This window comes from Microtus oregoni, unplaced genomic scaffold (assembly GCF_018167655.1).
Source record: "Microtus oregoni isolate MIOR12 unplaced genomic scaffold, Mior012 000112F_ref0000385, whole genome shotgun sequence".
Taxonomy (NCBI): Eukaryota; Metazoa; Chordata; class Mammalia; order Rodentia; family Cricetidae; genus Microtus; species Microtus oregoni.
In genome coordinates, this window is record NW_024544738.1 from 2,615,248 (window position 1) to 2,759,426 (window position 144,179).

At 39.0% G+C, this 144,179-nt stretch overlaps 3 protein-coding genes and 1 pseudogene across 6 annotated transcripts; 3 read left to right on the plus strand and 1 right to left on the minus strand.

Annotated features, from left to right (window-relative positions):
- The first annotated feature begins 32,788 nt into the window (after window positions 1-32,788).
- On the plus strand, window positions 32,789-87,039 carry LOC121443744 (protein Jade-3-like). The gene is made up of 10 exons (XM_041645542.1): window positions 32,789-32,837; window positions 33,972-34,051; window positions 41,464-41,621; window positions 57,754-57,944; window positions 62,969-63,180; window positions 65,591-65,758; window positions 68,870-68,986; window positions 82,237-82,707; window positions 83,390-83,507; window positions 85,800-87,039. The coding sequence occupies exons 1-10, from the start codon at window positions 32,789-32,791 to the stop codon at window positions 86,708-86,710; spliced, it is 2,475 nt and encodes an 824-aa protein (XP_041501476.1). The 3' UTR covers window positions 86,711-87,039.
- Window positions 87,040-116,315: 29,276 nt separating this feature from the next.
- On the plus strand, window positions 116,316-117,317 carry LOC121443720 (annotated as a pseudogene).
- A 10,079-nt stretch (window positions 117,318-127,396) lies between these two features.
- Window positions 127,397-139,529, plus strand: LOC121443740 (regucalcin-like). Of its 4 annotated transcripts, none has more exons than XM_041645536.1 (7): window positions 127,397-127,466; window positions 129,174-129,351; window positions 131,487-131,669; window positions 134,330-134,545; window positions 136,218-136,349; window positions 137,419-137,573; window positions 138,904-139,529. In XM_041645536.1, the coding sequence occupies exons 2-7, from the start codon at window positions 129,189-129,191 to the stop codon at window positions 138,952-138,954; spliced, it is 900 nt and encodes a 299-aa protein (XP_041501470.1). In that variant the 5' UTR covers window positions 127,397-127,466; window positions 129,174-129,188; the 3' UTR covers window positions 138,955-139,529. The 4 variants fall into 4 exon arrangements, with proteins under 4 accessions (XP_041501470.1, XP_041501469.1, XP_041501471.1 ...); XM_041645535.1 differs by lacking the exon at window positions 127,397-127,466 and adding an exon at window positions 127,678-127,790; XM_041645534.1 differs by lacking the exon at window positions 127,397-127,466 and adding an exon at window positions 128,499-128,814.
- A 3,259-nt stretch (window positions 139,530-142,788) lies between these two features.
- LOC121443714 (elongin-B-like) lies at window positions 142,789-143,115 on the minus strand. The gene has a single exon (XM_041645518.1). It carries the CDS (start codon window positions 143,113-143,115, stop codon window positions 142,789-142,791), a length of 327 nt encoding a protein of 108 aa, XP_041501452.1.
- Window positions 143,116-144,179: the final 1,064 nt, after the last annotated feature.

The following is a 144,179-nucleotide window of genomic DNA, read 5'->3' on the forward strand; positions in this document are numbered from 1 at the left end:
GCTTAATAGAATTGTTTCTTTTCAGAAACATTTGATTAATTAAAGCAAGAGTAAATAATCTATGGTGTTCTTGGTAGTTTTATCTTCAAAATGTGTAAAAAAAATTTAAAACTCTTCCATAGTAAATATGAATGTATGAGAGATCTGTGTAACATTCAGAGGTTGAATCAAATGGCAAGTTTTGGTGGTTTTATTTGTGTTCTCAACATGGAAGAATCATGTTCATAAAAATTGAGTGTATTGCCATATTTTATACAAGAAGCTATGAAAATAGCTCAGAATTAACTAACATTCATTGAACTGTGTTTTCTATACAGGAAATTCTAGGTAAAGCATTTATCGAGTGTATTAACTTGAGTACCTCCCCCAAAAGTAAGCCATTTATAACTTTATCTTTTTAATGCTAGAGATTAAACCTGAGACCTATTCTATAATTTCTCAAGTGTTACATTAAAAAGCATTTTTACAGGAAACCTCTTCAATTTTGAGAAGCATATTGAGGATGAAATTTTAAAATTTTGCATACCCACTCAAATATCTCCCTATAATATTTTATCATTAGAATATGCAACAGAATTTTACTTTCCCCCTATGGTTTCTGTGTAGTATGGTGGCTCAGTCTGAATAGCACCAAGGGCAAAGAAGATGTATCTCTCCTGGAGAATTTTCTCCACCTGTTAATTCACCAAGCAGTGGCTATAATTCACTATATGGAAAAAGGAACATAAATGTTCATTTTTTATTGTCTGTTAGTTCAGTTTTGTAATATCTTCAAATGCAAATACTTCTTTTCTTCTTCAGATTTCAGGAGAACTAGGTGAAATAACTCTCAAGTAGTCCGTTTCAGGTGTTACCTCTGAGCTGTTTTCTTGCTGTCTCCCCTCCTGTGCATTATGCATTACCAGTAATTTAACTGTCATTTTCTTTCCTTTTTTTTAAGATATTTATTTATTTATTATATACACAGTGTTCAGCCTCCATGCCTGCAGGCCAGAAGAGGGCACCAGGTCTCATTACAGATGGTTGTGAGCCACCATGTGGTTGCTGGGAATTGAACTCAGGACCTTCAGAAGAGCAGTCAGTACACTTAACCACTGAGCCATCTCTCCAGCCCCCTTAACTGTCATTTTCATATTCACATACCTTGAACCTTTGCTCACAGCTGAAACACCGTTCTTTTGTTGCCCTGTCAATCTTATCTGGGACAGTGCCTTCCAAATATTGTGTCAGCAAAGGACCTCCCACTACATACTGCCTCAGATTCATTCTACTCTGTTGGATATCATCCCTTAATCCATCTTCAAACTTCCATTAAATTTTGTTTTTTTTTCTACTCATTATGGCACCTAAATGTCATACCTCCTTATCCTGTAACCAATTTACATATGTATTGTTTGCAGGCATACAACTAAATTGCTATTTGCAGAGTATAGGACACTTGAAGTGTTCTACATTTTATTCCTCAAAAATGTATGGAGGAGAATTGCTGCTTTTTATTCAATTAACAGCTAAACTGAATACATACACATGTACATACATACACACACACACACACACACACAAACACACACACACGCCAGAAGAGGGCATTGAGTCCCCTGGAACTGGAGTTATAGGTGGTTGCGAACTTTCCCTGTGGATGCTGGGAACTGAATCCAGGTCCTCTGCAAGAGCCTTCTCTCCAGCACTTGTTTTTTGTGTGTGTGGGCATGGTTGAAACAGGGTCTCACTATGTAACTCTGACTTTCCTAGACCTCATTATATAGACCAACCTGGCCTCAGAGTCACAGAGATTCACGTGCCTCTGCCTTCCAAGTATTAAAATTAGTGCTGGAATTCTTGTCCATTATGTAATATTTGGGCTATCTTTTTTAATGTTTATTTGGCTAGCTTTAAAATATAAATAGATATAGTAAACATCTGTATCCTACTTGTTTCACATGAAACTTACCTCTTATATGAATATGATAGCACATGCCTTTAATACCAGCATTCAAGATGTCGTTAGTTTTTTTTCTGCTGTGGCGTACTCCACTGTGTAAATGTATCACATTTTCCTTATCCATTCTTTGGTCGGGGGGGCATTTAGGTTGTTTCCAGGTTCTGGCTATGACAAACAATCCTGCTATGAACATAGTTGAGTACATGTCCTTGTGGCACGATTGAGCATCCTTTGGATATATACCCAAAAGTGGTATTACTGGGTCTTGAGGAAGGTTGTTTTCTAATTTTCTGAGAAATTGCCACACTGACATCCAAAGAGGCTGTACCAGCTTGCATTCCCACCAGCAATGCACAAGTGTTCCCTTTTCTCCACAACCTCTCCAGCATAAGTTGTCATCAGTGTTTTTGATCTTGGCCATTCTTACAGGTGTAAGATGGAATCTCAGAGTTGTTTTGATTTGCATTTCTCTGATGACTAAGGATGTTGAGCACTTTCTTAAGTATTTCAAGACAGGGTTTCTCTGTGTATCTCTGGCTATCCTGGAACTCACTATGTAGACCAGGCTGGCCCTGAACTCACAGAGAACCTCCTGCCTCTGCCTCCCAAGTGATTTTGAAAAAAACTAATCACTTGGGCCAACTTCTGCCTCAGGATGTAGAGAGCTATAAAGAGTGTTACTCCAATCTTTCCAGTTTATAAAAAATTGGGCTAATTTTAAATTTGTTACTTTTGTCACCAGGGAATTTTACTCAAATATATTAGAAATACTTGTTCAAATATTTTGCCTATTTTAAAATGGGAGTTACTTATTCTTTTTCCATTGAGTTTTGGGGTTTGCTAGGGAAGTAGCTCAGTGACAAAATACTTGTCTATCATGGATGCTAGATAACAAGGAGGGCCCAAAGAGGGATGTATGAATTTCCCTGGGAAGGAGAAGTAGAAAAGATCTCTTGGGTAAACTGGGGGCCAGGGTGGGGTAGGGTGGAGGATGGAGGGATGAGAACTAAAGGGAGTGGGTTGGGCAAGCTGGTGTGGGAGTTGGGTTGGAGGCAAGATGGAGGGGGAGAGTAACAAAAGAGACATCTTGATAGGGGGCATTTCAGGGTTAGGGAGAGACCTGGTGCCAGGAGAAAACTCAGGATCCCCCAAAGATCAACTAAGACTCCTAGCAATTATAGAGAGAGGGTGCCTAACTGGCCATCTACTGTAAGCAGATTGGTGACTTCCCTGAGTGTTATCATAGATACTCTATACAGTAACTAATTAGAAACAGATAGCCACAGATAAGCACTACTCTGAGCTCTGCGTCTTGTGGAAGAAAGGGAGGAGGGATTGTACCAGCCAGGGGGTTCATGATGGGGGAACCAACAGACAACTGAACGGAGCTCATGGACTGAGACTAACATTCAGGGAGCCTAAATGGGACCCACTTAGGCCCACTGCATGGTGTGAGACCAATGTAATTGGTCTCTTAGGCTTTTAACAGTAAAATCAGGATCTCTCCTTGGTGCTTAACTGGCTTTTGTTAACCTGTTCCCCCATGCTGGACTACCTGGCCCCGCTTCCACGGAAGGGGAGGAGCTCAGTCTTGCCTCAGCTTGATGGGCCATGCTTTGTGCAAGCCCATGGGAAGTCTGTCCATTTATGAATAGAGATGGAGGAGGAGTAGATGGGGTAAAAGGGAAAGGTAAGGGAATGGGAGGACAGGAGGGAAGAGAAATTAGTTGGTATGTAAAATAAATGAAAAAAATGTATTTAAATAAAAGTAATATTAAAAAATACCTATCATGTATGTGGAAGCTCTGTATTCAAAATCCAGTTTAAAAATCCAAATTACTACAATGTTTTGAGTTACTCCACCTCTCCTCTTGTTGGTAGCATCGTTTTTCATTGATTTAACAATGTCTATTAAACAAAATCTTAATTTAGTGGTAGGGATGGGGGTGAAACAGTATCTTGTTATACATCCTAGGTTGATCTCATAGTCATAATCCTGCCTCTCCCTCCTAGTCTGGAGTTATAATCACACTTTCCCACACTTGGCTAAGATTTCTAATTTTAACAAAGTCCAGTTTGTCATTTATCACTTTAAAAAGGCTTTGTTTTGCACTCAAATGTTAGACACCTTTTAAACTCTAGTTGTGAGGATTCTGTACTGTATTCTGAAATTTTAGCTTTCCATTTATAAATATCTATCTTGTGTTCTATGCAATGTTAGGTTTAGGTGAAAGTCTATTTTGTACATGTAGATGTCTTTGAATTGCTATTTTTCTCTTTGTGGAAAATGAGTGCCCTCTGTTTATGTAGGTCAGTCTCTGTATTTTCATTTGTGGTCCACTGGTCTATGTTTTTTTTATCACTTCGCTAGTACCCCTATATTGATTATGGTAGCTGTCATAAACTTAGTTAATGTGATTCTTCCCATTCATTTTATTTTTTTTTCTTTGGTTTTTCGAGACAGGGTTTCTCTGTAGCTTTGGTGCCTGTCCCAGAACTAGCCCATTCATTTTTGTTATAGTTTGTTCTTTGAAACTATGTGGTCCTTGCTATCCTGGAACTAGCTGTGTAAACCAGGCTGGCCTTTAATCGATAAGAGATCCACCTGCCTCTGCCTCCTGAATGCTGAGTTAAACTTTGTGCCACTCACAATCAGCTGATTCTTCTGATTCTTTTTATGACTGTTTTAGTTCTTATTCTTAATAAATTTTATAAACAGCTTATTTATAAATCTACAGAACTCCTGTTAGAATGCTTTTGTTGGAACTAAAATTTAATAAATTTAAACAGAATCAAAATCTTTAATATTGAGTCTTAAATATGGTACGTTTCTCCATTTGTTTAGATTTTCTTTATTGTTTTGTAGTTTTCAGCATAAAATCTCATAAATTATTGTTAGATTTATACACAAGTGTTTGGTTTCTTTGACAGTAATGATGTTAATTAGAAACAAAAGTTCAGTTTCTTATTATTCTTTGCAGGTATATGTAAATATGCGCCCGCCCCCTCTCCCTCCCCCCCCCCCTCTCTCTCTGTCTTCCTGTGTCTTTCTCTGTCTCTGTCTCTCTCTTGTTTTTTTGAGACAGGGTAACTGTGTAGCCCTGGCTGTTCTGGAACTCACTCTATAGACCAGGCTGAACTCAAATTCACAGAGATCCTCCTGCCTCTTCCTCCCAAGGGCTAGGATTAAAGGCTTGTGCCACCACCCAGCACCACTTTGATTTCTTTTGAATAATGTTTGCATTTTATTCCTTCATTTTTTGACTCAAAGTAAGTTTTTTGTATATAGTATATAAAATAGGACATGTTTTTAATGCATTCTGCCAATCACTTCATTGATTTATTTAGAACATTCATATATTCTAGCCCTCAGAGATCAATTCAGTATCTACTTCTAGAATACATTTACTAGATTTGTACTAGGTTTATGTGACTTTTTTTTTAAGAGATGGGGTCTCATGGTGTGTCCCTAAGTGGCTTGGAACTCTATGTAGATTTAGGGTAGCTTCCAACTCACAGAGATCAACATGCCTCTGCCTCCAGAGTTCTGGGATTAAAGGCATGTGCCGCCACACTCATTTTAAATTATTTCCTTTTTCTTTTTTTATTGGTTTTTCGAGACAGGATTTCTCAGTAGCTTTGGAGCCTGTCCTGGAACTAGCTCCTGTAGACCAGGCTGGCCTCGAACTCACAGAGATCTGCCCGTCTCTGCCTCCTGAGTGCTGGGATTAAAGGTGTGTGCCACCACTGCCCAGTTTAAATGATTTCTTAGTATATGATATAACTGAAAGCTTACTTACATATGAAGAATTAAGAGTCTGAGCTCTAGTTCTTCTTTTGCCATGTAAGTAGTTCTTTGACCTTGTTCAAATGATATCACCCAAGTTTGATTAAAAACACTCACTGAGGCCTAGGGAGATGACTCGGTTGTTAAATGCCACATAATCCTGAAGCCTGAATTTGGGTTCCCAATACTCAAAGCCTGTTGTGGTGGTGTGCATCTGTAACTCCAGCAGTGAGGTGGGAAGAGGAGGAGGGAGATAGGCAGACACCTGGAGCTCATTGGCCAACCAACCTAAGTGAATCTGTAAGCTCCATTTTCAGTAATAGACTCTATCAAAAAATACTGTAGACAGTGGAGGGCAATTGGGACATGGCCCAGCAGTTAAGAACTCTTGCTGCTCTTTGAAAGGAGCTGAGTTTGGTTTCAGCATCCATGTCAGACAATGTGCAACTGCCTATAACTCCAACTACGAGGACTCCGGTGCTTTCTTCTATCATCCGTGGTAAGGGCTCTAATCTGAAAGAAAAAGATCAACAAGAGTTGTTGAGAAAGGCATCTGACACTGACCTCTTAAGTATCTACACACACATGCACATTCCCCCCTACACAAAGATCCACCTGGCTATCAAGTCTAAGGCTAGTTAAAAGACACAAAGGTAAGGTTTGACATACTCTTTACCTTCCAGGAATTTAAAGTACACTGGAAGACATGGTCAGATAATCAGATCACTGTGAGGGTAAATATTAAAGACAAAAGGTTGAGAGTGGAAGGGAGAATTTAAGCAAGGCTTCCAACAAAATATAATGGCTGTGTTTTAAACAAAAAGCAGTAGAATTAGACCAAATAAAGAAAACGGCAGAAAAAATCAAATATTTATGAATTTTACTTTTCTTATATTTAAGAAGTTAACATTCCAATCAAGAAACATTGATCCCTGTCCCAAGGACACAAGCACTATGTGATGTAAATGCCCTCAGGCCTTGGTACCTTTGGATCTATTTGTACTCAAATCTGATGGTTCTTCATTCTGCTAGCTCCAACTAAGTGTTCAGCCTCCAGCAAAGTTTTCCTGGTTAGGTTTATAAGTTATCATAGATAGCTTATAATTAACTTCTTCATAAATCAATATCATGGTTATATTTCTGTTTCCTTGCAAATCATTTATATACTGTATACTTAGGTAGTGTGACTTGGGCAAAATCATAGGCTTCAAATGATTATCAAACTTATACTTCATTTTTATCATTTTGTCAAGTTTCTTTTTGGTTTTTAAAGTGTGTGTGTGTGTGTGTGTGTGTGTGTGTGTGTGTGTGTGTGTGTGTTCGTGCATTCATGCTTGTGCCTTGGCACATGTGTAGAGGCCAGTAAAGAACTTTTCAGGAGTTCTCTCCTTCCACCTTGGTTTTGAGCAGAGTCTCTCTTGTTATTCTGCCACTGCACTTCGTGTATGAGCTTTTGGCCAATTCTCTTGTCTTAGTCTCCCATCTTTCCATAGGCAGGTTAGGGCAGGGATTATAGATGAGAACCATCATTAGTCTTTTTTATTGGTATTCCGGGTATCAAACTTGAGTATGCAGCAGGTACTTTTTTAAATCTATTGAGCTATTTTGCCAGCTACTTCTTTGTTTTTCTTTTTATCTTTTTTGGTGTTTGTTTGTTTGAGATTGTGCCACAGAATTCTTCTGCTCCACCACACCTTCCTCACTATGATTGACTGAATGGTCTGAAATAATCTTTCTTTTTCAGTTATTTTGCAGAGGTATTATGTCAGAATGAGTGGGAGGAGGACTAACATGTTAGCCCTCTATGCTGCTAAGGAAATTTAGAGCCATGCTTTCTGTTATAACCCTGTTATCCTGGATATTGGTAATTAGTTTCCTTCTGTTAATCCCTCCTTTTGAACTTGAGATTGCAGACCTTGCAATTATGTGTTCCTTTTATTTATAGAATCAGTGCTGGTGTCAGTCCCCTAAAGAAATTTTAGTGTGAATGAAATAATGAATAAAAGCCTGTGAAATTAAAAGTAAGCTAAGCTAGCATGTGGAGTTTTTTTTAAGACTAAAATTTCCCTCTCTGATGGTTTTTGTCAACTTGATACAAGCTAGAGTCACCTGGGAAGAGGAAACCTCAGTTGCTTATCTCTGTCAGATTGTCCTTTTGTCATGTCTATTAGGGCATTTTCTTGATTTAAGTTTAACCCACTGTGTGTGTCACTCCTGGGCAATTAGTTTTTATAAGAAAACAGGTTGAGCAAACTAAAAAGCAAAGTTCTTTCATGGTCTCTCCCTTGAGTTCTAGCCCTGACTTTCCTCAATGATGGACTGTAATGTAGACGTATAAGCCAAATAAACCCTTTCCTTTTCGGAGTTAGTTTGGTCAGTCTCTCCCCGACACACACAGCAGCAAACTAGTACACTATCTAAATTCAGATTTTACAATGAGAGTTAATTCCTGGGTAGCTTTTTCTTAGTTCTGACAAGTGCATATGTGAAAAGTACTTCCATATCTTTCCAGTCAGTTCCTTGCAAGCAGGGTAAATCATTTTTCTAACTTATTTCACTGTAGACTATAGTGTTTCCTGTTAATACACTTATATGAATGAAATTATACCATATATATTTTTGTGTCTGGATTGATTTAGGTTATTTCCCTTATCTTCAGATTCTCTTTGCACATCAGTTAACCACTAGAACCACAACCTGAAAAATTCTAAATATAAAATTTCAGAAATAAACAATTTATGTTTTAAATTGAATACTGTTTTGAATGATTTGATGAGCATTGTACTGCCCAGCATGTGAATCAGCACTTTATACAGGATATCCATGTTAAATAGAGGTTATCCACATTATATACACTAGCCACCGTATTCACTGAGTGCTAAGCTGTCCCTGTTATCAGAATAATTGTCAAGGTATTGCTATGCTTATATTTAAGTAACCCTCATATTACTTAATGGCTCGACGTTTAAGAGTAGTGATACTAGCAATTTAAATATGCCAAAGGGAAGCTGTAAAATTCTTCCTTTAAGTAGAAAGGCGAAAGTTCTTGAATTTATGACAGTGAAATCACATGCTGAAATAGCTAAGATCTACAAAAGTTATTTAGAAAGGTCATATTCACAAAACTTTTATTACACTACTTTGGCCATTTTTTGTTTTTGTTAATTGTTTTTAGGACAGGGTTTCTCTATGTAGCGCTGGCTATCCTTGAACTCTCTCTATAGATCAGTCTGGCCTCTAACTCAGAAATATACCTGCCTCTGTCTCCTGAGTGGTGGGATTAAAGCCATATGCCAGCACACCCAGCACTATTACACTATATTGTTATATTTGTTGTTGTTAATATTTTTCTATGCCTAATTTCTAGATTAAACTCATATGTATATATGTATGTATGTATGTGTATATATAAATATATATTGTCTAAAAATTGGGATATGTTCTAAGAAATGAGTTGCTAGATAATTTTGTTGTGAAAATATTATAGTATGTACTTACTCAAACTGAAATAATCATGATGTCACCCAATCTTATGGGAATACCACTATATCATTGTGGTTTATTGTTGACTGTATTATAACTTCATTATGTAGAACATGACTGTATTCAATACTATACACAGTATTAGGCATCTGCTATGGATTTCGAATATCTCCTTTGTGGGTAAGGAGGAGCTACTGCAATGTTTTTGAGATTCATCTATGATACCCTGTTTTATTGCTTGTATTTCATTGTATAAAGGTAACACAATTTATTATTCTCTTACTAATGAATATTTTCTTCTTTTGAAGCCTTATTGTAGCTTTAGTATGTAGTTCCCTGATGGCTAGCTGATATGTAATAAAGAACCTGCTCAAGTGTTAGCTCTTTATATAGACTGAATATTGATCCATTCTAGTCTAATGCCAAACTTTCATTGTCCTAAGAACATCTGTGAGCTGGAGAGATGACTCTGTGGTTAAATACACTAATTGCTCTTCCGGAGGACCTGGGTTCAATTTCCCTCACCCTCGTGGCAGCTCAAAACCAACTCTTAACTCCAGGTCCAGGAAATCTATGTCCTAATCTAAACCTCCACAGTGTGCCAGGCACACATGTGATACCTGCACATAATATGCAGGCAAAACACCAGCACATATAAAATAAAATGAACATTAAAGGTAAATATTTTTAATCCTAGCATTTGAGAAGCAGAGGCAAGTACATCTGTGCTTGGTCTCTGTAGCCAATTCTGGGTCAGCCAGGAATGCATAGTGAAACCCTTTCACAACAAAAAAAAAATACTTTTTACATGTGCACAGATATACATAAAAACCATGAAGGGATGTCTATAGCAGCTTTATTTGTAATAAACATAAACTAGAGACTCCTAAATACTAATAGGTGAATGAGTAAGCTATGGTTCATCCATACAGGATAAAAGTAATTATTACTATATGAAACAACTTGACAACTTGAATGGATCTCAACACTATTAATGTTGAATGAAAAGAAAAACCAATCTCAGAATTTTACATACTATATAGTTTTATTTGTAGACGTCTTAAAATTACAACTTTCAAAGTATAATTTGCCACAAAATTTACATTTAAATGTATAGTTTAATACTTTTTAAAACAAATTTACTAAGTTGCACGATCTAAAATCCAATTTGAGATCATTTCCATCACTTAATAAAATTCTTTAGCCTGTTATTGTCAACTAGCCTTGCCATAGTTGCACTCATTATATGCTTCTGTAGATTTGTGAAAATGTCATAAGTAACAACATATAATATATGGACTTTTCTGTATAGTTCTGTTATGTAACATACTAATTTGAAGTTTATCAATGATTGTTACCATGTATTAGTAGTTTATAATAAAATGGGAAATAATTTCTGTTATATAGATATAATATATATGGTTATGTATTTGCCATAGATAAATATTTGGAATGTTGAGTTTTTTGTTCTCATGAATAATGATGTCATGAACATTCAGGTACATGCCTTTGTAGTAATAGGAGCGGCGGGGCTTCGTCCCTGGCACCCAGCCGCCCACATGGCTAGCTTATGCCCCGAATAATTACACGGAAACTGTATTCTTTTAATCACTGCCTGGCCCATTAGTTATAAGCTCTTATTGGCTAGCTCTTACATATTGATCTAACCCATTTCTAATATTCTGTCTAACACCACGAGCTGGCTTACCAGGAAAGATCTTAACCTGCATCTATCTGGAGTGGGAGAATCATGGAGACTCAGTGACTCGGCTTCTTTCTCCCAGCATTCTTTTCTGTTTACTCTGCCTACCTAATTTGCTGCCCTATCAGGACCAAGCACTTTTCTTTATTAATTAACCAATGAAAGCAACAGATAAATACAAGACCTACCTCCATCATGCCTTTGTATGGACATAGCTATATTTATTTCTCTTGGGTAAATTCATAGAAGTAGAATTGCTGGGCTATGTGATAAATGTTTATTTAGCTTTTAAAAGAAACTACTGCTGGATGTGGCAATGCACATTTATAGCTCATGGGAGGTGGAGACCCAAGGTCAGCCTTAGCTACATAGAAAGTTTGATACTTGCCTTGGGTACATGAAAAATTAAATTTTCTGTGTTCTTACTGGTTTTCTAGTTCTATTATCAAGAGTGAAGTTGAATTGTTTCTTCAGTTCTTGGTCTTTAGTTTCTGTAGTTTTTGTGTCTCAGTTTGAGTTATTTTGTTTGGTATTCTCTCCACTTTTCAGCAAATTTTAATTTGTTTTTCTTTCAAATTTTTTGGTGTTATACTTTGTTTCTTTGTATTGTATCTGAACAGAAATGTTAGATCCTTTGTTATCCCATATATTCCTGATGTTTATTCTTTATTCCATTTTCCTGTCATTTAGATTGAATGATTTATTTATCTTTAAGTCTATTTTGTCTTCCATTTTAATTTTGGTTATTTCAATATCCTTTACTGACGTTTCAATTTGTTTATATTTTTCTTAAAGATTTATTTATTTATTTATTATGTATACAGTATTCTGTCTGCTTGGATGCCTACAGTCAGGAAGAGGGCACCAGATCTCATTACAGATGGTTGTGAGCCACCATGTGGTTGCTGGGAATTGAACTCAGGACCTCTGGAAGAGTAGCCAGTGCTCTTAACCTCTGAGCCATCTCCCCAAGCCTTGTTTATATTTTTGTGGACTTTTTACTGGTATTTATTATTTTAGCTTTCATTTGAGAAATGATCTCATATAATCCAGACTGAATTTGAACTTCTAATTCTCCAGCCCCCACCTTCCAATTATTGGGATTATAAACGTGTGCCACTGTATTCATCTTATTTTGGCATTTTTTGAATGGGTTCACATTTGATGTTGTTTATTTGAGAATTTTTATAACAGCTGATTGAAGGTTATTAGATCATCTCAACATTTGGGCCACCTGAATCTCTCATAAACAATGCTAGTCCCCCTTTTCCCACCTCTTTCATTCTTATTAAAATTTTTGTCCTAGGGGAAAAATAATTTCAGTGTTTGTCTTGTTGTCTTTTCCAGTGTGTAACTTGGCATTTTTATGATTCTTTTTATATAACAAATAATTTTAGATTTTTACCCTGGAAATTTTGCATATTTGTCTTAGGGTTTCAACTGCTGAGAAGAGACCCCATGACTATGGCAACTCTTTTTTTTTAATAATATTTGTTTATTTATCTTCCATCCCAGTTGCAGTTTCCCCTCCTTCCCTCTTCTCAGTCCCTATACCCCACCACACACACTGTTTTCACCCCTCAATCCACCCCTCTTCTCTTTCTGTTTAGGAAAGGGCAGATCTCCAGTGAGTATCAACAAAACATGGCAACTCTTCTTTTCTTTTTTTTTTAACATGGCAACTCTTATAAAGGAAAAACATTTAATTGGGTGACTTACAGCTTGAGAGGTTTAGTCCATATGTGTGACAGAGTGGTGTGTAGGCAGGCCTAGTGCTGGAGAAGGAACTAAGAGTCCTACATCTTGACCTGCTGGCAACAGGAAGTAATCTGAAACACTGGGAATGGATTGAGCATATATGAGACCTCAAAGCCCACCTCCACAGGGACACACTTCCTCTAACAAGGCCATACTCACTCGAACAAAGCCACACCTCCTTATAGTGCTATTCCCTATAAGCTTATGAGGGCCAATTACATTCAAACTACCAATGAAGGCTATTGATACATTTGTTTTAGCATTGGTTAACCTAGTTAGATTCAAACTACAAGTTCCAGTTTGCTTCATCAGTCAGTGTCTTTGAAGTACTGTACGGACCTGTCCCTATTAGGATAAAAGCTACCCTTCAGCAGGTACAGGTGATGGACTGACTACAAAGTGAATTCCAGGTCATCTTGGGCTACAAACTCAGAACTATCTCAAAAGCTAAACAAAATATAATTTTACTCTTTCCAGCCATTGATGATTCCATCATATGGAATGAAAGTTTACTCTCCTTTGGAATTTTAGTTCCTTTAGTCTATCATTGCTGCCATAGCCCCCATCATGAGAGAGGAGAAAAAGGAGAGAAAAATCCAGTTGTACCTTTACATTCTGATACTCTTTCCTGATCCTCTATTGTTAGACTTTTAAGAGTTCTAGGCTAGGTATAATTCCAGCATTGAAGAGATATAAAAGGATTGCCACTAGTTTGAGGCTTGTCTGGGCTACATATTAAATTCTGGGCCAGCCTGAATGTTTTAGGGTTTCTATTGCTGTAAAGAGACACCATGATCATGGCAGCTCTTATAAAGGAAAACATTTAATTGGGGTGACTTATAGTTTCAGAGGTCTTTTTCAGTTATTATCATGGTGTGACATGAGAGTTCTACATCTTGATCAGCAGTCAAGAAGAAGTGAAATGTGTCATTGGACATAACTTAAGGATAGACCTCAAAGCCCATCCCATGTTCCTCAAACAAGGCCACACCTATTCTAACAAAGCCACGTGTACTTCAACAAAGCCACACCTCCTAATAGTGTCACTCCCTGTGACTTTATAGTGGCCATTTACATGCAAACCACCACACAGCCTTTTCATTCTTTGCAGGTTTTATAGTTGAATCCAGTGGATAAAAAAGGTGATTGTGTATGTATCCCATTTTATTAGGAAAAAAACACTTGTTTTTGTTTGTTTGTAACCAGAAGTCTTAAGTGGTATTTTATTGGATGTTTTTGGATTGATTGCTCTCTTTCAGAGTGTTTGGCATAATTGGGTAGACAAATTGGCTCAAATTTCTGTTTGTTTTTTGAGACAGGGTCTCACTGTATAGCTCTGGCACCAGACTGGCATCAAACTCAAAGCATACCTGCCTCTGTCTCCTAAAGTGCTGGGATTAAAGGTCTGCACCACCATTCCCAGCCAAAAGTTGCTAAACAGGGGAGCTGCATTAGTTTTTGCAAGGAGAGCTGTATTATTGACTGGATATATTAAATATCCACTGACAAGCAGAGTCACTTTTCTGAAGACATTTATTTATTTATTTTTTTATTTTTATTTTTTTATTTTCGAGACAGGGTTTCTCCGTAGCTTTTTTTGGTTCCTGTCCTGGAACTAGCTCTTGTAGACCAGGCTGGCCTCGAACTCACAGAGATCCACCTGCCTCTGCCTCCCAAGTGCTGGGATTAAAGGCGCGCACCACCACTGCCGGGCCTGAAGACATTTTAATAATCTCATCCTCATTCAAAAATGTATGTTCTTCTGTCTTTAAGAGGGATTTCAAGTGCCCTATACTTTTACTGAAACAAATAAATACCCACCACAAATAGGAATTACTTTTACATGAACATTTGCTGATTTTTTTAAATAGTTTTAAGTTATTGAATTTATTTGTATTTGTTTAGTTATTGGAATTGTACTTGCATTCTTGCATTTCAATTACTGCTTTCAAATTGTGCAAAAAAAATGGTGCATGTAAGAATATGTGCTCATGTGTGTGCTATGTTGATAAACAACATAAATGCAAAGAAAACTCAGAAAAAAATAACATTAGATTATAATACAATCCACAAAACAAACACTGCTTACTATATGTTAATATTAAAACGTACCAAATGATTGAACAAAAGACTATAGTTGAATTTTCTATGCATAAAAATTCCAAATAAATTTCTCTTGTCTTTAAAAAAAAATAAAAAACAAAAAAAATGTATTTTCTTTGTTCTTATCTGCTATACCACCAACTGTGTGTGGTTTTCTTAGATTCCTCTCTGACATTTGCTGTTCTGCACAGCTATCTTTTTGCCACCTCTGACTTCTGGACGTTCATTCATAGCTCTCATGTTCATCTCTTGTTTCCCCATACTTTTTTCTTCCCAATGTTGCATCTTTTCATTTTGTCACCCAATTCTGTCTTCCAAAGATAAATGCACTGCTTTGTTAAATTTTAGGATATAAATGCTTGCATTTTAAGGATTTATGGTAGTAGACTTAGAAAGCCTTAATGGTATTAGATAATTAGTTGTAGCTCATTGATTAGTACTGATTTTTTTTTCCTGCAGGCATTTTAGTAGCTATTATTTGGTGGCAAGCTATTTTCCCAGAATATTAGGTCTTTGTAATTTTTTGAGATTATAATATAATTACAACATTTCTCACTTCCATTTTTTTCCTCCAAACTCTTCTATATACTCATCACTATCTTTCAAATTCATGGCCTCTTCTTTCATTAATTGTTATTGCATGTGTGTATGTATATCTATATACATATATATTCCTAAATGTAATCTGCTCAGTCTATATAATGTTACACACACACACACACACACACACACACACACACACACACACAATGTCTTCAGGGCACTGGATAACCAATTGGTGTGCTCTTCTGTGGGGAAGGATACCTCTCCTCCCAACTCTCCTCAGTTGAAGGGCTTTTTTTTTTTTTCATGGAGGATAGTAGGGCCGGGACACATGAAACTCCAGTATATTCAAATTTCATTAACTTGAGAACACCTAAAAGCTTTATGGACAGTTTTTTCCCCCAAAGATTTATGTATGTGTTTGGGTGGGGACATGTGCAGAGGCCAGAAGAGGTTGTTGGATCCTCTGGAGTATAACTCCAGAGTTATAGGAGCTGGAGTAAACTGAGCAATGTGAATGCTGGATCCTGAACTCAGGTTCTCTGGAAGAACTGTACATGCTTTTAACCACTGATCCATCTGTTTTGTCCATATTTTTTGTTTTTATAGGAAAAATTATAAAATAATTTTTCTTTTCTTAGTTATATGATACAGAATCATTGAAGAAAGGAGAACCTAAATGCACCAAAATGCATAGGTATTGCATGTGTTTTTATTACTATCTTTATGGTGGAAACACATGTGCTTTAAAAACCACAGTAAGCTTCCACATTGTCTATTAAGGATCACTGGGTTCTAGGCATGCAAAGGCATGTATAAACTATGTACAGAAAAAACAAACTTGAATTAAAAACTGATATCTTTCACAAAGAAGAGTCTCAGGCATAGCACATTGCCCTATTCATTTAAAACAATTGAAATCTATTGTCTTCTTGCCTGTGAGCAAGTTAACATTGTGGAGCTGTCTGAGTTATGACCTTATTAGCTTTGGTACTTCTTTTCTATTAGTAAAACTTTAATTTTTTTCTTTTGACAGTAGCCAAAGCAACTAGTTCAAAAGAAAACTCACTCATTATCCTTAATACTTTTATGCTACAAAGGAATGTTCTTCCCTTTAGTTGCCAGAGAGAAAATCAAATTTATTCACATTATTTAAATGTTTTTACTTCCTATTTCCCTGTCTCTCACCCGTGGTCTTTTTAGACTGAAACATTTCTGGTTCTTTGAACACTTGTTTTCAAGGATTGTAACGCAGTGAAAAATTTTGAAGAAGAGTGATATGATGAACGTCCTCTCCATCAGTAAATTTACCAGTAATTAATATTTTGTTATATTTTCTTAACTAAAATTAAAACATACAAATAGTTACTTTCCTTTTGGTTATTTCTGGTGTTCTTAGTCCATTCTCAGTTTTGTGTGTGTGTGTGTAAGTATATAGATTTGTTTCATATAGGCATTTTCATTTACACAAATAGAGGTATTATGAGTGAATATTTTCTACATTGCAAAGCATGTAGCTTAGCTCTCTCTTTTCATGTGTCTATTAATATCTCCATAGTACATATTGTACTAATTATTACACATGAGAGTGCTAGTGAGGGAGCATTTAATTTGGCCTGTGTGTTATTTAGGCATACATAAGCAACAGTTCATTCCTGTTTGAAATTAGATGTGACCATGCAACTTGTTTTGGTCAGTAAAGTGCCAGTAAAACTAATGGGTGTATTTCCAAATGGAAGTTCAAGAGCCAGTATGAGCTTTGTTACATTCTGTTCTTCTAGTGATGAAGGTGGAGCCTCTGACAGCCTGGGTCAAGAATAATTGTAATAACTTCTTTGTCCAACACACTTTATTTTAATTTTTAAATTTCATTTAGAATTTATTCATTTCATTTTACATGTGAGTGTTTTGCCTGCATATATGTATTATACCATATGCATGCTTGGTGTTGTGAAGATAAAGATCCAATCCTCTAGAACTGGAGTTTTGGATGATTGGGAACCACCATGTGGTTTATGGAATTTAACTTGTTTTATCTGAAAGAACAGCTAATGCTCTTAACCACTGAGTTTTTTTTCAACCCCCACATTCTCAAGTTTCTTGAGAAACATGTAGCAGAAGACTTTGGTTGTATGATACCACTTGGGTTTCTTACCCCATTGTAATTAATATGTAGACATATTTCATTGTTGTTAACTTCTGCAAGTATTCCAGAGTCTGAATAGATCTTATTCTGTGTAGCTGTTTTCCTGTTGACAGAAACGTAAGCAGTTACTAGATTTTCTTTTTAAAAAAATCCTATGAGACATATTAGCTGCTTCTTCATATAATATATCTGTAATTTTCTCAATAAATAAATTGAATGACTAGAACAAAAATAAGTCTGCAAGTAAGTTCAGAGACTCATATTTTCAGAGAACCCTGTACTGCGACTAACGACTACTATTTCTTTCACTAGCTTATTAGGTATCTAGTTTCTGTTTTAGTTTCTACTAATACATTAGTTTTTAAGATAATAACCAGCCTGGATATTTGCTGTGCTTCCCAGCTAGGGCAGTTTGTTTTCCTGTCTTTTATTCTCCTCATTTTGTGAAAGGTATCATTGTATTCAGGGTAGTCTAGAGCTCATTACCCCATGCCTGGGTTGCACTTCTGATACTCCATACCCACTTACCAAATCCTGGGATTTTAGGTATGTGCCATCACACCTAGCTCATCTTTTTGTCATATAGCATGACCAAGCCTGTTCATCTGAGGAGCTATTAAGGACTCTGTGGACTAGTAGTCACCACAAATTAGATTTGTTGATAGGCTTTCTTTTGTTCTTTGTACCAACTCTATGTCTAGTTCTAGCTGATTTTATAGCTGGACTTTTAAGAACACATGTCAGATCTAACTTAAGTTAGCCTAAGAAACAAAGATTTTTCTGGTATATGAATAGGCCACAGATTGCTGTTGCTTTTGGGAATGGCTATATCCAGTACCCGGAGCAGCCCTGAATTTTCTACTGTTGATTTTAAGTTTTCTTCAAATCAGAATATCTGTCAAATACAGTGCCTCTTTCAAACACTAGGCTGTGGCTGGAGGTGTAACTCACTGGTATGCTACCTGCCTACCATGCATAAGGCGCTGGGCTCTACTTCCAGTACTGCCAAAAAGAAAAAATTAAACATTATAACTTGCTGGTCTATCTTGGGTCCTATGTTTTAGATTCAGGAGGTATATTTATATGCATTTGGGGGAAAGGGAAGTTATTCAGATTCCAATCACATGGCCTTTAAGTAGGTCCTCATTAATCTTTCATTTATACAATTACTGAGTATTCATTATGTAATGAATGCTGTATTAGGCTCTAGAGTTATCAACATGAATGACACAGATGAGTCTTACTTTCATAAAGTATAGTGGGCATGTTAAAGCTATACTCTAATGTGCTCACATTGATTTTTAAAAAGGACAAATTACTGGCACTGAAAAGCAAATAACAAAGGTTCTTAGCCACTCTGAGGCAAGTGAGAGAAGGAAATGTTGATGGACTTGAAACCTGATGTGAGTAAGAGTGATCTATTTAATAAGGTAGAGTAATGATGAGCAGTTCAGAGTAAAGAGGATAGGGTAGTATATACAAAGCCATGGGAGAAGAAAAGACCATGCTGCAGGCACTGGAAAGAGAAACCAATTGTTGGGTAACAGAGACTGCAGGGACACAGGTGGAGTTAAAAAAGGTTGGCACCACCTCTGACAGCTGTGTAATCCTGAGAGGTTTGGAAGCCATACAGAGTTTAATCAAGGAATATAAGTGATGGATGGCCACAGCCCATGGAATAGATCCTGTGTGGTGCCTAGGTTTAAATCCCAAGTGTGTGAATTTGGCTAGTTAACCAAACAAACCTTTATCTTGAGAAGTAAGCTATTCCATTTCTGGTTATTAGGAAGGGGGATAGGAATTTCTCTCTCTTTTCTTTCCTTGCCCCCAAGTCCCAGGGTCTTATGCAACTCAGGCTTACCTTGAACTTAGAGTAATCCTTATGCCTCTGCCTCCCAACTTGAGGATTTGGAGCTTGTGCTACCATGCTTGGGGAGGGTAGGTGTTTCTCCATTCTTGTTCCTTTAATCTCCTGATCAGTACTGTCAGAGTTTTGTATACCTGTTTTTAAGTCTGAGAAGAAAATCTGGGTACCCAGCTATGCTAATGATTGGCATCTTTGCAAAAGAAAAAAAATGTGTTATCATAGTAGGCTTTATTTTGAAAGAGCATGTTTACAGGATTGACCCTGTACTTTCATCTGGGAACTTGATTTTCAGGAGTGTTCTGCCATTCATTCCTAGAATTAATAAAGGTAGCTTATTGTGCCCAAACTGTGTTACACCAAGTCTTATAATTAGAATAACATTTGGAAAGAATAAATGCCCGTGAATCAGGAAATCTTGTTAAGGGACTTTGTTTTATAAGATTAAGACCTGAAACAAAGCCACTATAATAAAATGGTTTGCTAGTGGATTAGAAATTTGGTACTCAGATCTGACCTAGAAGTTTGAGGTGTATATTGAAAGATTGGATACCTCACTGGAATTTAAGCTCTCTAAAGTGAGTATCGACTTTGGAGATGAAAGAAGAAAACCAAAGGAAGGAATTTTTTGTTTGCTTGTTTTTGTATGTGAACAAAATCCTGAAATATATTGAACCATATAGAATTGCTGATGCTTAAACATTTTGACTTATAGAAATAGCAATTTTTACATTTCATCATACCAGTGTTCTGAAAATATTCTCAATTTATTATTGTGTATTTATCATTGTATAGCTCAGGCTGACCTCAAACTTATGAACCTATTAGCCTCCCAAATTCTGGGATTACAAATTCACAGCTACTGTGCTATACGGGTTAGTTTTATGTCAACTCGACAAAAGGTACCTCAAATGAAAAACGGGTTAGTTATGCCAACTCGACAAGAAGGTTTCTCAACTGAAAAAATACACCTACCGGATTGTCCTGTGAGCCAGCCTATGGTACAATTTATTAATTAGGGATTAATGTAGGGTTCAGCATATTACTGGTGATACCAACACTGGGCATGTAGTCCTAGAGTGTACAACAAAGCAGACTGAGAAAGCCTTGAGGAAAGCAAACCAGTAAACAGCATTCTTCCATGAACTCTGCATCAAGTCCTGCCTCCAGGTCCTTGCCTTGAGATCCTGCCCTGACTTCTCTCATTGATGTTTCCTGGAAGTGTAAGCTGAAATAGACCCTTCCCTCCCTAAGTAGCAATAGAAAAGTAACCAAGAAACACGCCTAGCTCTAGAATCTTTATTCTTTGAAATAATTTGTTATATGCCCATATCCTATCAAAGTAGCATTTGCTCTTAGGTATTATTTGGGGGAGAATTTTTAAAACACAGAACCCTGATGTCTAAAATACAGTGACATCCATCATATTTTATACACAGTGTGATCTATCATCGACGTAGAATGGAATATTGCTGGAACTTTTTGTTTCTGTTCAATATTTGAGTATCAATCCTTAGGTATGACTGCAAAGCAGTTGCTTCATGGCATTCCATAATTTCATCCTTTAAATGTGTGTTAGAAATTAGCTATTTACCACTCAGAATATTTTTGGAAGTATACTTTTTTAAGTTACTTTCAAAGCCACTAAACTACCAAAGGAATTATTTACTTCATTTAGTAAGTATCAGAGTTTTGGGCACTATATGGGGCAGGAATAGAGATGATGTGGACATAGAGAGTGGTCCAGGAGAGGAATATGCACAAATGCATCCATTCAAGAAAGATGAATTAAGAGGTTAAGAGCACTTGCCCTTGCAGAGGACTTGGGTTCTGTTCCCAGGATCCACATAGTGGCTCACAACCGTTTGTAACTACAATTTCAGGGAACTCAATACCCCCTTCTGATTCCAGCAGGCACCAGTCACTCATGTAGTAAATACACATACACATTCACCCACACACATGCTTGCACGCACACATGGCAATGGCACACACACTTGTATGCAGGCAAACACTCATACACATGAAATAAAATTAATTTTAAAATAGCACCAAAACATGAAAATGGGGCACTTAAGTGAAGGCTTAATGTCACAGAAGAGGAGACTGTATAAGGAAAGTGAGATGAAAAGCTAGCTCTGGCCACATTGTAAAGTTCCTCAAATCCATAGTCTAGAAACTTAAAGTTTGCATTTTTGAGCTATAGAGAATTTAAGGTTTGGTTTTGCTTGCTTACTTGTTTTGTGTATGTGTGTACTCATTTGAATTTTAGCCTGATAACTAAGACAGTTGGGTCATACAATTGAAATTATAAATTAGCCTTGAAATATGTTTTCCTGCCTTGTTTCTAATTAAAACTGGTTTCACACACCTCAATGGCATCTTTGCTTGAATGTACTTAGAATAACATTTGATTGCTTCCAAAATGTAAATTCATTCTCAAAGAGAAAAATGTCTCTGTTGACCTTTATTTGAAGAAATACTGTGCCAAAGGAACAGAAGGCAAATCCAAACCAAAAAAAAATGTCCTGTGTATTTAGAGAGACTATATTGCTGCAACAAACATTTGCTACTCTAGAGGCTTTTTCAGAAACAAGCTTGTAATTGGATGTGTGTGTTTTGGTATATTTGTTTTGAAAACAAAAATTATAGTTACATGTGTATAATTAATCTTTTTGAGTTGGTATCTGTCTTTACTGGAATGTATTGAAGGGTAACACTGATGGAAATAAGAAGGTGATTATAACTAAAAAAGAGAAGGATTCTAATAACAATGCTGAGTTCTCAGGATGGAGCTTAAAACTCTTGAGATAAGAAATTATAATGTTAGCATTGATGTTCTAGTTAGCTGATTGTTGCAGGTGCCATTATCTCTGGTCTGGGAAAAATCTTATGATTGCCTTGGCCTTAGATAATATGAGACCACTTCACATTTGTGGTCTCATCTTTGACCAAGTGTTTTACCATTCCATGATCATAGCATTAGTTATCACCTTCCTTATTTGATCCTAGTAAAGGTCTCTACTTTGTAAGTTTAGCTTGTATCTAAATTAACTCACTAATAGTAAGCACAGATAATCAATAATTGTCTTCTGAGTTCTACCAGTTAACTATGTTATATCACTAGTTAGAAAAGTAGTTGGTACCTGTGGTTTTATTAAGTAAGTTGGATTCAGTTGAGCAGTTTTGCTATTCTCAGCTAATCCCCATTATGCCGATGATCAACTACAGTAAAGCAGGGAGCTGCTTCAAAGGTAGGGTATCTGACAATTGGGACAGAGATAAAGGATAGGAACTCTAGGCTATCTGTTATTCATTCATCTAACAGCAACTAGCCCTGACTTGTTTATAGTGTCTAAGAAAGTTTATAAGTATGAGAAGCAGAAAGGCTTCTTGAAGCCTAGACTTAGAACTTACACTGTACCTCTGATATATTCTCTCTAACCAAGTCAGAAGGTAATCTAGAATCAAAGTGCTGTAAAGTCACCTTGAAAAGACACCAATAAAAGAAAATGTAGAGCTGGATATGATGATATAATACTATGATCATACATACCACTTGTGCAGTTGATCAGGAATTCAAGGCCAGATTTGGCTATATGAGACCCTGTCTCACGCCCTCCTTCAAAAAAAAATAAGAGGGAAAGAAGAAGAAAAGGCAGGTTAGCTTTATTATGATCCTCCTCAGCTGCCTAAGTGCTGATGTTATAAGTGAATGTTACTACACCCCAATATTTCTAGATGCTTTTTTTGATGTGTATGGGGGTTGAGACAGGGTTTCTCTGTAGCTTTGGAACCTGTCCTGATACTCGGTCTGCAGACCAGACTGGCCTCACACTCATAGAGATCCACCTGCCTCTGCCTCCTGAGTGCTGGGATTGAAGACTTGCACCACCACCACCTGGCCTCTCTATATTCTTAAAAGTTACTCCTATGAGATATTTTATCTTTTTGTAGTTCTAGGAAAATAAAACCTCAGACATTGCACATGCTACTACTAAGGTACATCATCTGTATTTTCATCAGAAATAAACAGGAAGGTATTCAATTTTTTTATGGTCAGGACCTCGATTACAGTCCTTTGTAAAACTTGCATGGTTACATACCTATATGTTCCTCTGTTTAGGTCAGAGTAATAATTGTGGGTCCTTACTATAGATGATGTGAAAAACTTAATTGGAGGTATAAATATAGCTGCAAATTCTTGGTACTCATGTCATCAAGACATAGGGCTTATATCCCTGACTTAAATCTGAATGAGTTTGTGATCCCTTAAGTACAATAGAGTAAGTTTACTTATGAGGCTAAGACATAAAAGGTGATACAGCTATTGCCTTGTTAAGTTGAACAGTTTTGAACTGTCATATGAGAAGTCTACCTAGAGCTGGAGCTGTAGTTCAATGATAGAGCACTTGGTTCTACATTTAATTCCTGGTACCACCAAATGTTTTGACCCATGGCCCCCCCATGATAGTTAATATTAATAATTTATTTGATCCGATTTTCAAGGAACTAGGAAAGAATAAGGTGGAAAGACCTACTCTGAATATAATTAGTACAATCCCATGGGCTGAGTGCTCTGATAGACTATAGGGGAAAGGAAAAAGCTTGTTAGCAACTCACACACACACACATGTGTGTCTGTGTGTTTGTGTGTCTCTCTGTCTTTGTCTCTCTCCTTTTAGGTTTGTTACTGGCCTGCCCTTGGCATTTTCCTACTCCTACTCCTCAGCCCCTTTTTTTGGATGCCTTGAATTTAATTTCTCTGTCCTTCCAAACTCTTTGTCATGACTGATACCAAGAACCAAAATAAATCTTTTCGCTCATCTTTTGCTCACAGCAATGAGAAAATGACTGATATACTACTGAGGCCATAAATATAATATATAATATAAATGCCCTGATGATGGTTTCAGTCTGAGTACAGCTATCTTGGTCAGAGGTTCCGGATGAGTGAAAAACCCTTAGATGATTCCATCTGTTTGAATCTCCTCAGCTGAGAGATGCATTGTGAAGTTTTACACATAGAAAAAGCAATCCTTAGTTTCTTCGGATTTCCTCTCCCACAGGATTTAAGGGGTGAGAAAGTGGTGAACTCTAAATTTTACAGTGTTTTTTTTATACAATAATCAAAAAGTAAGCAGCATAAATGAATGGGCATGAATGAGCCAGGAAAATAAAAATGTAAAAGCTGAATATGGTGTCATATACATATAATCTCAATACTAGGGAGGTAGAGGCATTAGATTGACAAGTTTTTAGGCTCATTCATTTCTTGTCACCTCTGGATTAGAGTTAGATGGTTAAAAAAATGAAGTAAGAATAATTTGTAACACATAAAATTTTGTTCAATTGCCTTTTCAGGGTCCATAATATTTTGTAGTGGAATACACTCATGCCCATTCATTTATGCTGCTTACTTTTTGATACATACATACAAATAAAACACTCATACATACAAAAATATAAATCTTTAAAATGGTTAGGCCATCTCCCACACAAAAACAAACGTTAACTCAAGTATGTATGCCAAGAAAACTCACAATTTTCTCTTTTTACTCTTTTTAAAAGATGTATTTGTTTATTGGTTTATTCATTCGTGTATTTTGAGTCTGTGTGTGTGCACCATGTGATATTTGCCTCCCTGAAATAGGCTTTTTGGTTGCATTCATTTTCCTGTTAATAAAGTAACTTAATCCATGTGTGTGTGTGTGTGTGTGTGTGTGTGTGCGCGCGCGCGCGCGCACCACAGAGTTGTAGAGGTCAGAGGAAAGCTTGAGGTGCTCAGTTCTCTCCTTCCATCTCTGTATGGGTCTCAAAGGTCAAATTCAGATTGTCAGGCTTAGCAGCAAATGTTTTTTTGCTTGTGTAACCTATCACTGACCATCTTTTTCTATATCTTAGGAGGTTTGAAAAATTAAAAAGTATTTTTGATGAAGGATCTTGAAAAGATAGTTTGAGCATGTAAATCATGGGAGTAAGACACAGGTTTAGCATTGTTTGACATAAAACTGGGGCAGAGTATGGAGAGGGATCACACTAGAAATAGATGCTGCTTAATTGTGGCAGGTCATGTTGGCCTTGACAAGGATATTAGTAAAGGCCTTAGGAACAAAGGGCACCTATTAAAGTCTTAGAACAAAGTAATGCGATCCAATTTTTATTTTAGATAAGTCTCTATAGCAGTTAGGAAGGGGATAAATTTGAAGACAATTAAAGTCAGTTAGGAAGCTACTGTTGTATTCTAGGTTTGAAGGAATGTTCATTTAGAAGATTATTTTAGCAGTTGACATGCTAAGATTTAATGATTGATAAGATGTTACAGAGTGAGGTAAAGAAAAAAACAAACTTTTCTAATTTTTTTTTAACTAAAGAGAATGTTACTGAGACTACAGGAAAAGAGAGACAGTAGAGAAGATAGTCACATCAAGGTTGGTCATCTTTTATATTAATATATTTGGTTGGCAGGACTTTTTTATTTTCAGATTTTATTTTCTTCTATTATTTAATTTTTTCCTAATGTTTTTCTTTTATATATAAAAGAATATATATATATATATATATATAGTATAAAATAAAGGGTTTCATTGTGGCATTTTCATGCATGCTTTTCGATTCTTAACCCTTATTTTTCTTTTCTACTGTTCTTCCTTTCTCCCAAATCTCAAACTTTACAAAATGCTCCAGAGTGGAAGGAGAGAAAAGATGCTGTTTCTAAAGCCTCAAGAATGTAAGGCACTCCAGGAAACTACCATCATTTATAAAATAGTCAGATTGTTAGATGATAATATAGGAAACCAGAACAAAGCTTTTAGAAGCCAAAGGAGTTGTTTCAAGAGGGATGTAACACACAGACAAGGGTTGGGAAACATGCAAATAGGTGACCTGTTTAAGATGTCTGTCATAGAAGCCAAGCAAAGACAGACTATAAGTGAAAAAGAAGAGACAGGTTGTAGACTATTTTTCAAACATTTTCAAGTGAAGGGAAAGAAAGCAATCGAGTATTATTTATAGAAAAACGAACTATAGACAGATACAAATATTTGTATTAGTTACTTTATTCGTGTCATAGTGAAGAATACATGAAAGCAGTGGCAGTAGCAGCTGTTGACTGAAGCAGCAGAAGCATAAAACAATAGATCATATGCAGTCTGGAAACAGAGAGAGATAAATCACACCAGTTTACAGGATGGTGTGGCTCATGTTCAAGGTGATCTTTCCATCTTTACCTGGAAATGCCCTCACTAATGTATCCAGAGGTATATGTTCTAAGGTAATTCTAATAACCATTAAGATTAAAGATTAACAAGTCCTCTCCTTGTCAAATTGATACCAAACTATCACTTTAAATACTAATATTTCACTTTTGGCCTTTAAAGCCTCAGGCTCATCTCATATGGCAAAATATATCTAATCCATCTTCAAAAGTCCTCTTAAAAGTCTTAACAAAACATTGTTGAGACAAATAAGTACAGAGTTTTAACTAAAACAAGCAAAACAAATCACTTTCAGTGTACAATGACACAACCTTAGTGCAAGCCTCGATGCCCCTTCCATCTTATATTTTGCATATGTGTAAACCACTCCCATTCCAAATGGGAGAACTTGAGATATAACAAGGAAAAATTGGCCAAAAGCAAGACTGAAACTCATCAGGACAACATCAGATCCTGTAACTCCATATCTAACATCTGGAACTTGTGATCATGTGGGCTCCAATGGGCTTGGGAAGCCCTGCCCCTCCAGTTCTTCTCCCTGTAGCACATGTAATTTATCTATTGGGATAACTCCACTTTTTGCCTGCAGCTATCCTTGGTGCATGTTTCATGATCTTTGCATCTCTAGCATTCTATGGTCTGCATTGCAATTTGGGCCTCAGTATTTTTCTACAGTGACTTCTCAGGGTCTCCTTGATTGGAATCTCTTTCACATGCAGCCTAGCCTCATCAGCTTTGGAAACTTCCATGACCTCTGCACTCTTGTATTTTGTATGACTGCAAAAATCAGTATCATGTGGTTTATGCTGCCAAATTCTGTTGCCAGATCATGATATAGTCTGGCCCCTACCTACAATAGTTGTAATGGACTCTGTACAAAATCTTGGCTGCTGAAATAGGGCAAGCACTTCACAGGAAGTTGTTTTTGAACCAAGAACCCACCTCAGTGGCATTTTCAACTCACCTCTCTCATTCCATTGAATTTGCATTTCTACATGTTGGAGCATTTGGTGGGTGGAGTCCTAAGACTTCAGAGTACCTATTCTATAGTCCTGATACGAAAGTGTGAGGTTTCTTTTTAAAGGTTCATTTCTCTAAACACATCTTCTCTATGACTTGAAACTTGTTCATGCTTCTCACTAAATTGCTTGCTTTTCATAGATCACTGCTCTCTTAACAGTGCTAAGATCAGTGAGCAGTAACCATATCATTGCCTAGATGTTAAATTGGCCTGAAATTTCCTCCACCAAACTTCTTTTTTTTTATTGAGAAAAGGAGAAGAAAAAAAAAACAAGTTTCTACCTCCTCCCAGCCTCCCATTTCCCTCCCCCTCCTCCCACCCTTCTCCTCCTCCCCCCACTCCTCTCCCCCTCCCTCTCCAGTCCAAAGAGCAGTCAGGGTTCCCTGCCCTGTGGTAAGTCCTAGGTCCTCCCCCCTCCGTCCATATCTAGGAAGGTGAACATCCAAACTGGCTAGGCTCCCACAAAGCCAGCACATTGCGTAGGATCAAAACCCCCGTGCCATTGTCCTTGGCTTCTCATCAGCCCTCATTGTTCGCCATGTTCAGAGAGTCCGGTTTTATCCCATGCTTTTTTGGTCATAGTCCAGCTGGCCTTGGTGAGCTCCCAATAGATCAGCCCCACTGTCTCAGTGGGTGGGTGCACCCCTCGTGGTCCCGACTTCTTTGCTCATGTTCTCCCTCCTGCTCCTCATTGGGACCTTGGGAGCTCAGTCCAGTGCTCCAGTGTAGGTCTCTGTCTCTATCTCCATCCATCACCAGATGAAGGTTCTTAGCCAAGAGGATAACTATATGTTTTTCCTTGGGTTCACCTTCTTACTTAGCTTCTTTAGGTTCACCTATTGTAGACTCCGTGACCCTTATTTATGGCTAGAAACCAATTATGAGTGAGTACATCCCATGTTCATCTTTTTGGGTCTGGGATACCTCACTCAGGATAGTGTTTTCTATTTCCATCCATTTGCATGCAAAATTCGAGAAGTCATTGTTTTTTTACCGCAGCGTAGTACTCTAGTGTATATATATTCCATACTTTCTTCATCCATTCTTCCATTGAAGGGCATCTAGGTTGTTTCCAGGTTCTGGCTATTACAAATAATACTGCTATGAACATAGTTGAACAAATGCTTTTGTCATATGATAGAGCATCTCTTGGGTATATTCCCAAGAGTGGTATTGCTGGGTCCAGGGGTAAGTTGATCCCGAATTTCCTGAGAAACCGAAACACTGACTTCCACAGTGGTTGCACAAGATTGCATTCCCACCAGCAATGGATGAGGGTACCCCTTTCTCCACAGCCTCTCCAGCAAAGGCTATCCTTGGTGTTTTTGACTTTAGCCATTCTGACAGGTGTAAGAGGATATCTCAAAGTTGTTTTGATTTGCATTTCCCTGATTGCTAAGGAAGTTGAGCACGACCTTAAGTGTCTTTTGGCCATTTGAACTTGGTTTATGCCCATAGTCACCCTAGGAAGATGGTGTTTTTGAGAAGTGTTCCTTTGTCTCTTCCCTTCCCTAACCACACTCCATTTTCTTTTATTTTTATGATTGTTGTTTGAAGCAGGGTCTCACTAAGTAGCTTTGACTGGCCTAGGACTTACTATGTAGACCTGGCTGGCCTCGAAGTCCTAGAGAGCAACCTGCCTCAGTTTCTGGAATTCAGGGATTAAAGGTTTGTGTCACCCTGCCCCACATTTCACTTCTAAACTCCACTCATTGATAGCTATTTTTTTTGCTGCTTTTTAAAACAATGGTTATTTATTTTTATTTTAGATGTATTGGTTTGCCTGTATATATGTATATACATCATGTGCATACCTGATGCCCACAGAGACCAGAAGAAGGCATCACAACCCCTTTAAGTGGAGTTACATATGTTTGTGAGCTGTCATATGGATGCTGGTAACTGAAACCAGGTTCTCTGCAAGAGCAGGAAATGCTCTTAGCCACCAATCCGTCTCTGGAGCCCCCGTTTTGCTATTTTCAATACATCTTGCTTGGGGTATAAATTGCTACACAGACCAGTAAGATCAAATTAGCACTCCTTTGAAGATATAGTTCCTGATAATTGGTGTTTGAGATTTCTTCTGGAGTGGAATAAGTATACCTCGGTAGTAGAGTACTTGCAGAGCATATACAGGGCCGTTGATGTAATCCCAACACTGTAGAGAGAGGTTTCTTCTGATTCCCAAGAGACTCTTCCTTCCCCTCTTTTCTTCTTGTTTGCTTTGGTGTATTTGACAACCTATCCTTGAACTTGCCATAACTTGTTTGAAAATTAAGTCATATCCACTGGGGGAAGAATTAGAGCCCTCTATTCTGACTTCCCTTTTTGGGGAATAATCACAGCAATGTCCTTCTGAATGGTAGCTCCATGTCTCTTGAGCTTGCCTTCCTATAGAATCTCAACCCCTCACGCTGGGACTAAGACAATCAAGGACTCAGTATTTTTAGTGGCACCACACCCAAGGCATTGTCTCCATCCCATGATTGAGGACTAGGTAGAAAAAAAGGAGTCTAAGAAGGTGAACCCAAAGAAAAACATAGGCATCCTCCTGAATATTAACCTTCATGAAAGGAGACAGAGACAGAGACCCACATTGGAGCACCGGACTGAAATCCCAAGGTCCAAATCAGGAGCAGAAGGAGAGAGAGCACGAGCAAGGAACTCAGGACTGCGAGGGGTACACCCACACACTGAGACAATGGGGATGTTCTATCGGGAACTCACCATGGCCAGCTGGCCTGGGTCTGAAAAAGCATGGGATAAAACCGGACTCGCTGAACATAGCGGACAATGAGGACTACTGAGAACTCAAGAACAATGGCAATGGGTTTCTGATCCTACTGCACGTACTGGCTTTGTGGGAGCCTAGGCAGTTTGGATGTTCACCTTACTAGACCTGGATGGAGGTGGGTGGTCCTTGGACTTCCCACAGGGCAGGGAACCCTGATTGCTCTTCGGGCTGACGAGGGAGGGAGACTTGATTGGGGGAGGGGGGGATGGGAGGCGGTGGCGGGGAGGAGGCAGAAATCTTTAACAAAAAAGGAGTCTGCCCCACACAACTTTTTAATAACTGGTGACAGAATAAACAGTATTGATGGTACTGATCTCCCAGGAAGAAAGACTTCCAACTGGCATTTAAGGAAGAGGAAACTCTATGTTCTTAGCTGCACCAGTCTGGCATGAGGTCTATGCTAAAGAGACAGGGAATGAGTTGAGGTCAAATGCCATATATTGACATTTATTTACCTTGAGTTTTAGTAGATTATCTTGAACAGATGTTCCTTCCTTTGCTATATGCCCTTAAGACCATTTCTAGAGGTTTCTGATGTTTGGCTATTATGGTTTTAATTGAAATAACTTTACCAGTTTTATTAAGAAATGAGTCCCCAGAACTGCATATACAATTATGCCAGAAGTAGAACTGGACAAGCCTTTTAACGTAAAGTCTTGTGTCTCTTGTTGCCCATGGTTACACAGTAGTGGCCATGGACTTGAACTTCTACCACCTTGGTAGATTGTGAGTGGCTTGAAGTCAGTATCTTTGTAGTGTGTACTATCATTTTTTTTCTGTGACTGTCATTCCTTAACTGACAAAAGTCAATTCTACTTTGTGTTTTTAATATTTTATGATTTTAAGTGTTTGTTTTTTTATTCATGATCTGTGATTGTTTTAATTAACTTCTTGCTGTTGACGACTTACAAACTATCTCCTTTTTCTTAATATTTCCATTTAATAAAGTGGCAAAGAATGCTACCAATCACATATATAGTAGTTCCAGTTTTGTGTGTTTCTGAATGGGTGTTTAAGGCAATTCTGAATTACATCTTGGTTTTAGATAATAAAGAATTTAAAAGTAAGGGCCTAAGTTGCTGATTTCTTTTTGTCCAGCCCTATCTTGAGAAAGCAGTAACAGTATTTATGCCAATTGAAATTGTTGTTTTTAGAAACATCATATCCACTTTACTGCGAGTCAATTTTATTTAAATCACGATGGTCCAATAAAAACATTGTTAGATGTTCATGATCTAAATTCTGTTGTATGAATTAAATTACGGTACACATTAAAAGCCACAAGACGTTTGTTTTGTAATATATGGTGTTACTCATTAATAGCCTTTTTTAGGATAAGCTATTATCTCCCTTCTTAATCCCAGCAAAGATCACTTTTGTTTCAGGTATGTACTTTTTGGGATTCTCCAAATACTCCATTAGTGTATTTTTTCCCTGGGTGATACCTTTGTTCTTGTTGGCATCTGTGGAAGAGAATCCAGCAGACCTGTCTTCCTCTCATACTTTTGAACAAAAATCTTTTTGGCTTCCTCAGCATCACCCATTCTTAATTTGTTCCTTGCTGTTCAACACCACTAACACTATGACCTGAAGACAGATGTTACACTTTCTCATTTTAAGTGTTTGTGTCTTCCTTAACTCTAGTGTAAGTATGTTTTCAGAAAGGTGATAGACTCAATCTGTTATTAACAACACTCAGGGAAGATGTAGTCCAAAGCTTCACAATATTGGAACTTTTTATAAGAAAACTTACTATGTACATAGAGATATTTTAGAATAGGTTTCTTTTTTTCCCTTTGATTTTTTTTCAACACACCAATTTTTTTCAAGACATGGTTTTTCTTTGTAGCTTTGGTTCCTGTCCTGGCACTTGTTCTGTAGACCAGGTTGGCCTCGAACTCACAGAGGCCACCTGCCTCTGCCTCCCAAGTGCTGGAATTAAAGGCACGAGTCACCACTGCCTGGCGTAGATTAGGCTTCTTGTTTGGAAAATAGGAACAAGGAAAAAGGAAAGGAGGCAGGAAGAAAGACTGTGTGGTCATTCTCTTAAAAAATGAGGTGTGTTTCCTTTCAGCCATTTTCTTATGCCTTTCAACCTAGGCCTTTGAAAGTTACGCCTTCATGACTGCTTTTTCTTTTCATGTTCTTATTGGGGTCTCTAACTGGAGATAACTCAGCTGACACCCCCTAATTTGATTCTGGCCAGCAGTGTACCACTCAGCATCTGTAGTTTGGACTAATGTTATGGTCTCACTCAACCTTTGGAATTCTTTGAATTAATTTGTTGGGATAGTCTCACTATTATAATTTAGGCTGGCTTTGAATTCATAGCAGTTCTTTAATGTCAGCTTCTCGGTGTGGGCTGACATCTAGTACAAGTCTATATTGATCATTTCACTCAGTGTTGTTCTCTTTCCTAGGATGCACCATGATGAAACGACAGAGACCTTTCAGCAGCAGTGAGAGTTCAGATGAGTGTGAGTAGAACTAGCTAGTAACCTGTGTATCTTTGCCAACTGAGGATATCTTCTTTGACTTGAGAATAAACTGTTGCGTGCTTCCTTCAACAATTTAAATCTTTCTGAAAAGGAAAGGTCAAGATCCATTTTTTATTTATTTAATTTCATTAGAAATGTATAAATTAAATAGAAAAAAATTAAAAAAATAAATAGAATTGGTTTATATGTAATATAACACCTTTTTACATTAAATATGAGTGTAACAAAAGCTAAATCTACCAATGCTTTAATAGAACTTCTGAAAGGAAGAAAAAAGTATTGGGAATATAAACTATAGATCCTGATTTTGATTATAACTATGGTGCTAAATATTTGGTTGTGGGTCAAACATTGATTTGTTTAAAATCTTAACAGTACCCTTAGGTAAGTGCTAAAAGATTATTTGTTTTTTGTTTGTTTGTTTGTTTGTTTTTATTGAGAAAAGGAGAAAAAAAACAACAAGTTTCCACCTCCTCCCAGCCTCCCATTTCCCTCCCCCTCCTCCCACCCTTCTCCCCCTCCTCCCACCCTTCTCCCCCTCCCCCCACTCTTTTCCCCCTCCCTCTCCAGTCCAAAGAGCAGTCAGGGTTCCCTGCCCTGTGGTAAGACCTAGGTCCTCCCCCCTCCGTCCATATCTAGGAAGGTGAACATCCAAACTGGCTAGGCTCCCACAAAGCCATCACATTACGTAGGATCAAAACCCCGTGCCATTGTCCTTTGCGTCTGTCTCATCATCCCTCATTGTTCGCCATGTTCAGAGAGTCCAGTTTTATCCCATGCTTCTAAAAGATTATTTGTACCACATTCTTAGTTTTTTCTATAATTTTTTGGGGAGGTGGTGGTTGTTTGTTGATAGATCGTTTTCTCCTGGCAGAACATGAATTAGGATTAACACCAAGTTGAATCTTCACAGTCATTATTAAAGCTTTTATAGTCTGGGTAGTCACTAATGTTTAACTCCATTAAGATTCTCTCTCTTGGGCACAATTGAATTTTTTCTTCATTAGTATGATATCTATGTGATCTCCTGTCTTTCATATATCTAGTTAGTTAACATTTATTTAAAGTAGTGGTTAATATGTTTCAGTATTTTTTTCTAATTATCTTTTGCAGGTCCTTCTACTTCCTTTACTTCTAGCTTAATGTATAGGAAGATGTCAAAAAATCCCAAGGAACATAAGAAGTCTGCTGAGGTGAGATTAAATATTTAATTTCACATTTAAAAGCCAATATCTACCTTCTTCCAACATACTTACAATACCCAGAATTTGAAAATGTGCAAAGTAAAATATATACCACTGGATAGATAGGCTCATTTTCTGGTAATTGTACTTAGTTTCTAAGAAATATTTCATTTCTCTTTTATGAGATGGTAATTTTTACACTGATTTCTTTTTTTTGTTTTTTGTTTGACTGGAGTTATTTTTATTTTTAAAACAATTTTATTTTACATACCAATCCCAATTCCTCTCTCCCATCCTCTCACTCCCCCTACCTTCTCCCCACCCCACAACCCCCTATCCACTCCTCAGAGAGGGTGAGGCCTCCCATGGTGAGCCAACAAACTCTGTCACATCACTTGAGGCCGAACAATCTAGGCTGAACAAGGTGAATGAGCTCCAAAAAGCCAGTTCATGTACTAGGGATAGATTCTGATTCCACTGCTAGTGGCCCCACAGACTGCTCAAGCCCCTCAACTGTCACCCATATTCAGAGGGCCTAGTACAGTCTTATGCAGGTTCCCCAGCTGTCAGTCTGGAGTCAGTGAGCTCCCACTAGCTTGAGTCAGCTGTTTCTGTGGGTTTCCCCATCATGGTCTTGACTCCTTTGCTCATAATATTTTCTCCCTCTCTATGACTGGACTCCAGGAGTTCAGCCCAGTGCTTAGCTGTGGATCTCTGCATCTGCTTCCATCAGTTACTGGATAAAGGTTTTATGATGACAATTAAGATAGTCATCAATCTGATTACAGGGGAAGGACAGATAAGGTGGCTTCTCCACTATTGCTTAGATTCTTAGCTGGGGTCATCCTTGTGGATTCCTGGGAATTTCCATAGTGCCTTGTTTCTCGCTAACCCCATTATGGCTCCCTCTTTCAAGGTATCTCTTTCCTTGCTCTCCCTCTCTGTCCTTCACCCAGCTCAACCTTCCCGAACCCTCATGTTTTCCTACCCACTCCCGTAATACCCTCCCCCATGCTGTCAGTTTATGAAGGAGATCTTGTCTACTTCCTCTCTCCTGGGGAATCCGTGTATGTCTCTCTTAGGGTTCTCCTTGTTTCCTATCTTCTCAGGGGTTGTGGACTATAGACTGATTATCCTTTGCTTTATGTTTAATATCCACTTAGGAGTAAGTGCATACCATGTTTGTCTTTCTGAGTCTGGGTTACCTCACTCAGGATGGTTTTTGTTCTGATTCCCTCCATTTGTCTGCAAATTTCAAGATGTTATTGTTTTTTACCACTGAGTAGTACTCCATTGTGTGTGTGTGTGTATGTGTGTATTATAATATATATCATACTTTCTTTATCTATTCTTCGGTTGAGGGGCATCTAGGTTGTTTCCAGGTTCTGGCTGTTATAAATAATGCTAGGGACATAATTGAGCACATGTCCTTGTAGTATGATTGAGCATCCTTTGGGTATATACCCAAAAGTGGTATTGCTGAGTCTTGAGGTAGATTGATTCCCAATTTTCTGAGAAACTGCCATACTGATTTCCAAAGTGACTGAGCAAGTTTGCACTGCCACCAGCAATGAAGGAATGTTCCCCTTACTCCACATCCTCTCCAGCAAAGGCTTTCATTAGTGTTTTTGATCTTGGCCATTCTGACAGGTGTAAGATGGTATTTTAGAGTCATTTTGATTTGCATTTCCCTGATGGCTAAGTATGTTCAGCATTTGCTTAAGTGTCTTTTGGCCATTTGAGATTTCTCTGTTGAAAATTCTCTGTTCAGTTCAGTGCCCCATTTTTAAAATTGGATTATTTTGTAGTTTGATATCTAGTTTCTTTAGGAGGTTTTTTTAATATATATTTTGGAGATCAACCCTCTTATCAGATGTGGAGTTGGTAAAGATTCTTTTCCATTCTATAAGTTGCTGTTTTGTCTTGTTGACCATGTCCTTTGCCTTACAGAAACTTCTTAGTTTCAGAAGGTCCGATTTACCTATTGTTACTCTCCGTGTCTGTGCTACTGGGGTTATATTTAAGAAGTGGTCTCTTGTGCCAATGCGTTTAAGTGTACGTTCCACTTTCTCTTCTGTTAGGTTCAGTGTAACTGGATTTATGTTGAGGTCTTTGATCCATTTGGACTTGAGTTTTGTGCATGGAGATAGATATGGTTCTATTTGCATTCTTCTACATGTTGACATCCAGTTATGCCAGCACCATTTGTTGAAGATGCTTTCTTTCTTCCATTGTATACTTTTGACTTCTTTGTCAAACATCAGGTATTTATAGATATGTAGATTAATATTAAGGTCTAGGGCTTAGAGGGTAGGGCCTTCCAGCTGGGAATCCAGACACTCACCTCTCAAAGTGTAAGTGGGGCCAAGGCTCTGATGGTCTCAGATGCAGTAGGGGATGGTTGCAGGTGTGGGGAGTCTCCTCTCAGGCCTCTGGAACTTTTCTGGGTGGGGATGGGGCGCAGATGTACCTCCAAGGGCGAGGGCCTAGAGAATAGGGCCCTCTAGCCAGGGACCCAGACACTCTCTTCACACTGATTTCATTTGAGGAATTAGTTCCCAGCTCTACAGCTGTCCTCCCCGAACCAGGAAATCAAAGAGAGCTAGACTTGGAGATCTATGAAGTATCTCAAACTCTTATAGCCTAGTGTTGAAAAAAGTTACATTAGAGGATGGGAGATAGTACAAGAAGAGGCTAGGTAAAGAGGTTGTATTTGGAGAGGGAAGGACTGAGTCCTGACAGCTTTTCAAATACTACTAGCTCACTTCTCTGATGCTGGTCATCTGCCCCAAGATCATCAAACTATCAGAACTGTACTTGCATTTAGTGGATCATACAGACTTTCCTCAGTGGAAATTAAATTATGAAAAATTGACCCTGTGCTCCTTCAGTTTTAGTAGGAGTAAACATTTTTGGCTAGAAAGGAAAAAAGAGTGCATTAGTTATCTGTTCCTGCATTGGCAATAATCACAAGATTTATGGCTTAAAATAGTATACATTTATTATCTCAGTTTCTGTGAGTAAGTAGTCTGTACTAAGTGTGGCTAGATTCTGTGTTCAAAGTCTTTTAAGGCTGCAAACTCTGTGTTCACTGGGATGTTCTCACTGGAGATTCGAAAAGAATTCACTTTCAAGTTATAGGCAGAATTCCTTTCCTTGAAGCTGAAAGACTTGAAATCCTTGTTTTCTTGCAGTCTTTTGACAGAAAGCACCCAGTACCTAAAAGATTTTATAGTTTCTTGCAATTTGGCCTTCTCTCACAACAGGGCCACTTTCTCAGAGGCAACAAAGAGAATCTTTCTATCCCATATGCTAGACTGAAATTTTATATGACATCAGTATTTTTTAATTGTTTTATCTTCTAAAACATTTGCAATAGTCTATGGTTAGAAGCAAATCATAGGTTCCACTCATTCTCACAATTAAGAACACTGGCTTTTCTTCAAAAGCTCACAACCATCTGTAATTCCACTTCCAGGGGATCTGATAACCTTCTCAGGCACTGGGCACACATGTATTATACATACATATATGCAGACAAAACACTCATACACATATGAGAATAAATCTTAAAAAACCATTTTAAGAACAATATTGAGTGTTCAATAGAATTTTCTTTAGTTTGGGTTTTCCCATATTTGTCTTATGATTAGACTATAATTAAGTTTTGGGAGAATGATATAATGGGATGAAGAGCCCTTCTTGTAACATTATATCAAGGATTATTATTTGATTAACATGAGGTTTCTCCAGTATAACATTACTTTTTTTCTCCCTTTATCTTGTTCTTTTCACTAAGACTGGTATACTAAAATACAGGACAGGAATGATGTTAGGCAAAGATTCACTTGCTGAAGGAGTTAACAAATACATTTGATGATATTCTGTAGAAATTTATAACTTCTCACTGACTTAAAAAAATATAGGACTGATAAGATGGTTCAGTGGGTAAAGGCACTTGGTGCCAAGTCTGAGAACCTAATTCTACCTCCAGAAGTCACATGGTAGAAGGAGAGAACCAACTCCAGCAAGTTGTCCTCTGACCGTGACACTTGAGTTATGGCACATCCACACACACACCATGTGTACTCAATAAATAAATGAAAAAAATTTTAATTATATAATTTTTAATATGGGCTTATATGTATTTGCTTTATATTTTAGGTTTTTCATAAGTATTAGATATTGAACCTATGCCTTGTGCATGCTAGACAAGTACTGTATTATTGAACTACATCTCCACCCTACTTTATATTTTGGATTTATATATTTAGATCCTACATAATTTTTTAGTTCTTTATTTACAACCAAGTCACTCTTTCTTCTCCTTCCTCTCCTCCTAGTCCCCCTCCCACATCCCCTCTGCCCCCCCCCCCAATCCACTTTCCTCAATTTCTATTAAGAGGAGGGCAGGCCTCCCATAGATACCAACCAAATATGACATATCAAGTTGAAATCTGGACAAGGCAGCCCAGTATGAGGATGATGGTCCCAAACGCCAGCAAAAAGTCAGAAACAGCCTCTGCTCCCACGGTTAGGAATCCCACAAGAAGACCAAGCTATACAAATGTAACATATATGCAGAGGGCCTAAGTCAGTCCTATGCAGACTCCCTGGTTGTTGTTTCAGACTCTGTGAGCCCCTGAGCCCAGGTTAGTGATTCTGTAGGTTTTCTTGTGGTGTCCTTGACCCCTCTGACTCCAATAATCCTTCACTAGGAGTCTCTTACCTGCCACATCATACTTACTCATATCCTTCTTACCCTTGAGTAATTCACTGATAGTGAAAAACATGGATAAGCTGGCTAAAATAAAGTCTTGAGTATAAAGAAAACTAGAATAAAACTATCAACTTTCTGAAGTGTAATGTATCTCTAGGTGCGCAAACATGCACTTGTGTTTGCATGTGAGTAAAAAAAATGCGCATCTGATGGAGAAAGAAAGAAACAGAAAACTATAATGCATGTAATTGTAAAATATGATACAGTTGAAGAATTATGCACGGTGGTTCATGTCTATAATACTAGTACATAGGAGGCTAAGGCAGGAGGATTGCCTCAAGTTTGAGACCAGCCTGGACTACAGTATTAAGTCCTGCTTTACAAAAAAAAAACAAACAACAAAATGGGAGAATAGATAAAGCAGCTCAGTGGTAGATGTGAAGCCCAGGGTTATGTCCAGCACCACAGGCGGAAAAGTTAAACGGAATATATCTTAAAGTATCAGACTAAAGTAAAGATTAAGTAAATGAAAACAAATCAGAAAATAGAAGTTCTAAAGAACATACATAGTAAAGTAGATCTAACTAATATCTATCAAATTGCATTTTTACCAAAATAGACAGTAAAGAATATACCTTCCGGGCTGGAGAGATGGCTCAGAGGTTAAGAGCACTGACTGCTCTTCAGAGGTCCTGAGTTCAATTCCAGCAACCGCATGGTGGCTTACAGCCATTTATAATGAAATCTGGTGCCCTCTTCTGGCATGCAAGCATACATAGAAGGAATGTTGTATACATAATAAATAAATAAATAAATAAATCTTAAAAAAAAGAATATACCTTCCTCAGGTACCCTGAAAGTACATATCCAGAATAAGATAAAATATTTTTATAAAACATCAATAATTTCAGCCGGGTGGTGGTGGCGCACGCCTTTAATCCCAGCACTCGGGAGGCAGAGGCAAGCGGATCTCTGTGAGTTCGAGACCAGCCTGGTCTACAAGAGCTAGTTCCAGGACAGGCTCCAAAACCACAGAGAAACCCTGTCTCGAAAAAACAAAAAAAAAACATCAATAATTTCCTTTAAATAGGAAACAAGCAACTATTTACAATTTGAGAAGCAAGGTATTTTTAGGCTTCTAAGTGTCTAGTCTAAGATATTTACATTACAAAAGGAAAATATGCTAACCTAACAGCAATGAAAACCAGTAGACAACATCTGAAGGAATTTGACAAGATACTGTCTGAACTGAGTAGTCATATTTCAGTAAAGAAGACATTTAACATCTCTGATATATTAACAGACAAATCCCAATTGGCAGAACACACTCCAAAATATCTTACAAATACTCTTCAAGTGTCATGAAAGACAGGAAAAGATTGAGACATTGTCACAGATTAGAAGATTCTAGGAAGGTACAACTATGTTGTAATGCAGAATCCTGGGTTGAACTCCAAAGCAAAAAGATGCTAAGGAAAAATGGTGAAAATTGAAGTCTATAGATTAGGCAATAGTATACTGTAATGTTAATTTATTAGTTTAGGAGCCAGTGTAACAACTTGGGCCTGTAATCCCAGCAATTACAAGGCTTGAAGTAGGAGGATTCCTGCAAGTTCTAGATCAACCTTAGCTAGTGTGATCTTTTTTCAAAATTAAATAAGAATATTTATGGTTTAGATAAATTTATTCTAAGGCCAGGTATCCTGGCATATGCCCTTAGTCCCAACATTAAGATCCAGAGGCAGAAGAATCACTTAATTTGAGGCCAAACTGGTGGTCTACCTAGCAAGTTCGAGGTCAGTCAGGGCTATGCAATGAGACCCTGTGTCAAAGCAAAACAAAAAAAAATGAGCAATTTACCCTGTATTTAAGATGTTAATATTGTGCAAAACTAACTGAAGAATACATAAGAATGCTGTGCCATTTTTATAATTTTTTGTACAGGATTTAAGACTGTAGGCCATGGTCTCAGTATAATTATTTCTAAGTAAAATTTTAAATGAGATAATGCCTAAATAATTGTAAATTATCAGGAGATATGTGTTACTTTAAGAGAGTTAATGATTGTTTCTTTTATTAAAATAAAAAGGCTTCTTTGGAATAACCTACAATTGTTTCTTTAAATTCAAGGAGCCAAAAAATGATGGAAGGACTCCTTTTACCCTTCATTAAATTAAATCCAGTCTTTTATTAAAATAAAAAGGCTTCTTTGGAATAACCTACAATTGTTTATTTAAATTCAAGGAGCCAAAAAAATGATGGAAGGACTCCTTTTACCCTTCATTAAAGTAAATCCAGTCAGTATGCCAAATCTTCCCAAACAGAAGTTGTCATGCCCATTTAGGAATCAGGAGATGTTTCTCCTAATAGAAATAGATATTGAGGGCTGGAGAGATGGCTCAGTGGTTAAGAGCACTGCCTGCTCTTCCAAAGGTCCTGAGTTCAATTCCCAGCAACCACATGGTGGCTCACAACCATCTGTAATGAGGTCTGGTGTCCTCTTCTGGCCTGCAGACATACACACAGACAGAATATTGTATACATAATAAATAAATAAATATTTATTAAAAAAAAGAAAGAAATAGATATTGAGCATGGATAATTATTTTTATTTTTTTCTCTAGGATAATTGTTTTTAAAAGAACATTAAACAGTATCAGTTTCATAGTGATTTTAAAGTATGTGCAATGTGTCTTCCCAGGTATTCCGAAAGGACCTCATCAGTGCGATGAAAATCCCTGACTCTCACCATGTTAGTCCTGACAGCTATTACCTCTTTACTGACACATGGAAAGAAGAGTGGGAAAAGGGAGTACAAGTGCCAGCCAGTCCAGACTCTGTTCCAACACCTTCTCTCAGGTATTGGCATGTTTACAACTTTGACTTAGGAAAAGAGCTCTTTTAGTTTTTTGTGTGTTTTCTTGTGGCGAAACTGAGGAGTAGCTACACATTTCTAATGTACAAAGTTAACCTAACTATTAAACCAGGTCGTGATTGATCAATAAATTTCAGCTCATTTATCTAAGAAATTTATAAGATGAAATGCTCTGAAGTCCAATCTAAAATTAGGAAAAGATTTCCCCAAGATTTACATATCTGACTCAGCCATCAGTAGCATTTATTAGTCTTTTGAAGACTAATTAGTCTTCTTTTGAAGACTAATTGAAGAGATAACTTTCTCATAGGAAATTGCTTCAATGTAAGTAGAGTCTCATCAGTGATGGTACTACTAGTAAGTAACCAAAGCATATAGCTTCTAAAACAGGAACTCAAATGAAAAGGGAGTAATAGAATAATTGGGGTGACTGTAAGCACATAACCTTCACTTCAAAGACTTGAAAACAGTTAAGATAGAAAGACAGATTTTGTGGAAAAGAGATTTTATTCCAAAGGAATTTGTAAGCTCTTCAAAGTAATGCTGGTTTTAGAAACCATTTTATCCTACTGATTTTGGTGTTCCCAGTGCTCTCCACAAGTCTGACGTGAAGTAGAATGTTCAGTATAATTCTGAGTGAATGCAAGAATTAATAAATAGAACACACAGCTCCAGATGAAGGAATGGTAGAACGTGTTGGTTACTGTAAGAAAGTATAAATCTCATTCTACATTTATTTCTACTACTTAATAAAGTACTTTATTTGAGGTAGTGTCTCACTATATAGTCTAGGCAGGCCTTGAACTTACTGTATAGCCCAGAATAGCCTCAAACTACTGTTCTTCTGCCTTCGCCCTCTGAGTACTGGGATTCCAAGCGTATGTCATCATGCCTAATACATGTTAGTTTCTTTCTATTTTGTTTTGTTTGTTTGTTTTGTTTTTCAAGACAGGATTTCTCTATGTAGCTTTGGAGCCTGTCCTAGAACTCATTCTGTAGACCAGACTAGTTTTGAACTCACAGAGATCTACCTGTCTCTGCTTCCCGAGTGCTGGCATTAAGGGTGTGTGCCACCACCACCTAGCACATGTTAGTTCTTAAAGGCTAGAGATAAACATCCCCAATTTCTCTACTCTTGTCAGCATGTTTATACGTCCTGCTAATGTTCTAGAAGTGCCTATTGAATCACTTCTAGGAATGCAGGCCCAGGCACCCCACACTCAGTTAAGGAAAACTCCCAAACCCTTTCTAGTTTAACACACGTTCCAAGCTTCACTTGTTTATCATTGATACCGTCTCCTACTTCCTAAACAGAGTAACACCAGGAATGAAAAAGAAGAGCGAGGGGCATATTTTCATGCCTTTGCTGTTTTTTACATAAATATAATGGCCCTAGTACTGTATTTTCCATTAACACTCCAAGGATTATTGAAACACCTCAATGTTTGGCCTTGATATTAAGTCATTATATCAAATATACTTTATTGGGGTGAGTTTAATTTTTGTAAGTTAAGTGGAGAATGTACTACTTTAAAAATTATATCTATCTGATAAGTAGCACAACAAAATTAGGATGGTTTAATAAGAGTAAATTTAGACACTGAGAGTTAGCTTCCTCTCACCGAGACATATACTCCCTAAGTCATATGAGCACTCTGCTCTAATATTTCTTCTGAGAGTTTAGGATATTTATCATTTTATATGTTATAATTTTTAGTAAATACCCTCTGTTTCCCATAGTTCTTTGCCTATCTTTTAAAGCCCTTAATTTTAATTGATCAAGGTAAGCTACTAAATTAATTAATGATCATATAAATTCCTTAACGAAATTCAGAACTTGATAGGTACATTGTATTTTCAGTTTCTTAGAAGGTATCAGTAATTTTGTAATATATATTTCCTTTGCTTAGCAAAGGTACCTAAAAGATATGTTAAAGCAGATTTCTTGCTGGAGGCATGGTGGTACATGCCTTTTATCCCTGTATTTGTGAAGCAGAGGCAGACAAACTTACCTCTATTACTACATAGCAAGTTCCCAGACTAGCCATGGCTACACATAGTGAACCTAGTCTCAAAGAAGACTTTTAAATCATATCCTCAGAGTTTTTGATTTGGTAACTCTGAAGTGTGAGGCTTAAGTTTGATTTGTTTTGTTGATCTACATAGGGTATCACTGTGTAGCTCCTTGCCACCTCCTGTGCTGGGATTCCCAAGTGTTGGAATTACAGACATGTCTAGCAGTTTCTCGCACAGTGTTTATACCAATAGTCTAGAGTATGACACTTTGGGAACAATTTTTATGGAATATGTTAATCATATTTGCTGAACTTAATTGAATTTAGCATGTGTGTGTCTGTGTGTGTATGCACACGTGCACATTTAAGTACAAGCATGTGGAGTTCCAAAAACAGCCTTGGATGTCATTCTTCAGGTGACATCCATCTTTTTTATATGAATTTTGATTTGTATTTATTTTATGCTAAATTTATTCCCAAGCCATAAGTGTTCGTACTTCTTCAGGGATACCTTTTCATTCTGTGCAACTTCTGACTTAAAAACAATTTGTTCATTCTTAGTGATGATCATCTCAGTGTGACAGAGGCCATTCATGTGTGGGTTAATCAGACCATGAACTCTAAGTTCAACAGCCCTTCTTAGATACTTTGTTAACCTGTATGTGTTCAATGACTACAGATTCTACATCTAAAACCTTAAGTTCAGCATTATTCTGTGTATTTTTAAGTATATGGAGCAAAAATTCAGCGTTGTTTTTGAAACACAGACCCAGTCCAGCCCCACTGCTTGACCTGGGCACAATATACTACCAGAAAGGCACACATTACTTTTTTTAAAGTGACATAGTTAATCTTTTCTGATATGCATGCCCTTGATGACCTAGACAGCTTCAAGGGAACACAAAGATTTGATCCTCTTTATTTGTATGGTTTTATAGAGTTTTCTGGGCCAAGAAAATAGTAAACTATTTAATTAAGTCACCTCAAGCTGCTTAGAGGAAGAAGCCTTAATCTTTTTTTTTTTTTTTCCGAGACATGGTTTCTCTGTAGCTTTGGAGCCTGTCCTGGAACTAGCTCTTGTAGACCAGGCTGGTCTCGAACTCACAGAGATTCATCTGCCTCTGCCTCCCGAGTGCTGGGATTAAAGGCGTGCGCCACCATTTCCCGGTTCTTTTTTCTTTTTTAAAGGCAGTGTCTCCTTGGTCTGAAATTCTCCAAATATGATGACTGGAGAATTCCCAGTAAGCCCCAGGGAATCAGCCTGTCTCCATTTTCCCAGTGTTGAGATTACAAGAACACACCACTATGCCAGGCTTCTTTTTTTGTTGTTTGCTTATTTTATGAGGGTCCTATATATCAAACACAGGTTCTTGTGTTTGTAAAGCATGCACTTTACCACCTCATGTCTTCCTAGCCCCTGGAGTTTGTACTTTTGTAAGATTCTTTGAATATTCCCCTTTGGCTTTAAGTAGTAATCAACCATATTTAGAGGCTCAATTACAGAATTGGAACTTTATGTTTGAAGTACCTGATCTCAGTTATAACTGCTTATTGCACCTGCTACTCTTAATAACCATATTTTTCAGAAGCCAAACTGTTCTATGGTTTCTTTGGCCTTTGTAGGCCACCTTCAAAAATTAAGTCTTGCCTGATGGTGGCAGCACATGTCTCTTACCTCAGCACTCAGGAGGCAGAGACAGTCAGATATCTGTGAGTTTGAGACCAGGCTAGTCTACAAGCGAGTTCCAGGACAGGCTCCAAAACTACAGAGACACCCTATCTTGAAAAACAAAAAAAATTAAAAATATAAACAAACAAATCAATAAAAAGTAAAAATTAAGTCTTTATGACATGATATTAGAATATTGAAAAAATACATTTTTATGCCTTCATCTATATTTTCAAAGACAAATTTAAAGGAGGTAGAAAGTTTTAATTAAAAAAAAAGACAAATTTAACCAGGTTGGTGTGTACAATATTTAGGAAGCAAAAGTTCTAAGCCAACCTGGACATAATGAGACACTAACTCAAAAAATAAAATCAAATTAATTAAGTTTTATATTATTGTATCAGGCTTATTTGATCCCATAACATCAAATGGCTGCAAGACTGGCTTCTGTATATGACCTGATTCTCTTTAGTGGAATGTATCTTCATGATGTTTGACAATTTTCTGATTCATTGTGGGTTTTTTTTTTTTTTTGCTTTTTAATTTTTTAGTCGCACACACTTGTATGTGGAGGTGAGGGAATAACTTTCAGAAGTCAATTCTCTCCAACTCCATGTAGGATCAAGAAATTAATCTCAGGTCATTAGGCTTGGTGGCAAGTGTCCTTAATTATGGAGCCACCTTGACAGCATTATTAATATTGAGTAATATTATTGAGTCTTCGAACTATTTTTACATTTACAGTATGAATCATTTGTCAGATATATAGTTTGCTCCCAGTGTGACAGTGCACATCTTTAATCCTATCTCTTGGGAGAGAGTGCAGGCAGATCTCTGGTAGTTCAAGGCCAGCTTGGTCTACTATCTAGTTCTAGGATAGACAGCCTCTGCCTCAAAAAATGTGGTTTGTATTTACTTTCTTACAGCTTACTATGGATGCAAATTGTCTTTTCATTCTTTTAATAGTCTTTTAGAAAGTAAAGGTATTTTTACTCCAGGTCCTTTTTTTTTCTTTTAGGATGTTTTTAGTGTCAAATCTATGAATTTTCACCTACCTTCCATCCATTTCAAAGAGTTTCACATGTGTTTCTTTTAACAATTTTATAGTTATTATACTTTACATTTAAATGTATGATCTCTTTTGAGTTAATTTTTAAAGTTTACTCTTTGTCAATTTTATGCATATATACTTTGATTATTTACAACTTTCTAATTCTCTTTCTAATCCCCCTCCTATTCCTATTAAAGCACTTCTTCCCAACAAATAACCCTCCTGCTTTAGTGTGTATTTTTCAAACTTAATTAGGGTTGCTTATATAAGCATGAGTAGAAGGTTATTTACTAGAGCATAGGCAACATCTACTGGCTACACCACTGAAGAAAATGGATCTTCTTCCTCAGTAGCCATTAACTGCTAATAGCTCATTACTCAAGGGAAGAGTGCTGCTTCCTAAGCTGCTCCCTGTCCATGATGGAACATTGAAGAACCAAATATTTTGTAGCTCTTCTGAAGTTAATCATAGTTGCTGTGGTTTCATGAATGCAGTAGCCATATCATGTCCAAGAGTTTTACAGCACTTCTCTCTATTCTCCAGCTCTTTTAGTAGTTAGGTTTCTATATGGATTTTTCGTATCTCCTAAGTTTGAGTTATCTTTTGTATTACTATGTCCGACTATTTCCTCCTCTTTAAGGCACTTTTCTAGATTTCTGGTCTTTACAGACACTCTAGGTTAACACAGCATCTACATTTTCAAAGCTAGAATGCACATATGAAAGAGAACACAGAACATTTGTCTTTGGGTGTCTAGGTTACCTCAATATTTTCCAGTTCCATCCATTTTCAGCAAATTTCATAATTTCACTTTTTAAATTTTTTTCAATTATTTTATTTCTTATGCATATAGGCGTTTGCCTCTTTGTATGTCTTTTTAAAGCTATTTTTAATTTGTATTTATTTGTTTTATGTATGGGTGTTTTACCTGCATATATGTTGGTGCAGTGTCCACAGAGGCCAGAAAAACGTTTGGATCCCATGAGACTGGCGTTTGAGACAGTGTGGGCATCCATGTAGGTGCTGGAAATTGAACAAGGTCTTCCAAAAGCAGACAGTGCTCTTAATGCCTAAACCATCTCTCCAGCAACCTTTAAAAAAAAAGCAAACTATGAGATAGGGTCTTGCTTACAGCCCAGCCTGGCCTTGAACTCATGAGCAGTCTTCCTACCTGAGCTTCCTGAGTGTTATGATTATAGGCATGAGCCACTAAATTCTCAGGTCCTTGGGATTTTTCTACATATACTATCACGTCACCTGAAAATAAAATTGTTTTCCTTCTTCCTTCATAGTCTCTTCATCTTTTATTTTCTTTGACTATTGCAGTGGCTAAAATTTCCAGTATCACATTGAGAACAGAGACTCTTACTGTCTCTCCAGTCTTAGGTAGAAACCATTTAGTCTTTCAGTATTAAGCATAATATTAATTTTTACGGTTTTTATAGATGTTGTTTATCAAGTTGAAGAAACTCACCTTTGCTCCTAATCTATTATAAGTTTTTTCATCTCATATACTCATTCTGTATCAAATGATAGAAACGTGGGATTATCACCTTTAGCCTGTTAATAACATAGATTGTGACGGAAGTTTTTGAATATTGACTAGACTTGTTTTGTTGAAATAAGTCTTCCTATAATAGCTTGGGTTGCATAATAAAATCTCATAGGTTGGATGCCTTTAACTGCAGAAACTTATTTCTCAAAATTCTAAAGGCTGAACTTCTAAGGATCAAGATCCAGTAGGATTTAACTCCTAATAAGGGTGTTAGTCCTTCCTGCTATTATGACCTTTTCTTAGTGAACATGTAGAGAGAATCAATTCTTTCTTTGATAAGGGCAATAGTCCTATTGGATTAGAGCTTTATCTATATAGACTCATTTAACTTTAACTATCCCTGTCTCCAAACACAGTCACATTGAGGTTAGGTTTTTTTGGCTTGGAATGGCACAGTTCAGTCCATGACACCCAGTTAATTTGGATTTAGAATTTTTTTGGTATAATGCTTGATATAATTTGATGATATTTTGTTAAGAATTTTCTTGTCTGTATTCCTGACATGAAAAAAGCTCTGTTTTCTTTTCTCATGGTATTTTTATTGTTATATTATGGAGGTGATACACCCCTAATAAAAAAGTTGGGGAGGCCTTGTGCAGGCTTCCAAAGCTGCTGTGAGTTCGTGAATGCCACAGTCTGTCATATTCAGAAAATATCCACATGAAGCCTGAACAAGATCAAGGTCCAGTCAGCCTGATATGGAAGGAGGAGGGAATTCTTAAGTCCTCCACCTCTATTTGAGGAGTTAATGGCAGTTGGTAGCCATTGGAGAAAAGTCATTTTTTTTAACGATATGGTCCCTTGACAGGTTGATCATGCTCCCATACCCATGAATATATGGGGAACACAAATTGAACTCAGTGGGCTACAAAAATAAAGGGCATGAAGTTAGGAGGGAGGTAGGAGATGGATCTTGGAGGAATTCACAAGGAGAGTGAAGGCTGACTGTAATAAAATAAATCAGAAATATATTAAAAATTTCAAATTAATAAAAGTATTATGTTAAAATTTTCAATTTAATTGGGGGATATTCTGCCTTTTTGTTTTCAGAAGATACTGTATAAAATTAGTATTGATTCTTTGTAAATTTATTTTTATTTTTAATTATGTCATTTAGAGAGGAGTGTGGGTATGTATACATATATGCAGATGTATGTAGAGGCCATAGGCATCAGATTTTTTTATTTCATTTTACATTCTATACACAATTCCCCCCATCCCTCCTCCCGTCTCCACTATCCCCCCAGTCCAAACCCCCAGCGGGTAAGGGCTCCCCTGGGAAGTCAACAAAGTCTGGGACAATAAGTTGGGGCAGGACCAAGCCTGTTACGGGAGGTCCTCCCACTCCTCCAGCCTATCGCCGCTGAGATACCAGCCCATTGGGGCGTGGTCTCTCTCCCTTTAAAAAAGCGGCCACTTCCCTCTCCTCTCTCTCCTCACTTCCTGCTCCGCTGGTGACTAGACTCCCTTCCTGGTTGCGTAGAGGGCTATTGTCTGGGACAGTGATCTGTAAGTTTTTTCCCCTTTAAATAAATACCACCCTATTAATCATAATTCCAAACTGGTGTGGCATTGTTTATGACTTACGCCTTCACAAGCCCTTCCCCCCTGCATTAAAGCTAAGCATGGAATGCTACCTACAGATTTCTCATAGCCAGGAATAGCATCTGGTAGTAAGCTGCTAGATGGATGTTAGTAACCAAACTCAGGTTCTTTGCAAGAGACATTAACTGGTGAACTCTCTCTCTCCAACTCCAATTCTTACTTAAATGTTTGATAGAATTCTCCAGTGAAATACTCTGAATTTGCTTTTTTGGTGTTTTATCTATAAATTTAATCTTTCATAGTTACCTAGTTCATATTGAATGACTTTTAGTACTTGGGTGCTTAACTACTTAGTTTGTTTGATCTAAGTTGTCAAAGTTATGTGTATGCATATATTCATATGTTCTTTCTATTGCTGTCATATTTAAATTTGATAGTCTTGGCCAAGATTTCACTCCCACAAAGATTGAATAGATGAATTTTCCCTTTGACCACTCCCCTCCCCCATTAAGTACAACTAAAAGTCCGGAGCAGCTTGTAAAACACAAATCTTGGTCTTTTAAAAGCTCAAAAGAAGATAGCAGAAGATCTAGGGTTCTTGAGACATAACCTCTGAAACAACACAGACATGTGTTCCCTGAATTTTCTTTTTGTTCTCAGACTTAATACTGGAAAAGGTAGCAACCGAGAAACAACCAGCCAGTGATGATTTTAAAAAACATATAAGAAGCCGGGCGGTGGTGGCACACGCCTTTAATCCCAGCACTCGGGAGGCAGAGGCAGGCGGATCTCTATGAGTTCGAGACCAGCCTGGTCTACAAGAGCTAGTTCCAGGACAGGCTCCAAAGCTACAAAGAAACCCTGTCTCGAAAAACTTAAAAAAAAAATACGAAAAACCTATTCTTCCTAGTGACTGGGAAAGGGAAAGCCTATCAAAACAGAAATCTTTCAGATAATGTTTGTTCATCTCCAGTCAAACACCATGAAAATACTTTAGGCTGTCACTCTGCCCTCTCCTGCAGCACAGATGCAGTAAGAAGCCTAGACTTTAACTTAACCCCACAGTCAGTAATGATTCAACCCATCTAAGGGTTGTGACAAAAAACTTAATGGACAAACAGTTTTCATTTCTACATGATAATAATGGGAATTCCTCCTTCCCTAGTGGTATCAGTCAAGGCCATTCAGTCATTTTTACTAATCTCAATGAGGGAGGTATCATTGAAGGCCTTTTGGGAGCCAGAACTCACCCCAATTAGTAACAGAAAATCCCTGTCATATAGGAAAAGTGGTAAACTATGACTTCCACTCCTACTCTGATGACCAACCATAGTAGTTTGGTTGGAAACCCACCAAAACTAAAGGTTTAAATAAGGCCCCAGGTTTTTAATGCCCCAGATATCTAGTTCCCAATAAGAAATGACTTATCAAGAATACTCCAAAAAGGGGTCGTGGGAGTAGCTCTGTGCTAGAATGCTTACTAGACTGAATTCGATCCTCAGTGTCTGTCTGTCTGTCTCTCTCTCTCTCTCTCTCTCTCTCTCTCTCTCTCTCTCTCTCTCTCACACACACACACACACACACACGGGGGGGGGCATTTTCCTCTCATCCTGTTCACCACCAGTCCACAAGGACAAGGGGCAGAAGTGACAGTAGAGAGCTTTGTATGGCCTGTGAGCACAATGGATATAGCTCTTCAGGAGATAGCGTCAGTGAACCATCTGTGGAAGCACAGTCCTATTGTAATGCTCCTAGCACAATGTCTAGTTACCATATGGACAGCAGCAAGGGTAAAACTTCTGCAGGAAACTGTGTCAAGGGTCATACTAGAGATAAGACAGGCATCAGGGCCTAAAGACAGTCTCCAAATAAGGTCTGGTAGAGAACAGGATGCTTTTCGCCGGGAGTGGGGATGGGGGAGGCGTCCATGTTGCTGACCTCAGAGAGAGCTACCAGGCCATGGTAGACTGCAGCCTCCAATCAGTAGGACCTCCCAGCATACACACACATACATAGAAAGAGAGAGAGAGAGACAGAGAGATAAAGAGAGAGAGAGAGAGAGAGAGAGAGAATGCTTTTAATAGTAAATATTCTAAGAGATAAGGTTTTTTGGAGATAAACATCATTGGGATCATCTTTATTGTTTATTGTCCTATGACCCATATTCAGTTTCCATATGTAGGATCCTGTTGACTACTTTCAAAATGCATGCAAAGTTTATGAAGTTGGAAGGAAAATACCCCTTAATGATGCATGAGTACACAAACTTGTCTTTTAACTTTGCTGGGCATCTGGGCCTCTTGCACCTTCAACTACTTCCTCTACCTTCTGTCTTCCCATATCTTTCCCATTCAATTTTAGGCTACAGAATTCTACCACTCTTGATTTTTGTTTATGAAAGTTGAGTAGTGTGTACAATACATAAAGCATTTCATATATCTTTATGTTGTTTGAAGTTTAAAGCTGTCCATATTGTTCGTTCCCATTATAAGTTTCAGTGCTAATAGTAAATTGACCCCAAACTTAGCAGCGCAGAGCAACTAGACTTGAATTTTGAAGGCTGCACAGTAGCTGGGGGTCAAGTTTAGAAACCTATAAAGGCCTTTTTCTTAAAGTGGCATTACATGAGAATTACATATAACTTGGCTCTCTCGTAGTCTGACAATCTCAGCACAGTCATATGATTCCTTCCGGACAGCCAGGTGAAGGCTGCATTCCTTTTTATGACCCAGTCTTACGGTGCTCATAGCAGTACTTCTGCTAGTCAAAACCACCATAAGCCATCCCTTATTCAAAGAGAGGAGAAATAATCTTTAGAACTGGAAGAATATCAGAGTCACATTGTTAAAGATATGTGGGATTTGGAAAATGCCATTATGTCGTAGAAACGGTAACTGTCTCATACACTAAGTCACAGATTTGGGAAGAAGAGGTCATCACAAAGTAACAAGATTAACGGGCATTTGGAGGAGACTATGCCTAAACATATATTTATGAAGTCACGGGTTGTGGTTTACTTCTATAAATCCTGCACTTGGAAAGCAAAGACATAAGGGTTAACATAAGTTTGAAGACAGCCTGGATTTTGTGGTGAGTTTACAAAGTTAAGACCATATCTTTTTTAAAAAGGCATTTTTGAGACTATTATCTAGTTAATTTTAAAATACTCATCTCAAACCTTTAAAAATCTATAGTGTGATTTTTATATAGTTTCTGTATTATTCAAAAGTAATTCTAGGCACTCATTAGGAAACAGCATAGTCTCTATCTTTCAAAGTATTTGAAAGTCATTTGAAAAGTCCCTGAAAGGTCACTGTCAATAAAAATGGATGGAACTAGAAAAAACATCCTGATGAGCATGAAAGATGAACATGGTATGTACTCATAAGTGGATGCTAGCAAAGGACATTGAGCCTATAGTTCATGATCCAAGAGAAGCTAAGTAACAAGGTGAACCTTTAGAAAAACATATATAGATCCACCTGGAAAGGGGAAATAGACAAGATTGCCTGACAAAATTGGGAGCTTGGGGATGGAAGGAGAAGGGAGAGTGGAAGGGGAAGGGGAAAAAAGAAGGGGAAGGGGGGAGGAGAACTTGAGGGAACAGGATAGTCGAGATAGTGGAAGGACAGAGGTGAGAGCAAGGAAAGAGATATTTTGATTGAGGGAGCCATTATGGGGCTAGCAAGAAACCTGACTCTTGAGAAATTCCCAGGAATCCACAAGGATGATCCCAGTTAAGACCCTAAACAATAGAGGAGAGGGTGCCTGAACTGGCCTTGCCCTGCAGTCAGATTAATGAGTATCTTAAATATCACCATAGAACCTTCATCCAGCAACTGATGGAAACAGAGGCAGAGACCCACAGTGGAGAACTGGGCTAAGCTCCCAAAATCCGGTTAAAGAGTGGGAGGAGTGAGAATATGAGCAAAGAGGTCAAGACCATGATGGGGACACCCACTGAAACAATCTACCTGAGCTATTGGGAGCTCACCAACTCCAACTTCCATACAGGGAAGGAACCAGCATAGGACCAAACTAGGCCCTCTGAATGTGGGTGACAGTTGCAAGACTGGGGCAGACTGAGGGGCCACTGGCAGTGACACCAGGATTTATCCCTTCTATTTGTACTGGCTTTATGGGAGCCTATTCTTTTTGGATGGATACCTTGCTCAGCCTAGATATAGTAGGGAGGGCATTGGACCTTCTCCAAAGCCATATGCCTTACCCTCTCTGAGGAGTGGATGGGGGTAGGGTGGGGTGGGATAGGTGGAGGGAGTGGGAACTGGGATTGGTGTGTAAAATGAAAAAAGATAGTTCTCTTTTTTAAAAAAAAAAGAATAAAAGAATTTTTTAAAAGAACACTATGTTAAGCTTTAGGTCAAACAACAGTAATAATAATTTCATTTCAATGACTCCTCAGTGGCACAGCAGTGTTTTCTTGGGCCAGAGTTAATAATATTCCAGCCACTCGAACCTACTAGTGAAGAACAGGTGAATAAACCTTTCTATAGAGAAGTGGATATGGGTACTTTACCAAAAGCCAGTCACCTAGAAAGTTACTACGACATTCTGTTATATTAAAGGATCTAAATTGAAAGCTATGCTTATGTTGTTCTAACAAAATTACTTAAACCTTTGTGTTTGTGAACATTTGCTGATATGGTCAGTGATCTGATGCCATTCATAGTGTCTCTATACCTAGTCCATAGTGACTGGCAAAGAAAACCATAGTATTCTAGGATTTCCTATAAAGCAGTGGTTCTCAACCTGTGAGTCTCAACCCCTTTGGGAATTGCATGTCAGATATTTATATTACATTTCATAGCAGTAACAAAATTAGTTATGAAGTAACAATGAAAACAATTTTATAACCACATGAGGAACTATATAAAACGGTCACAGCACTAAGAAACTTGAGAACCACTGCTCTAAAGCAATAGCAATCTGTAGGGATAAGTTCACCTCGGGCGAATGTTTACCTATAAATCTGGCGAGTGTGCTCGCCCGCTCACTTCTGCTTTCCTGGTCTCCGCAGGAACCGTGGTTCTGTAAGTCTATTTTTTCCATTAAAGCTATAGATATATTTTTACAATCTGTCTGCATTCTTTTACACCGGTACAGCAATCATACACACAGGCACACACATGAAGCAAAATGTCTTTTGATAACTGGAAGTGTTTGTGTGTGTACACACGTGCATGAGCCTGCATGTGTGCATGTGTAAATGATGATGATTTAAGCTGTTTTCTAAAAAGTCCCAGGCTGGAAATGATAGCACACCTATAATCCCAGCACCTGGGAGGCTGAAGCAGGGAACATAGCAAGAGCCTGTCTCAAAAAAATAAATAAATAAAATCCTCCAGGCATGGTAACACATGTCTTTAATCACAGTACTCAGAAAACAGAGGCAGGTGGATTCTTTGTGAGTTGGAGACTAGCCTGAACTACATGTTGAATTCCAGGATAGCCAGGGCTACATAGTGAGATCCTGTCTCAAGAAGCCAAAAGTAAGATAAAAATCCCAAAATAACATTTTCACAGATCTTCTCTTCTGTAATAAATTCAGTAACTTCTCTTGTAAATTTACATTAATTTAACCTTTTACCTATGTGTTTTCTTGCATTTTGGTGTTATTGTTTCTGTTCTTAGATTCAGACTTTAGTTACTTATACTTAATGGAAAAATGACTAAGGTAACATCACCATTTTAATTATCATTATGATAAACTTTGCATTGAAGTATTATGTACATCCAGAAAATATAGAATGTGTTTTTGTACAGCTGAATGAATTTTTATGAATTAAACGTATTCATTTAACTGCCACTCAGATCAAGAAATAGAACATTATCAACACCCCAGAAGCCTTTCTTCTGCTCCCTGCCAGTAACTGACCTCCCTCACCATAGGTAACAGTTTTGCCAGTTTTCGAACTTCATATAAATAGAATCCTATAGTATGTATTCATTTGAGAGTGGATTGTTTTGTTTATCATTATGCTTGTGCGATCCATCTATGCTGTTGCATGTAGTAGTTCATTTTTCACTCATGCATCATATCTCATTGTTTGAATATGCCACAATTTACCCATTCACCTTTAGTAAGACATTTAGGTTGTTTCCAGCTATTGTAGAAAGTGAACCTTTTTACCCTCTGTAATAATAAAATGTCTGTACATTTTTATTAAAAATATATTTAAAATTTAAATATAATAAAAATATATTTGCTAGGTCAAAGAACATATATATCTGTTCATATCCTGTACATATCTTATAACTGTATTTGCTCCCAAAGTGGCATATATCAATTCATGCCCAAGCCAGCAATGTAACAATAGGTCTATTTGCTTCCGTTTCTTACCATCACTTAGACCTTCAAAGACCAGTTTGGGGTCAATTTTTTAAATATTAGCCGTTCTGGTAGATAACAGTGATTATGATTTCAATATCTATGATAGCTAGTTAGGTTGAGAGCCTTTTGTTTATCTGCTGCAAGAGGTAGCCTTATTTATGAAGTGTCTGCCTAAATCTTTTGCCTAGTTTTTAATTGAATTTTTTGTATATCTTTAATTGTAAATATCGTCTACCCCAAAAATTGCTTTTTCACTCTCTTTTTGTAACCAAAGTTTTAGTGTGTATGTTTCTTCAATCTTTTCCTATTGTGTTTGGTGGCATTTGTGTTTCATGTAAAATATCTTTGCCTATCCTGATGTCATAAATGTATTCTCCTCTGTGTTCTTCCAGAAGCCTTATAAACAAAAGCTTCATTCCAGAAAATTTATAATCAACTTTTTTCTTGTACAGTTTAAAGCACTTGAGATAAACCATTAGTTAATATTCTATAATTTCCTTGTAAGGCCATGCACCAAAGAAGCACACTATATATTTATTTGATCTTGAAGTCTCTGGAGAGCATGTATTTTGTCCTTTTCAGTTAGAAGCAGGCCTCTGAATAAAGTTTTAAAATTTAGCTGCAGTTAATGCTTAAGATTTCTGCATTTTCTTCCAATATTTATTGCTTTTGGATTTCCATATAATAGAATAATTTTAATGTACAAATATATATATTTGTTAACTATTCAAGATACTTTATTTGAAATCATAAGCTTTGGGAAGAATGCTTAGAAGAAAATATGTACTTTCTGCACTTACATGGTCAATTATATATATTACATGTATTGATATTGTTTTATTAATTATCCTACACATATAATGACTCTAGAATTAAATTAGCTCTAAAATCCTTCCAGAGGAATGGTTTTCATTATTTTATGATAATACGAGTATTTCTCCCCCCCCCTTTTTAGATAACCCACACTGTTCTTTAAAATTGCCAAGAAAAGAAAAGATAATCCAGATTTCCTTTTGGTTATATTTTCTGATGCCTCATCTGGTACTTAAACCATCAATTATAGATTAAGTTGTAGACATTTCTTTCCCTGACTGGTTTTCTTGCCTTGAGTTCTTAGGTATCAGAAAGGCCATGGATTTGCTCAAGCTCACTACAAAAGTTGATGGAATAATAGGAATTTTTTTCCATCATGTAGCCCTGGCTCAGACCTATGGCTGCTCTCATATCTTGAGTTTATGCAACTCTATGATCTCTTGACTTTAACTCATTTGCATAATGAAAGTAGTAAGAATTATAACACTAGTGTTACTGAAACATGTTTTTATTATATGCCATAACAAATACTTTTATTTCATGTAAGCATAATAATCTTACAAGTTTGGTGTTATTTAATAATTTATTATTCTTTTCCCTACTTTTTCATAAAGAAAACTGAACCTTATCTAAATTAAGTAATTTTTCAGAACCACTTTACAAATGAATGACAGGAAAAAGAAACAGGTTTGTGTAAGTCTAAAACCTAGTCTGTCCATGGAAGAAAAAAATCACGGGTTTTGCTGAGGTGTATGTTTAAACATGATACCTTTGTGCAGCTAACACTCAATCCCAGATTTTTCCCTTTTAAATATACTTGGTGACCATTAGGTCAAGAACACACAATACATCAACATTTTATTAGAATAAATAGTAGTAGGGTCCCAGATCTGTGTAGGTGAATGAAGCATATCATTATCAGTCAATAAGTTCACAGCAGATGATGAAACTGAATTTTCAGAATCATTTGATTCTAGAAAGGGATCTGCCATATCTCCCAGAAGGAATAGCAAGACATGTGCCCTTGTGTAGCCAGAGTCATTTGGCTTATCCTGTCAGTACCTGAAATCTGTCATTTGTTGATAGTTGCCGATGTCTTTCTATTGCTTTTCTAGGATTATATCTGAAAGGGTAAAGGAAGTTCTCTTTGTCCGGCCGCGGAAATATATCCGTTGCTCTAGCCCAGAGTCTGCAGAGCCTGGCTATATCAATACCCTAGAGCTGGCAGCATCTACATGCCGATATGACCTAGATGACATGGACACCTTCTGGCTTCAAGAACTCAATGAAGACCTTGGAGAAATGGGTAAGCTGTTTTCTTAAAAGTAAATTGTGCTTTGACTTTCACCAGTGATTTTTTTTTAAATTGGTAGAACTCTGTAAAACTTTTTTCATCTGCTTTCCTTTCTTACCTACCCTTTCACTTATTTTTATTTTTGAAGAAATGAGCTATTTATTCAAATGTATAAAGTATAGCAGTATTTTATCAGTATTAATTTTAATCAGTATTAAGATAGAGTAATAAAATTTAAGTGATCCTTCATTTATTCAGTATAATAGCATAGATACAGATAGCACATAAGTTTCATGAAGTTGCTTCATAATGCTAAATGTTAGTGTAGTGATGGTTGATTGAACTTCTAGTTAGAAAGGATACTGAGACCTGTTTGTGGATCAGTCCTGAAAATCACTCTTAATAATGGACAAGTCCATAGAGGTGTGTCTCTCAGGTGTTAGAAAAAAAGGTTTATCAGTATTTAACAGTACCCACTATCCTACTACAAGTGACAGGTTACTATGACCATTGCCCTTTAATATAAGGCTTATAATTTTGTTGCCCAGAATGGTAGGCCTATGGAAAAATATCTCCAAAGTAGTTCTTAGCTACCTTCAGTTTGTTCTCTATGTTAAAGCTAGTATATGAATACATGTGGAAAAAGTTAAAATTATATTAAATCCTCTTTGGCATGGCGATGGAAGCTATTCTGCCAACAACTACTTCTTAATTTTTGTTTTATAATCTTAGTATGTTTTGTTTCTTCTTTATTTGTTCTCTAGGAGGAATAAGGGTGTGGCCAATTTAGAGTGTAAATCATAGAGAATGGAATAAAAGAAGGACAAAGACATAATCAAGTACCACAGTGTGTGGTTTTGCATGCAAATGGAATTCATGATAACACAACCATCACAGTGCTTCTTTTGATAAGAAACTGCCCTATAAGTTCAATGTTTTACAACTAATTCTCTTTGGATGAGGATTACATTTTTTTATAATGGAAAAGTTTGATTTGCAGAAAAAATGGACATTCAGTGCAGAAAATACAAATGTATACCTAAAGTATATTCTGTGTCCTAATATTAACATATTTCTTTGCCATGATGCATTTGTCAGGATGAAGAAACCATCACCATTAACTAATGTTCCAGAATTTTGGGCTTTTTATTTTTTCTCTACTAATCTTTTTCTTGTCTAGGATCCCATCCTATCCAGGACAATACATTTCATTTAATCTTAGAAGAGATGTTTTGTGTGTATAGGGGTGAGGCTTCATGGGCTTTTTCCCCTGTCTACTTTAGCATGTCTATTTGTGTCATCCTTGTTCAGATCATGTATAGGTATTCATGTTGGTGAGATTTTGTGTGTGTAGCTTCTGACATCACTAGGAGACACAATCTCACAGCAAACTCCCTGGTCTGGTCTTCTTGCTTTTACAATCATACTGCTCCCTCATCTGAAATGTTCCCTTAGCTTGAGCAGACATGTTTTGTAGATATATCAAATGAGACTTGGCTCTACAACTCTACATTTTGATTGGTTGTGGTTTTCTGTGGTGGTCTATATTTGTTTCAAAGACAAGTTTCCTTGATGAGGGGTGAAGACTACACTTATCTGTGGATATAAGGACAAATGTTTAGAATGTAGTTAGGGATTATATGGGCTTAATAAAGTAGTGATTTTAATAAAGTAGTGATTTTTAGGTTCTCCTTCAATATCCATGACTTTGCTTGCATTGAGTAATTAGCTAGGTTTCCAGTACGGTTTCCCTCTGTTAAGTGGGTTGTTTTTTTTTATTTGACCAATGAAAGTAAGTTAAGTGGGTTTTAAGTTCAATTAGAGAGCTATTGGTTAACCAGCAAGGTGTGAATACCACTATTGCATTCTTAGTGTTCTTGTGCAGTACTCAACCCTACACAAAGAACTACGGGCAATCAATGAATGTTTGAGAGCAAGAGAAACAGAGATCACAGTGACTAGTTATCCAGTACCAAATGCTTAACTCTGAAAACATACATACATGTAGCATTATACAGATTGACCAGGTTATATTTAGGAACCTATATTTATAGACATATATTCATGGAGCAATAAAGAAGCCATGTGTTTAAAGGAAAATGAGAAAGGTATATGAAAAGGTTTGGAGAGAGAAATGATGTGAATATATTATAATCTCAACAAAATAAAAAATAGGTTTTTGATTGAACTTTAGTTTTTAAATATTTTAGATGTATTTATTTTATTTATATGAGAGTTTTGCCTATATGTGTGTACATGCACTACATACATGCCTGGTATCTGTAAAGGCCAGAAGTCGGCATCAAATCCCTTGAAACTGTGTTGAGGGAGCTGTGGGTTGCATTCCGCCACCCAGCTCCCGCCACCGGCTAGCTTTACCCGAAATAACAACACACAAACTGTATTCATTTAAACACTGCTTGGCCCACTAGCTCTAGCCTCTTACGGGCTAATTCTCACATTTTGCCTAACCCATTTTTAGTAATCTGTGTAGCACCAGTCTTACCAGGAAAGATTCAGCATGTCTGACCTGGCGGCTTGCTTCATCGCATCTGCCCTGGCGATGAGCTGCATGGTGTCTGTCTGAGGCGTCTTACCTCACTTCCTCTTCCTCCCAGCACTCTGTTCTGTTTACTCCACCCACCTATGTTCTAACCTATGAGGGCCAAGCAGTTTCTTTATTATAATTAACCAATGACCTTCCTCCGTCAAAACTGGAGTTACAGATGGTTGCAATTCACCATGTAGGTACTGGTACTTGAGCCTAAGTCCTCTAGAAGAACAAGTGATCCAGAGTTGTTGAGGAGGATTGCCTTGTGTTGGATTTTTCCTTAGGAAGAATGATGTTATAGTCACACATTTTAGAGCTTAAAATAAACTTTTAAAAATATTAAATTAAGCATTTTTGCTCAAGTTAAAGAATTTAAAATGTGTATGCTGGTTATATACTGGGTACAATACTAACCAATGAGCAAACATCCCATCCTCACAAGTTAATGAATTTAGTATTATCATTTTATAGATAAGAACAGTAAGATAACAAAGTTTGCATAGCTAATATGAGATAAAGTTGGAATTTGAATCCAAGTTTTTATAACTAGACTCTATAACTCTGCTTTTTAAAATTAGCTTATAAAGTAGCAAGTTTATTAAATTTTCATACATACTAAAATTTAGTTTATCCAGTCTTCAGTCCCTCATCTCCCCACTTCCCATCCCTGCTTAAACCCTTATATTTGGTATTCCCCCTTGTGTTTTCAAATCTATTACCTTTCCCACCCATCTTTGTTAATTGTGGCCTCTTTTTTTCTCCTGTCATAGGTCCCTTTCTATTTTCCTGAACTCTACATAATCATTCCTACACAAATATAAATATATTAAAAATTAGACTATAGGTTCCACATAGGAGTGAAAACATGGTGCTTATCTTTCTGAGACCATGTTACCACACACAATATATTTTCCAGTTATTTCCGCTTTCTTGTGAACTTCATTTTTTCTTTATGAATTGATAAAATTATACTATATTTGCATTATTCATTTATCAGTTGAGCATTTGTTTGGGCTGATTCCATTTTCTTGCTATTGTCAATAGAGCAACAGTAAAAAACATGGATATGCAAATATCTGTGTGATGGGATATAGAATTCTTTGAGTATATATCCAGACTAGACACTATATGCTTTGTTCCTGCATATCTATATGTGTATTTGATATATACATATGTGTATGTAAGTATATGTATATGTATATGGTATGTCTAGGCTGAAAATAAGCCAGAGAAAATCTTTGCTTTGTAAGTAGATAAAATTTTAAAAGGTAATTCATACATATTTTAAAATTCTTTAGATGTCTTACATTAAAAATATTGTTGGATAAATTTATCTTGAATCATTTTGAAAATTATTCCTTAGTTTCTAAAAGTAACTAAATAATGTTCCAAAAATCATTGGTCCTCTTAAGAAGAAAAATACTTAGTTTTTACCAATATCAGCCCTATGAATCTTTCAGTTGGGTTAAATATGGAGGGTGAGGAGAAAAATAAAAGTATAAAAAGAAAAACAAATCAGAAAGAAAAGGGGTAATTTCAGAATTACATTTAAATCTTTGTGAATGTTGAGAGGTTTCTATTATTGCTTGTTATTGAAAAATGGTATTTGATTTTTTTAAATCAGTTTTGAAAAACAGTATTTCATATACATATCCATATATACATATTACCTAGGATTTTCTTTTATGGGTTAATACATTATCAAATGAAAACTTCTTGTTATGACCACTAAGTATTTTTAGTGAAGCTAAGTTACTAATACATTATTTGTGCTCAAACAAGTAAAAGATTTAAATGCTACGAATTAAAGTGTTCAAAGTTACACCTTTGGTTCAAGTCTTATTAGTAGGAATAAGAGAAAATTAATTAAGGTTTTAGCAGGAGATTGACTAGGATTTATTTTTATTTTTTTCGAGACAGGGTTTCTCTGTAGCTTTGGAGCCTGTCCTGGAACTCCCTTTGTATACCAGGCTGGTCTCGAACTCACAGAGATCCGCCTGTCTCCGCCTCCCGAGTGCTGGGATTACAGGCGTGGGCCACCACCGCCCGGCTAGGATTTATTTTTTAATTTTATATTTATTTATGTATATGTGTGTTGAGGAGAATTTTTGAGAATTGATTCTTTGTTGCCACCATGAGGTTTCCAGGAATTAAAATCAAGTCATCAGACTTAGCAGCAAGTGTCTTTACCCACTGAGTCATCTCACTAGCCCCCTGACTAGGATTTAGTAAAAAAAAAAAATGTAAGCATCTGTAAATTTTTAAGAAAATGTGCTGTGATGTATTTCTTCATTAATGTATTAAACACTAATTTTATTTTACTCAATGTTAGAATTTCTCTAGTAAAAAAAATCCTTGAAATCTGGTTGCTTTAGATCAGGAAAAAAAAAAGATGGCTTTGTCCCTTAGCATCCTGCCTACCCCTGCAGTTGATGATTTGGGAATGACAGCTGACAGAAGAGTTATTGGTTTTATTTTTGTGCAGGTTATGGGCCAATTGATGAGACGCTTATGGAAAAAACAATAGAAGTTCTAGAACGCCACTGCCATCAAAATATGAACCATGCTATTGAGACAGAAGAAGGGCTAGGAATAGAATATGATGAAGATGTGATCTGTGACGTGTGCCGGTCTCCAGACAGTGAAGAAGGGAATGATATGGTATTCTGTGATAAGTGTAACGTCTGTGTGCATCAGGTTAGTGGAAATGGAGACTGCCCCCTCATACAAGGTCAACATATTAGTGTTAAAGTCAAAAGACAACTTTTGGGATTTGGTTCTTCTAGTATTGGAGTTCAGAAGTTTAAACTAAAATCATCAGGCTTAGTCCAAGTGTCCTTAATCTGATATCTCATTGTTCCAATGGTCAGCATTTTTGAAGCTCAGTGATTATTATTTCTAACACTCATATCTGAACAATGTCTTATATTTAAAGGTGAAAATCAAAATTAGGCTTTGCTGTTCTTCAGTACTTCTAGAAACATTGCTTGTGGTCCCTAAGCTGCTTTACCTACTAATATTCCCCCAAGAGGCTAAACCTAGGCCTTTATTGTGTCATTTCATGTCTAGACCATTGAGATTTTTCTCATTTGATTCACTCAGGAAGTCCCTATGCTTCTTGCATCATCTACATTGGAGATTTTTCTCATCTTAGTATTACAAACAATGTAAGGAAAGGTTAAATGACTTTACACAAGTTAGTTGACACTTGTTCTGTCACACTGTCATATTAATAATGTTAGCTTTAATGATATCAGCACTTGTTTCAACTCTTACCCATATCCTATGCTCTGTTCTGTGGTAAAACAAAGTCACTTGAGGTACAGTGATGAATATTGCTAACACTATCCTGTCTTCATTTTACAGCCATGTCTGAATTTAAAAATATCTTCTGAGAGAGAGCTACAGGTGGTTGGTTCAGTTGGTGAAGTACTTGATGCCAAAGCATGAGAACCTGAGTTTCCAAAACACACATAAAGAACTAAGTTACAGGGGCACACATGGAGAGGCAGCGTTAGGATCCCTGGTACTTGCTGCCCAGCCAATCTAGCTGAATCAAATTCTTAAGAGACCCTGGTTCAAGAAACAATATGGAGGGCAATTGAGGAAGACATTCAGCTTAACCTATGACACACACACACAAGAGGATACCCATACACAGTCTTGTCTTCCTACACACATACAAGCACACACACTTACTCAATCACACACACACAAGGATACCCATACACAGTCTTGTCTCCTACCTTAGGTTATCAAAGTGTACATATCTTCCAAGATGTAGTTCAATTCAATTCTTGACTTCTACCTAACTAAATTTTTAATCTTCTGAACATATTGTATATTTTATTCGTATTATTAGTTTATGTAACAAATACTGTAAATGCACTAAGCACCATCTATGAGCCAGGACCATGCTGCATTATGGTGACACAGTGATGAAGAACTTTATACTTTCTGCCCCTTCCCCCAAGAAAACCACAGTATAATGATTAAAAAGAAACTACCAGTTTACCAGAGTGCCAGGTGATTTTTGTTTCGGTTTTTTGGTTTTTGTTTTTCAAGACAGGGTTTCTCTGTAGCTTTGAAGGCTGTCCTGGAACTCACTCTGTAGACCAGGCTGGCCACAGATTCACAGAAATCTGCCTGTCTCTGCCTCCTGAGAGCTGGGAGTAAAGGCATGTGCCACCACCACCTCTCCACCAGCTGATTTTATAGATTATAAATGCATGTGGAAATGGCATGGAAGAGATAAAAATTAAAAAACAACTTCCAACAAGTGGCACTCATGCTGAATGTCAAAATGTATGTCAAACCACAGAGGTCTTTTCAGTCAGAAGAGAATATGTTCATGGCAAGTAGTCAAAGTGGGCAAAATATTTTGGAAGCATTTTTTTTTCAGAAATACATTAGAGCAATTAAGAGGGGAACTGGACAGAATTGAAGATGGGGGATCTAGAATAATTTCAAGTATCTTCCACCTCCCTGAGTTTATTATTTTCTAATATCATTACATAAAGAATTAAAAAAGCTCTCAGAGCTCATTATGGATTATTGTGATTCAATTCACAAGTCTCCTGGTTCAACCTAAACAAATAATTTCTACAATTTGCTGAATGTTTTTCATGTACCAGGTCGTATTAGACTCTTTATAAACATTAGCTGATTTGTATTCATATAGTTCACTATTTTCTATCACCTTTTTTCTTGATCACAATAGTACATGACATGTTGAAGTTACTCCAGTACTGATTTGATGACCTGTTACAATATATAAACATTGGAGACAATTTGGAAAACAGGAAAAAGAATCCATTTTTTTAAAAATAAAAATGTCTGTAACCCAACTCTCTGTTAATAATTCGCTAACTTTGGGATGAATCTCCACCTTGTCTTTTTCTATCTAGATAGGCATGCTAATCTTAGTTCAAATGCTGCTACATTCGTTTTTAGTGTTTAAAAATTGCTAAATCCTAGATAAGAACTTCTTCAGCTAGATTTGTCTTTATCCCCAAAACAGAGAATATTTTCTTAACTATGTCAAAATTGTTGTTAGTGCTAATACAGATACACTGACCATTCTTCCCTCTCTTCCTCATGCCTACAGGCTTGCTATGGCATCCTTAAGATTCCAGAAGGCAGCTGGCTGTGTCGTTCCTGTGTCCTGGGCATTTATCCACAGTGTGTTTTGTGTCCTAAGAAAGGTGGAGCTATGAAGACCACCAGGACAGGGACTAAATGGGCCCATGTCAGTTGTGCCCTGTGGATACCAGAAGTAAGAAACCATCTGAATCTGGGACCATTTACTCCAGGGTGTCCTACTTCCCATGATGTTTAGACAGACAGATACTTGTCATGGAAATGCTTCCTGCTCACCTATATTTCTGAGATTTCTGTGCCACCTCAGGTCTTCTTGGACACAAGTGTGCATTTTAGCCCAAACTTATGTATTTGTGAATGGTACTTTCAGTGGTGTTTGATAAATTTGTTTGAGAGAAGAGGCATAAAAGACCAGAGTGTGGGAGATGGAGATGGCATAGCTCTTAGGAGCTCACAGTGCTCTTATAGAGGATCTGAGTTCAGTTCCAATACCATGTCAGGCAGCTCACAACTGACTGCCTTTAATTCTGCTTCCCAGGGAATTGATGACCTCTGGTCTCCAGAAGTACCTCTACACATATACACATATAGTAATATTTTTATAAACAAATATTTTAAAACTATTTACTATATTTAAAATAAACACACTACTTTTTTAAAAAAAAAGACAAAGTGTGAGAAACATTTTAAAAGTAAACTTTACCTTACTTTAAAATACCTGTAGCCACAGCCAGGCGGTGGTGGTGCACGCCTTTAATCCCAGCACTCAGGAGGCAGAGGCAGGTGGATCTCTGTGAGTTTGAGGCCAGCCTGGTCTACAGAGTGAGTTCCAGGACAGGAACCAAAGCTACAGAGAAACCCTGTCTCAAAAAAAAAAAAAACACCTGTAGCCACAAATTAGTCTAAAACATGAAATACCACAGAACTATACTAATAGCATCCTGGAAGGCTCCCTTATATCCCCTCCTTTCCTTATTTCCTGGGAATAATAACCATTTTGATTTTGATCAGCTATAGATAAGTTTTATATATTTTTGAGCTTCATGTAAAAGGAATTCATACAGTAAGTATTATTTTATGTCTGGCTAGCACTCCATGTTGTAATATGTATCAGTAGTTCACCAATTTACATTGCTTAGTAGTTTGCCATTTTATGGATATACTGTTTATTCATCCTGCTATTGTTCATTAACTTAATTAAAACATGGCTTCTAAACTAAGCATAGTAGTACATTCCTGTAATCCCTATACTTGGGAGATTAAGATCTAGAAACCAGCTTGGAACTGTCTAGTGAGCTAAAAGCCAACCTACATACTTAGACCCTGTAAACCTACAAACAAAACCCACAGATTTGGGCTAGGGTGTAGCTAGTGGTAGAGTATTTGCCTAATATGAACAAAGCAGCTCTCCATTACCAAAAAATTAAATTTAAAAAGGTTGAAGCCAGCCCTGGTACATATGCCTGTAAACCTACATCTTTGGTTGGAAAGGCAGGATAGTCAAAAGTTCAAAGCCTGGGCTGCATAGTAAACTCAAGAGTAGCCTAAGCTATAGTGAGACCTTGTCTCAGAGAAAAAAACAAGAGCTAGGGAATATAGCTCAGAGGTAGAGCACTTGCTTAGCATGTGCAATGGCCTGGACTTGATCCCTAGTACCACACACATAAAAGTAAAACAAATCATCTATAATCCTAACACTCAGAAGGCTGAAATAAGAAGGTCATGAGTTAAGGACCACCCTGAGTTACATAGATGCTATCTCAAAAATAAAAATACTAAAACTTTTAGCCAGGCAGTGGTGGCTTACACCTTTAATCCCAGTACTTGGGAGGCAGAGGCAGGTGGATCTCTGTGAGTTCAAGGCCAGCCTGGTCTACAGAGTGAGTGCCAGGACAACCAGAATTGTTACACAGAGAAACCCTGTTTTGAAAGAAAAAAAAAACTTTCAAAAAACTTCTCTTAGGGCTTCTAATTCTTGATTTCTAGATTTTGAATTATTAAAGATCTCTCTTTCCTGATCTGGATATAACTTGTACTAGATGAATCATCTTAGTTTGATAGTTATTCACTGTTTAAAACCTGTTTCTTTCTGGTGCTGGAGAGATGGTCCAGGGATTAAGAGCATTGGCTACTTTTCCAGACCAAAATCCCAGCACCCATATAGTGGCTTAAAACCATTTGTAACTCCATTCCCAGAGAATTCAATACTTTTTTTTCAGACCTTTGTAGACAGTCCATGCATATGGTGTACAGACATGCATATAGGCTAAACACTCATACACAGAAAATAAAACAAAAAATAATAATTTTAAATATTTATTTCTTGGGTCTGGAAAAATGGCTCAGTGATTAGGAGCACTAGCTGTGGCTGTAGAAGACCCAGGTTCAAGTCCCAGCTCGCATATGGCAGCTCACAACTATCTGTAACTCCAGTTGCAGGGGATCCATGGCACCAGGCATACGTGTGGTGCACATATATATGCATGCAGGCAAAATATGCATACAAATAGAATAAATATTTAGAAAACAGTTTCTTTTAAAAGGCATGTATAAAGTTATAAAAGAGAAACAAGAACACATTTTTAGCAGTAATTAGATTGACCCTTTGTTTCCAGATGGAAAAGAATTTTTTCATCTTTTTTAAAGTATACCTTTCCTTTCAGCATCCCCAAAGACTTAATTTCACTTTGAAGCTACTTTGGCTGAGAGAGTAGGGTAAGCTAATAATAGTTACATAGTTTTAAAGATTGGGGTTTAGAAGTGATATCATCCTCATTCTTTCTAATTACATGCTGCAGTCTCTTCATTACATAAATTTGCTGCTACTTTCCAACAATATTATCCTGCTTTGTGAACCAAATATAAAGATCTGTCACCGCCTGTCTTTATATTTAGTTGATTAAATGAAATAGCAAGGCATGTGGTACCATCTCTAACATAAAACAGATACTAGAATTTCTAAACTTTCTTTCCTTTCCTTAGTAGCTTTCTTTGGTTCCTAAGTAAAGATGGATATATCTTGATTCTTTAAGGTAACCATGACTACCTAGTCTACCCTCGTGCACTCACATCACATATATGAATTGTTTACATTGCTAGAAGTAACTGAAGGACTGAGCAATGAAAAGAGATCTGTTTTGTTTATTCTTAGTTTCATACTAACCTTGGAAGATACGGCTTACCTCATTGTTTTAATGTTCTCAGCTTCATATAACATCATTTATAGTTTGTGAAAAGTACTTCTGAGATGCCTTGGTGCTTCTGCCTTATGATACTTTATTTGTAGGTCAGCATCGCTTGTCCTGAGAGAATGGAACCCATCACAAAAATCTCCCATATTCCACCTAGCCGGTGGGCCTTAGTTTGCAGCCTGTGCAAGTTGAAGACAGGGGCTTGTATTCAGGTAAGTGCCCTGAGAAGTAGTGGAATGAGCTAAAACCAAGAGTCTCCCCTCTCATGTGCAGGACGGTGTCATTCCACAGAGCATGTGTGGAAATCTTTTCAGATGTTGCTTCCAGGCTATTCAGCTTGGTTTTTGTTTTTTTTTTTTTTGGGGGGGGGATTGGTTTTTCGAGACAGGGTTTCTCTGCAGCTTTGGAGCCTGTCCTGGAACTAGCTCTTGTAGGCCAGGCTGGCCTCAAACTCACAGAGATCTGCCTGCCTCTGCCTCCCGAGTGCTGGGGTTAAAGGCATGCACCACCACTGCCCGGCTCATGGTTTTTTTTAAAGATTTATTTTTATTTATGTGTATGTGTGTGGGTACCCCCAGAGGCTAGAAGAGGATGTTGGATCTCCTGGAACTGGATTTACAGGTTGTTGTGAACCATCCAGCATAGCTGGGAACTTGGATCCTCTGAAAAAACAATAAATGGTTTTACCACTAAGCCTATTCCTTTCAACATTCATATTGGTTGTGGGCATAGTGATATACACCTTAGGCCCAGCTACTCGGGAAATTGGGACAGACGAATCAGTTCAGTTCAGGAGTCCAAGGCCAACCTGAAAAAACATAGTGAGATCCTTTCTCAAAATAATACTCATAGTGGTATTTAACCTTTTAGTGTCAGAGCTCATGAATTAACTGAACTCTGAAGCTGAGTGATTTCATTCTTAGTAGGAATAAGCTATAACTCTAAAGCTATAAGCCTATAACTCTAAGCTATAAGTCCATGTTCAGTAAATTCATTAATTGTCAATTTAAGATCCAGAATGATTGAATAGATGGCTCTATAAACATTTGAGTATGGAAAGGTATATTTGAATAGATAGTCTGGTGACTAGTTTTGAAAATCATTCTCATAGGCTTCTATGTTGCACATGGCAGTACAAGTAATGTTTTCTAAAATATCTGAGGTACAGTATCACTTCACTTTCTGTTCCAAACATACTAAGGTGGTACTGCTTGTAAGTGGGAAGGAAGGACTGACCTTCCATTCCATAGTCTTACTGTATGTAAGCTGCAGACGGTTGAAATTAGATTTTCCTGTACACCTTCAGAGAAAGGAGTCTCTGTAATGTCATAACTTAAGACAATGACACTAGGTGTTCACTGCTGATTAGCATATCAGGTTGCAGACTTGTTATCTAACAAATATGAGCACTTGTCATGTTTTTTAAAAATTTCTTTTGGCTGATTTTATTTATCTTAGCTATAACATTTTAGTATTTATAAAGGAAAAGTGTCCCCCTAATATTTATGGACTTTGCTGTCTAATATTATGTCAATTCAACACAAGCTAGGGTTATTTTGGAAATGACTCAATTGAGAAAATGCCCATAAATAGACAAGCCCGTGATGCATTTTCTTGATTGATGACTGATATGAGAGGTTCCAGCCCACCATGTGTGTGTGTGGGGGGGGGTGCCACTCCCAGTCTAGTCCTGGGTACTATAAGAAAGCAGTTTGAACAAGCCATAGGAGCAAGGCAGTAGACTCTTCCACGGCCTCTGCATCATTTCCCACCTTGCGTTTCTGTCCTGACTTCCTTGGATTATGCAAATTGTAAGATGAAATAAACCCTTTTCTCCCTAAGATACTTTTGATTATGGTGGATTTTTGTTTTTTTGTGAGGATGTTTGTTACTTTGTTTTCCCTGGTTTTGAGTTTTTTGAGACAGGCGCTCTCTGTGTAACAGCCCTTACTGTCCTGGAACTCGCTTTGTAGACCAATCTGGCCTCAAACTCACAGAGATCCACACATTTCTGCCTCCCAAGTGCTGGGATTAAGTTCATGGACCACTGTGCCAGGCCTGGTATTGGTGTTTTATCATAGCAGTAGAAACCCTGAGCCACTAACCTATCACATTGTCTGTTTGTTTAAGTTCTTTCCTGTTTGCTCTCCATATATGAGCCTCTTAAAGGCTAAGATGATACCATTCCACCATTAGTATTCATTTAGGGTTCATTAAATAAATGCATATGTTTCCTTGTATCGAATTAATTTATAATACATATATTCCATCAAAACAATATTTTCCATGTGCATTATTTAATAATTTTACAGTGGAGATTGACTTTGTATTCAAAAAATTACTTATTCTCCTCATTATGGCACCCACATTTCCCACTATTTTGCTGTTAAAGATTATTTTTATGCAATCAGTAATTAATAACATAGTGAGGAAAAAAAAACATTGGCCTTATCCTTTGCAGATCTGAGTTTGCATTGCAGCATTAGGCTACACATTCTGTGTTCTATTATATTGTTCATCTATGAGTTTTATCTTACCTAGTTTTGTTCTACGCTTTCCCCACACCTTGACATGGTTAGACATACAGTAAATACTAGATTAATGGGTGGCTAATAGATAAACAGATGAGTAGATGGAACATTCTAGAGGTTTTTTTGTCTGTAGACCAACGGTTTTTAATTTTATTTCTTAAAGTTCAGATTCTTGATTTTAGAGAACTCTGACTAAATTGAGGCTATTATGCATTTTTTTAGAAAAGATTACACTTTTTTTTTTTTTTTGGTTTTTCGAGACAGGGTTTCTCTGGCTTTGGAGCCTGTCCCGGAACTAGCTCTGTAGACCAGGCTGCTCTCGAACTAACAGAGATCCGCCTGCCTCTGCCTCCCGAGTGCTGGGATTAAAGGCGTGCGCCACCATCGCCCGGCAAGATTACACATTTTATTGATTTTTATTGAACTATACATTTTTCTCTGCTCCCCTTGCTTCCTCTCCCCTCCCCTTCAACCCTTTCCCAAGGTCCCAATGCTCCCAATTTACTCAGGAGATCTTGTCTTTTTCTACTTCCCGTATAGATTAAATCCATGTATGTCTCTCTTAGGGTCCTCTTTGTTGTCTAGTTTCTCTGGGATTGTGATTTGCAGGCTGGTTTGCTTTACTTTATGTTTAAAAACCATTTATGAGTGAGTACATATGATAATTGTTTTTCTGGGTCTAAGTTGCCTCACTCAATATGATGTTTCTAGCTCCATCCATTTGCCTGCAGATTTTTAAGATGTCATTATTTTTTTCTACTGTGCAGTACTCCATTGCTTTAAATGTACCACATTTTGCTTATCCATTCTTCAGTCGAGGGGCATTTAGTTTATTTTCAGGTTCTGGCTATGACAAACAATGCTGCTATGAACATAGTTGAGCACATGTTCTTGTGGCATGATTGAGCATCCTTTGGATATATACCCAAAAGTGATATTGCTGGGTCTTGAGGAAGGTTGTTTCCTAATTTTCTGAGAAATCGTCACACTGACATCCAAAGGGACTGTACCAGCTTGCATTCCCACCAGCAATGCAGGAGTGTTTCCCTTTCCCCACAACCTCTCCAGCATAAGTTGTCATAAGTGTTTTTGATCTTGGCCATTCTTACAGGTGTAAGATGGAATCTCAGAGTTGTTTTGATTTGCATTTCTCTGATGGCTAAGGATGTTGAACATTTCTTAAGTGTCTTTCAGTCATTTTAGATTCCTTTGTTGAAAGTTATCTGTTTAGGTCTGTGTCCCATTTTTTTATAGGATTATTTGTTATTTTGATGACCAATTTCTTGACTTATGTGCATATTTTGGAGATCAGTCTTCTGTGTGATGTGAGGTTGGTGAAGATCTTTTCCCATTCTGTAGGCTGCCATTTTGTCTTGCTGACTGCATCTTTTGCTTTACAGAAGTTTTTCAGTTTCAGGAGGTCCCATTTATTGTTTCTCTTGGTGTCTATGCTGCTATTATGCATTTTTTTCTTTATTTTTTGTTTATTTTTTTTAGTTGTTGAAAAATAAAATTTCTGCCTTCTCCCCATTTCCCTCCCCCTCCTCCCACACATTGCCCCCTCCCCCTCTCCCCCCCACTCCATTCCCCCTTCCTCTCGAGAATGAAGAGCAGTCCAGATTCTCTGCCCTGTGGGAAGTCCAAGGTCCTCCCACTTCTATTTTTGTGTGGTGCTGGAGATTAATCTCAAGATCTCAAGTATGCTGAGCAAATGCTTTACCACTGAACTGCATCCTTATAACAAACTTTAGTATAAGGAAATTTAATATGCTCAACAACTGTATATGCCTAATTGTATACTAGGGTTTACTTTGGGTCTACAACTGTGGAGTTTATATTTTAGTTTGTAAAAGTAGACAGCAATAGATGTTAAATAAAATGTTAGAAGGTGATACCTGCTGTGGAAAAGACTGTGGAGGTCAGTAAGGAGTTTGGAAGTGTGATGCAGGGAGTGTGAGTTACAAGTTTAAGCTGAGGGTTAGGGTAGGACTAACTATGGAGGTAACATTTGAACAAAGACTTCAGTGCAAGACAAAAAAACTATGTAGATGTTTAGGATGAAAGTGTTCCAGGCAGAGGAAACAGCCATGAGATAGGAGTGTGCCTGGCCTATTTGATAAAAAAGAAAGAATCCAGCAAGATGAATATGGAATGTTTGGGAAAGAAGATCAAAGAAATTATATGGGTCTTTAATGGTTAGAGGAAGGACTGTTAAATTTTTTCTGTAAATAGCAAGATAGTAAATATGTTAGACTTTGTAGACCATGTAGTTTCTTGTCACAGCCACTCAACTTTGCAATGTGGCCATAGACAGTGTTTAAATAAGAGCCTTTTTGAGCATGAAGGCTTCTGATAATCCTTTAGCAGACACTAGTCTGGATTTTGCCCAGCTTTCTAGACATACTTGCTCTAATTGCCAGATTTCCCAAATTTCTCTATTCTATATCTTATTTTGGAGTTCCTATTCTATCTAGATCCTGAGGCTTGACCTAGTCTATGAACTGAGACTGTGTCTAGAAAAAAAAATGGCTTTGAAGCTGGGTATGATAGCATGCACCTATAAGCCCTAACATTTGGAAGGCTGGGGCAGTAGTACCACCAGTTGTGGGCCAGCCTAGGCCATATAGTTAGACCCTGTCTGAAAACACAAGGTGGGAAAAAAAAGATGGAGGAAAGTGGAAAGAGGGGAGAGGAGAGAAGAGGAGGGATATACTCTTTGGCGCCAGCCTCCCAGGATTTGAAACCTGGTCTTCTTGCTGGTTATGTAAGCTTAGAAAAGTTACCTAACATCTCTGGGCTTCAGTTTCCACAACTATAATTGGAGACAATAATAGTAATTACTTAAGATGGCAGAGAACATAGCATAGTACCTAACAGATAAATATACATGTTAATGGGACAGCTAGTAATTGTATATGCCCATATTATTATTCCCTAGAGTAAATCTGATTATCTGATAAAAATCTCTAACATGTATTTGGCTAGCCAAACTAAATAGAATCATCCAACATTTGTGGTTTGGATTGATGGTAGAGAGATAAGGGCCTGTTTGAAGTCACTTACAAGTATACAAAATTTAAATTGGTAAACTAGCACGAGTTTACTGTTAGGCCAATATGAGTTCAATTGTGATGGAAATTAACTTCTAAAAGATAAAATCTTCAAGTGGAGAACTAGTAAATAAGAAAGTACATTTTTTTCCAGTGACTATTAAAAGTGACACAATAAGGAAAATGAAATACTAAGATTAAAAGGAAGGTGGAGGAGATAGCTCAGTGGTTAAGTACTTGCTGCACAAGCATGAGAACCTGAATTTGAATCCCCAGCACCTATTTAAAACTAAATGTTTGGCATCATACATCTGTAATCCCAGCTCTGGGAGTAATGTGCAGAAGCAGGCAGATCCTGGAATCGCTTAACTGGCTAGCCAGTAAGCTGAAATGGTGAGCTCCACGTTCAGAAGCAGACTTTGTTTCAAATATAAAGTGGAGAGCAACTAAGGACATCAACCTCTAGTCTCCACACATAAAAGAGCACTCCTCCACCCACCTAGGGAAGCATGTCATTGGTTTTTTTGGTTTTTTTTTTCATATATTTCACAATTCATTAATGGAAGTTGTTCTTGTTCTAAGACTGTTATAATCTCTGCCTTTGGGAGCTCAAAACATTTTAAGGGGAGATAAATGTAAACATGGGCTAGTCATGATGTGATACATGCCTGTAAAGCCAACACTTGGGAGGTAGAAGACTTCAAAGCCAACTTTGGCTATATAGTCAAGCCATCCAATTTTAAAACCAAAAAAAATGGGAAAAGTTAGGTAACACTTCAGTGACATCTCTTCTCAGATTGTAGGGCTGAGAGATAAGAGCTGGTCGTTACCGTAGATGTTAGAGTATAAGAGTAGACCATTTATGGCATCGTTTCTGTAAACTGTTGTGAGTTATTTGTATGCTATGTGAAAATGTGTTGCTGTGATTGGTATAATAAAAAACTGAATGGCCAATAGCTAGGCAGGAAGAAAATGCTGTAACAGCAACATATCTATTAATTAATTTTATGTGTTCCTGTGACAAAATACCTGACAACAGCAACTTAAGGAAGGAAAGGTTTATTTGGGCTCACACTTTGAAGGTATAGTCCACCCTGGCAGGGAAAGCACAGTGTCAGAAGAATGAGTCAGCAAGTCATACTGTGTCTGTAGTCAGAAAATAGAAAGTGAGATGAATGTTCGACTCAATTTCTCCTTTGTAATTCACTAACCAATGATGATGGTTCCACCAACATTGTCAACCTTCCTTACTCAGCTAAATATTTCTAGAAATAGTGTCAAAGACACCACAGAGTGTTTTCATGATGATGCTAAACCCTGGCAGTTGACATTAGTGATTAATCATCATAACACCAAAACAAAGCAAGTATGAAACATAAAAGTCAAACGACTATACCACCAGTAGCTGTAGAAAAGAAAATAGGCTATAGAGACATATCAGTAGTTAGTAATATATAATGCTCTTCTAGAAGACCCAAGTTTGGTTCCCAGCGTGAATTGGGTTGCTTACAGCTGCTGCCTATAACTCCAGCTCCAAGACACTGCACTATTTTTTTTTCTTGTAAAGGAAAACATTTAATTGGGGCTGGTTTATAGTTCAGAGGTTTAGTCCATTATCATCAAGACACTGCACTATTATGCATATAACCACATAAAGGCATGCATATCTGCAGAGTTGAAATTAAAATTTAATCTTTGTAAAGAAAAGAAAGTGGCAAAAATGTGGAATAAACTATGGAGTTAAAAGTTAAGATGGAACCAGGTTGTGGTGGTGCACACCTTTAATCCCAGCACTAAAGAGGCAGAGGCAGGTGGATCTCTATGAGTTTCAGACCAACCTGGTCTACCATAGCAAGCGCTAAACCAGCCAGGTTTTACATAGTGAGACCGTGTCTCAAATAATTAGTAAAGGTGGTACACACCTGTAAGCCCAGCACATGGGACAGGGAGGCAGGAGGACTGGAAGTTCAAGGCTAAGCCTAAACTAAAAAATGAATAAAGGTAATAAATGAAATAAAGATGGTGTAGGAAAAAGGAAAAAAATAAACAAAAAATGAAGCTGAGGAAAAGAGTAAGCTGTTTTAAAATACAGATATAGAAGATGTAAATAAAGTCAGGTAAAAGTGAATAGATATAAATAAAATATGAATAAAACTATAAATAACAAAATTTTGAAAAACCTAAAACTATAGTAAAAAGATAAATAGGCTGAATTTTTTAAATATATAATTGACACAACATCCTTTCCCAGTCTTTTTGTTTGTTTGTTTGTTTTTTGAGACAGGGTTTCTCTGTGGCTTTGGAGCCTGTCCTGGAACTAGCTCTTGTAGACCAGGCTGGTCTCGAACTCACAGAGATCCGCCTGCCTCTGCCTCCCGAGTGCTGGGATTCAAGGCGTACGCCACCACCGCCTGGCTCCCAGTCTTTAAATACTAGAATGTACCAGGTCTGGGAGAGGGAGAGAACTGGATCTATCTTAATACCTCTCTTTTCCCACAGTACAAGTTGCTGCTACATGCTGCTGCTCCTATAGGGCTGGACCTACTCAGGATATGTTATCCGTTATGTTATTGCTCTAGAAGTTTCTCTGTTTAGCTACTAAAAGCCAGTGCTGGCCATAGGAGCCAAGCAGGTTGCCACTTACCGTCTCTAACTCCCTCCCTCCCTCCCTCCCTCCCTCCCTCCCTCTCTTCCTCCCTCTCCCCCCTCTAGTGGGGATATGGCAAGATTCACACCAAATCCTCATACTTGATTTAAGGCTTACATGGCCAGTTAATGCATAAGCTAAGGGGTATTCTGCAAATGCATCAAAGAATGGGGAGGCAAAAAAATGCCACGTTCTGCACTGGACAGAAAGAATCAAGGAAACCTAGTACTCTGCCTACCAGACCCTACCCAGGAATTAATAACCCCAAAGGAGGCTGCAGAAATAAATTGATAACCCAAGAGTAGGCCTACCTAATGACCAAGTACCAGTTATAAAGTATCAGCTCAAAGGCCACTCTGTGCTCTCAGTCTCCACGGTAACCTGAAGATAACTGGGTTTATGACTCATTAGAGTAGTCAGGGTCAGTGACCACCATGCCCTCCATTCCCTGCCTAAATACCACAGCTTGTCCAAGGAGGTGTATATCTTATGCTCCTCACTATATCACCCCCAAAACCATGCATTCCGTGTTTATTTCTCCACTCATAGCCTTGGAGGCCAGAGGTAATATTCCATTTGTCTGACACCTTGTTCTTGGGTCCTTCTGGAAGTCAGGTTGATATCATGTAACCCAAAGCCTCTACCATAGTCACACAGTTAGCATAAACTACATATTAGAACATTCCAAAGGCTTACTTGCTACTTCTCAGGTAATAGAGGCAAAGGGTCAAACCCTTCTTTGGGCAAGGTTAATCCTTTGCCACACGGTATTCAAAAGAAAGGAAAACATAAATAAAAACTTCTGCATAAATTTTCATAGCAACATTATTTTATAATAGCAATAAATAAATATTTGACTCCAAAAGTTGGCTGTGCTTTCTTCTTTTAGCCCCAAAGTGTACACAGACTTCCAATTATAAATACCACAGAATAACCTTTTCTAAAACTAGATGATCCTTGGGTTCTCATCAGCCCTCATTGTTCGCCATGCTCAGAGAGTCCAGTTTTATCCTATGCTTTTTCAGTCACAGTTCAGCTGGCCTTGGTGAGCTCCCAATAGATCAGCTCCACTGTCTCAGTGGGTGGGTGCTCCCCTCGTGGTCCCGACTTCTTTGCTCATGTTCTCCCTCCTTCTGCTCCTCATCGGGACCTTGGGAGCTCAGTCCAGTGCTCCAGTGTGGGTCTCTGTCTCTGTCTCCATCCATCACCAGATGAAGGTTCTTCTTACTTAGCTTCTTTGGGATCACCAAGTGTAGACTCCGTGACCCTTGTTTATGGCTAGAAACCAATTATGAGTGAGTACATCCCATATTCATCTTTTTGGGTCTGGGACACCTCACTCAGGATAGTGTTTTCTATTTCCATCCATTTGCATGCAAAATTTGAGAAGTCATTGTTTTTTAACGCAGCATAGTACTCTAATGGCACGGGGTTTTGAACCTACCTAATGTGCTGGCTTTGTGGGAGCCTAGCCAGTTTGGATGTTCACCTTCCTAGAAATGCACGGAGGGGGGAGGACCTAGGACTTACCACAGGGCAGGGAAATCTGACTGCTCTTTGGGCTGGAGAGGGAGGGGGAGAGGAGTGGGGGGAGGGGGAGAAGGGTGGGAGGAGGGGGAGGGAAATGGGAGGCTGGGAGGAGGAGGAAATTTGTAAAAAATATTAAAAATAAATAGAAAAAAATAATAAAAGAAAAAAAACCATAACTGGAGATTACATTGAAGCTATGGCAATAGAAAACATCTAATATAATGAAAAACAACTTGAAGTAATTGTCCAACTCAAAATCCAGACATAACCTTCACTTTGTTCTACCATTCTCTGCATGTATTAAATAATTTCTCTCCTACCTAATTAACCACATCATCTTTAAGACACATCCTAGTTATATAGAGCCACCTGAAGCGTCTCAACTCCTCTCCTAATTGGTCTTCTATTGCTATCAGAAAAAAAAATAAAAATAAAACTAGATGATTTTACGGCAGAGTTTGCTAAGAGACATTCCTTATTATCATCCATGTATTTGTCTTTTTTGTGTAATTTCTCTCTCTACAGTCTATAAATTTATCCTGGAAGACATTTATTCGTTTTTAACATTTTATTGGTTGTTGCTAAAATATGCCTTTTACTATTTGGTTTATAAGTATCTGTATATAGATTTAAGCCAATTGATAATAAAAATACTCAGATAAAAATGCATCTTGAGCTTAACATCATCCTCATTTTCATAAGGTTTGTCAAATATGTGGAAATTTTAAGGATACATATTTCTATGTAATATAACCAAATTTTCCAAAAGAACTATCCAAAGCTAAGAAGGGCTGTTTTGTGAGAATGTGCTTTTGTCAGTGAAAGAATCTAGTAGGTATCTAGATTACCACTTCATTGGAAATGGACATGTCTAAATCACATAATTTAGGATAAGTTTAATTAACAGTAAGTGTAAAGGCTGGATTAGATGATATTAGAGTTATATCCCATTCCTGATTTTTTTTTATCCTTTGAAGTTGTTTAAAGATAAACCTCCTGCCAGGAGTGGTGCTACACACCTTGATCCTAGCACTCGGGAGGCAGAGGCAGACTATCTTTGTGAGTTCAAGTCCAGCCTGGTCTACATAGTGAGTTCCAGGATAGCCAGGGATACACAGAGAAAACCTGTCTTGAAAAATTCCTTTACTAGTTGACAGTATTGTCTTAGAAGAAGAGGATTGAGTATTCAAGAAAAATGAAATAATTATACAACAAATAATATGAGACAGTCTTCAGCAACTATCAGTGGGGTATTAAAAACAGATCATCTCCCAGATCAAAGTTATAGAATGTAGAAATATAAACTGCACCAGATTAAAAAAAAATACATAAGTGATAATTAGGAATGTCTCTTAAGCAAACTGCTATAAAACCCATCTAGTTTTTAGAAAAGATCATTCTGGGAACTGAAAAAATGGCTCAATAGTTAAAAGAGTTCGATATTCTTGCAAAGGACCCAAGTTCAATTCCCAACACCCACATAGACCTGCTCACAACTCTGTAACTCCAGTTCCAGGTGATCTGACACCTCTTCTGACTTCCATATACATAGTAAACATGCATACACATTCACATGAATATTTTTAAAGTCATGTGATATTATAATTAAAAGTTTGTACATTTTGGTGGTAAAGAGGAAAGCCAGCTATTAGAAAATAATGCTGCTGTTATTTTGTTTTCATTTTTATTGGGTATCTTGAACTATGAAAAGTCCTGCCATATTCTTTTTTCTTTCTTTTTTATTTTTACTTTTAAAAAATATTTACTCTTGCCAGGCATGGTGGCTCATACCTTTAATCTCAGCACTCAGGAGGTAGAGGCAGGTGGGTCTCTGTAAGTTTGAGGCCAACCTGGTCTACAAAGTGAGTTCCAAGACAACCAGGACTACACAGAGAAATTCTGTCTTGAAAAAGTATATAAGTAAATAAAATAAATAAATAATATTTGCTCTTAACTTTTCATTCAGAAAATTAAGGACATTTGATTTAATTCATAAAGGTTTTGACAGTATATGTGGTCTCATTCTATTTTCTTAGAAAAAAAATCTCATGTTAGCATATATGTGTACCAATGTATTTTAAGATCTCTTAAAAGGAAATCTGTAACAACTTTTTTTAGTTTTTTGATAAAGGGTTTCTTTGTAGCTTTGGAGCCTGTCCTGGAACTTGCTCTTGTAGACCAGACTGGCCTTGAACTCACGGAGATCTCTGTGAGTGCTAGGATTAAAGGCATGCACCACCACCCAACTCAAAAGCTATAACATTTTAATCATAACAAATGGTAATTTAGCTTAGGCACAGGAATTTATGGGCTAGATTCTTCCTGCTCTTTCTCCCTGTGAATAGTCAGTGTGTTCCATGGTAATGTGAATGACAGAGTAGTACAAACTTATTTTAAAATGTCTGTGACAAAATCCTCCAGTAACTTACTACAGTGATGGAGTGTGTGTGTGTGTGTGTGTGTGTGTGTGTGTGTGTGTGTGTTGTCTAGTTTGGCTGAAATGCGGTTCTTGGAACTGAGGAGTTAAATTTTTCAATGTATGTCATTTTTTAAAATAACACGTATTTATTGAGGGAGCGCACACGTGGAGATTAGGGAATAACTTGCAAGAGTCAGCTCTCTCCTACCATGTAGGTCCTAGGGATCTAATTCATCATCAGTTTTGGTGGCAAAACCCCTTATCTGCTGAGCCATTGTTCCTCATAGTATGTAATTTTAATTAGCCTTTTTTGTAATTTTGGAGATGAAACCCAGGGCCTCACACATGCAACAGAAGGGTTCTAACATGGCTCAACATCTTGGCCCCATTTAAGTTAGTATAAATTTAAGTAGCCATTCATGACTGTGGTCTAATGCATAGTTCAGGTGTATTAGAACAATTTCAGGAAGTAAGGTTACTTAGATACTGGATTTATTGTGACCTTTTAGAGCCATGGCTGTCCTAGCAATAATATTAACTATGTCTTTTCTTTCATTTATTCTGAGCAACTGCTTTCTCAGTAGTTTATGGTATTGCCTGAATTCATGACATCCTGGTACATAGGTAGCTGATGTAGGTTCTGTCTTAAGCTTTATGTCCAGGAATTTTTCAGCTATTAGTAGGTAGTGTGTGAAAAGTATTACAATAAAAGCATATATAGGCAATGTGGAAGACGCAGAGAAGAAACCATATAAAACTTTACATAAATTAAGAGACTTCTCAAAAAAAGCAACTCAATACTTGCAGCTTAAATTGAAACCTTAAAATGGGAATTTCATATTTTTGCTCTTTTCTATATGACCAAGTTTCCTGGGTAACATAAAAAAATTCTTGGGCTGGAGAGATGGCTCAGAGGTTAAGAGCACTGGCTGGTCTTCCAGAGGTCCTGAGTTCAATTCCCAGCAACCACATGGTGGCTCACAACCTCCCTTGCGAGATCTGGTGCTCTCTTCTGGTCTGCAGGCATACATGCAGGCAGAACACTGTATGCATAATAAATAAATAAATCTTTTTTTAAAAAAAGGGGGGGGAAGCATATAATAATTTTTTAAAAAATTCTTACTTGTAAAATATGTTTCTCCTTTTTTTATTTGTAAAATATTTGTCATGGTCAAGCCTTCCCCTGTCTTTTTTGCTTTCTATAAGCTCACAGTTGGGGGCAGAGACATAGGTGTTCCCTATCCTCTTCCCATCTACTGCCTTAACACATTTTTTTCTCCTTCAGTGCTCTGTGAAAAGCTGTCTCACTGCCTTTCATGTCACCTGTGCCTTTGAGCACGGCTTGGAAATGAAGACTATCCTAGATGACGGTGATGAAGTAAAATTCAAGTCATTTTGCCTCAAGCATGGCCAAAACAAGCCAAAAATTGGGGAGGCCGAGTACCACCACCATAGAGTTGCTGAGCAGAGCCAGGCAAAAAGTGAGAAAACCAGCCTGCGGACACAGAAACTTCGTGAACTAGAGGAAGAATTCTACACCTTGGTCCAGGTGGAAGATGTTGCCAAAGAGCTGGGGCTATCTGCATTAACTGTTGACTTTATCTATAACTACTGGAAACTGAAGCGCAAAAGCAACTTCAACAAACCATTAATTCCTCCCAAAGAGGATGAAGAAAATGGCTTGGTACAGCCAAAAGAAGAAAACATCCATACTCGCATGAGAATGTTTATGCACCTGCGGCAGGACCTAGAGAGGGTAAGATGACCAGCTCTTACTATTGTCTACATAGAGATAGAAGATATTTTTAAAATGACCACCCCATTATATAGTGTGAGCTTCTGTGTCTTTCCTTATCATGTGAGTTCATTGTGGTCCCATACATTGGGTTCTGTTTAAACTTTGACTGGGATTGGAAAGGCTTCATAAGTACTTGCTCTATGAACTTTTAATTTATGATTTCCAGGTAAATTTAGTGCTATAAGAATCGAGAGAAAAGTTAGGTACTGTGTTTATCCTAGGAAATTTCATAATTGTCTAATTCTGGAAATTAACCAGGCTTGGTGGTACAGATGTCAAGTGCTATCATTCATACTCAGGGATAAAAAGGAGAGGCTAACGTATTATGCCATTATCTTCTCAGCTGGACTGTGTACATAAATACTGATCCTCTTAAATTGTAGACTAGAGAATAGATTTCAGAGAGAATCTTGGAGCACTTGCTCTTAAAGCCCATTGACATGGGAACCATGTCCCGATGATTGTCATGCTATAGTAATTCCTTTGATTTGGGTCATGGTCTGTGACCCTTGGGTCTTGTCTTCACTCCTCACTCCCACAGGCACCGGAACTCAGTGACCTTCAGTGTAACTGAACAATTTCAACTGTAAATTTGCTTATTATAACAAACATCTTTATTCACTGGGGATTGGGCTTGCAGGTTCGAAATCTATGCTACATGATAAGCAGGCGAGAGAAGCTGAAACTTTCACACACCAAAGTGCAAGAACAGATCTTCGGTTTGCAAGTCCAGCTTATTAACCAAGAAGTTACAGAAGGTAACAACCTGTGTGTTAAAATTGTACTAGCAAATATAGAGACTGATTATATCCATTTTTACAATTTGGTTTTATATCTATTGTGCCACTTAAAAATTGTTTTGTATGCTTCAGTCTAATTCTGATAATTATGTGACCTATTTCACTGTCAACTTCCAATGAGAAATTAATTCCTGGGTAGAAATTCCCTTCCAGGAAAAAAAATGAAAGGAAGGAAAAGAAATTCCAGGATAGGATTAGAAGAGTTGTAAATCTAAGCCAGATAATCTATTAATTACAGCCCTGAAAGTGTTTTGTAGTTATCAAATTCATTTAAAATCAAGAAGCCAACACCAAATTCTAGTTTCCAGAAACCATTTAATTCCAGGGTTCCTTATCTTAAAAGTAATCTGTTAAAACAGGTCTTTGGCTAGAAGTTAAAAGATATAGTTCTAATCTTTTCATTTATTCACTAATATTTATTGAGAACCTACTAGGGTAGTGGTTCTCAATCTGTGGGTTGCAACCCCTTGGGGGTCAAATAACCTTTTCACAGGGGTCATGGAAGACCATTAGAAAATATAGGTATTTACATTACAATTCATAACAGTTGCAAAATTATACTTATGAAGTAGCAATGAAATAATTTGATGGTTGGGGAACCATTAAGCATGAGGAACTGTATTAAAGGGTCACAGAATAGGAAGGTTGAATACCACTATACTAGGAACTAAGAACTAAACTAGAAGATAGAGCAGTCAAACAGAGAAATCCCTGCATTACCCACTTAATGATAAAGATACATGATGATACAGTAGATGCTTGGCTAGAATCATGACAGTCATGTACAGGACACTTCCCTATGTGTCTTTTAATATAGAATAGGTGGGAGAACCTGATCACTAAGGGTAACTTAGGCAAAATGTATAAAATCAGCACCTGTTAAAAGCCAACCATAAAATAAGAAAAAACATAGAAACAAGATGTTAGGTAGACATCAAAAGCCCCTGGGGTATTTGTGGCTGCATTATAGGATACTGGTATAGCAGGAAGTAGCAGGGATACTCAGCCACAAGGTTACCCCATAACATGACTGTCAAAGCAATAAAAAGTAAAGGAAAACAGGGAGGAGCCTCTATGTGATAACAAGATTGGACTCAGCCAAGTGGCTTCTGATTATAAGAATATAGCAGCTTGGGCTGGAGAGATGGCTCAGAGGTTAAGAGCACTGACTGCTCTTCCAGAGGTCCTGAGTTCAATTCCCAGCAACCACATGGTGGCTCACAACCATCTGTAATGAGATCTGGTGCCCTCTTCATGTCCAGCAAGCATACAAACAGACAGAACACTGTCTATATAATAAATAAATTAATTTTTACAAAAAAGAAAATAAAAACAAGAATATAGTAGCTTCCAGCATCAACATGTGGCAAGCCCTAGCAGAGATGGAGGCTGTAGTTGTTCGAAATGGTCCCTTGGGGAATGCATGCTATCCTTTAGGATACTTCCAAGCTATCCTTTCTCATTTTTATGAAGCTATATATTATAAGAAGATAATGGGCAAAGACCAATTTTATAGTAATATATCCGGGTAATTAATGCATCCTAGCATAGGCATCCTATACCTCTCCCAGGGCCAGCAAGATGATTCAGCAGCATTTGCTTCAAAAGCCTGGTGGCCTGAATTTGATCCTTAGAACCCATGTAAAGATGGAGAGAACTGACTCCATAATGTTGTCATCTACCTTCACGTGCATGCTATCGCACATGTGCCCATATATGGGTCCAATAATATTTTTTAAATTATTCTATACCCCACAATGGGAATTTGTAATCAGGATATTATAAAGTAAGGACATAAAGTATTCAGGAACCACCCACTGCTTCTAATGCCAGATTAAATAAAATACCTATGTGGCTTTCTATTTGGCTTGTTTGGGAATGCCTGAAGAGAATGAGCAATAAAATCTGAAATGTCTTGTGTTTGAGGCACATCTTCAGTCCTACTCATTACCCATATGCCCAATCATAAACAGACAAGAAATGAAAGACATGGAAATGGAGACAGAAGACAGAGCACACTAGTTGTTGCTATTGTTTTTTAGGTGTAAAGGTTGAGAGCCATGGATACTGTGGGACTCTGGGTTCATCCTCTACTGCAGCTCACTTTACCTGCTCACCATGGTATACATGCTCATCAGAGACAGTTGCTTATTAGACATTTGGAACAATAGGTTCATGAACTCTCTTTGTGATACACATATGCTTAATAATTAAATCAGTTGTTAAGCAAATCTTCCTTTTTGATTTCAGGACTTTCTTTGACAAATGCACTAGAGAACTCATTGTTTTACCCACCACCACGTATCACCTTAAAGTTGAAAATGCCTAAATCAACCTCAGAAGACTGCAGAGACAGCTCCACAGAAACAGAACACCAACCCTCCTCGCCTGGCAGCAGCTCCCCTGGTCACAATAAAAGGAGCCCACAAATGCCTGAGGAGGCGCTGGACATGAATGTGAAAATGTATCCACGACATCCACTAGAAATCAAGAGTAACTGTTTGCTGGCTAGTCACAGTCATTCTCGAAGTGAAGCCAAGAGTTCCAGTCCTGCTCAGAGAGCTCCATCTGCCGAGCTCTATCATGGGCAATCATTAGGAAAGCCTCTGGCCCTTCAGGCTGCCCTCCACGGACAGGCTTCTATTGGTAATGGGAAGAATCAGCCTAACTCCAGGCTTGCCGGTTCCAATGGTCTGGAGGGCAACTGGTCTGGAAACATCACCCAGAAAGATAATTTAGATGAGATTTTCTGTGACCAGGAGTCAATGCTCAGCCCCCACTTGCCCAGTCAGGGCAACATTAGAAAATCTGGCATAGAACACTTTAGCAGATCCTTTAAGGAGGCCACCAATACATGGGTGAGGCCCACTGAGGACCTCCAGTACTGTGCTAAACCAACTAAGAATGTGAGTTCTAAGGAGCAGTTGTGGGGTAGACAGCTTCTCAGGCGGTCAGCAGGAAGAGCTCCATATCAGGAAACTGATGGGTATTGCCCTGATTTAGAGCCCAGCGATTCAGAAGCAGAAGGGGAAGGGAGTAAAGAAACAGCAAGGGTAAAGAGAGAAAGTTCTGACCGAGAAAATCCTTCTCATGATTCTGTTCGGGAATGCCATGGGAAAAGCGAGACACATCCTCATTCCCACAGCTCAATGCAAAGGTGATCAGAAATACCTAAGCAGACTTTGCCCCACATTCTAGGGGAAATCTAAACACCCAAAGGATTCTAGTGTATATTAGGAGGAATTGCAGGGAAAATGATGGTATGATGTTTCGAAAAGGTTTCAGGTCTAGTTTTTATAAGCACATTACAAGAGTTGCAGATTGACTGGGGTTGCTTTGTTGGAGGCTGCTGGTAACAGTTGGGCCCAGAGTATTTGCTCAGTGAGTACTTCAGGACCGCTTTTCAGTTATCTTAACACACTGATTAAACTACGTATTAAGAATCATTGTATTGTCAATGGATTTGCGAGAGAACATGACAGACACTAAAGCTACTTATCTTTTTTTTTTTTTATTTATTAAGAAAAGAAGAAAAAAAACATAAACAAAAAACAAGTTTCCACCTCCTCCCAGCCTCCCATTTCCCTCCCCCTCCTCCCACCCTTCTCCCCCTCCCCCCACTCCTCTCCCCCTCCCTCTCCAGTCCACAGAGCAGTCAGGGTTCCCTGCCCTGTGGTAAGTCCTAGGTCCTCCCCCCTCCGTCCATATCTAGGAAGGTGAACTTCCAAACTGGATAGGCTTCCACAAAGCCAGCACATTAAGTAGGATCAAAACCCCGTGCCATTGTCCTTGGCGTCTCATCAGCCCTCATTGTTCGCCATGTTCAGAGAGTCCGGTTTTATCCCATGCTTTTTTGGTCATAGTCCAGCTGGCCTTGGTGAGCTCCCAGTAGATCAGCTCCACTGTCTCAGTGGGTGGGTGCACGCCTCGTGGTCCCGACTTCTTTGCTCATGTTCTCCCTCCTTCTGCTCCTCATTGGGACCTTGGGAGCTCAGTCCAGTGCTCCAGTGTGGGTCTCTGTCTCTGTCTCCATCCATCACCAGATGAAGGTTCTATGGTGATATGCAAGATATTCGTCAGTATTGCTCTAGGATAGGGTCATTTCAGGTTCCCGATCCTCAGCTGCCCAAGGAACTAACTGGGAACCTCATGTTGGGCACTTGGGAGCCCCTCTAGGGTCAAATCTCTTGCTCACCCTAAAGTGGTTCCCTTAACTAAGAATTGTGGTTCCGTGCTCCCCTATCCACCTTTCCTTTATCCCAATTCTCCTGATTCCCCAAGTCCCCCCTCCTTCCCTTCTACCTTTTCTCTCCCCATCTCCCCTTACCCCCATCCCACCCCACCCCCAAGATCCTGATTTTCTCACCGGCAATTTGGTCTACTTCCCTTAGCCAAGAGGATAACTATATGTTTTTCCTTGGGTTCACCTTCTTACTTAGCTTCTTTAGGTTCACCTATTTGTAGACTCCGTGGCCCTAATTTATGGCTAGAAACCAATTATGAGCGAGTACATCCCATGTTCATCTTTTTGGGTCTGGGACACCTCACTCAGGATAGTGTTTTCTATTTCCATCCATTTGCATGCAAAATTCGAGAAGTCATTGTTTTTTAACGCAGCGTAGTACTCTAGCGTGTATATATTCCATACTTTCTTCATCCATTCTTCCTTTGAAGGGCATCTAGGTTGTTTCCAGGTTCTGGCTATTACAAATAATACTGCTATGAACATAGTTGAACAAATGCTTTTGTCATATGATAGAGCATCTCTTGGGTATATTCCCAAGAGTGGTATTGCTGAGTCCAGGGGTAAGTTGATCCCGAATTTCCTGAGAAACCGAAACACTGACTTCCACAGTGGTTGCACAAGATTGCATTCCCACCAGCAATGGATGAGGGTACCCGTTCCTCCACAGCCTCTCCAGCAAAGGTTATCCTTGGTGTTTTTGACTTTAGCCATTCTGACAGGTGTAAGATGATATCTCAGAGTTGTTTTGATTTGCATTTCCCTGATTGCTAAGGAAGTTGAGCATGACTTTAAGTGTCTTTTGGCCATTTGAACTTCCTCTGCTGAGAATTCTCTGTTCAGTTCAGTGCCCCATTTTTTAATTGGGTTAATTAGCATTTTAAAGTCTAGTTTCTTGAGTTCCTTATATATTTTGGAGATCAGACCTTTGTCTGTTGTGGGGTTGGTGAAGATCTTCTCCCAATCAGTAGGTTGCCTTTGTGTCTTACTGACTATGTCCTTTGCTTTACAGAAGCTTCTCAGTTTCAGTAGGTCCCATTTATTCAATGTTGCCCTTAATGTCTGTGCTTCTGGGGTTATACATAGGAAGCGATCTCCTGTGCCCAGCTCCTGTAGGGTACTTCCCACTTTCTCTTCTATCAGGTTCAGTGTGTTCGGGCTGATATTGAGGTCTTTAATCCATTTGGACTTGAGTTTTGTGCACGGTGATAGATAAGGGTCTATTTTCATTCTTTTACAAGATGACATCCAGTTGTGCCAGCACCATTTGTTGAAGATGCTTTCTTTCTTCCATTGTATACTTTTAGCTCCTTTATCGAAAATCAGGTGTTCATAGGTTTGTGGGATAAAATCCGGGTCTTCTATACGATTCCATTGGTCGACTTCTCTGTTTTTATGCCAGTACCACACTGTTTTCATTACTGTAGCTCTGTAATAGAGTTTGAAGTCAGGGATGGTAATGCCTCCAGAAGATCCTTTATTGTATAGGATTGTTTTGGCTATCCTGGGTTTTTTGTTTTTCCATATAAAGTTGATTATTGTCCTCTCCAGATCTGTGAAGAACTTTGATGGGATCTTGATGGGGATTGCATTGAATCTATAAATGGCCTTTGGTAGAATTGCCATTTTTACTATGTTGATCCTCCCAATCCAAGAGCAAGGGAGGTCCATCCATTTTTTGGTATCCTCTTCAATTTCTTTCTTCAATGCCTTAAAGTTCTTGTCAAATAGATCTTTCACTTCCTTGGTTAGATGTACCCCAAGATATTTTATGCTGTTTTTGGCTATTGTGAATGGTGAAGCTTCTCTGATTTCCCTCTCTGCTTCCATATCCTTTGTGTATAAGAGGGCGACTGATTTTTTGGAGTTGATCTTGTATCCTGCCACATTACTAAAGCTGTTTATCAGCTGTAGGAGTTCTTTGGTGGAGTTTTTGGGGTCGCTTATGTACACTATCATATCATCTGCAAATAACGAAAGTTTAACTTCTTCCTTTCCAATTCGAATCCCCTTGATTCCATTATGTTGTCTTATTGCTATTGCTAGAACTTCAAGTACTATATTGAAGAGGTATGGGGAGAGTGGACAGCCTTGTCGTGTTCCTGAGTTAAGTGGGATGGCTTTGAGTTTCTCTCCGTTTAATTTGATGTTAGCTGTCGGCTTGCTGTATATAGCTTTTATTATATTTAGGTATGACCCTTGTATCCCTAATCTCTCCAAGACTTTTAACATAAATGGATGTTGAATTTTGTCAAATGCTTTTTCAACATCTAATGAAATGATCATATGGTTTTTTTCTTTCAGTTTATTTATATGCTGGATTACATTGATAGATTTTCGTATGTTGAACCAGCCCTGCATCTGAGGAATGAAGCCTACTTGATCATAATGGATAATTTTTCGGATGTGTTCTTGGATTCGATTTGCCAGTATTTTGTTGAGGATTTTTGCGTCGATATTCATGAGTGAGATTGGCCTGTAGTTCTCTTTCCTGGTTGAGTCTTTGAGTGGTTTTGGTATCAGAGTAATTGTGGCTTCATAAAAGGAGTTTGGTAATGACCCTTCTGTTTCTATCTTGTGGAATACATTAAGGAGTATAGGTATTAGATCTTCTTGGAAGATCTGGTAGAATTCCGCATTGAAACCATCTGGTCCTGGGCTTTTTTTGGTAGGGAGGTTTTTGATAACCTCTTCTAATTCTTCGCGACTAACAGGTCTATTTAGATTGTTCACCAGGTCCTGATTTAACTTTGAAACTATAACATGTGACTCCTTAGAGCTCATGTCTGTAGAAAGTTTCTAATTCCACTGGTATCTATAAACCTCTTTAAGGGAGAGACTGGGAGAGCAGCATTCTCAGATACTGTCACTATTGTCTTCCTTGCTTCGTGCAAGGTTGAGTTTCTTTCACAGTATCATATCGTATAAAGTCAATTCTCCTAAGTGTCCAGTGCCTGTTTCTAGACCTGCTTGTTTGGGAACACACTCATAACTCTCTTATCCAGCTAACAAGCTAACTTGTGGATAGTGTTTACGAAAGTACTACTTCCAAGGAAATGCTCTGCTTCTCAAGGCATTTGCAAAGACTTCAGAGCCTTTCCTGAAGTGTGACCTTTTCTGGGATATTTGTACCAGGTCAGGGTTTTTTGTGTTGTTTTCAAATAAGTTTGACTAAAGTTGGGCTGACAGTTTTTGTATACCTGCTTTAATGTTTATAAAATTTTTATTGAGGTATAATTAAAATATAGTGTAATGCGCAGAAGGTTAAGTATTCTTACCTGCTTTAATTTTGAAACAGATTTTTATTGTCAGACAAATTTGAAAGCATGTGTTTAACACATGGATATAATTTAGCTTTGTATGAATTTTGAATCCAAGGCAATTTCCCAAGTGTAAAAGTTAGAGCCATTTTTCAGAACTTGATTATACCACATTACCAAATAATCAGCCTTGATTCATTTCTAGAGGAAGAGAATTCTGAATTAGAGAATGAAATAGGTCTGCTTCCCATTTAAGATAAGGGGAAAGTAGCAGTTTATAAAATGGGAGGCAGACTGGAATTCTCAGCTCCCTTTTCTTCTTAGCCTTAAAATAATATTCTCTTCTAGTTTGGGAACATATGGAGAAAGTTTTCAAACAAGAGGCCATTTTCAATTTCTGAAGTTTCATGCTGGTGAAAGCAGCAGTAGGTGCCAGTGAGGGCAGTAGCCCTCTAGCCAATGCAGTGGAGCAGTTTGCCCCTCCTGCTTTTGTTCTTAGAACCTTGTTAAAGGCATCTTTGGGGTTTTGTTCTCCCTCTCCCTCTCCCTCCCCCTCTCCCTCCCCCTCTCACTCCCCCTCTCCCTCCCCCTCTCTCTCCCCCTCTCCCTCCTGTATTTTGCCTTTCCTTTGGCTGCATCTTCAAAATGTTTGTGTGCCTATGAACATGTATGAAATGTGTGAACATACTATAACATGTGTAGTAGGTGTTCTGAATTTTGTTTTAGTTGAAAAATGAGGAAAAAATTTCCTCTTAATACCCTCGGCCTCTGTTTTTGAATACTTCTAGGTACATATAAATTTAACACTTTCATGGTAATGAGAGTATAATGGAGGTGAGTGGTAAATTTCTTATATTAAAGGCCAGTAAATTGGCCTGTGTGCTTTCATGCCTTTGAATTCTGGGGGGGGGGTGACCAAACATGAAAACAGTGCTTTAGCCAAATTCCATATGAAATGCCATTGGGAGAGTATTGCCTGAAAAATCATTCAAGTCAGGGAAATAAAATGGTAATATTTTTTACAGAATTTTCCTGGGTAACAAATGAGCCTTCAGTTTGTATACATTCCAAATACCCCAAAATGCATCTGCAACATTTTGTTCTGAAGTATTACCTCTTAACCTTTGTTAATGTTTTTTGTCTTGTCTTATATAATTCAAGTTTTGAAGATAAGCTCAATCTTTTTTCAAATGTCACCTTTTTATCAATACTTTTTCATTAAATTATGAAAACTATAAACTACTGTTAGTGTGGTAATTTTCTGTTTTGACATACTGATTTTTAAAAATCTATGAATTTACTTATGTTAGAAGGGAGGTTCAAGGATGAGGAATTGAATGTTTAAAAGCACAAAATCATCTGGTCATGGCAATGCACGCCTAGACTCCCAGCATTTAAGGCTGAGGCATGAAGATAACTTCTAGGACAGCCTGGGATACAAGACCCTGTCTCAAAGAAAAAGAAAGAAAGAAAACACATATTCCCAATTCAGGTCAATATCAGAAGTCAAAGAGAACCCTTTGTACTTTGCCCAGAAACCATGATTTCATCAGGCTAGTAAGATAAAAACCTTAGGATCAACATTTAAAATGGTCAGTGACATAACGTGACAGGATACACAAGACAATTGTTTATAATACTCATTTTATGCAGAACTCTGGGAGTCTGTCATGGAATCAAGGTTATATGGTCTCATTGGGCAGGACTTTGAGAGGGTCAATATTTTCAAGTTGTCAAGGATCATTAAGTAAATCAGTAGTGAAACAGATGAAAATGATTGTTTCTGCCTCTACCTACCTCATGTGCTTGTTAGTAGATGACTGTTCTAGTAATTCATTCTGAAGATTTTAAACTATTAAGTATATCCTGTTACATCCAAAAAAGGTTGTTGGGTTTATAAGAATGTATACATATCCAGTGGTAGGTGAATATTTGTGTTAAAGAAATGTTTAAATGTAGAGAGCAAGCCAAATCAAAATCCTCAATATGTTTGGTTGTTTATTTGGGTTTTATATTTTGTTTTGTTTTTCTGTTTTACTGTAGTGAGACTGGAAACCAAGACTGAACGTGCTAAATAAACACTCTCACACTGAGCTGCCAAGCCCCTTTACACAGCAGCAAAAGCAGATTTAGCGCCCATTAACTTTGATGTATTATTTCAAAAACTGTATGATATAAACACTTGATTTTCTCAGTTGGATTGTTTTGTGAAAATCAGAAATTGTGTGATAATGGTTTTAAAAGAAGGTTTAGTTAATAAATCCCACCTTGGGAGTGGCCCTTATGCAGCCAACTTTTAACACTCATTTTGCACTGTTAAAGGAGGCTTCTGGGAGTTCAAGTGGTTTTACATCACAGAATGGTAGAGATTATACAATCTAAAGACTTTGTCTTTACAATAAAATGGGCAGGTAATTACACAACTCATTGCGTCTAGTTACTGCTGAATTCCTCCACCTTATGCTTCTGAATAAGCACATCATCACCTTGTTGAGGTGGATTTGGGGTGTGAGCGTTTTTGCAAGGCCTGACCACCAGGCTCCTTCCCTTCACTTTTCCTTCAGTTTTCTTCAGTTCCCTTCAGTTTCAGTTAGGTTAAGTAAGTGGAGGCGGTGGCGGGGAAGTGACAGAAATCTTTAATAATTAAATAAATTTGAAAAAAAGTGAAAAAAAAGATGAAAAAATAAATAAAAGATTAATATCCAAAAAAAATAAAAAAGTAAGTGGCAAGTAGCTTAGAAATAATCTGGAAAGATGAACCTTGAGCTGCTCAAGCTGACATCCAAAAGCTAAAACAAAAAGAACATCTTCAGAATCACCTTTTACTGAAGTGTTGAGCTGTAATGGAGTTACTTTCTTGAAGCACATATGAAAATCACGGGTTACTTAAGTCATTTCTCACTTAAACTTTTTTTTTTGTTTTGTTTTTTGAAACATTTTCTCTGTAGCTTTGGAGCCTGTCCTGGAACTAGCTCTTGTAGACCAGGCTGGCTTCGACCTCACAGAGATCCGCCTGCCTCTGCCTCTGATTAAAGGTGTGTGCCACCACCACCCAGCATCACCTTAAACTCTTTAAAACTTAAAATTACACAGAAATAATGCCTTCAGCCCTAAAACAGTGAATGAATGTAAATGAGCACAGCTGGATAGTACCCATTCTAGATCATTCTACTGCTTCATGGGAGTGTGGGCCTTAAATGCTTCTTCCTTTGATAAGCCTGCCTGACCTGTGCCCTATCCTTGTGGTTTTTGTTTGTTTGGTTTTTGGTTTTTTGGTTTTGTTGTTGGGTTTTTTTGTTTTTGTTTTGTTTGGTTTTTGCCTGAGCTTTTCCTCTTCTACTTTGGAAAACAGAAGCTCTGGTTAAATTCTTCCCCATTTCTCTTGTGTCTGCAAACAGGATCTAGAGGGGTTAAAAACAATGAGAATGCTATATGACACTCCCACATCACTTCCCCTTTTCTGTTTAAACAAAAAAAAGGAAGGCTTTAACATAGCAAAATTACATATAACAAAACAGTTATCAAGCAAGAATTACAGTTACAATATTTATATCTATTTTATCTTTTATCATAACAATGGAAAACTATAACTATCTATTCTTCAACTCCATCAAAGACTCCAGAAGAATACAATACTACCTAAGCAAACAAAAAGTAAGCAATTTTCAAAACTCTAGAAATGACAGAGACATCTCACTGCCTGTACAATCACCCAAAGTTCCTCTGTACCGTTGGGGCATCAGTCTTCAGCCTTCAGGCCCATAGTATCCAGCAGACATTTCCATGAAGCAGGACATTTCAAAGTCAGTTCAGTCACTATCTGTTGTGTCCTGCAGAATGTCTTGCAGACTCTCTCATGAATCAGGGACCCCGAAAGATCATCTCACCTTAGGCAAGTTTAGTAGTCCTCTCTCTGTGGGTTCTCTGTGTCCAGTTTATGCAATCGTCCAGGCAAGAGCAGTTTCTTGCCCAAATGGCTATCAAACTCCATAAGGTGCCTCTTCGATGCCCATCTTCCTCTTGAAGTACATTGGTGCTGCCAGGAGCAGAGTGTCTCATTGTCATGAAAAGTCCTAAGTTATTAAAACATTAAATGTCCTATTCTGTAATCTTTGAAAGATATGAAGAATGCCTATCTAAAATATATCTATGTACATCTAGAAAATCTTAACTAACATGACTACAAGCTTGACTATTATGATTATCTATTAACAAGCTATATATATTACATTTTAAGTGAACTACACAATCACAATACCTTAATCAAGATCAGAAACATATATATATATATATATATATATATATATATATATATAACAATATTGACCTTAAAAATATATCACTAAAGCAAAATCCATGTCAATGCAAATTATTCATACCTATATCATATCCCCCTTTAAATGTAAAAGAAGGTTTATAAACCATATTTGGGAACATGGGCGCAGTTTTTTCTCTCCAAACTGTTTCCTGCTGAATGGGGGTGCTGTTAATCATATCTTTCATGGGGTGACCTGTGTGCCAGGGTCATCTCAGTCGGCAGTTGAGTGAAGCAATTTTTTGAAGGTGTTCACACCAACCCTTCAGGAGGGCGTGGTCCATCATACCACATTGAGCAAGAAGCAATCCACAGATTCTCACCCTCTGTGAAAACAAAATAAGAAACTCCTTTCCAAAGCATCATGTCCTTAGATCCAAATTTCAAAGTCAAGGCATTTTCAAAATATCTATGTTGGATTAGTTCAGCAGCATTTATAAACAAATATCTTTTAGCAGCTGTTGCTCCTTCCTCAGCATTCAAACAATTCAAACAGAGCATAATAGCATACAGTATCAAGATTCTCTGTGTATTTTCCATCTTTGTGCGTTTTATTTTAAACTCTATTTTGTTTATTTTTATTTTTTGCTTTGAGTCAGGTTCTCTGTATATCTTTGACCTGGAATAACTCTGTAGACCAGGCTGTCCTTGAACTCTCAGAGATTGCCTGTCTCTGCCTCCCAGACATTGAGATTAAAGGTGTATGCTACTACACCTTGAACTCACAGAGATCTGTTTGTATTTTATACAAAGTAGGAAGGTGGAAGGATATCCTAGCAGGATATATAAAAATGGAAGAGCTAAAAAAAATGGAAGAGCTATGTTCCAGGTATAGCCAGGTAACATTCTCCCCTGAAGTTTCCAGAAGGAACTCAGCCTTCCCCCGCACTCATTTTAGACTTCTGAAGAATAAAAATAGGCACTGAATTTGTGACAATTTTTTATGTTAGAAGTAGGAAACTAATAAATTGAGCATAGAGTAAGTGCTCCCCAGCCTTTCAGAGAGGTTCTCATTTCCAGCAGACCTATTTGGGCTGAAATACCCTGAAGTTGGTCCTGTACTTTCACTTTGGTTGTGCAGTGCTAGGACCTTGTTCGTGATAGGAAAGTGCTATCTACCACTGGGTTACATATCATCAGGCCTTACTTTTTCTCTTATCTTAAATACTTCCTTGAAGTAGAAAACACATGATCTTTTTCTATCAGTAAAATCTCCTGTAGAAAGTTTTTTTCATTTTTGCCCTCCCAACTTTTTCCAGTGTAGCCCTAAGTACTTCTCAACTGTCCTTGGGTAATCATCCACAAACCTGCTTATGATCAATCTGACACTGCTTGTTGGGTTGGCATAAGTTTGTATACCCATGCTGTTTGAAGCAGTGTTTTTGGAAAGTATAAATAAATCCTTGAGTGTTCAACCAGATTGGAGAGGGAAGAAGGGAGTACTAGTTCATTGTGAGGAATGATGCTCTAGTTAGCAAAGCCTCCTCCAAGAAAGAAAGTAGCTTGAGAGGGAGTTCTTGGAGAACCCAAATAGCTGATCAGACCTTGGGAATCAAATAACACTATGATGCCAATAAGAAATCTTAAAATATAAAGACACAAATAGTTTAAAAACTAGGAGAATAGAGGTTGGGTATAGTGACATACCAGTGTAATCCCAACATTCAGGAAGCTAAAGCAAGATACCAACTTGGAAAGCCAGCCTGAGATGTACATTAAAACCCTAACTTTTAAAAAAGAATAAAAGAATAGAAAGAAATATACCGAAAGAAGACTGGATTCACTGTATGAATAGCCTACAAAGACAGACTCATCAAAAGAACATAAACAATCCTAAATGTGTATATACCTTGTCACAGCTATAAATACATTAAACAGGACCAGTGAGATGACTCAGTGATGTCGTAAATCACAAAACAATCCCTCGCCAGTTCAGAATTAAGATTAATAAAAGGGCTATTTATTTAAGGGGAAAACTTACAGATCACTGTTCTAGACAACAGTCCCCTGTGCAAACAGTAACAGTCTAGCAGCCGGAATCAGGAGCCGAAAGCAAGAGAGCGGATGCACGTTTACTGCTGCTTTTACAATATAAGAGACCATGCCCAAATGGGCTGGTATCTTAAAGGCTATTGGCTGAAGGAGCAGAATGTGCTCCCACAGCACCTTCCCCTTTTGTTTAAATAAGAGAGTTCCAAACCCAATACAAAACTACTATACTAGGAACAGATATCAAGTATAATTAGAATTACAACCAGCATAAATAATATTAAGCAAGGAACATATGCTAAATATTTTAATAAACATTATATCCTTTGGAGTCTAAGTCTTACATAGAAAATGGCTTGGCTAGATCATAAGAGGAAGGTAACTACAACTATCTAATCTTCAACCCCATTGAAGGCCTGAGAAGGAAGATAATATTACTTGAGCAGGCAGGAAGTACAATCAAGTAGCTTCCAAAGCAAGCAATATGTGACAGAGACAATTAGCTACCTGAGCAGTCACCCAAAGTCTCATTTGCAACTACACCCTGTAGTGACATTTCATTTGTATTTTAATAAATAAAACTTGCCTGAAGACCAAAACACAAAACATCAACACTAGTCAGTTATACAGGCCAGGCAGTAGTGGCACACACCTTTAATCCCAGCAGCCACAGTAGTTAGCCATAAAGGCCAGGCAGTGGTGGTGCATATCTTTAATCCCAGCACTAGAGAGGAATATAAGGCAGAATGAGACAGGAACTCACTTGCTTTCAGTCTGAAGATTTCATAGAGGTGAGAGCTCTCTATTGGCTTGACGCTTTTGCTTTTCTGATCTTCAGGTTGATCCTGTCTCTGGGTTTTTATTATTCATGCAACATTTGGCACCCAACATTTCAAGTGCAGATTCAAAAACAAAAAAAAACAAACAAACAAACAAAAAGAAACATTTGCCTGTGGCTTTTTAGCCACCAGCATAGGCAGGAACTGCATGTGGAGTTCCAACCCCACCCTGTTAGTCTTTCTTTTCTTTTTTCTCCCAAGCCTCTGAGCGAGTTTGGGATTTTCCTGCTGTGGCCTCTAGCTGCCATCCAAATTTCAGAAGCACCTGGACTCCAAATGCCACAGAACTTACCCACCCTAGCCTAGACTGGCTGCTTCTGTGTACAGACAGCATCTGCCACACATACTTTTTCCAAACAATCCCCTGTGTGTTTTTCAGACAGCTGTCTCTATCATCTATCTATCTATCTATCTATCTATCTATCTATGTATCTATCTATGTATCTATCTATGTATCTATCTATGTATCATCTATCTATCTATCTATCTATCTATCTATCTATCTATCTCCACTGTGGGTTGCAGGCTCTCCCTGAACCCCCTTCTCGGGCTGTTGCCAAACTAGGTGGCTGCCTTGAAATCCAGTCAGGCTTTTACATTTCTCTGCAGCAGCAATAAACCTCACGTCTTCATAAACATCAGTAGATTTAATAAGAAAATGGAATTATTAAAGGGAGAAATTAGTTAAAAGAGAGAGTTTTTCCCACGTTAATAAAATGGGAAACACCATTGCATTGGAGGAATTTGAATCTCTGTATTATAAAATGCTGGACAATGTTTGAAAATGGAGCAATTAAATGAGAATATCTAACTTAGATGGGATTTGTGTAATATAAATTGTAAACATTATTAGCTTTATCATATTTTTATATTATTTATTTATTAAAGATTTCTGTCTCTTCCCCGCCACCGCCTCCCATTTCCCTCCCCCTCCACCAATTAAGTCCCCCCCAGCCCGAAAAGCAATCAGGGTTCCCTGTCCTGTGGGAAGTCCAAGGTCCTCCCACCTCCATCCAGGTCTAGTAAGGTGAGCATCCAAACTGCCTAGGCTCCCACAAAGCCAGTACATGCAGTAGGATCAAAAACCCATTGCATTGTCCTTGAGTTCTCAGTAGTCCTCATTGTCCGCTATGTTCAGCTAGTCCGGTTTTATCCCAGGCTTTTTCAGACCCAGGCCAGCTGGCCATGGTGAGTTCCCGATAGAACATCCCCATTGTCTCAGTGTGTGGGTGCATCCCTCGTGGTCCTGAGTTCCTTGCTCGTGCTCTCTCTCCTTCTGCTCCTGATTTGGACCTTGAGATCTCTGTCCCATGTCAGAAGAGCCACCTGATATCAGACAGCAGAAAAACAAATATTTAAGGACTACTTTATTGCCATTAATCTTATAAACTTTTAGTTTTATATTGATTCTTTAACAGCTTTTCTTAAGGTATAAGATTTATAAGATTATATATATATTAGGTTTATAAATCATATATAATATATATATTAAACTTTGCTATGATATTAATGGTCATATAGAGTACCAACTAATTCTAGAAAAAGGTTTCATCTACCTTCCTGTACACCATTTTGGGTTTGAGTCTCTGTCAGTTTTCTACAGTGAATCATGAGCACACCTAACAGCAACCTTTGAAGTCTCCATAAGGAGGATGGAGCCCCACAACTCCTACTGCTCCAGGACTATGATAATACCACTAAGCTGAAAAACACCACCTAAAGATTGGCTTTGAACTACAAACTGCTCAGAATAATTTCAAGGTGGCTAGCTGAGATGATCCAGTCTCACAGACTACTCTAGCCAGGATTTGAGACAACTCCTGCATTTTCCCATTATGCATAAACTGGACAACAAATGATATAGCTACCTCTCACAGGACTTGACAATTAACACATATTTTTCTCTTCAGAATCTGTTGTAATTAGAGCGGTGGGGCTGTGTCCCCAGTACCCCAGCTGCCTGGCTGGCTCTAGCTTATGCCCCGAAATAATTACACGGAAACTGTATTCTTTTAAACACTGCTTGGCCCATTTCTATCTAGCCTCTTCTAGGCTAATTCTCACATATTAATTTAGCCCATTTCTAATCATCTGTGTTGCACCCCAAGGTGCGCTTACTGGGAAGATTCTAGCCTACGTCCATCCTGGGTCGGAGCTGAATCGTGTCTGCCTCAGAGAGCAGAGCTCTCGCGTCCTCCCAGGAGAGGGGAGCATGGCGTCTCTCTGAGATGTCTGCTCCCGAGAGGAGAGCTGTCGAGAATGAGCTCACTTCCTCTTCCTCCCAGCATTCTGTTCTGCTTACTCCACCCACCTATGTTCTAAACTATGAGGGCCAGCCAAGCAGTTTCTTTATTTTTTTAACCAATGACCTTCCTCCATCAAGAATCCTCCCAGACAGCAGGAAGTAAATTTAAGAATACAATGCCCACATTACCAAGAGGTGGGGTGGGTTTTGGTCATTCAATGGACTATGGATATTTGTCATTGCTTAGGGGGATTGATTATAAGTTGTTATTGGTTACAGCCAGGAGGAAAGTTGAAAGGAAATTAGAGCCAGTGTTCTTGTTTTGAAAAGAAAAAATAGGGATATAGATATGACAGGATAAAAGGGTAGATAAAAGGGTAGAATATACTCTGAAAAGCAAAACGGATATAGATATAATATAAAATGTTAGAATATTGAGTCTACTTTTAAAAAGTGATTACTAGTTTTAAATATTTTACAGTGGATTGGATTTTTGTATATTGTATACAAATTTTGTATGTTGATACAAATTTGAGATTAATTTTTTTAGAACATACTACACATACATTTCTACTCTTGCTGAAGGTATCACACCTATACAACTCATTTAACAATGTAACAAATTTCTAGTTCTTGAAAATTATTATTACCAGCTGTTTACAATAATAAGGAAATATAGGTTAGTAGTTAATAACCTAAGATAATCAAACTTGTATTCACATTAGATATGTTTTCAAGGTCAAAGATATATTTTAGACAGTTCCTCTTCAAATACTTCGAATATCTATAGAATATGGTATATGAAAGGTTTTAATAACCTAGGTTCTTCTTTTTTATGACAGTGAGACATGTCTGTTCTTGGCAGCACCAATCTACTTTAGAGTAGATAATGGGCATTGAAGAAACTCCACATGTAGTTTTCTTTCTTTGTGACAAAAGTAAGCCACTGGGAATGAAAATGCCCTTGCCTTCACTGCTGACAGTAAAGTTGTCCTATTGGCCAAGCAGGACACAAAAGAATGTGGCTGCCAAACATTGTCAAGACAAGGAGGGACAGAATATCCTGCTTCATGGAAAAGTCTGTTTTATATGCTAGGCCAGTAGGCCAAAGATGGATGCCCTCATGTTGCATAGGAACTTTGGGTCACTATCCAGGCAGCCAGATGTTTCTGCCATTTCTCACAATTTTTGAGAGTCACTTGCTTGCACTTCCTGCTTACTCAGTTAATATTATTTCCTTCTTGGGTCTCTGAGGGAGTTGAAGACTAGATAGATATAGCTTTCCTTGTGTACCTGACACAGAAAGCAAGTTCTGTTATAAAGTAAATTAGGTACAAGACTTCGGGCTCATGGATTAAAGACCTCAATATCAGTCCGAACACACTGAACCTGATAGAAGAGAAAGTGGGAAGTACTCTACAACACATGGGCACAGGAGACCACTTCCTCCTTATAACCCCAGCAGCACAGACATTAAGGGCAACATTGAATAAATGGGACCTCCTGAGACTGAGAAGCTTCTGTAAAGCAAAGGACACTGTCCCTAAGACAAAAAGGCAACTCACTGACTGGGAGAAGATCTTCACCAACCCCACAACTGACAAAGGTCTGATCTCCAAAATATATAAAGAACTCAAGAAACTAGACCGTAAAAATCTAATCAACCCAATTATAAAATGAGGCACTGAGCTGAACGGAGAATTCTAAACAGAAGAAGTTCAAATGGCCAAAAGACACTTAAGGTCATGCTCAACTTCCTTAGCGATCAGGGAAATGCAAATCAAGACAACTTTGAGATACCATCTTACACCTGTCAGAATGGCTAAAATCAAAAACACCAATGATAGCCTTTGCTGGAGAGGCTGTGGAGGAAGGGGTACCCTCATCCATTGCTGGTGGGAATGCAATCTTGTGCAACCATTTTGGAAAGCAGTGTTTCGGTTTCTCAGGAAATTCGGGATCAACCTACCCCTGGACCCAGCAATACCACTCTTGGGAATATACCCAAGAGATGCCCTATCGTATGACAAAAGCATTTGTTCAACTATGTTCATAGCAGCATTGTTTGTAATAGCCAGAACCTGGAAACAACCTAGATGCCCTTCAATGGAAGAATGAATGAAGAAAGTGTGGAATATATACATATTAGAGTACTACTCAGCAGTAAAAAACGAGGACTTCTTGAATTTTGCATGCAAATGGATGGAAATAGAAAACACTATCCTGAGTGAGGTAAGCCAGACCCAAAAAGAGGAACATGGGATGTACTCACTCATATTTGGTTTCTAGCCATAAACAAAGGACATTGAGCCTATAATTAGTGATTCTAAAGAAGCTAAATAAGGAGAACCCAAAGAAAAACATATAGGCATCCTCCTGAATATTAACCTTCATCAGGCAATGAAAGGAGACAGAGACAAAAACCCACATTGGAGCAGCGGACAGAAATCTCAAGGTCCAAATCAGGAGCAGAAGGAGAGAGAGCACAAGCGAGGAACTCAGGACCGTGAGGGGTGCAGTGCACCCACACACTGAGACAATGGGGATGTTCTATTGGGAACTCACCAAGGCCAGCTGGCTTGGGTCTGAAAAAGCCTGGGATAAAACCGGACTCACTGAACATAGCGGACAATGAGGACTACTGAGAACTCAAGAACAATGGCAATGGGTTTCTGATCCTACGACACGTACTGGCTTTGTGGAAGCTTAGGCAGTTTGGATGCTCACCTTACTAGACCTGGATGGAGGTGGGGGTTCCTTGGACTTCCCACAGGGCAGGGAACCCTGATTGCTCTTCGGGCTGACGAGGGAGGGAAACTTGATTGGGGGAGGGGGAGGGATATAGGAGGTGACAGTGGGGAAGAGACAGAAATCTTTAATAAATAAATAAATGGAGGGGAAAAAAGAATTAATTAAACATCATCATGTAGAGAAAAAAAGACTTTTGTGTTGCGGGAGGTCCTCCCACTCCTCCAGCCTATAGCTGCTGAGATACCAGCCCATTGGGGCGTGGTCTCTCTCCCTTTAAAAAAGCGGCCACTTCCCTCTCCTCTCTCTTTTCACTTCCTGCTCCGCCGTTGACTAAACTCCCTTCCTGGTTGCGCAGAGGGCTGTTGTCTGGGACAGTGACCTGTAAGTTTTTTCCCCTTTAAATAAATACCACCATATTAATCATAATTCCAAACTGGTGTGGCATTGTTTATGACTTACGCCTTCAGTTGGCGCCCAACGTTTGGTTTTAGAACCTCTCCTTTCCCCGCTCGGCTGCCGGCCGCGATTTCGGCTTGGCGGGAGCCCTCCCTTCCTCAGCCGCTGCCTGTGCCTTGCAGCAGTGGCCTTGGCCTCCCCACGTGGATTTAAACTCCACAGGCCTAAACTCCACAGGCCCGGTGTAGTCTCTGCCTGTGTGGTTAGCTCTTTTCTGAGTCGTTTTTAAATCTCCCTTGCAAGCACAGCTCTTAAGTGGCATGAACCAGAGCACGTGGTTCCTGAAAGCTGCAACCCCTCAGGGTGACTCTGTCACGTGGAGGCATAAGTGGCTTCCAGGTTGCTCTTCTCTACCCCTGGATTCTGGGTTTCTGGTTCCGTCTCTGGAATTGATTTAATTACATTTACTTTGTTGAGAAACTCGCATTTTCCAGTTTTTAACATCTACTAAGGCACTGAAACAGGACCATGTTTTCACGGCAACTCTGCAACAGCGCCACCTGCTAGATAATAGGTAATATGGCAGTTTTCATTTCTAACACAAATTTTACTGCTTTGTTTTCACTAATACAATGGATTAGTAAATTTATATTTACTAATACAATGGATTATGTCATACAAGGTTTATATGATTATGGGGATACCTTAATTTGCTTGTTACTAGGTTTCAGTTTTCTTTTCCATATTCTATCATTAAGGAAGAATATGGCACTCCTAAGAATGATAGAATCTTTACGAACTAATAATGAACAACTAATTGACAGGATTAAAATTATTGAAAATCAGAGGTTATTTGAACAAGTGGATACTATGACAGACAAAATAGACTCCATATCCAAGAGTACTAGAAAGTTACCTGAAAGGGTTCAGGCTGTTGAATTTGACGTTCAGACTTTATCACAAAGTTTTGATAAGGTAACAGACAGAATGTACCTCCAAGATGGGAATCTACATGATATACAAGAAAAGTTTAAGGAGGACATGTTATCTTTGAAGGAAAAAATTAAAGCTTTGGAATCACAGGTGCAGAATGGGGACCAAAAAATTGATGCCTCAGTGAAATCACTGGAAATATATACAGGTCAGGAGATTCAGGATTTAAGAGAGGCAATGATAAAAAGATTTGAAAAGATTGGAGAAATTATTGCAGCTGGTGAACAGAGGAAGGAGGCACAAGGACAGGATACAATGCCTCCCCACCAGCTATTAGAACTGGCTTACCCAGGGTTCTAGCGACATACCCTATACTTAATTCTGACAAAGCATCAACTTCTAAAGGCTCAAAGGGAGTCAGAGAAGCTAGATGGATGCCAATAGCCATGAATGATCTGAAAGAAATTGAGCAAGCTGTTGTTAATTTTGGCTTGCACAATGCATATGTAAAGGAAATGATAAGGACTTGGGCTTCTAATGATAGAGCTACCCCCCATGATTTCCATCAGTTAGTGTCTGCAGTTTTAGATAATGGACCTTCCTTGATGTTTGGAATTTATTTCAGAGAAGAATCCAAACATATGGAACAGCAAGGAAGAGCAAAAGGTATTGAGGTTTCCCAAGATCAAATTCTTGGTGCAGGAGAATATGCTGATCCACAGGTCCAAGCTCTTTATGACGATGAAGTGTGGCGGACCTCTCGACCGGCGATGAAGAATGACCACCACACCAGGATTCCACTCAGATCACGCTTTTACTGGAGTGCCCTTGATTGATGGGGAGCATGGAATGAGGGGCAGGAAAACGAGGAACAGGGAGCAGACGGGAGAGGCAGCAGGAAGCGAAGGGGCGGGGTGCCCTAAGGCAGCCGCTTAAATAGGGAATTGGCACACGGGTAGCCCTGTGATTGGCTGCCAACAACAGCTGACACCAGACCGCATCGGGATAGGCTCAAGGATCCTCATCCACTGCGCATGCGGGAAGCGGGTACGCGCAGCTCTCAAAGCCAAAGCCAAATATGGAGTTGTTTATAACCAACAAGACAGGATGTCGGCGCCATCTTGTAATGGCGATCCTGTCTGGCTCACTACAATGAAGTACTGTGTCTATGTCACCAAGCAGCTTTAAATGCTTGGAATAGGATACAAGATCCAGCAAAAAGGGTTGAATCATATACCAGAATTAGGCAGGGACAGAGAGAACCCTTTATTGACTTTTTGCAAAGATTAATTAAGGCTCTGGACATAGGGGTAACAGACCCAGAAGCTAGACGAATACTTCTTGAATCTCTTGCTTTTGAGAATGCAAACATAGAATGCAAAAAGATAATTGGGCCTTTAAAGTCTAGATCAGCACCTATGGATGAATGGATTCAGCATACGATGAATGTTGAGACGTTTAGCTATAACGATGAATCTTGGGTAGGAGAAGCAATTTCCAAAGCAATGAGGAGACATCAAACTGCCAGGTGTTTTAATTGTGGTAAATTAGGACATTTGCAAAGGGATTGCAGGCACAGAATTTCTAGGAATAATATCTCTTCTGGGAATGACAAAAATAGGAGACCTCGGCCTTCAGGTATGTGTAGGAGATGCGGTAAAGGCCGACATTGGTCCAACGAATGTAGGTCAACAACAGACAGACGGGGCAATCCGATACCATCGGGAAACTCCTTGGGGGGCCTCTCGCAGGCCCCCAAGCCAACAGTGGCCCAGTCATTCCCAGTCACAGTGGAGAACGTGCCTCACCAAGAAAATTAAAAGCTCCAATTTCTGCTGTAAAAAGTAATACTGGTCTAAATGATGAATTACGTGTGAAGGATGAGTCAAAAAACCCAGTAGGACAGAGTAAACGTATATTTTGGCAGACTTCTATTAACGATCAAAGACCAAAGCTTAGAGTCTGTATAAATGGCACTTTTATTGAAGGCTTATTAGACACAGGTGCGGATGTAAGTATCATTACCCCAGAATCTTGGCATCCAAATTGGCCTCTTTAAGAGGTAGATGTTCAGTTCCTGGGAATTAGAACCCTATCTCGTGTAAAACAAAGCACAAGATGGGTTGAATGCATAGGGCCCGAAGGGCAAATAGGAAGACTAAGGCCATATATAGCCAATATTGCCATAAATTTGTGGGGCCGTGACCTGCTACAGCAATGGAATACCCAGATTAACATTCCTGTAGTTCCAGGAACTCATAATTCTGGGAAGAATATGATGAGGTATTATGGAAAAAGGTCACCAGCCATTCAGGCTGTACAAGAACATACAGCAAATACCAAACTTTTAGAGGTACCAACAGCCCTACCTTTAAAATGGCTAACTGAGAAGCCAATATGGATCAAACAGTGGCCTCTAGCTGAAGATAAACTACAGGCATTGGAACAGCTGGTGCAAGAACAACTAGATGCTCACCATATTGAAGAATCAACCAGCCCTTGGAATTCTCCTGTGTTTGTTGTAAAAAAGAAATCTGGTAAATGGAGAATGGTGACAGATCTAAGAGCTGTCAACAAAGTAATTCAACCTATGGGCCCACTACAATCTGGAATTCCTTTGCCTTCTCTGTTACCAAAAGGATGGCCTCTTATAGTTATTGATTTGAAAGATTGTTTTTCCACTATACCGTTACAAGAAAACAATAGAGAAAAATTTGCCTTCACAGTGCCTACTTATAATAATTCTCAGCCTAATAGGAGATATCAATGGACTGTCCTCCCACAGGATATGCTCAATAGTTCTACATTGTGCCAATATTTTGTAAGTAAGCCATTGGAAATAATTCGTAAACAATTCCCCAAGTCCATCATTTATCATTACATGGATGACATCTTGTTATCTGATTCAAATAAAGATACTTTAGAAAGGATGTTTGAAGAAGTAAAGAAAGTCTTGCCTAGGTGGGGATTACAAATTGCCCCTGAAAAGATTCAAAGAGGAAATTCTATTAATTACCTAGGTTACAGAATAGGGTTAGAGAAAATTAAAACGCAAAAGGCACAAATTAGGAGAGACCGGTTAAAGACTCTTAATGACTTCCAAAGATTGTTAGGAGACTTTTCCAGTCTACGACCAGCTGTTGGGATAACACCTGATCTAATAGTTCATTTAAACAAAACCTTAGATGGTGATACTGATTTGAATAGTCCAAGAAAACTGACAGCTGAAGCAGAAAAGGAACTGACAATGATTGAGGAAAAATTACAGGAGGCACATGTGGATAGGGTGAACCCAAATCTTAGCTGCATCCAAGTCATATTGCCTTCCAGAATTTCTCCTACAGGGATTCTAATGCAGAGGGAAGATATTATTTTAGAGTGGATATTTATACCTAATAAACCAAGTAAAAAATTAAAAACTTATGTGGAAAAATCTCTGAATTAATTATAAAAGGTAAGCTGAGACTTCGTCAACTAGCAGGTATAGACCCAGCAGAAATTATAGTGCCTTTTACTACTGAAGAAATAAAAAAAGTTATGGGAAGACAATGAACCGTGGCAAAGAGCTTGTGCTAATTTTTTGGGAGAAATTAATAGCAACTATCCCAAAAGTGGTAGACTCAACCTTATAAAAAGAACTTCTTGGATTCTTCCTAGAATTCTACATGATGCTCCAATAACTGAAGCCCGTACGTTCTATACTGATGCAAATAAATCAGGGAAAGCAGGTTACAAGTCAGATGAATTGAGTAAGGTGGAACAAAGCCCTTATAATTCTGTCCAGAAGGCAGAATTATATGCCATTCTTATGGTGCTAAGGGATTTTAAAGAACCTCTTAATATAGTTACAGATTCACAATATGCAGAAAGAGTTATCTTGCATATTGAAACTGCTGAATTTATACCAGATGACACAGAGTTGACTTCATTGTTTATCCAGGTACAAGACATAATCAGGAACAGGCTTTGTCCGATGTACATAACACACATCCGGTCCCATACAGGTCTGCCTGGTCCTCTAGCCCAAGGCAACGCTGAGATTGATCAATTATTGATTGGAAGTGTGTTACAGGCCTCAGAATTTCATAAGAAGCATCATGTCAATAGTAAAAGCCTAAAGAAAGAATTTTCCATTACTTGGCAACAAGCTAAGGACATTATAAAGTGATGTCCTACTTGTTCTTTCTATAATCAAACACCGTTGCCTGCAGGGAGTAGCCCAAAGGGTACTAAGAGAAATGAAATCTGGCAGATGGATGTGTTCCACTTTATGGAATTTGGTAAATTAAAATATGTACACCACACCATAGACACGTATTCAGGTTTTCAATGGGCTACTGCCCTGAGCTCAGAAAAGGCTGATTCAGTAATCACACATTTATTGGAAGTTATGGCCATCATGGGTATACCAGCACAAATAAAGACAGATAATGGTCCAGCATATGTATCTAAGAAAATGAAACACTTTTTTGATTATTATAATATAAAACACATTACAGGTATACCAAATAATCCTACAGGTCAGGCAGTTATAGAAAGATCAAATCGTACTATAAAGGATATGCTGAACAAACATAAAGGGACTGAAAATACCCCCAGAAATAGATTACATAATGCTTTATTAACCTTGAATTTTCTTAACGCTAATGAGAAAGGAACGACAGCAGCAGAAAGACATTGGATAATGGAAAAGTCTGCTGAACTAGCCAGGCGGTGGTGGCGCACACCTTTAATCCCAGCACTCGGGAGGCAGAGGCAGGCGGATCTCTGTGAGTTCGAGGCCAGCCTGGTCTACAAGAGCTAGTTCTGGGACAGGCTCCAAAACCACAGAGAAACCCCGTCTCGAAAAAAAAAAAGTCTGCTGAACTAAATCAACCGATTTATTTCAAAGATGTGCTGACCTCTCAGTGGAAGCCAGGAGATGTGCTACGTTGGGGAAGGGGTTTTGCTCTTATCTCCACAGGTGAGGAAAAATTGTGGATACCATCAAAATTAATAAAGGTTCGGTTTGAAGAGGAGAAACCTCTTGAAAAGGAGAAATGACAACTCATCCACAATGATGATATTCATACAGGTGGTAAGAAAAACATATAAAATGGGGGCAGGGTTCTGTTCTTATCTCCACAGGAAAACACTCATCTTTGAAAAATTCAAGGGACCCTGGATGTTTGGATACTGACAGATGGAAAAATACCTGCCCAATAGGAAATATCAAGAAAACTGAATGAGTTGTGTAAGTAAAATATATTAAACAATATTTCTAAATTTATAAAGCTGGTTTTGAAGTTGGACTCTGGCTCAGTCCCTCTCCAATTCCAAGCCTGTTAGTAAGAGAAAAACCCAGAGTTTCTGGAGTTTCTGTCTCATGTCAAGAGCCATGATATGGGACAGAAAGAAATATGAGTTTAGAAAACATCTTTGCTTTTCTTCATATCTATCATACTTTTCATTGACTATATCTATCATGCCTTTCATTGAATATATATGTATGTCTATATATGTCTGTATGATTAATGTTTAAGTTTTTCACAATGAACAATGAGTTTTTCCTGAAGTGACATTTGAAGTTTCCAGGAAGAAGATGAGGCCCCATAACAACAACTCCCCCTGGTTGATATGACGTCATGATACTGATAGCACAAGACCTGTTTTGGGTACCAGCTGCACAAGACAGTTCCAACTTGGTTAGCTGAAATGGTGCACATCTTATACAACATTTTGGCCAGACCAGCACAAAATACTCAGAGACTATTGGCAATTTTAAAAGACATTGATCTTGAAATTTAACCATCATTTTACTTTCACAGGATCCCCCAGAAAGAACGTCGCCCCCATGACAGCTGGAAGTAATTCTAGAGGACGACGTCCCCTCTCCCAGTAAAGTTTGCCCTTGGGTTTAGGGACATCATTTAGGGGTTGATTATAATTAGTATATGTTTGAGGGTTGGGGGAGGAATTTTATAAGCTCAGGGATCATTTTGAAAAAAAAAGAGGGATGATGGGATAATAGATTTGTAATTGTGAGTTACTGTTTTTAGACAAATATATTGGTATCCATTCTTGTATATTGATACAAAGTTAAATTATATTGACTATTGTATGCATGCATGTTTCTACCTCTGTTTAAAACATTTTTATGTATTGACATATATTGTATTGATATATATATATATTGTATATATTTACCATATTGCAGTGTACATTTCTACCTCTGATTAAGATACTTATATAATGTTTGTGTGTTGATATATATTTACCTACTGCAATGTATATTTGTACATTGTTTATATTTGGAGGTCATTGTCCTCATTTGTTTCACAGTCATTTATTTACTTAGTCTTTAAGTTAGATAGATATTGAGAATTATATAGACTAATAGTCATCTAAGTTTGTCATTTATAATTAGACTAATCAGGTTCTTTAGATATATAGAGATTATACTCAGTATAGATAGATAATCTTCAACTTCTTCAAAGAGCTGTAGAAAATGGCCTTTAATCTAACTCAGAGTTTTGTGGTAGTGAGACACAACTGCTCCTGGCAACACCACTCTATTCCCGAGAGAATGCTGAGCACCAAAGACACTCCACCTGGAGCCTTTCTTTTTGGCAGAACTGGCCTTTGGGCAAAGAAATACCCATACCTCAACCACTGACAAAGATACAGAGCGTGCATCAATGGGTAAAACAGGACTGTCATATCCTGCCAAGACAGGGTAAGATAGTTTTGAAAAGTTGCTTGCCTTTGAAAATGGTATTTCAGTTATGTTAGGCCTTAGCCAAAGTTGGTTGCTTCAACGCTGCTAATGTGACTTTGGGTGATTGCCCAGGTAGCTAGTTGTCTCTGTGATTTGTTGCATGTTTTGGAAGTTGTTTTACTGAACTTCCTAATTACCCAGGTAACATTATTTCCTTTCTCAGTTTCTCAGATATTTGATGGGATTGAAGACTATATAAATGTAGTTACTTTCTCTCATGACTTGGCCAAGTTATTTATTATACAAGACCAAGCTAGTTAGAATAGGATATTTGTACTTATTGTATATAATTTCATAGTAGGTTTAGAACTCTCTTATTTAAACAAAAGGGAGAGGTGTTGTGGGAGGTCCTCCCACTTCTCCAGCCTATAGCTGCTGAGATACCAGCCCATTAGGGCGTGGTCTCTCTCCCTTTAAAAAAGCGGCCACTTCCCTCTCCTCTCTCTCTTCACTTCCTGCTCCACCGACGACTAGACTCCCTTCCTGGTTGTGTAGAGGGCTGTTGCCTGGGACAGTGATCTGTAAGTTTTTTCCCCTTTAAATAAATACCACCCTATTAATCATAATTCCAAACTGGTGTGGCATTATTTGTGACTTACATCTTCACTTTGGGCTCACCAAGATAGGACAGATATGGAGTATTTTCTATGAATTTGTCAAATGCAAATAGAGAATTTACATTTACATTTACAATTAACAAAATACATTGTTGATGTACTTAATGCTTATATATTGTATATAGTTATTGTATTTATCATATATAATTTTTCATATATTAGTTATTGCCTTCCTTCTTAGACAAAAAAAGGGAAATGTACTAATATTTCATTTGTATTTTAATAAAACTTGCCTGAAGAACTGAACGCAAAATGGCCACACTAGTCAACCATACAGGCCAATCAGTGGTGACACACACCTGTAACCACAGCACTAGATGTTGTAATAGGAGCGGCAGGGCTACATTCCGGGCACCCGGCTGCCCACATGGCTAGCTCTAGCTTATGCCCCGAAATAATTACACGGAAACTGTATTCTTTTAAACACCACTTGGCCCATTATATCTAGCCTTTCCTCGGCTAACTCTTGCACCTGGACTAGCCCATTTCTTATAATCTGTGTAGCCCACAAGCTGGCTTACCAGGAATTATCTTAACCTGCGTCTGCCTGGAGTGGGAGAATCATGGCGACTCCTTGACTCAGCTTCTTTCTCCCAGCATTCTGTTCTGTTTAATCCTCCCACCTATGTTTTAACCTATGAGGGCCAAGCAGTTTCTTTATTGCTTAACCAATGAAATCAACAGATTGATTTATGACACTCCCCCATCAACTAGAGAGGAACATAAAGTGGGATGAGGCCAGTCAGTGGTGGCACACACCTTTAATCCTAGCACTCGGGAGGCAGAGGCAGGCAGACCTGTGTGAGTTTGAGGCCAGCCTGGTCTACAAGAGCTAGTTCCAGGATAGGCTTCAAAGCTACAGAGAAACCCTGTCTTGAAAAACCAAAAAGAAAAAAGAAAAGAAAAGAAAAAAAGAAAAACAAAAAAGATTTATTTATTTAGCTGGGCAGTGATGGCACAAGCCTTTAATCCCAGTACTTGAGAGGCAGAGACAGCTGGATCTCTGTGAGTTTGAAGCTAGCATGGTCTACACAAGCGAGTTCCAGAACAGGCTCTAAAGCTACAGTGAAACCTTGTTTCAAAAAATCAAAAAACATACAAAAAACCCAAAAAAACAACAACAAGAAAGGCAGGATGAGACTGGAACTTACTCTCAGTCTGAAGATTTCATAGAGGTAAGAGCTCTCTAGTGGCTTGGCTGCTCTGTTTTTCTGATCTTCCAGTTGAACCCCAATATCTGTCTCTGAGTTTTTATTATTCATGCAACACCCAGCTCAAATCAATACTTTTGAGGCCAGTCTGGTCTGCAGCCTCAAACTCACAATCCTCCTTCGAAATTCCAAGTGCTGCTATGATAGGCATGCAGCACCATACCCATATCTTACTACTTTCAAAAGACACAATTCAAGGGCAAAAGCCATCAAAGCTAGATGATATGAGGAGTGATTCCTGCCAATACTTTGATATTGCTCCAATGTAAGTAACCTTGAACTTCTGTCATCCAGGACTATGAGATAATAAATTTCAATTTTAAGCCAAAACAAATTTTAAGGGATTCAAGTCAAACAGAGTATGTTCTTTGACCACAATGAAATGAAATTATACATCAATTATAAACATTCCTGGAATATCCAAGTAGAGGAAACTAAAAATCACATTTGTAAACAATATACCAGTCCAAAAAGAAAAAGAAAAGAAAAGAAATAATGGGGGCAGGAGTGCAGCTGTGTGGCAGAATTCATGCTTAGCTGAGTATGCTGAAGATGCCAGGTTCAATCCTCAGAAACATGGTAGGCTAGATAGATAATAGATAGATAGACCCATAGACAGATGATAGATACGTAGATAGACCCATAGACAGATGATTGATAGATAGATAGATAGATAGATAGATAGATAGATAGACTGATAGATAGACAGACAGACAGTAGATACAAACATACATATAGGGTAGATAATTTTCAAAATGAAATTATATAGCACATTTTGAATGGCTATATAGTCTATGGAAGAGTGTGGTACCTAGTGTGAAGAGGCCTCAGTTTCAAACTTAACAATAACAGCAAAAGAAAACCTTAAATAAAATGAAAAGAAAACCTAAGTTGGATGCTACTAAAGCAATATTGGGGAGCTTGTAGAATTTAGTGTTTATATTAGAAAGCAAGGGTCCAGTTGGGGTGCTGGAGAGTGGCATGGTCATGCACCCATGTAAGCACAGCACTCAGGTGGCATTGACAAATAAAGCCAGCTGACATGATGAGCTTCAGATTCAAAGAGGGACCCCATCTCCAAAAATAAAAGTTGAGAACAATCCAGGAAAGTTTTTTTTTTTTTTGGTTTTTTGAGATGGTGTTTCTCTATAGCTTTGGAGATTCACTTGCCTCTGCCTCCACAGTTCTGGGATTAAAGGAGTATGCTATCACTGGGCAGCAGAAAATACTCTTGATGTCTCCCTCTGGCCTAATACACTCACACACGTGCACTCCTTTAATCCCAGCACTCGGAAGGCAGAGGCAGGCGGATCTCTGTGAGTTCAAGGACAACCTGGTCTACAAGAGCTAGTTCCAGGACAGGAACCAAAAGCTACGGAGAAACACCATCTCAAACCCAACACCTTTCAATCCGAGCACTCAGGAGGTAGGTAGAGGCATGCTTGAACTCTGTGAGTTCAAGGCCAGCCTGGTTTACAGAGTGAGTTCCAGAACAGCCAGGACTGTTACACAGAGAATCCTTTCTCAAAAAAACAATAAAGAAAAAGAAAAAAAGAAAAAGGAAAGAAAGGCAAATTGAGAGAGGAGATAATATAGACACTAAGAGGATAACAACAAAATATGATGAACAAACATACCTTAAAAGGTCGATGACAGATGAACACATGGACAATGGACAGACATCTTCTAGATGCCTTCCAAGACACATTAAAAGCTCACTAAAGAGGAAATGGATACCTGAATAGCTCTTTATTATTGAATAACTCAGCTGAAATCTTGCTTAATGAAAATCCATGTCCAGGTGCATCACTCATAAAATCTAACTAGCTTTCAAAGAATAAATTTGACCGATTTAACAAAAAAAAATCCCCAAAAATGAACAAAAGAAAATAGTTCACAGCCCATTCTAGGAAGCCAGAATTATCCTGGTAACAAACCCGAACAAACACTAAAGAAAATCACAGGTTTCATAACATATATATATATATATATATATATATATATATATATATATATATGGAAAGCTCTTAAGAAAAACTTAAAACAAATGCAAAATTTGGGGATTGGAGAGGCGGCTCATTGGTTAAGAGCACTGACTACTCCTTACTTTAAATTTTTTCAGATTGGTAAAACTGTTAAGTACTGAAGCTAGGTATGATAGTTTGTGCCTGTAATCCCAGAATTTAGTAGACCAAAGTAGGAGGATTGTGAGTTTAAGACTATCTGGGTCTACATATTGAGTTCGAGACTTAATAGGGCTACATAGATATATCCTATCTAAAGAAGAAAAAAAACACACACAAACAGAGAAACTGGCACTCCACAGTAGTGCACTTGAGTTATACAAGCAACACCGTCCATCTCCGTGCTACAAAGTCAAATGTCAAGTTGTCCTCTAAAGCTGCTGTAATCTCCCGCTGCTCACAGTGCTTGTCAGAATGAACTTTCTCTATCCCACTAGTCTGTCCTCTGAGAAGAAACAAAGCCTTTACAGGGATAACTGCATGCTTGCTGAAGGTGGCTCCCTCTCAAGTTTTTGTTCATGTTATTTGTCTTTCTTGTCTTTTATCTCCTTGGGGAAATGTTAAAGATTAAATCCAAAAAAGAGACCATTTAGTTGCTCTAGGTACACTCTAGGAATATGGTGTCTAGAAAATGTCAAATGTGATGTCAAGTGTATCGTGTCCAAAAGGAGGAAAGAAAAAATTATTAAATTGTGTTTCTTTTTGTAAGTCCTGGAAATATTTTTACAGGACAAGAAGACTTTGTTATTGTGGTTATGAGAAAAGAAAGAAACTTAATTCCAAGAAAAAGAAGAGTTTCTGACACAACTGAGTCTTTTGTGGTTTTGTTTTTGTTGCTTTGAGAGAGGCTTTCACCTCATAGCCTGACTGACCTGGAACTCACTGTGTAGACTAGGCTAGTCTTCAAAGATTTGCCTGCCTCTGCCTCCCAAAGCGCTGATAGGAAAGGCATGCATGCATGGCTAGCTCACCCACTACTGCGAGTCTCATAACATTTACTGACCATTTAAAAACAATACCAAAGGCTGGAGGTGCAATTCAGTAACAGAGTTATTGTCCAGAATGGACAAGGCCCTGGACTCCGTCCACAGCATTAAAAAAAAAAATGAAGTAGGCTCTCTGCTCCTCCCTGTTCTAGAGACAGCTGCTTCTTTTCGTGCCTTGCCAGCCTCGTTCCAGAGACACAATGGTGAAGGTCGGAGTGAACGGATTTGGCCATATTGGATGCCTTGTTACCAGGGCTGCCTTCACTTCTGGCAAAGTGGACGTTGTTGCCATCAATGACCCTTTCATCGACCTCAACTACATGGTCTACATGTTCCAGTATGACTCCACCCATGGCAAGTTCAAAGGCACAGTTAAGGCTGAGAATGGGAAGCTTGTCATCAACAGGAAGGCCAGCACCGTCTTCCAGGAGTGAGATCCTGCCAACATCAAATGGGGGGATGCCGGCGCCGAGTATGTTGTGGAGTCAACTGCTGTCTTCACCACCATGGAAAAGGCTGGGGCCCACTTGAAGGGTGGGGCCAAGAGGGTCATCATCTCCGCCCCTTCTGCAGATGCCCCCATGTTTGTGATGGGTGTGAACCATGACAAGAATGACAATTCCCTCAAGATTGTCAGCAATGCTTCCTGCACCACCAACTGCTTAGCCCCCTTGGCCAAGGTCATCCATGACAACTTTGGCATCGTGGAAGGACTCATGACCACAGTCCATGCCATCACGGCCACCCAGAAGACTGTGGATGGTCCCTCTGGGAAGCTGTGGCGAGATGGCCGTGGTGCTGCCCAGAACATCATCCCTGCGTCCACTGGCGCTGCCAAGGCTGTGGGCAAAGTCATCCCAGAGCTGAACGGGAAGCTCACGGGCATGGCCTTCCGCGTTCCTACCCCCAGTGTGTCCGTCATTGATCTGATATGCCGCCTGGAGAAAGCTGCCAAGTATGATGACATCAAGAAGGTGGTGAAGCAGGCATCTGGGGGTACACTAAAGGGCATCCTGGGCTACACTGAGGACCAGGTCGTCTCCTGTGACTTTAACAGTGAGTCCCACTCTTCCACCTTCAATGCTGGGGCTGGCATTGCTCTCAATGACAACTTTGTAAAGCTCATTTCCTGGTACGACAATGAATTCGGCTACAGCAACAGAGTGGTGGACCTCATGGCCTACATGGCCTCCAAGGAGTAAGAAGCCCGCCCTGGACCACCCATCCCAGCAAGAGAGAGGCCCTCGGCTGCTGAGCAGTCCCTGTCCTAACTAACCCTTGACACTGAGCATCTCCCTCACAGTTTCCATCCCAGACCCCCAGAATAGCAGGAGGGGCTTAGGGAGCCCTACTCTTTTGAATACCATCAATAAAGTTCATTGCACCCCTCAGAAAATGAAGTAAAATTAAATTGTCAACACCATATATGTAATGTTAATTTATACAGAATAAGGGGTACATTATTTAAACTTTTTAAAATTCCCTGTTCTATTTTCTTATTATTTTCTAATGCTATGAATGAAAGCTGAAGCCTCACTCATGCTTATGAAGTAAGTGCTTTGCCCCTATGCCCTCAGAAGTTAGATGAGTCCCCATTGTTTCTACAGATACATACATATGAGAATAACTATATGGAATCATAATAACAGATGTCTTAGAAGAAAGTCTGAGTTTATAAAACCTTTACATTGTCGCTACAAATGATAAGAATTTCAAGTGTTAGCGTGAATGGACATTTTCCAATTCTAATTCCAAGACCTTAGATACAATAGTAAGTTGGGAACCCAACTGATAAAATTCCTTCTGTGCTAAATAAGGAGTTTGGTCAGGTGCTTGGAAAACCCTCGCACTTCTGAACTGTGCTCTATCCCAAGAGGACGTGACCAACTATTTCTGGGTCTCAGATATGACCTCATGATCTTCCTTCTATCCCTGGGGCCCACATAGTGGAGGGAGAGAACCAACTCCCACAAGTTGTCTTCTGATCTCCAGATGTGGCAAATGTTTGTGCAGGCACATGCATTGAATAAGTAAACAAATGTAATTCATTTTTGAAAAAAAATATTAAATTGCTTAATAAATACAATGGACAGATGAGAAACTGACAGTTCAAATAGAGATATATTGGCCACTGAATGCAATCTTGTATTCTTCTTTCCTAGAATGACATCACTCTTATCAAGCATAAATTCATGAGAAGTACAGAGAACTGATGGAATTACAATTACCAAAGCTCCCAGAAACCCCTAGAATATTAGCAGCCTAAAGTATTGCCATTATTCAAAGAAAGAACAAGAAACCTGAGTGTAGGAATGGATCTTACTTTTGCAATAAAAGTCATTTGAGGACTACAAATTACAAAGTAAAAACATCACTATGTAGTGATATTTCATTTGTATTTTAATAAATCAGAAAGTGAAACAGACCCCCTGGTCAGGCTTACAGACCAGGCAATGGTGACACACACCTTTAATCCCAGTAGCCACACTAGTTTGCCAGAGAAACTGCGCAGTAGTGACACACGCCTTTAATCCTAGCCCTAGAGAGGAATATAAAACGGGAGGAGACAGCTCTCGCACAGTCTCATTCTGACATTCCTGGAGGCAGGATCTCCATTTCAGACTGAGGTCTGGCTGTTCTGCTTTTCTGACCTTCAGGATGAACCCCAATATCTGTCTCTGGGTTTTTATTAATCGGACTGCATCATTGCAGGGAAATCTAATGACTACATTTTGCTTGTGCATGAACACTTTCTCAAAGTCACTACGTTTAACCAATTCACCCACGGTGTCTTCAGTTAGAATACTCTTAAGGTTATACCTTTATTTCAACTATATTACATGTCATTCCCTGAAGATGAACTTTCAAATACCAAATTCTTAGCTTTTGAGGATGGTGCCCTTAGGGTTGGCAAGATAGGGTAAAGATGTTTACAGCCAAGACTGTTGCCCTGAGTTTAATTCCAAGGACCCACAAGGAGGAAGGAGAGAGCCCAACTCTTGAAAGTTTTCCTCTAACCTACACACACACACACACACACACACACACACACATACACACACACACAAAGAGAGAGAGAGAGAGAGAGAGAGAGAGAGAGAGAGAGAGAATCAATTAATTAAATAAGAATAAAGAAGAATGGCACCTTAAAGGGGGCAATTTCCATCCATCTCTGGAAGTGTAATTCTACGCTATGTTCTTTCATCATTAAAATTAAAAAATCTTTAAACTGTTCACTTTTAACATGTGTTTCTATAAAAAACTATGGCCATATTTTCCTGTACTGATTATATTCACAGATGAAAATTAAAATGCAGCCATTAAAATAATTAAGTTAATCATTCATGATAAATAGTTGGTTCATTTTTAAAGTGTTTGTTTAGATAGGGTCATGTAGCCCTGGCTAGCCTTGAACTCTGTATGTAGCTGAGAATAGCTTTGATCTTCCTGTCTCTACCTGCCAAGTGCTGAGATATGCCAGGTATGTGCCTGGCTTGCTGTCATCTCCTCTGGCAGTCCCAAGTGTGATTCCTTCTGTGCTAAATAAGGAGTTTGGTCAGGTACTTGGAAAATCCTCCCACTTCTGAACTGTGCTCTATCCCAAGAGGACGTGACCAACTATTTCTGGGTCTCAGATATGACCCCAGCTTCATCCCTTGTAGGCACAAGTGTTGGGAATGGAGTTCAGCAGGAGAGGGCTTCCCTGAGTTTCATCATCAAAGCTACAAAAGACAAAACACCCTCAAGCCTGTACAAAATCTCAAACCTGAAGGTGGGGTTTTCTAAAAAATGCCAGAGAAAAACTGCCCTTGACTGTCAGTTACTGACCTCACACCAAATTCCAAGGCATTTGTGCAAAGTTCAGTTTCCTGACTTGACAAGTAAGCAACCCTTTGCTGTGACCACCATTGAACATTTATTCCCTAAGGCAACTTTAAGCTAAGAAGTCAGGCTTGGGATGTAGCTAAATTAAGTATTTATCCAGTATGTACCAGGCCCTGTTTGAATTCTTGCCTCCAACTTCTACCCCACCTCTGAAAAAAAAAAGCCTTTCTTTCTTTCTTTCTTTCTTTCTTTCTTTCTTTCTTTCTTTTTTTGAGACAGGATTTCTCTGTGTAGCCCTGATTCTGTGTAGACCAGGCTGGACTCCAGTCTCCTGAGTACTGGAATTAAACAAATTGTCTAGAAATCCTAAGAATTCTTAAGAACCTTCCAAAAGCTGCTGACAAATAGATCGTGTCAGTCCAAGGCTAATTTCCTGATTCTTCAGTCTTTCTCCCCCCCCCCCCCTTTATCACGCCTGCTCTCCTTCACACAGCACCCAGCTGGAAGCCCTATCTGTATATACATTCCTTTCTTGATCCTGTGACTTTGAGAAATGGCTTTTCTTTTTTTCTATTGTTCAGTGGTGGATTGCTACTCATGGTGGCACATAACTATAGCTGCAGGAATAGTTGAGCTAAGAGGATTGCCCAGAGTTTGAAATCAATGTGAGCTAAACAGTGAGTTCTAGGCAAGTCTGGACTACAGCGGCTGAGCTAACGGGAGCTCACCAAGGCCAGCTGGACTGGGACTGATGGAGCATGTGATCAAACCGGACTCTCTGAATGTGGCTGACAATGAGTGCTGACTGAGAAGCCAAGAACAATGGCACTGGGTTTTGATTCTACTGCATGTACTGGCTTTGTGGAACCTAGTCTGTTTGGATGCTCACCTTCCTAGACCTGGATGGAGCGGGGGGGGGGGGGGGGGGGGGGGGGGGAAGGACCTTGGACTTCCCACAGGGCAGGGAACCCTGACTGCTCTTTGGACTGGAGAGAGAGGGGGAGAGGAGTGGGGGGAGGGGGAAGGAAATGGGAGGAGGGGAGGAAATGGAAATTTTTAATTAAAAAAAGATAAGAAAATTAAATTAATTAATTAAAAAAAAAACCAGAACAGCCAGGTGGTCATGCCTGCCTCTAACACTTGGGATGGAGAGGCAGAAGGAGCAGGAGTTGAAAGTCATACTGGGCACCATGGGAAGCACAAAAGAGTTATTTATAACCACTCAGTAATTTTTTTTTACCTTAGAGGCTTCTCCCATTTTAGAAAAAACAAATACTTTTGTTTGTTTGTTAGTGGCAAGGGTGTCCTTGAATTCCAGATCCTCCCATCCGTGAGGCAGGATAGAAAGACAGTGAAGGGAAAGGAGTCCCTCACCCCAAAGTCTGGTTGAAGCCCTTCAACAACTGAGAATCAATATTGCCAGCACGAAGTATGGGAGAGATAGCTCAGTGGTTAACAATGATTGTGGAGGACCCAAGTGCAGCTCCCAGAAATCATGGCAGGCAGTTGACAACCACCCTTCATTATACCTTCAGGGGATCCTATACCCTCGAGCACATACCCGCACAAACACACACACACACACATAATTAAAAATAAAATAAATCTTTAAAATTTTTCAGCTGATGAAGGTTTTTCCTGACCCAGATAAAAACTTAAGAATTTTCTTGGAATCTCACCAGATACCCTTCTATAGTAAAAAGATACATCCTAATCTCTTGTAGCCCTGGTGGCTCCTGATTTTATCTTATCAGGCTCCTCCAGAGCCACCAAGTTTTTATCAAAAAATGCAAGGATTGCTTAGAAGTCCTTTGAAATGTAACTTAAGAGAGCCATCAAAACTGTATATGGAGCCAAGGCCAAGAGACTTCAAAGTGACTCATCTTCCAGAAGCTCAGACCCATAATCTTGGCTCCCCTGCCTGCCTGTCTTCCCATTTCTATTGAACTCCAACTCTGCTCCCTACAGGCTCATCCTGAAAGCCTTTTCTGTGCTGGGGCCAAGGATCCCCAGCCGGATTAGGAGAACTCCCGAGAGTGCTCCAGGCTACAGGATAGAGCTGGGGCTCAGCCTCTGCCATTGCTAACACACCTGCCCCAATGCTGGGATGGCAGCTGTGTGCCACAACACCTGGCGGAAGAAAGAAATCACTCTGATGACTTTCTCCTGAATTTAACTGTTGGTTGACCAAAATGTCATTATTTCTCCCTTAAACATTTTAACAAGCCCATTTCTTTTTGGAGGCTCATTCTGCTTGGGAAGTTCTTCCTATCATTACAATGGTCTCATAAATATTGTTTCAGGCTAGGGACATGGGTCACTGATGGGATGTTTGCAAAGCATGTGCAAGGCCATGGGTCCTCTCTCAAAAACACACACACAAACAAACAAATAATGTCAAAAAAGAAAAAACTAGTTATAAAACTTGTCCAATTCACAGAAATGACCAAAACTAGCCTACCCTGGCTTGCACTGGTGAGTCCTATTTCTCTATCATTGTCCTTAGGTACTAGACTAGAATTCAAATACCCAATCATAAAGGCTGGAGAGGTAGGCTGATGATTCAGGTGCTCTTCCAGAGGATCCGAACTCAATTTCCAGTGCCCTCATAGAGGCTTACAGCTATTGTAGGCAATCCACAGGTCCCAGACATATGTGTGGTGCACAGATATACATGCAGGTAAAAGACCCAAAATACAAAATATATTTTTAACAATTTTCTAAATAGGGCCTGGCAAATGGCTCAGCAGATTTGTCAGCGCGCTTTTGGAGGACCTGGACTCAATCCTAGGTCCCCTCATGGTGGCTCAGTCATCTGTAACTCCAAGGTCATGGGATCATGCACTGTCTTCTGGGCTCTGTAGCTACCAGGCATACATAGTACACAGACTTACAAGCAGGCAAGAGACCTACTCGTGTAAAATAATAAATAATTTAAAAATACCCAATCATATAATTACTCCTATTCCCTGACAGCATCCAGTCCTCAGACTCTCCCTGAAATCACCCTAGACAAGGTCAAAACCTTCCACAGTCTCTGTCCAAAACTTTGTTGCTGCAATATGGCACAGTTCCCTTTGTCGTGGCCATGAGTCAGAGAACTTCAGTTTGATTGTGACTACTGTGCTGTGGCTATGTAAGAGAACACCTTTGAAGGACTAAGATGTAGGTCAGTAGTGTAGTTTATATAGTGATGGAGTAGCATGAATAGACCCTACATTCAAGTGCTGCCCGCCCCCCGAAAAAGAGAGACAAAGACAGACAGACTGACTGACAGAGAGAAAAAGAGAGAATATTTGCAGAATCCAGCTAAAGGATAATCAGAAATTCTTTACACTAGTTTTGCAACTTGTGCTGGTTAGTTTAGAATCACCTGGGAGGAATCCAGTGAGGATGACGTGAGAGGCAGCATTTCCTAGGCTAGGCACAAGAGTAAGGAAACTTGGCAAAGCTAGCAAGTGAGTAGCCTGCGGTGCTGTTGATTTGTTGCAACTAGTTTCTTGAGTTTCTGCCTTGACATCTCAGTACCGGGCTGTAATGAAATTATGAGCCAAACAAGCCCTCTCTTCCCCTAAAATAGCAACAGAAATGAAACCAGAACACGAATGTTCTGTAAGATGAAAATTTTTTTTCTAGATTGTCCCAGCTAGCTGTGGTGAAACACAGCTTTAATCTCAGCACTCAGGAGGCAGAGGCAGTCAGATCTCTGAGAGTTTGAGAGCAGCCTGGTCAACAGAGTGAGCTCCAGGACAGCCAAGGCCACATAAGAAAACCCTGTCTCAAAAAAGCCAAAATTAAAAATAAGGTTAGCCCTCCGTGAAATAAATACAACAGTAACAACTTGAACAAACTCTGTCAGCATGGCATGTGACAGAAAATAAAGGTGACCTGTATGACTCCCTGTCTAGTGAGTCTTTCCAGCAGCAGATCCAGAGAGCTGAGATGAAGTCCCAGGAGGATGACAGAAGTCTAGGAGAGAAATAGTGGAGGCATGAATGAATTAAAGAAGGTCAAAAACAGCCAGGCGGTGGTAGTGCACGCCTTTAATCCCAGCACTCGGGAGGCAGAGGCAGGCGGATCTCTGTGAGTTCGAGACCAGCCTGGTCTACAAGAGCTAGTTCCAGGACAGGCTCCAAAGCTACAGAGAAACCCCGTCTCGAAAAACAAACAAACAAAAAAATGTCAAAACCATCCGGCAATTAAAGGGAGATTGCTCTTCTTTCCTGGTGATAACACCAAATGGCAGATAGCACCACCGGGAGGATCACAGAACTCCTGGACTAGGCCTGGGGCCACAGCAGCTTCCATGGATGTTGCAGCAGCAGCCTTGAAGCCACAGTGGTTAGCTGGGCTGAGGCTGCAGACTCATGGAAGTCATATGGTCAGATCAATTTACAGAGGAGGGCTTCTGTCTCCCCTCTCCATCCATTAAGAGTCTGAGATAAGTAATAAATAAAATAAATAACCTTTGCCTGGGGGATGTCCCTCCTTTGAGACAGGGTCTCTCATTGGCTCACATCTCACCAATTACGCTGGACTGGCTGGTCATTGAGCCCCAGGGACCCTCCTGCCTCCACCTCCCAGCACTGGGATTACAACCACATGCCCTTATACACGGCAGGCAGGTTCTAGGCTTTGAACTCAGGTCTTCACATTTGCAAAGCAAACAAACACTTTACTGATTCTTCTTCCCCAACCCCGTTAAAGATCATGCTGACGCAGAAGCAGACCCTTGGCTTGGCTTGGTCCAACTGTTATTGTGTTTGTGTGGAGATGCTTCTGAGAGAGCAGCAGACCCCACAACAACCCTGCAAGGTGGTTCCTTGCTTCTGCACCTAATCTCCAGCCAGAGATACTAGGACGCTTTCAGTGCCTGTGCTGAAGAAAGCAACAATTCCGGTTGCTGCTGATTGTTGCACTTTGGTCAGGGATCACACCGCCACTTTGGGCAACCTCACCAAAGCCAGACTTGTTGACATCTGCACCATTTTGTAAAAACTTACACCAGAGTAGAGGACCCAGTTTTCAACCATGACTACACTATAGGGAATTTTGTTCATTGAGTATGTGTGCGCGCCAGGGCACACTTCTGGAAGTCAGAGGACAACTTGTAGGACTAGGTTCTCACTCCTTCTACCATGACCTTGTGGGTTCTGGATTCATCTCAGGTGGTCAGAAGGACCATTTCTGTGGACTTTAATTAGGAAACAAAAAATGGTGAGATATTCCAGTTTGGATGTTGCCACTCATAAAGGCAGGGCAGGAAGTTTGTTGAGGAGAGGATTGCGTTGGGCCTGTTCACCAGGCTTGCTGACTGTTGAAAGACGTTGATCTCCTGATATAGCTCTGGGAAAGATCAGGGCTCAGATACAGACTAGGGAGGGAGCCATATGAATTCCAGGAGGCAGAGGAAGACCAGACAGGAACAAAAGGAGACTGCCTAGAAAGTAGAGCAGAAGTCGGGTGTGGTGACACATGTTGTCACCCCAACATTTGCGATGCTGAGGTAGGAGGATGACATTGAGTGTGAGGGCAGCCTGGGCTACATTGTGAGTTCTTGGTCAGTCTGGGATATAGAGTGAAACCCCTCTCACTCCCTCCAAAAAAAGTTCCCCCATTGCTCTGGATGGCTTAGTGTGCTTGCCAGAGGCTTTTCTCCAGTTCAACATACAGTTTGGGAGCCTCCCTCCTCTGCACATGTTTGAGAGCACATTAGAGTGATTGCCTTAAGTATATCCTTGGGTGAAGGCAGTCAAAAACTGGTTTTTCCAAGTTCCCGTCCTTAAACTCCCCCCCCTTAAACTTTAACTGAGTTCTGGGAGTAGAGCTCAGGGCTACTGTGTGTGTGTGCTGCATAAGGACAGAGCCTAGGTTCCATCCCTAGTACTGTCCCCAAAGAAAGAAAACTTGGAAATGAGTTTGTTCTGATTGTGTCCAACATGTCTGGAGTATCTTGTACTTTGGGTTGCTCATTTTATTCCTTTCTTACTTAGTGAATTAAAACTATGCCAAGCCAATGGTGTTTTAAATGTGTCAGATGACTTTTGAATCGTTCAGAAGGCAAAGAATGGGACAGTATATTCAGGATAGGCCATCTTCGAGTATTTACATACAATAAAGCCCACAAATCTCAAGTGTAATACTAGATGTTTATTTTTAACTACACTTATTATTTATGGGAGGGGGTATCATGCTTATATCATAGTCTGTGCATGTCAGTCAGAGGAAAATTAGTGGGATTCTGTCCGTGCCTTCCACCATATGGATCCTAGGGATTGAAGTCACCGACTTAGCTAGGCTGGCTGGCCAGAGATGCTCCATTCTCTACTCCAGAGTCACAGATATGAAGCCACCTGCTACGCCAGGCTTTTTCAGTAGGTGCTGGGATCCAAACTTGGGTCCCCATGCGCATACACCAAGTACTGTACCAAATACGCCATCTCTCCGGCCCCTATTTTAATTTTGAACTTTGGAAATGATCTCTTTATGCATCTATGGCTGACTTGGAACTCTTCACCTAAACCTAGCTGTCCTGGAACTTTCAGTGACCTGCTTCCTCCTCTGGAGTGCTAGGGTGATGTATGTGCCACCGTAGCCACCTCCCTCCATTGCTTTTTAAGAAAAAAAAATTGGGGCTCGAGAAACTACTCAGCAGTTAAGAGCACTTGCTAATTTTGTAGATGCCCTGGGTTCTACTCCCAGCACCCGATCCAGCACCCGATCCAGCACCCTTTTTTGGTCTCCACAGACACTAGGCATGAATGTATCCAGTGCACCTATCTACATGCAAGCAACACATACACACATAAAATAAATGAATATTTTTTAGAAAAGGGAAAAGTGGGACAGAGGCAAGAGGAATCAAGGCTATTCTTATCTACATAACCAGTTTAAGGCCAGCCCAGCCTACCTGAGACTGTTTCAAAAGAAAAGAAAGGTGGGGGGCTGAGTTTTGATGTGGAGTTGGTGATATACAATGAGACTGTCAAACAACAATTTCTTAAGGGCTAGGGGTGTGGATCAGTGGTAGAATACCTGGAGGTAGGTGGTCCTGAGTTTCACCGTAACCCTACAACAAGGAAGGGAAAAGAAATAACATGTATAGCTCTCGGTGGGGACTGGAAAGCTAACTGATGTTTAGGATCATTTATTCCATGTGATTTTTAAACCATATCAAATAAAGTCATTTTTCTTCCCCTTCCAAAAATATTTTTGCAAGAGTTGGCCTGTTGCCACCAAGGTCTTCCCAGCTAGGGAGACAAAGGGCTTTGTTTAACCGCTTTGTTCTTTTCTTTTTAACCTATTTGTGTTTAACCAGATCCCTGTCCCAATCCCTTAGGTATTTTAACAACTTCTTTCTGTTTGTTGAACTAAGAGATTAACTTTAGATAGCTATCCAAACTCCAAAGTTTACGTTTGCTGTGCCCCTGCCGCTTCTCACGCCTGCCCCGGCTGGATTCCGCTGGGTGCTTCCAGTTGCTGTGGGAGACGTGAGGGGAACAGCAGGAGCACCGGGAGCGAGAAAGGTGAGGCCTGCCTGACGAGTTTTTTTCTCCTTCCCAAGGTTCTCTGCGTGACCTTTGAGCTGCCTGCGCTGTCCCACTAGCCTTGCGAATATCCAGGACAGTACAGCATTCGTGGAGAAGGCAAGAAAGCTAGATCCCCAGGCGACCGGGAAGCTAGATTCTCTCACCCTTGTCTTCCCACCCTGCGCAGAGACCAGCAGGAGACCCCGTGCCAGGAGAAGGCAGGCTCGGTGGCGGTCAGCTTCCCAGAGCTCTGTCATTGCTGTCACTGCCCCCAACCTCGGGAGGCGCAGCAGTGTCCGAAGAACCCTCCCGTTGGCACAGGTACTCCACCCCCATCCAAGCCGCCAGTCAGAACCTCCCTTCCCCCCAGCCCGGGCAAAAAAAAATGGGTCATTTGGCAGCACTGCCCCCCCCACATGTTGCTTGCCTGTGGGGTTAAAAATACTATTGCAAAAGTCCCACGTCTGATCTTGCGGCTTATCTAAGATTGATAGCCCTTTGGAGCCTGGGCCAATTTTCAACAGCCAATGAAACATGGCCAATGCTACAGTGCTGGGAGTTAATACTTTGAGACAGAGGTCTGAGCTGTGTTTCTAAAATCATGCAATTTATTGAAGGAAACATTAAACCAAAGCTTGTTCTCCCCCGACCCTTGTATTCACTTGCCCACCCATGCGTGGTAGATCCCTGGGAGAAGCATGATGTTGCTGCAATTTCCATCCGCACTAAGGCCTACTGGGGCAGACTTGCAGAGCCAAGTTTCCTGCTCCTTCAAGGGAGAATTCTTGATAGATCTCTATTTTTCTGATATTTTTTTCTTTTTTTATTTCTCCCAGTTCACTGGTTACAGTCTTTGGCCTAAAATTCAAGCCTAGATTGTTCTTTGCCTGTGGGATTCAAGGCTCCCTACCAACTAGCCTCAAGGAGCCAAGCTTCAACAACAACAACAACAACAACAAAAATACACGAACGAGGGAAAATGCCCTTCACACCTGCGACTGTCTGAATTTGAAAATGGACATGGGCTTTTGGGGGGAGGTAGGGACAGAACTAGATATTAACCCCAAGCCCTAGCCACACACCAAGCCTCTGGCTGGTGACTTAATTCAGTGTATTATCACTGATGAATACATTTCTAAAACTGGCTGCCCCCCAAGGAGATCAATAGCATCCATTGATGAGGGGGGAGTGAGAGCATAAAAAGGTGACCTGCAGACACCCAGAGGAGCCACCAATAAGGGAGCTGCCCGCCCCCTTGGAGGTCAGGGTGCCAGCATAAAAGGCTGAGTTAGTACCACCAAGGTGTGGGTGGCAGAGTGCTTCTTTTCTGAAAAGACCCTCACTGGTAAGTTGACTGAAGATGCCTCATGCCGCGTCCTACTAGCCCTTTCTTCTTTTTCCTTTTCCATGCTGCTTGCCTTGCTCTGATGGGGGGGGGGGCATGCACCCGCCTTTTTGTTCTGATCCAATACTGTCATACCTCAAGGAGATTTCACATTTGGTTCCAGGCTGCCTTAATAAAATTAATTTTATAATAAAACAATTAACAGGTTTTTTGTCTTCCTATTGCATCTAAAAGCTCTATTTACAGTGTACAGAAGTGCTACTGTGCATACCTTAACTACCTGCCGTCCGTCCGTACTGGGTCTTGTGCTGAATTTGCTCCATACAATTGCCTTTCATTTATTCTGTTCCCTTTAATAGGCTTTTCCTGCGACCATGTCTTCCATCAGGATCGAATGTGTTTTACGGGACAACTGCAGGTGTGGGGAGTCTCCAGTATGGGAGGAGGCATCCAACTCTCTGCTGTTTGTAGACATCCCTGCAAAGAAGGTTTGTCGATGGGACTCCCTCAGCAAGCATGTGCAACGAGTGGCCGTGGGTAAGAATGAAAGCCGAGCTCCTTTCCTCACAGTTAGCCATCTTTTCCCAGCTTGGGGGGATATAAGGGGGACATCATTGCCTTGGGTCCTTCTTCTTAAAGCCTGACTAAAGATACTTTGAAATCTTTTGGGTTATCATGGTCTCTGTGCCCACTTGAACCCAATGATGATCATCAATATTTTTCTCATTCTCTTGCATGGAGCACAGCATTCCCACCTTCCTTTGCTTTAGTTTGTGATACTGGAGATGGAACCCTCGACTTCACGCATGCTCAGCAAGTACTCTACCACCAAACTATGCCTCCAGTGCCCTGTTTCTGTTTTAATGCTGAGGTACTATAGTGTCTCTTTCAGTATAGTCATTGCCTTCCGATAACAGTATCCACGGCGAACACTCCATTAGTGGCATAGCAAAAGCTATCTGCTCTGGTTAGGCCAAGACCTCCATTTTTTAAAAAAACCAACAATATAAACAGATGTATCACTTCTTTGTGAAAAAAAAAGAGTTCCTAGGCTTCAAAAGCATCAACCAGTACTGTTTACTCCCAGCACGAATGTGAGATTACTGACAGGATTCCCAAGAGAGCTTTGTGGTTTCAGAGGAGTTTTTAGGGCTTTCTATGTCTCAAGGCAATGGGCCGGGAAGTGCTTATCAAGTAGGCAAACAAGTTTCTGTTTTTGTTATTGGATCCTTGGGAAGAGATAGCAGGATTTTCCTAAGTCAAAGGGAATTTCTGGTTTCTGCTCTTTTCCCATGAATCCAACTGTGAGTTTAAAGCATGTTTCCCTGATGCTGAAGATTGAAACCAGGACACACACACACCACAAGCTGCATTCCCAGACTTTTTGAAAAAATTGATTTTGTGTGTGGGGCATACTGGTTCCACCGCACCCATGTTGACATCAGAGAAGAACTTGCAGGAGTCGGTTCACTCCTTCCACCATATAAAGTCAGAGGACAACTTTTGGAACTCTTTTCTTTACACTATATGAGTTTTGGGGATTGAACTCAGATTGTCAGATTTGGTAGCAAAAAGCCCTTACCTACTGAACCGTTTTCTTTATAAGGCAAGGGCTTGATATATAGCTAAGGTTGATGTGGAACTCACAGGTTCTTGCTTCCACTAGAAGCAGCTTCAAACTTACCCATCAATGTGTTTATAGCTCCAAGCAGAATGCTTCTGCCTCTGCCTTCCCTGGTCCCTCATTCCCAGCATTCCCCAAATTCCTACCCATAATTAGCAAAGTTTCCCAGTCTTGCAAAGGGTCTATGTGTTAGCAGGAGTTTAGAAAGCTAAATTATCAGGAGGCATCTCAGGCTGTAGTTAGATTCCTTGTTAAGAGCATGACCCTCCTTATAGGGTCTTGTATATTCCCAGGGTCCCCAAGGGCTTGAGTCACTTCTGAGCAGGGCTTTGAGCTAAGAGCATTTAGCTTTGATGAGGTGCTTGGGAAATGTTTCTAAACAAGCTCAGATAAGTGTATTTCCTGTGATACCCAACATGGTAATCTCTCTCCACTTAAAAAGGTTTCTTTTTAATACAGGGAAGAATATTACAACCAGAAAAGCTAACTATTAATAAAAATATAAGAATATAATAGAGATATAAGGGTTGTATTTCATTGCATATATAATCGTATTATTCTTACCACGCATATTTTCAAAAATATTTGGAAAATGAGAAACAATTTGTAATTAAATATATTAAAAATAAGGACTCTTTCAACATGCTATTAACTAATACGGCCATGTACACCAATAATACTAGTATTCAGAAGGTAGAGGCAAGAGAATACTGAGACTGGGGCTACCCCTCTGCTACATGGTCAGACAACATCTTAGTACCATTAAAATCACTGGACCCACGGGGTGGTGGCGCACGCCTTTAATCCCAGCACTCGGGAGGCAGAAGCAGGTGGATCTCTGTGAGTTTGAGGCCAGCCTGGTCTACAAGAGCTAGTTCCAGGACAGCCAGAGCTAAACAGTGAAACCCTGTCTCGAAAAAGCAAAAACGAAAAAAAAAAGAAAAAAATCACTGAACCCCTGCCTAAGAAATGAAATATGACACAGGGACCTCTGTGCTCGACCACCAGACTGCCTACTACCTTCTAGGTATTGTCTTTACCTCTGCAGATGCCCCAGTTAGCTCAGTGGCACTTCGACAGTTGGGAGGCTATGTTGCCACCATTGGAACCAAATTTTGTGCTTTGAACTGGGAAGATCAATCAGTATTTGTCTTAGCCACAGTGGATAAAGATAAGACAAACAATCGATTCAATGATGGGAAGGTGGATCCTGCTGGGAGATACTTTGCTGGTATGATTTCTTTCTTTCTTTTTTTGCCCCTATTTCTTGTGTTTGAATCTTACTCTGTGTGTGTGTGTGTGTGTGTGTGTGTGTGTGTGTGTGTGTGTGTGTTGCTGTGGGATGAAACAAAAAATGTATATATACTAGATAAATGTTCTACCAAAATAAGTAATACTATATAATGAACATATATATGTATTAAACCTTACCTAGAGTTAGAGAGTGACTTGTAAACATTTTGTTCTTGTTTTCATATGTACTCTATCTGAGCCTTTCTCTCTCCAGAAACATTTAGGGCTGCATGTGTGGGTGTTTTGTGTGTTCCCTAAGGAAAACGACTTTTTTTCTGGGACACAGTCTTACTATGCAACTTTGGCCAGGCTGAAAGTTGCTAAGTAGACCAGGCTGACCTTGAAGTCACAGAACTACACCTGTTTCTGCCTTCTGAGTTTTGGAATTAAAAGTGTGTGCCACTGTGCACACAATTTAGTAAGCAACTTACAAAAGTTTAGTATTGATTCAATAAGTCTGTATTTCTAGTATATTAACTGACTAAATAATGTCCATTATGGAATTTTCCCCTCCAGTGAGGGATCCAGTCTGGAATCATATATTGTACTTACTTGTCTATTCATCCTCTTAATGAAGCATTTTCTTGACCCTCCTCCCTTCTCTCTTTTTTATGGCATTGTCATTTTTAAAGAATATGATCCCTTAAGTGTCTTTTGGCCATTTGAACTTCTTCGGTTGAGAATTCTCTGTTCAGTTCAGTGCCCCATTTTTAATTGGGTTAATTAGCATTTTAAAGTCTAGTTTCTTGAGTTCTTTTTTTTTCCTTGAGTTCTCTATATATTTTGGAGATCAGACCTTTGTCTGTTGCAGGGTTGGTGAAGATCTTCTCCCAGTCAGTAGGTTGCCTTTTTGTCTTAATGACAGTGTCCTTTGCTTTACAGAAGAGAGGACCTATACAATATATATATATATATATATATATATATATATATATATAGAGAGAGAGAGGACCTATACACTACATACCTATATAATATATATATACACAATATATATATAGAGAGAGGACCTATACACTACATACCTATATAGAGGACCTATACACTATATACCTATATATAGAGAGAGGACCTATACACTATATACCTATATATAGAGAGGACCTATACACTATATACCTATATAGAGAGAGGACCTATTCACTATATACCTATACAGAGAGAGGACCTATACACTATATACCTATATATAGAGAGGACCTATACACTATATACCTATATATATAGAGAGGACCTATACACTATATACCTATATAGAGAGAGAGGACCTATACACTATATACCTATATATAGAGAGAGGACCTATACACTATATACCTATATAGAGAGGACCTATACACTATATACCTATGTAGAGAGAGGACCTATACACTATATACCTATATATAGAGAGGACCTATATACTATATACCTATATATAGAGAGAGGACCTATACACTATATACCTATATATATATATAGAGAGAGGACCTATACACTATATACCTATATATATAGAGAGAGAAGACCTATACACTATATACCTATATATATAGAGAGAGGACCTATACACTATATACCTATATATAGAGAGAGGACCTATACACTATATACCTATATATATATAGAGAGGGGACCTATACACTATATACCTATATATATAGAGAGAGGGGACCTATACACTATATACCTATATATATATATATATATAGAGAGAGAGAGAGAGAGGGGACCTATACACTATATACCTATCTATATATATATATATAGAGAGAGAGAGGGGGGACCTATACACTATATACATACATGTATGTGTGTGTATATATGTATAGAGAGGAGGGCCCTATACACTGTCCTCTTGCCGCTCAAGCTTGCTTCTCATATTTGCAATCTGTTTTCCTCTTCTTTCCAATGAAGCATGAATAGTAGCTTCCCAGTTTCTTTGCTCTAATCAGTCTGCTCTGGCCTCTGAGAGCATGTGTCACCCAAGTCCATCTCCCTGAATACTGAACACCGACTTAAGGGAATGAAGTACTTGAGACATTTGTCTTTATTTGACTTTGTGTTTCAGCAATTTGATCCCAGTGTGTGGGGGTCTAGGAGTCCACAAATCTCTTTTAAGGGGTTACATATCTCAGGCTGTCCCCAATCTTCTCATCGTCCTTCTTCGGCTTCCAGAGTGCTGGGATTACAGGGGAGGGGCCACCACACTTAGCGTCTACCATGCATTTTGTTCAGGTTTTATGCTTGTGCTCAGTAGGAGAAAATGAGGTTAGTTCATGTTTATCCCTTCTTATTTGAAACCATATCTCTAAATTGCTAAATAGTGGGTGTGTACACTTGTGTATATGTGTATGTGTGTGGATGTTTGAGAGAGAGAGGGGGGGGAGAGATAGAGAAAGAGAGAGAGAGAGAGAGAGAGAGAGAGAGAGAGAGAGAGAGTTTGAGGAAGGGGGTTGTTATATAGCCCAGCTGGACCTCAAAGTCACCAACTGTTTCAAATTCACCCTCGTGTCTCCTAATCTAAAGTGTTGGTATCATGATCCATAATGAGGGAAGATGGGGGTTGTACAGGATGAACATCTACAGGACTGAGCTAATGTTCTTTGTGTCCCAAAGGCACCATGGCTGAGGAAACAGCCCCAGCAGTACTTGAGCGGCACCAAGGGTCCTTGTACTCCCTCTTTCCCGATCACAACGTTAAGAAATACTTTGACCAAGTAGACATCTCCAATGGTTTGGATTGGTCCCTGGACCATAAAATTTTCTACTATATTGACAGCCTGTCCTACGCTGTGGATGCCTTTGACTATGACCTGCATACAGGACAAATCTGTAAGAACATCTTTATTAGTTTTTATAATACCACTCATATCATTTTTATATCTTAATGATCAGTAAGGGATCTCTCCCACAGTCCATGTGAAAAAGTATTTCTTTGTCAACTACAGAACTTTGAAATTAAAGATGACTCAGACTTGACTGAGCTGCCAGTCAAGCTGTGGTCCCCAGCACAGCTGAACTCTGCTATTTGGGACTAGGGCTATAGCTGGCCTACTGAAACTAGGCCTGAACTTTTGCTTTCCATCTCCTCCCTGGAGAATGAATCTTAACCTATCAGATAGCACCTAAAGGCACATAATATACAACAGAGTGCAAGAAAAGAGGGAAAACTCTGACCATTTGGGTGCCCGATTCTTAGTTGATCTTTAGTTAATCGTAGGCAAATGAACAATCTTTGAAACAGAAAAATAACAGAAAAGTGCTTCCAGGTTGGTTCAGTTCCATCAATGTTCTGTAAAATGAGCCATCACTGGGAACTTCTAGGGAAAAAATTATTTAGAAGAATTTAAAACGGAGACCTTGAAACTGTTTAATGAAAGTGCCAGACAGGAAGAGCAAAACCAATCATAAAAATGACTTGAAAAAAGTCACAAGGCTTTATGTAGATTTAATCAAGGGCAAACTCTTCCAGGGCTTTTCTTTGAAGTGTGTAGTGTTCTTTTTATGACTATTCTTACCCAATTTCCTTACACATGGATTTAACATTTTTCCATTATACCTCAATGTGATTGCTGGAATGACCTGAATTTTGTAGCTGGCTATTCTTCTGTATTGTTTTTTTTGAGGTGCTGGAGAGCAAACTCATTTCTTTGTGTGTGCTAAGGTACCATTCCAGCCCTCCTCTACCTTTCACTGTCCATTGTTTATTTACTCTGGATCTCCTTTAAGCAGCCTGAGGATTTTAGAATGCCCTTTTTAATAAGTAAGCTCTTTAAATATTGTTTCTTGATTTTGTAGCAAGTAAGAAAAATAATGAGTGCCCCCCCCAGGGTTTGTACATGCATTGTTCATATGGTACCATAAAGCTGCCATATAGATCTTCAGCTTAGTAAAAGCACGAGTGTTGGTCACTAAGACAGTGACGTAAGCACAGACTGAAGAACGTCCGAGATAGACTTGCAAAGCTTAGTTTCGGTCAGCCTCAGAGAGCTACCTATAGATACTTTACTAAGAATTTGGAAATGACTGCTCCTATAAGACTAATCCTAGTGCTCACAAGTCTGAGGCAGGAAGATTATTTTAAGACTCTAAAGACAGATTGGGCTATACAACGAATTCTGGGTCAGCCTTGGATATAAAATGAGAAATTGTATCTAAATAAATAGATAACGCAGCTTTATTGAGCTTAGTGGTAGAGCATTTGTCTACCATACACGAGGCTCTGAGTTCTATCTCCAGAAGTGAAAAAAAAAAAGAAAACCAACTTTTCTTTTCCTCTGAAGTCTTAGAAAGCTTAGAAAGCTTAGAAAGCTTTATATATCTATAAAGACAAAAAGGAGTGAATCTATCCCAATCATGTAGTAAAAATCCTCTGTTCACATGCCAGCCACTAGACAAGCGTAAGTGACCAATGTTTATAAGCAGCTTGAGAGGGCACTGTCTACTCGTTAGCATTGGGTGACCCATTGTTTTGTCGTGTTTTGGTTTTGGTTTTCAACTGCAGCCAACCGCAGAAGTGTTTACAAGATGGAGAAAGATGAACAAATCCCGGATGGAATGTGCATTGATGCTGAGGGAAAGCTTTGGGTGGCCTGTTACAATGGAGGAAGAGTGATTCGTCTAGATCCTGAGACAGGTAGGCTGCAGACGAAATGGAACCCTACCCAGTCCAGAAAACTAGAGAGCATTACTAATACAGTTAGAGTTATCTTAGTGGTCTTAACTGGGCAATTTGGGAAATGAAGGCAAAATACACAGCGCCAAATTTATAGTCAAGAATTTCTATGGAAGTAAGTCTCTCTGCCAAAAGTTAATTGTCAGAGAAGGTAAGTTAAATACATGGATGGGAGCCAGGTAATATGGTAGCTTATATATAAACCTAGAAATCAGGAGATTAAACCAAGGGGATGGTGAGTTTGAGTCAGTCAATACATATACAGAAGGACTTCCCACATCATTTCCTCTTTTCTGTCTAAATAAAAAGGAAGGTTTAGTTAAAAATTACATGTAACAAAACAGGTGTCAAGCAAGAATTACAGTTACAATATTTATATCTACTTTATATTTTATCATAACTAAGGGAAACTATAATTATAACTATCTATTGTTTAACTCCATCAAAGACTTCAGAAGTATATAATATTACCTAAGAAAACAGAAAGTGCATTTTAAGGAACTTCCAAAACTCTAGAATTGACAGAGACATCTCACTGCCTAGACAGTCACCCAGAGTTCTTCAGTACCATTGGCATACCAATCTTCACCCTACAGGCCCATAGTATCCAGTAGACTTTTCCAAGAAATGTCCTACTTTGTCTCTTTTGATTGATTTTAGTTTGAAGTCTATTTTGTTGGATATTAGGATAGAAGCTGCCATTTCTTATGCTGAGTCAGAAAGCCTTCTCTTAAAAGAGTTGCGGAGCTCCTGCTCACTGCCAGCATGCACAGCCCATTGGGGGGGGGGGGAGTGTGAGCCATGCTTTCTTTTGTGTCTAGAATTCCTTTCCAAGCTTCCTCAGGTTTTAAGTTGATGTAGTCAGCACATGTTGGTACGCCATTGTGATGTGCACTAGCCCCTTCCAAGGGATGAATTCTGAGCCCCACAGTCTCTTAGACCATCCCTATCCTTCAGAAAAGCTCCAGAAGCATTGTGTATGTTGCAAATTTTTAGACCTAAATTTCAAATAAAGTATTTGTTGACCTAGGAAAACGACTCCAAACTGTAAAGTTGCCTGTTGATAAAACAACATCATGCTGCTTTGGAAGAAAGGATTACTCTGAAATGTATGTGACCTGTGCCAGGGATGGGATGGATGCTGAAGGCCTTCTGAGGCAGCCAGATGCTGGTGGCATTTTCAAGGTGATGTGGCCTTTTGGGGGGCGTGGAGGGTATTCTGTTAAATAATTGATCAGTGCTTCTGCATACTTCCCAAAAACCATGTGATTGGCATGTTAATCTAGACTATAAGTTATGTAAAGTTCAGAATGATGTGTCTGACCTACTTTCAATAGTGTTTGTAAGATCATCTGATTGTTCTGATGTCATAAAAAGATGTGCAGGTTTTTAACAATTTTTGTGACAGCAAACACTGATTTAAAAAATCTTACATGAGTCAGGCAGTGGTGGCGCACGCCTTTAATCCCAGCACTCGGGAGGCAGAAGTAGCCAGATCTCTGTGAGTTTGAGACCAGCCTGGTCTACACAGAGAGAGTTCCAGGACAGCCTGGGCTACACAGAGAAACCCTGTCTTGAAAAACCGAAACAAACAAACAAATAAAAACCTACCTTTCTTGACAGGTGAGAAAATAATAGAACTAAATTGCTCTATATCAGTGTGCATGCTCGCTCATTGAACTGGAATGTATGTGAATGACTGGTTGAACCATGTAATACCTAACTCTTTTTCATGATAAAAAATAAAATGGAGCCGGGCGGTGGTGGCGCACGCCTTTAATCCCAGCACTTGGGAGGCAGAGGCAGGCGAATCTCTGGGAGTTCGAGGCCAGCCTGGTCTACAAGAGCTAGTTCCAGGACAGGAACCAAAAGCTACGGAGAAACCCTGTCTCGAAAAAAAATCAAAAAAAAAAAAAAAAAAAAAAAAAAAAATAAAATGGGGGGGGGCTGGAGAGATGGCTCAGTAGTTAAGAGTACTGACTGTTCTCTCAGAGGACCCAGGTTCAATTCCCAGCACCCACATGGCAGCTCCTAACTGTAACTCAAGTTCAGGGGATCTGACACCCTCACACCAATGCACATAGAGTTAAATAAATTTTTTAAAAAAATAAAATAAAATGGGGTTATTAAAAGTAGCTACACATGTTATTATTTTTATTTATTTATTATATATAGTGTTCTGCCTACATGTATGCCTGCAGGCCAGAAGAGGGCAATATATATATATATATATATCAACCATGTGGTTGCTGGGAATTGAACTCAGGTCGTCTAGAAGAGCAGTCAGTGCTCTTAACCCCTGAGCCATGTCTCCAGCCCCTAGACATATTATCTCAATTTGCTTGGTGTTTGTTTGTTTGTGACAAGATCTCACTCCATAGCCCAGGCTGGCTATGTAGTCTTCCTGCCTCAACTGCCCAAGTACTGAGGTTCCAAGTCTGAGCCACCATGCCTGGATCTGTAACAATGGTTTGAAGACTATAATTTACCAGTTTCATTCTTTTTTTCCCAACAGATTACTGGTCTTGGGGTCAAAGGAATCGCCCCATATTCCTATGCAGGGTAAACTGCAGCTCTTCCTTGCTGTCAGAAGAAAATGCTTTGAAGACAACTGGAGAACTAAGGGACTTAAACCAATGAAATTTCAATCTTTTTTTTAATGAGACAATGATATAGCAGGGCTAGGCTTTAATTTATAGTTTTGCCTGGGTGCTGGGGAATAAACCCAGTGTGTGACATATTAACTAACAGTGAATTACATTCCTTGTTTTTCTAAAAGTAGAGCATTTTTCACAGAGAATAAGTGGCTTTAATAGCACATTCTAGGCCTTCTATTAAAAACAATCCTATAGAAACGCAAAAAGTTGTTCAACTATCAATCAGCCTGATGACTGCAAATTGCTCTTGGGTTGAAATGGGACTATGTCCATTTTTTTCCTGCATTCTATACTTGCTGGATCCAAAGCTTCAAAAAATTAATGCATAGAAACTTGGTGATTTATAATGATTTTGGGATACTTCCTGTGTGTTATTTTTACAAACTAAGATACTGTCACAGGATATGATACAAACACCGTGTCACAATCTGTGGTTCTAACTGCCACCTACTGGATATAAAAAAAAATACATCACATGGCAAAGAATTTACGTTACTTTTTTACATTTATTCATCCGTGTGTGTGTGTGTGTGTGTGTGTGTGTGTGTGTGTGCGCGCGCGCACGCATGTGCAAATCCTATTTCAAGGACTTGATCTCAGATGGTACCTTTATTGACGGACATCTCACTGAGTGTCGCTGCTGCTTCCTCTTCCTCCTCTTCCTTTTTAAATATTTATTTATATATTTTATGGATGTGACTGTGCTATTTGCATGTATGCCTGCATAACAGAAAAGGGCATCAGACAGAAGAGACCATTAGATATCATTTGAGAGCTAATGTCATTGCTGGGAATTGAACCTGGGTCCTCTGGAAGAACATCCAGTGCTCTTAACTGCTGAGTAATTTCTCCAGCCCTCTTCCACTTTCTTTTGTGAAATGTGGTCTCTTTCATGTAGTTCATGCTGATTTTGAGCTTTCTGTGTAGGTGAGGGTGGCCTTGAACTCCTCAGCCTCCTGCCTCCATTTCCCAGATGCTAGGATTAGAGATGTGCGTGTGCCACCATGCCGAGTTTGGAAAGAATATTTTGTGGCGGGTGGGGGTGGTGGTGAAGAAGGACGCTTAAAAGAAATCCCACACTAGCTCAGAATTGAGAAATAGACAGTTATTTATTTAGGGGTAGACTCACAAATCAGAATCCTCTGCTGGAGCGGAGATTGGCATATATAGTATAAGAGGCCACGCCCAAGTGGGCAGGTAACTACTGGCTGTAGGACTTCCTACGGGGGGGGGGGGGGGTTCGAGACAGGGTTTCTCTGTAGCTTTGGAGCCTGTCCTGGAACTCACTCTGTAGACCAGGCTGGTCTCGAACTCACAGAGATCCACCTGCCTCTGCTTCCCGGGTGCTGGGATTAAAGAAATGTGCCACCACTACCTGGAAGAAAGAATTTTTTAAAAGTAATATTGTTGAGATATAATTAGCTTGATCATATTTAAAGTGTATAAAATTATCATATATTCATATATGTGTCATATATATTCATATCAACCACATAAAAAGCAGTGAATCTCTTCACTACCCCCAAAAGTTTCCTTGTGTTCCACTGTCATCTTTTCTTTCTGCCCTTCAACATGCTTTTACCCTATCCTCAGATCACTGATCTTCTTTCTGTCCCTTTAAATTGACCTTAAAATTGGGTAGTGCCAGCCTGGGGTTATAGCTCAGCGCTAAAGGCTTGTTCACCATGTATAAGGCTCTGGGTTCAGTCTTTAGTAACACACACACATACCACACACACACACTTATATATACATGCACACATATACACACACTACTAGATAGTGTGATCTCTCCAAATTTATTCTATTTTGTTTAAGTTTGTTTTGTTTTTGTTTTTAGACAAAATATCACTGTCACTCAAACAGGCCTTGAACTCATGATAGTCCTGTCTCAGCCTCAAAAGTAATGGGATTACAGATATGAGCCACCACCACCAGCTCTCAACTTCAAAATTGTGTTATTTTGGGGGCTGGAGAGATGGCTCAGTGGTTAAGAGCATTGCCTGCTCTTCCAAAGGTTCTGAGTTCAATTCCCAGCAACCACATGGTGGCTCACAACCATCTGTAATGAGGTCTGGTGCCCTCTTCTGGTCTGCAGACATACACACAGACAGAATATTGTAAACATAATAAATAAATAAATATTTAAAAAATTGTGTTATTTTTATTTTTTTAAAGATTTTTTTTTTTTGATTTTTCGAGACAGGGTTTCTCCGTAGCTTTTGGTTCCTGTCCTGGAACTAGCTCTTGTAGACCAGGCTGGCCTCAAACTCACAGAGATCCGCCTGCCTCTGCCTCCCGAGTGCTGGGATTAAAGGCGTGCGCCACCACCGCCCGGCTTAAAGATTTATTTATTAATAATTATGTATACAGTGTTTTACCTACATGTATGCTGCAGGCCAGAAGAGGGCACCAGATCTCATTGCAGATAGTTATGAGCCACCGTGTGGTTGCTGGGAATTGAACTCAGGACCTCCAGAAGAGCGATTAGTGCTCTTAACCTCTGAGCCATCTCTCCAGCCCCTCAAAATTGTTTTAGTTGTGTTAGTTTGACCTTCAATAATATTTAATTTTACTCATATTTGGGTTCTGGGGATTAAATTTAGACACATGTTAAACATGCTCTAGCCCATTTCTAAATTCTTAAATCACCTTGAATAAATGTGCTCCAATGTGAACTGGAATTTCTTTAAAAGTTGTTGAATAAGTTGAGAGAATTGGCTCCTGCGCTAGGAACTTTTTGTTGCTGTGACAAAATACCTTACAAGAAACAACTTAGCATTTCCTTAAGCTTAGAGTTTGCAAGTACAATTCGGGCTATCCTTAGTGTAGCATCAGAGTCTGGGTTAGAGTTAGGTATCAGGTCTTGTTCAGAGTCTGTGCCAGTGTTCTGACTCGGGTTAGAGCAGGGTCATGGTTAAAGATTAAATTTGGCATCATTTAGGTCAGGGGTTAGAGCCAGCCAGTGTCATGATGAGGTGGTGTTTGGAATGCAGGTCATTGTTACGTTCAGGCTGAGAGTTTAGAGTCAGATTTAGAGTGGGTTTCAAGGCTATGGTTAGTGAGAAGGGCAGGTCAGGCTCATGGTCAAGACCAGGATCATGTATTGATTGAGGTCAGCATTCAAATATTGATTTTAGAGTCAGGGTCAGAGTTAGGTATGGATAAGACAACAGTTGACATTAATTTATTAGCTGGTAGTTGCGGTTGATATTGGGGAAGTGTGTCTTAGGGACTTAAGACATTTTATTTACAAAAGACTTCTGAGCAGTCTGCATTGGGCCCTGCGAACTTCTCAGAGGTGTTCTCTCATGAAAAGCCTCTGGGGCCTTCTGGTGCTCTTCCTGCCCCCGCCAGTCAGTACTGTTAGCTACTTGCACATGGGAGGCATAGGCTAGGCTTTGGACGGCCTTGCGGACTCTAATCCTTCCTGAAAGGTTTTTGTCTAGCCTCTTGGATATATCCAGTCTTTTTTTTTTCTTTTTGACAGCCAAATCTTTATTTTATTTTATTTTATTTTATTTTTGGTTTTTCGAGACAGGATTTCTCTGTGGTTTTGGAGCCTGTCCTGGAACTAGCTCTGTAGACCAGGCTGGCCTAGAACTCACAGAGATCCACCTGCCTCTGCCTCCTGAGTGCTGGGATTAAAGGCATGCGCCACCGCTGCCCAGCAGCCAAATCTTTATTAAGGGAATGGGTCTCTGGGGGTGGGGGTGGGCCTGGGGCCCTCACTACACAGCTTGTTAATCGTCACTGTCTCCAGAATCCTGTGGCTTCATCGCATATGGACGCTCTGGAGGGCTGGAGAAGGGCTCAGTGTGCAGGGCTTCGAAGTCATCCTCTCGGAAGGCCAGGCCCACTGTGGCTGGGGCCTGTGGCCCTGCTGTCAGCCTAGTGAAGCCACACTCCCCCACAGTTTTCCCATCATCAAGGAGCTGGTCGTCCTTGTACAGCCGCTGCTCATCTGGTGGCCGCTTAACGATGCGCTTCAGCTCGAATACGGTACTCGACTCCTTGGTATCCGTGAAGATGGTGGTCTTGTGGTGCCGGATTATGAGAAACACGTCCATCCCGGAGGCTGCTTCTGGCTCCACGCGCTGGCACAGCCACGCTCAGTCCCAAAATCCTCTACCACAGTCTGAATAGGGCGATCCTGCCTCCAGGAATCCTCAGAATGAGACTCTCCAGTCTTTTTTCTTATTGATTTATTACTCTTTGACAATTTCATACATGTATATAATAGACTTTGGCCATTTTTCAGTCCCATTGCCACCTCTCATCTCTCTCCTACTCCCAATGTAGCCTTTTTCCAAACAAGTCTCCCTCCCATTTTCTTTACTTTAAAAATTATTTCCTTTACTTTTGTGATTATAATATAATTCCATCATTTCTCCCTTCCAAACCTCCTTCTAAATGCTTCCATGCACTCCTCCTTGCTCTCTTTCAAATTCATGGCCTCTTTTTTCATTAATTATTGTTATATGCATATATATTCCTAAATATAACCTGTTCAGTCTGTAGAATGCAATTTTGTATGTGTTTTGGTATTGAACAACCAATTGGTATGCTGTACTCCAGGGAAGGCTACTTCCTCTCTTAGTTGCCTATAGTTCTTTGCATAGGGTTGAGGCCTCCTGAGCCTTCCCCTGCCCATTTTGGCACACCTATTGTGGTTCTTGTTCAACTCCTGCTTGGGTAGTCATGGTGTTGAAACATCATGACTGTAGTTTCTGACGTTCTAGGAAGCTACATTGTCACAGCAAGCTCCTTGTTTCTCTGGTTCTTACAGTCTTCTGAAATGTTCCCTGCACCTCAGATGCAGGAGTTGTTATGTAGATGTATCAGTTGGGATGCCTCCACAACTCTCCATTTGGGGAGGAGGGGTTTTGAGAAGTTGGTTCTAACACCAGTGAATAAATGCCTCAGCAGCAGAGTAGATGAACTTGCCAGGAAAGGAGAAAGCAAAGCTTCCTGCTTCCATGTCTTTTTATGTGGACTGCCACCAGAATGTGAGGCCAGACTTACGGTGGGTCTTTCTACCTCAAATGATCCAATCAATAAATCCCCACACAGGCATGTTTGAGATTTAGTTGATTCCAGTCGTAGTCAAATTAATAACTGGAATTAGCCATCA

Bases quoted from the DNA above. Each gene is read 5' to 3' on its own strand.
- LOC121443740 (XM_041645536.1), top strand. From the start codon at position 129,189: ATGTCTTCCATCAGGATCGAATGTGTTTTACGGGACAACTGCAGGTGT. The intron at 129,352-131,486 runs GTAAGAATGAAA...TTACCTCTGCAG, and splicing joins TGTGCAACGAGTGGCCGTGG to ATGCCCCAGTTAGCTCAGTG. The intron at 131,670-134,329 runs GTATGATTTCTT...TGTGTCCCAAAG, and splicing joins TGCTGGGAGATACTTTGCTG to GCACCATGGCTGAGGAAACA.
- LOC121443744 (XM_041645542.1), top strand. From the start codon at position 32,789: ATGATGAAACGACAGAGACCTTTCAGCAGCAGTGAGAGTTCAGATGAG. The intron at 68,987-82,236 runs GTAAGTGCCCTG...TTTCTCCTTCAG, and splicing joins AGACAGGGGCTTGTATTCAG to TGCTCTGTGAAAAGCTGTCT. The intron at 83,508-85,799 runs GTAACAACCTGT...TTTTGATTTCAG, and splicing joins TAACCAAGAAGTTACAGAAG to GACTTTCTTTGACAAATGCA.
- LOC121443714 (XM_041645518.1), bottom strand. From the start codon at position 143,115: ATGGACGTGTTTCTCATAATCCGGCACCACAAGACCACCATCTTCACG.